Source organism: Lissotriton helveticus, chromosome 10 (genome assembly GCF_964261635.1).
Source record: "Lissotriton helveticus chromosome 10, aLisHel1.1, whole genome shotgun sequence".
Lineage (NCBI taxonomy): Eukaryota > Metazoa > Chordata > Amphibia > Caudata > Salamandridae > Lissotriton > Lissotriton helveticus.
The window spans coordinates 949279242-949423420 of NC_136071.1; positions in this window are offsets into that span (position 1 = coordinate 949279242).

Here is a 144179-nt window from a genome sequence, read left to right on the forward strand (position 1 = left end):
CTAATAAATTGATCCCATAGAGTGTTAAGTAACCGAAAAGTATATAAACCACACCCGTTGGATAATTAGTTTCGTTTTAGAGAATCAATACGAGCGAAGAAACTACGAGCAAGGTAATGATTAGGGGCTGCGAATGCATCTTCAGAATATCTTTCATTTCCTCACAGGGAACATATTGTTAATGTATATTTAAAAATACATAAAACATTATGTCCCCTCCAGAGCAGTTGCGTGAATTTCGACGGAGGGAGGAAAGAATATCGAACAGAGGTAAATTATGTAAATGGGTATATGTTTGATATTTTAAAAAAATAAAGCAAAAATATTTAAATGATTATAAAATGTACTATGTTTAAGTTGAAATGGAATATAATAACGAGTTGACGAAAGAACCATTACAAGAAATATAGGTAAATTAAGGAATTACTACATGCAAGGTAATGATTAGGAATGATGGTATCATCTTGAGATTATCTTTCATTTCCACAGAAGGATCATATTGTTAATGTATATTTTAATTTACATTCAACTTTATGATTCTTCAAGTGGAGTTGGATGACTTTCAACAGAGGATGCCAAAGAATAATAAATAATATTTTTTTTAGTATGCAAGTATTTCTTAATGATTGAAAAATGTACTATAAATACACTATCGACGCAAAAAGGAAATACTATGCAATAGAGGAAAATACTCTAGCTTCTACAGTGAAAACGGGATAAAAGTATTTATATTCATGAACAACAGGACGATTATCTTTGCAAGCACTTTTAAAAAAAAATATATATAATTGCGTCTTCATATGTTAATGTTAATGCTTTCAATTTTTAAAAATGATTGTAAAATGTTATGATGACATGAAATATAGATAAAAAAAGAAAGATGAAGTAGTGAGGGAGTGTTTGTCGTAGCACTTCTATTCTACTTTATCTGAAAGTAAAAAAAAGCCCTAACATTAAAATAATGATGATGGGGCAACACTTATATAATGTAAACTGAAGGAATGAGTGCTTATGATAAATTAAAAAAATGTGGTCCAACGCCTGATACCAATGTGATGAATATAAAAGACTCAATAAAAAATTTTTGAAAACTTGTGCATTTTTCTTTCAAGGATTCTTTGAAGAATTATACATTTAATGAAAGGACAAAGTACTTCATGCTAAAGGGGGCCGAGAAAAAAAGGGGATCCCAAAATGTGTTTTCCCCATGCAATTTATATATATTACCTACTGGCGATCGCCAGTAGGTAGTTATAGTTCGGACCTAGTTTCCATAGGAAATCCGCAACATTCTATTTGTAATAACTTTGGCGCCGGTCGATGAATCTTCGCGAAATTCTCCAAGAAGATGGCTTGCTCCGCTCCACTCCTTGGGGTGATTCGTGAAGTTGGGGACGAGAAAAAAGGGGGGTCTCAAAACGTGTTTTCCCCATGCAAATTTCCATAGGGACCTTTAAGACGGGCTACAGCACGAACTGCTGAATGGAATTACACCAAATTTGGCTGAGAGGTAGAGTTTGTTCGCAGATGTCGCTTTTGTTAAAGGGCTGGCTCCTGCAATGTCCCGGGGTGCACAGCCCCGGGACACTGCCATTTGCAATGTCAGGGTGGGAGCCTCGTGGCTCCCACCCTGTCATTGGAAACTGCTTTCCTATTAGGAAGAGAGAGCTTTTTCTCAGGGGGAGCAGCATGTTAGTTGTTCTTCCTGAGGAAAAACAATGCCGGCTCCCGAAGGACGCGGGGAGCCGGCTGGGACCGTGGGGGCATTGGGGCTCCCTCTACGGTCCCCAAAGTTTCATGTAAGTCCCAGGGGATGGGGTCTCTGGGGATAATAAAAATTAGTGATAGGGGCTATTTTTTTACGGTAAAATGGTACGCTCTTCAAAGGACCACCACTGCCACCCCGGGACACTGCAGGAACCGGCTCTAGGCGTGGCGGTCTCCAGGGCTCTCGAGGGCACCAGGCGGAGGGCTACGCAGTCCCCCTCACACAAAACAGAAATCTTTGGGGGTGGTTGTTTCCGGGGTTTGAGGGGCGTCATTGAGGCCACACACTTTTAAATTTGTAGCGGCGGGGGCCTTGGATGCGAAAGTGGTGCAAGGGGGTTGTAAATCTGGTATACTGTCTTGTAGAGGATCCAGGGTAAATATAATGGTTTTTGTACAGCCAGTACCTTTCAACCCTAACCCCAAACGGCTTTCTGCCTGTTACCATAGTAACAGTTCATGGAACATTTACGTGAGAACTGAGGTTAGAAGTTCACCCCACTATGTTGCTAATAGCGTTGTTCTTTCAAAGTTTTTGATTGGAACCGTTAGTTGTAGCTATAGACTCTGGTACAGATCTGGTACAGAGTTAGTCTCAGAATTATACTTCAAATTATAAATATCATTTCTATTGGGGATTGCTACCCCTCCCCAAAAAAAAGACGTATATATATTTTTAAGTAACTTTTATTAAAACAACAATAAATAACTGGAAACGTAACTTAAAGATAACAATACAATAAAGAACTAGAAACATAACTTTAATAAAACAATATAATAAACAAAAAGTGATGAGACTCCAATAGACGTATGGTAAGTAATCTGCAAAACAAAAAAGAAAATTAGTGTTTAAAATTAGATTGATGTGACTAAATAAGGTCAAGCATTACAAGTCAAGGTAACACTGGGATTTTACGTGTGCAGTGTGCCTGGTACATTTCACTTGTGTTATAAGCCCGCGTTGAAGCGTTGTCTGTATGGAAGTGCCTACTGCGTCAGATTTAAATTACAGATCAACAGGTCTTTAGAATGATTCAGAGATAAGACAGAATTAGGTGAGAGATCAAGTCATTATGCAGGACAATATTCTTTAGGGCTTATTTACAAGAGTCTTGCGCCACTTTTGTGTTACTTTTTTATGTTGAAAGTGATGCAAAAGTGGTACAAGGGGCTTCTAAATAGGGCTCTTTTATTTGTAATGCATTTACCTTGTGTAAACACTTTGGCCAGCAGAATTCACAACTTTAACTTAGCTTTGGATCTACACGTCAGAGTAGACAGCAACGTCCATAACTTTAAAAGAGGAAGAGAAATGATGTGAGAGAGAGAGTTTGTAAAAGTGTTGCCCCATATTGTTTATAATGTAAGAGGGCATCAGTTACTTTTAGATAAAGTAGAATAGAAGTGTTACAGAAAACACTCAGGCAACACAATATCTGAGGTCAAGAGAACAAGTAAAAAACAGTTAAATACAAGGGCATTCATATTTCATAGAAATGTATGCATTATTATTTTTCAAATTTGTATTCTGTAGAATTCATGAACGTTCTGTCATAGTGCTTAGAGGTTGCACACTGTTCCGCTAACAAATCACATACTCACTTAAGAATATATAGGATGGTAATCCTATAATATACAGTACTGGTCCAATATATTCTTTACGGAGAAGGTGAATAGGAACCGCAAACAAGAATAGAAATTAGAAAATAACATTCAGAAATGTAGGGTTTATCAAATATTTAAAGTAACGAAATATGCAAGATAGCTATATTTTTTATTGTGCAATTTCGTAAAATATGTTTCTTATAAAAATATATTTATAGATATATAATACAGATGGCGCTGAAAAATCTCCTATTCCTCTTCTGTAACAATAGGACAATCTATTACAATATAACGATTGATACCATTGTTGCAGTAAAAATAAAAGGAAAATAGAGTTATCTATTTATCAGAACATCCACAATGAAATACTTTCGAGCGGTAATTATTTAATGAACTTCTTTTCTCCGGGAGGTGAAAAAGTTTGATCTGCGTTTCGACGGGTCATAAACTCCTCTGAGATCATAACTGTGAGAATTATAATATATATATATATATATATTTTCACAGGGAAACATCCGAAACCACGATGTTCGAGCAACAACTCACCCGAACAACGAGGAAAGAACAACGAAGACTGCTCAACATCGACGGACGGAACAACGACGGCCGGAACCACGACTTGACGCCCACGTCACTTGTCAATGATGTCTTCCGCCTACCATCCCTTTACGCTCACTACGATTGGGCTTTGTTGGAGTAAAACGTCACTCATTTCTGCCCAATCAGAAACATTTGTCTAACGCAATAGGTTTAGAATTTTTTTTTTAAATTGGCATTGTTTAGAATGCACCCTAGTTGGCGTAATCGGTTTTACGAGCATAGAACATGGAATTCTAAGACATTAAAAGGTAGGTCATATCTTAAAATGAATGTAATTTTAAAAACATATAATTATTATTTGGAGTATTATTTAAAAAATGAGTTGATTAACATTAGTATTTGAATTAAGGTATAAATACTTTCACGTCAAGCAAAACGTTAATAAGGGAGATTTGGAGGAGGTGGGGGGTTTTCCCCTCACAAATAATGAATAAATAAAGGATTTTCGTTGTACAGAAAGTCGTACTAAAAAAAGTAGTTGTAATGAAAAGATCGATGTTTAAAATTTTGTGGTTTAGGAGGTCGTGGTTCAGGCAGTCGTGGTTCAAGCAGTAGTTATTAAGTCATACAACCATTTTCACAGCATATGATCACAAGGGGGGAACAGACTAAAAACCAAAAGCCGGTGACGTTGCTTATATATCTTTACTCTTTGTGCCGACATATCATGAACTCCACTGAGATCAGCATAACTGTTAATGTTATAATATACATATTAACAGTATATGATCTCTAGGGGAAAACACGGTAATAACTGGAAGTTGGTGACGTTGATTGTAAAGGTTTAGGGTTTGTGCTGGCGGGTCACCAACATCTCTCAAGCGAAGTACAGTGTCAACATTATAATATAGAAAGTCACAATATATAAGCTGAAAGGAGCCAGAAAAGGAGCAATGTTTGTTGTAATCTATCTGTTTCTGAAAACAAGCTGCTGATGTTACAGAGAAAAAGCAAAAAACATGCAATACATTTTTTCTCTAGATATAAATGTTTAAATATTGACAAATAGCCACAAATTATAACTAAGTACTATGCCTATGCCATATTGAAACAACGTACAACTCCGGAATATGTTTGTTGATGCAAAAGAAGAATCCGATGCTAGAAAAGGGAACCCGCATCACAGATTGGCCACTCAGAAATAGCTTGCGAAAACAAAACTAATTGCACAGTAGTGGGCCGATTAGGATGGTGGACGGACCCTGAGTAGGAGGGACCGTCCGCATGGGCAGCGGCGGTCCCTCCATGGCAATTAGGATGTTACCGCCACCCTGGCGGTCACATCCTGTATGTTTTACATTGCGGCGGGTGCTGCTTGAAGCAGCACCCGCCACAATGTAAAAAACGAAAGCTGTGCATTTGCATGCATGCGTGCATGCATTTGCATGCACAAAGCGGCAGGCACCGCGCGGTGCCTGCCGCTTCGGGCACGCAAAGGCAGGGGGGTACCATAGGTACCCCCCATGTGCACCCCCCACGCAACCTTCACCCAGGGGGCCCGCAACGGGCCCCCAAAGTGATTGTCCGTATGCTTTTCCACGGCGGAAAAGCAGCCGCGGAAAAGCATTACTTTCCCTACATCCTAATATGGCTGGCGGTGTCTGATAGACACCGCCAGCCATGTTAGTGCTTTTCCGCCGTGGTCGCCTTCCGACCGCGGCGGAAAAGCGGCGGACACATTGTGAGACCCACCAGCCATCCTGATTTGGCGGTGGGTCTTTCAGGCCTCCTCGGCGGATTTCTCGCATACTCCGGGCCGGCGGTGGCTTCCGCCGGCCCGGAGTATGCGGAAAATCCGCCATCATAATGACCCTAGGTGTGGTTTATATAGCTTTTGGTTCTTTAATAGTCTATGGAAGGAAGATTTGCTCCGCCTATGTAGATGTCACGTTTTACAGGTTACATGTGCTGAGTTTTTAACTGTTTTACTTTTGCATGTGTTGGGAAAAGTTACAAACTCTGAAGGTGTAAAGGTTTCGATTTTAATAGTAACACGTATAAGGTTATTATTATCTACATATGTTGGAGAGTTTAAAAACTGTTACTAGGTAAACTTTGTTTTTTGCATTTTCATGATTAAAAACATCTAAATAGAAGACATAAAAAAATAGCGTTTACAATAGAAGAAGAAAAAAAGGATTAATATTTGTTATTACTATGCTTCTTAATTTAAAATAATGCTAGCTTTTATTAATCGTAAAGCTACCCTCGGAAAGGTGTGCTGGCGCTTGGGGCGTTGGGAAGATTAATCAAGGTATTACTTACAGTGAGATAGTGGCAAGCTAAGATGTCATAGTGTATAAAATGGGACATGGCTTGAGAACAGATCTCTGCAACGCACCTGTATGGTATTGAATTGAAAGACATGCTTGGCCAGTAGAGACCAGGGATTTGAAAGAGACCAAATTGCTCAACATAAAATACATCACAGAGTGTGTTTTCAAATACTCTTTCATATATAGAAGGACAGGATGAGTTACTGTGAGTAGCTTTTCTACTCTATGTAAATATGTCCTTATTATACACAATACTTTGTGTTGAAGGGCGTTCTATAGCTGTTGCTGTGAGTATTTTCGACTTATATAAGCAATGACTAATTTCTAATTATGTTAAAAGGTGAGTACTGGATAGGTCTTTAAGGATTGATGTGTGTGAAAACACATGAAGTATTCAAAAACTAGTGTGATAATGGTACCTAAATACACACAGATTCACAGTGTTATTCTAGACAAGCAAAAGTATCCTTTGCACTTTACTAAAACACATTTACTAGTTTGGAAGGGGTAAGGTGAATAGACATATTCTAAAGTTTTTACTACTGCATTTTAGTATAAGAGCCTGAGTCATTTTCCATAGTCATAAGCGGTGACTGGTTTCGAATTTTACGAAAACTTAATTACAGGATATGTTTCTAAGCAATTATATTTATATAACCTTATGAGGTACTAAAACTCCACTTTTGGAATGTAATTAGACAATGGTATTTATATAATTTTTTTGGGAGCCAAAATAGTTGATAAACCTACTTTTGTATTATGTACTAAGAAAACTGTTAAAGTGAAGTGTTTATGTTTTTGTGCAAGGACCTAGAACATAACAGATTTGTTATGGATAAAGAGGAGAATATGACCGAAGACACATGAGCAACAGTTTACTTGAAGTACCTAATCTACCTATAACAGGCAGCAAGACTGAATTAGAGGACATCAGTACTGCAAATATCACCTGTAATTTTGAAAATGAAAGCAATGATGCTGATTTTTTGGAAGCACTGGATCTCGTAGAGTTACTGGAAGCTATAAACTCTGAAATGGCAAACCAGCAGTATGATCTCGAAGAAGTACCAGATGAACTCCTTTTGGAAGCTGGGTTAAAATATGAGATGTCTGAAGAATAATTTTATTGTTTAATGATAATAAAGCATTTAGCACTATGTACTTATCCATTCACTGTACTAAAACTCAAGCACTTATAGATTCACTCAGATACTCTCTTTACAGAATTCTATTGATTCAGTTAGCAGCCAGTACTTATGCAGCAAAGTAGGCCTTAGGACAAGAACTGTTTCAAAGCTGTATGCTGTATGCATACAGTCTTCTATCCACGTGCACACAAATTAGCATTTAAAAAACCTTAGAAATTCACTGAAAAAACCATAGGTTTCACACATGTTATAGTTAGCTGGACATTTCACTCATACAAAACCATTGAAATTCCCCCGTTATAGTTAGTTCAGCTAACTATAACTCGCGCGCCCGCAATCCCCTGCTGATGACGTCACATATTACATCTCTCATGACATGCTCAGTAACATCACTCATGACATCACTGATGACATCTCAAATGACATCAATGATGACATCATCCTTGTGAAAGGGTGGCAGACCTCCTCTCATCCTAATATAACCTTTGATACACACATTGAAAAATAGAATCTAAATTTTTCAAAACAATGGCTATACCAATACCAGTCAGAACAACCTATTCAGTAATTCCAAAATCTACGTACACATCCACTCATTCACCAATAGTTCTATATAGTCACTCATACATGTACTCACTCATCATATGTACTCAGACACCTATAGATCCTTTTACACACCTACACTCACACATAGAGTTACTCACACACATAACTACACATGAAAATACAGTATGAAACATCCATTTACTTCCATATACAGCAATACACACACCACTACACTTACTTCTACAGAAATGTACACATTCCTACTCTCTTAAACAATCACTTATAGAAACACATACTTATTTATATAGGAACTCTTCCAATCTCTCACTCTCATATATACTCACTTATATACATCAATAACTCACATATACTAGTTTGAAACATGTACTATTGAGACAGTATTTACTCACTAACACACCCATACGCATACTCATCCACCCATACAGTGCTGCACACATGCTGTCTTCAAAACACAAACAAGCAGTGAGTCAATCATTCATGCATCTATGTGCTAAGTAATATCCCCCACCGAACCATACAGACACTCATACTGATACTCAAAAAAACAACTAATAACCCATATACACACTCATGTAGCTACTCACCAACCCATGCAGTCACTTATACACAAAGTGAGACACTTATACAGATATTTAAATATGTAAACATTACTTGCATAAATACATGTATTCACTAAGATATACTTAATAAGTCAGTTATACAATCAATTTTCCTAAAAACCCATCCATTTAGACACTTATTTACCCATTTATTCTTCATCGACTTTTAGCTATACATATATAAAAAATATTTATTTTTCAGAAAGACACACATTCACTGGATGATGTCATCAGTGATGTCCTTTGAGATTTTATCAGTGATGTCGTGAGTGATGTCACTGAGCATGTCATGAGTGATGTAAAATGTGACGTCATCAGCAGTGGATTGCCGGCGCACAAGTTATAGTTAGCTGAACTAACTATAACGGGGGAATTTCAATTGTTTTGTATGAGTGAAATGTCCAGCTAACTATAACATGTGTGAAACCTATGGTTTTTTCAGTGAATTTCCAAGGTTTTTTAAATGCTAATTCCTAACTATACCGTGGCTGAAACCTATGGTTTTATATATATATAGAATCGCTCTATACGAGCATAGAGCATATATGTGGTATAGAAGCACTTGGTTTTTTTCCTAGGAAAAAGGCCTATTAATAGTTACCAGCATAACAAAGTACTGATTGAGCTTACATCATGGTGTCTCAATAACAATTTCTTTCTTTTTGGGAGTGACTTATATCTGCAGAAGCGTGGGGTGGCAATGGGGGCCTGTTTCTCTCCCAGCTACGCGTGCTTGCACGTGGGCTGGTGGGAGGAGCAGGTCCTCAGGCGGCAACACGCCCAAATCTTTTCTGATCATGTTTTGCTTTGGCTTCGTTATATTGATGACTTTTTTTGTTATGGCAGGGTGACAGGAACAACGCACAACGGTTCATTGACTCTATCAATGTTAACAATGTGAACCTCAAATTCACTAGTTCCATCAGTGATTGTGAGGCAGAATTTTTGGATGTTAAAATCCTTATCCGCAATGGCCAGCTCACCACTAAGCTTCATCGGAAAAGTACTGCGGGCAACAGCATTTTGCACGCTAGCAGTGCACATCCGCGCCATGTGGTAGACAATATTCCTCTAGGTGAACTCTTAAGAATCAAGAGAATTTGTAGTACAGACTCTGATTTGGAATCTTGCACTAATGAAGCCCTGACTAGATTTCGTGCTAGGGGTTATCGTGAATCAGTGCTTAAAACAGCAATGCTAAAAACCAAAACTAGATCTCGTGCTTCTTTGCTTGAGATTAATAGCAGTGCTGATACATCTTGCACTTCAGATGGAGATACGACGAACCCCAGGTTCCTCACGCCATACAGCAGACAGGCCAGGCAAATAAAATCCATTTTGTCTAACAGATGGCCTGTTCTTGCCACAGACCCTGTACTAAAACCTGAACTAGCGGAAGTCCCTATTGTCACCTTTAGGAAAGGTCCCTCACTCAGGTCTCACATCTGCCATGAATTTCCTGAACTTAGAAAAAAGCAGGAATGGATGAAAACAAGATCAGGTTTTATACGCTGCACCTCTTGCAGGGCTTGTAAATTTGGCAAAAGCACTAGGCAATACAGCACGCCGTTCAGTCCAGACCCAATCCAAATCAAGGGTCAATATAACTGTAAAACTGAATTTGCCATTTACGTTTTAACTTGCACATGTGCACTCAGGTATGTCGGCAGCACACGACTACCGGTACACGTTAGGATCCTCCAGCATCTGCGTGCCATCGTTAACAACGACCCAGCCTACCCTGTAGCTAGGCACTTCAAGGCAATACACAACAACAATCTGGAGTGCCTATCTTATTTTGTTATCTCTGCAATAGACAAACCCAGAAGAAGCGGAGATAGGGTCAAATTGCTGAGAAGAATGGAGTCTCACTTCATTCTTGAGCTAGACAGCAGATCTCCAAATGGCCTTAACAACACGGAGGACCTACATGTGTTTCTGTAAATCAAGCCTTGCTTTTTCCACTTCGTTCTGTATTACTTTGGGTGGTAGGGTTCTCTTGGTTGCCGCCCTCCCCCATCTGATAAATATTTTGTCTCCTTGTTGGGTTATTGCACGTATTATCTGTATATATTATTTTACGGTGGTTCATTACTTATGTATTAGTATTTAATTTTTTGGGTACACTCATTTGAGGACATAGACAACAGTTTTTTTCTGTAGTCCCTGATTAATATGTTTTTGCTACAGTTCGCATTTTGACAATAACATCCCCTTTATTATTATACCAATGAGCCCATGCCTCATAATTATGCTGCTACAGTCGTATGTTTACATATTACGCTGATTTGCACTTTGATGAATATAGATGCAACATTATACTGTTTACATTCAAACGTATTTTGCACTTAACCAACAGTATTACTGTGTTTTTTTTTTAAATGCATCGGTTATAAGAACAGCAATTAATTTTTAAATGATGCACTTTGCACTTTATTCTGCTATTTTGCACTATCAACTTTGAATGTTGGCGTGGGCTTTATGTGTGTATATATATTTGCTATATACAACCTTTTGGTATTTGCATTCTAAGCTGTTAAAAAAGTTCTTTTTACATTTTTAACTTTTTAATCATGGGTTTCCGTTTTTGTCAAATTTAAAATGTGGATTTAAACCAGTTAATGAATTTTTCGAACTGTTGCCATTTAAAATTGTTTGGAAAACAGACTAGGCTACTCATTATAAGTAGTTTGTCCTCGCTGTCTACTATCACGAGGTGTATGATGAAAAAAAGAGAGAAAAAAATGCACTTTTTTCACTGTTTGGCAGTTACTATTTAAAACGCAAGCATTTCCAACTCTGACTGTCTGTGAGCAAGGGAGGATGCCCGAAACGCGTCAGATTGCTTGGTTCAGCTTTTAAATAAAAATCTGTGCTTCATACTTACTGGATACGCGTAATTTCCTGGGTCGCTGTGGTCGGAGCCTGGGTGATTGCACTTGTTTGATATATATATATATATATATATATATATATTACCTACTGGCGGTCGCCAGTAGGTATATATAGTTAGGATTTTTTTCCTATGGGATTTTTGAAAATTCTATGTCAAATAACTTTGGCGTTTGTGGACGGAATTGGCTGAAATTTTCAGGAAAATGGCACATTTTGTTTCTGAGCAGCCCCTGAAAATTGGGTGGGGGTTCGTCCAGGGGGGGGTCGAGAAAAAAGGGGGGTCCCAAAACGTGTTTTTAACATTGAGTTTTCCATAGGGCGGTTGGCCTCACTTTTAGCCCGAACGGCTGAATGGATTTGCACGAAACTTGGCAAAATTGTAGGGACTGCCTGCCCGATGTGCCTTTTGTAGGTCTCAATATATGTGCTACAGTGGATTTTGAGAAATTAACGTTTAAAAAAAGATATATATCTGTAACAGCGGACCGGGCAGCGCTCCAGTACGCGTACTTTTCGCGCAACGGAGCTTTGTGAAGCGAAGCTGATTGGTTCTCCGGCGTCTGTAAACATTCCAAACAGTCTGTAGCGGCCGCCATCTTGTCTCTCGGTAGGATCGAGAGACAAGAGGAGGCCAAAGCGAAGGGGCAAATGACCATAAGGGGGCATAGTAGATCCTCGCTGACCCCCTAGGTTTGATGTGGAGGTTTTAAAAGGGCCCCGCGGGGCAAAAAAAAAAATAATAATAATAATCGAACGGCTGAATGGATTTGCACGAAACTTGGTAAAATATTAGGGACTGGTAGCCCGATGTGCCTTTGCTAGGTCTCAGTATATGTGCTCCAGTGGATTTTGAGAAATTAACGTTCAAAAAAAGATATATATCTGTAACAGCGCTCCGCTTCGCGTAACGGAGGTTTGCGAAGCTGATTGGTCATTCTGTCACTGGGCTATAGTTGGGCTACATCTGGCTGATATTTGGGCTACATTTGTTTTTTTTGTCTCTGGCGGCCATCTTTGGGCTACATTGGGCTACATTGGGCTTCATTGGGCTTCATTGGGCTACATTGGGCTACATTTGGGCTCCAACATATATATAGGCCAATGTAGCCCAATATATATTTTTCAAAGTTAATTTTCGTAAAAACCACTGGAGCATATATCTTGAGACATAGCAAAGGCACATCGGGCTACCAGTCCCTACAATTTTGCCAAGTTTCGTGGAAATCCATTCAGCCGTTCGAGCTAAAAGTGAGTCCAACCGCCCAATGGAAATGAAGGAAATGAATGGGTAATTTGTAATTAGCAAATAGCTCATCGCAAACTAGGAATGGTAAAGAATCGCTATTTATTCCTTAAAGTTCGCTATTTAGGAAATGCAAAAAACTTTGATGATACATATGGCGGTTCATCTCTAGCAAGATAAGAAGCATAGGGATAGATTTATGATGACTGGCGCATCACCAGGGATGTGTTAGTCATTCTGTGCCGCTGTTCCGTCACCTATGGTGTGCTGCATTTACAATGCGGCGCATCATGGGGCAGAAACAGCACAGATGCGTGATGTATCTGTGCCGTAAAGGTGGCGCATTGCTGGAGTTGTATCGCAAGTGTGATGAAGCTCCAGCAAGGGTCGGGGGTGCCCCTGTCGCAGGGTTTCTGTTCTCACACAGAACTGTGGACAGAGGATTGGAACCTCGGCGAATTAGGGTGCCCCAAAACTCACCTTAGTAATCAAAAACCCCTTAGCAAGCTAGGTACAGTGTCACATTGGATATAACAAACTCTCAATGTTTAGACAATCCAGAATATGAACTTATAGTACCTCAGGATACGTGGAACTCATGAACAGTCGGTCGTTATATATTTCTTAGAAACCAGAACATGGAGTTAAGAAGAACACATGTGTATTTGAAATGTTTATTTACTAATGCCGTCTTCTCAGGCGTAGTATCTTAGATAATACAAGTACACATATTATCAGTAGCAAAATTACCAGCATAGTTACTAGTACATAAAAAGCGAATGGTGACAGTATGTTAACATGCTGTAAATGAATAAGAGTTAGCAACACTTATAAGCAGCCACGGGCCGTGGAGGGAGTTACGGTGGGGCAGGGAGGCGGGGAGGGGGAGGGGCAGGGTGGAGAGGGATCCACCCTGCCCCTCCCCCTCCCCGCCCCCCTGCCCCACCGTAACTCCCTCCACGGCCCGCGGCTGCTTATATCTCACCCTCCCTAATACACATATTATATTATTTGCTAAGAAGGTCTGTTTGTGTTGGTTTAGGGCGTGCCCATACTTTAGTGTCTTAGATTTGAAGGAATCACATCAGCATACACCAGCTCTCTCTTCATGTGAACCGCATCAACTGTTGTGTATGTGTGTTCGGCAAAGCAATATAAAACCCGCCTCATGCCCAGAATTGGCAGAAGCTGCACTTATGTTATGAGTATGAAGTCGTGGAGATCAGACCTCATAACAATTCTGTATCGTGTTGTTCTTGAAACTTCAGCACTCGCTGTACAGATATAGTTTAACAAGCAAAGCAGATAGTAGAGCAATAACATATTATTCTCATGTAAACCACGATGAACTACTAGGTTGAAAGCTAAAGCAACAACTAAGTGTCGTGTGCAGAAGTTGCAAAAAAGGAAAAATGGCGTTTAAACCGGTAATGAGCCCATGCTAACTTAACACGGTGTAAAGATATCCAGGACCTAGATGACACCTCCCCATGATCCGGAAACGAACTGAATAAGATAATAGAAGTGCCATCTCATGAGAGCAGATTGCAACTTTATATGTGGACGGTCCGCAAGGTAAAACATTAAAAACTAGGAAAATTTAATGCTAAAGAAAAATAAAACAGCCAAGTACTTTATCGAGTCTTAAGCCAATAGGCAAGCTAAATATTAAAAACTTGACAAATAAGTCAATGAATTGTCAATGAAATGCTAGTACTCAGCATATCAAACATGAAAAAGGTCTATGACATAACTGTGTATGCAAAATAAGCTGCAACAGCCTCCAATAGGAAGTCACCGTCTTCATCCGAAAAGAGTTCAGCCATCCAATTTAAAAGCGGAAAAGAACATACGTGCTCTCCCAGCACCGGATCCTCTATCACCATCAGAGGACAGCTCGGTGGGTTTTCAAGAAAGCTCTGTTCCAAGAAAGACTGTGTTGCCGCCAGTAAATTCCAGGGACCAATTAGTCCATGCATCAATGCCACAGCCATAATCCTTTCGCCAGGACAAACCAACTCGTGAGTAATGATAGGAGTCATCAGCTGATTAAAGTCGACGTCAGGAGAAACCGGTCCGCAGAGACACAAATCAATGGCCCAATCGAAATCACAGGTCAGGCAGTGAAATACAGGCTGGACACAGGTGAAGTAGGAGAATCGAAAAGATAATCCATATGCCGTGCTTAATATCGCCAACGGCATTGTGCCATAATATTCTAGCATGCGATTGCGGAACAGTGTCAGCAGCTGCAGGGCGGGAGCTTGCACAGGAGGGACATCCATATTTAAAAATGTAAAAAAGCACAAGAGCGTCCGCTGGTAATGCAAGTAAAAATGGGAATCCACGAAGCACAGTGGAAAAAATAGAATGAAAGAAAGCAGGGATGACTCCAAAGATTTTCTCAAATGAAGTCACGAGACCACTGGTAACAACTTTAAAAAAGTGCGCCAGGGCCTTTGTGGAGGACGCGTTACAGAGATAGTCCGAACCATCTTGCTGAAATGGAAAGGCGAATCAGTATTGAAAAGGGTCTGCACCTCTGTACGGGTGTTCGCTATGTGAAGCACGAAAGTTTCACGGGCCGAACTCAAGGCCACCTCTCTCTGAGACAAAAGAGCTCTTATTCTTGCCATGCCGTTGAAATCTGCTCCCAAGGTTGGTATTTGTGGCCAGATTGAAAACTCCCTATGTTCATGTGTGGGAGGAAACAGAACATTTCTGCAGCAAATAACCCGTTCACTTACTGTTACGATAAAAGGAATACTTTTAATTAACTCAGAACAATCTTCATTATTGAGCATCAAATAACTACCATTTTCCAACAACTTGAACGTGGGGATGATAGCAGGAACTGGCGTGCCTTGCAACACGGAAGCCATATTTGGTCGGTGTTTGTTGCATGAACCGTGTAACTGTATGTGCCTACACATTAGTGAATGATCTGGCGTCTCAGTGCATTCCTCTCCATTCAGATAAACTTCTTGATCATCTTTGAAACATCTGTATGTGTATGGAAGCGACCAGACCTCATGAAGAAAAGCACTACCTAAAGGTTTATAACGACCTATTGGTATATATTTCATACAATTTGAAAACTTATATAAAGCAAAAGGCAGCGTTATTAAACCGTGGATAAGGCACGTTGCCAAAAAACCCGCAATCCTCTGCTGATGATGTCACTGAGCATGTCATGAATGATGTAATATGTGACATCATCAGCAGTGGATTACGGGTAATAGTATCTCTAGTTTACTCCCCTATAGCTGTCTTTCTTTTAACATAAGTGTCTGTTTCCTTCCCTTATACTTACTGTTCTTTTTTGTAAAAAAAATTTTTGGTTCACTTCCGGTTCGCGTACCGGCGAGCGAACTGGGAAGCGAACTACGAGAAATAGAGGTTGGCACAGTTCCAAATATTGTACCAATTTTTTAATAACGGGGAGGTAGTTCTGAAAAGAACTTTTTTTTTTATTGTTTTTGTTGTTTTATTTTTTTTTATTTTTCTGAACATTTTTTTACTTTTTTTGAATTTTTCTGAACAGTTTTATATTTTTTGGGGTTTTTCTTGGAGGGGGCAATGAAAACGATTCATTGTAAAGGGCTCAACAGGAGCAACAAAACAAAAAAAAAGTATTTATTATTTGGGGCGTTTTGTACAAACTTGCATATGATAGTCAATAGCTCTGTTGATCAGAGTGATGCTTCTTTCTCCGTAGCAAATGAATCCACTGCAATATACGCAGACTTGTTTTACTTCATGAAATCTCGTTTGTATATTTGGCACCATCTCCCTGCCCTCTGGTCCCGTTACTTCCGGTACAACAGATCTTCTGGCCATAATAGGGAGATTATCTAGGGCGTTACGAAACTGTGCAGCACTGTAGTTGTTAGGATGCCACCTAGTCATATGGCGATGCATTGTGTAGTTTCCGAAACTGTATTTTTTGTCGGTCCCTCTGGACAGTCTATCTTGACATATAAGGCAAGTTACGTATCTTGCATTTACTTTTTTCTGACCTTTGGGAATTTAAAAAAATTGCCAAATGAAGTTTTCTTTCCGGTGAGACGTCCTGGGCTCCTCAGGCAAAAAGTGCCTCTCTTCGTGCTCGTCGTCCTGTTCCTCTTCTTCCTCTTCTTGCTGAATTATAACTTGAGCAGGTGGTCCACTCTTCCTTGGATGTGGTGGAGGTGGTGGGGAAGCACCAGCTGAAGCTACTAAAGAAGCCATTGCTCACTGGTAACAAAGGGTCTTTCTCTCACAATGATGAAAGTCAGAGTGAGGAAAGAAGGAGGGATTTTCATCATTTGGGAAAAACAATAGTTCTCAACCAATGAAAAGTGTTCATTTTAGATTATATGACCTAGTCTTACATCATTAGGAAACCAAAAGTGAAATCAACCAATGAAAAGTGTTATTACCAAGTCACATGACCTGCTGTGTTTACGTTAAGCGCTTTGCAGGGCCTCCCGGTTTGCTTCCAGAAACCTGTGCTTTGCGACTCGGTAAGCGTACCAGTTCGCTAACGTAGCACGTCATATGACGTATCACGCGACAACGCGAAACGTCATGCGGACGGGAGGCGTCACGATGTTGTTTTCTAACACGGCAGTTGCGGTAAAGAAACGTTTACCGGCTCGCGGTCTATTTCGCGGCATCAAGGTCAGCTAACGGGAAGCTTCCCGATTCGCGAAGCGGGAACGAAGAAAAAAAATATTTAAAAAAAAAATTATTAATAAACATATAAAATATATTTTTGGATTTAAAGAAGAATACATTTTACAGCTACAGATATTAGCTGTTAAAAAACCAATGAAATTCACTGAAAAAACCATAGGTTATAGACCATATATAGTTAGGAATTAGCATTTACAAAACCTTGAAAATTCACTGAAAAAACCATAGGTTATAGACCATATATAGTTAGGAATTAGCATTTAGAAAACCTTATTTTACTCACACAAAACCATTGAAATTCCATATATAGTTAGTTGCACTAACTATATATCGCGCACCCGCAATCCACTGCTGATGATGTCACATATTACATCATTCATGACATGGTCAGTGACATCACTGATGACATCACTGATGACATCTCAAATGACATCACTGATGACATCACTGATGACATCTCAAATGACATCACTGATGACATCATGACACACCAATACCAGTTACTACATACGCACTCACTGATTCCTACGTCTACACACACATTCACTCATTCACCCATACAATCACTCATACATACAGTCACTCATTATTACAACACTATCATATGCACTCATACACCTATGCAGACAGTCACACACTGCCACTCATCCATGGAGTTACTCACACACCAAGTCAGTCCTGTAAAGAATCAATCACACTTCCATTTCTTCATCTATACAGTTAAACACAGAACACCATACTTCAGTGACATCACTGATGACATCACTAATGACATCTGAAATGACATCACTGATGACATCTCAAATGACATCACTGATGACATCATGACACACCAATACCAGTTACTACATACGCACTCACTGATTCGTACGTCTACACACACATTCACTCATTCACCCATACAATTACTCATACATACAGTCAGTTATTATTAGAACACTATCATATGCACTCATACACCTAGTCAGTCCTGTGAAGAATCAATCACACTTCGATTTCCTCATCTATAGTTAAACACAGAACACAGAACACCATACTTTTCACTTTTCACACGCAAACACAACCTCAGCATAATCTCCTACGCCGACGACACCCAGCTGATCCTCTCCCTGACCAACGACCCCGCCGCCGCCAGAGCCAACCTGCACGAAGGGATGAAAGAGGTAGCCGAGTGGATGACGACCAGCCGCCTGAAACTGAACTCGGACAAGACGGAGGTCCTCATCCTGGGCTCCTCACCCTCCGCCTGGGACGACTCCTGGTGGCCCCCCGCCCTGGGCACCGCACCCAAACCGACTGACCATGCACGAAACCTGGGCGTCATCCTGGACTCCTCCCTCTCCATGACCAGGCAAGTCAACAACGTCTCCTCGGCGTGCTTCAACATCCTACGCATGCTACGGAAGATCTTCTGGTGGATCCCCACCGAGACCAGGAAGACCGTCACCCAGGCCCTCGTCACCAGCCGACTGGACTACGGCAACGCCCTCTACGCCGGTACCACCGCCAAGCTCCAGAAGAGACTCCAACGGATCCAGAACGCCTCAGCCAGACTCATCCTCGACATCCCACGAACCAGTCACATCTCCGGACATCTGAAAGACCTTCACTGGCTCCCCGTCAACAAAAGAATCACCTTCCGCCTCCTCACCCACGCACACAAAGCCCTACACGACCAAGGCCCGAGCTACCTCAACAGCCGAGTCAACTTCTACGCTCCCAAACGCCACCTCCGATCAGCCAACCACGCCCTCGCCGCCGTCCCCCGCATCCGAAGAGCGACTACAGGAGGAAGGTCCTTCTCCTACCTGACCGCCAAGACCTGGAACTCCCTCCCGACCGACCTGCGCCTGACCCAAGACCACCTCTCCTTCAGGAAGAAGCTGAAGACCTGGCTGTTCGAGCAGTAGCGGCACCGCCCCCCCCCCCCAGCGCCTTGAGACCCTACGGGTATGTAGCGCGCTTTATAAGTGTCAATGATTGATTGATTGATATACTAACACATACTTACTCTCTTATACAATCACTGATACAAGTACACATTGATATGCACAGCGTCACACACCTCCCAGCCAGCCACACACACACTCAGTCTTCCATCCATCCAGTCATTCTTCAATATGTAAAACGTATTTAAACTTTACAAAAACACACAGACACTAGATGATGTCATCAGGGATGTCATCAGTGATGTCACTGACCATGTCATGAATGATGTAATATGTGACATCATCAGCAGTGGATTGCGGGTGCGCGATATATAGTTAGTGCAACTAACTATATATGGAATTTCAATGGTTTTGTGTGAGTAAAATAAGGTTTTCTAAATGCTAATTCCTAACTATATATGGTCTATAACCTATGGTTTTTTCAGTGAATTTTCAAGGTTTTGTAAATGCGAATTCCTAACTATATATGGTCTATAACCTATGGTTTTTTCAGTGAATATATATATATATTCACTGAAAAAACCATAGGTTATAGACCATATATAGTTAGGAATTAGCATTTAGAAAACCTTATTTTACTCACACAAAACCATTGAAATTCCATATATAGTTAGTTGCACTAACTATATATCGCGCACCCGCAATCCACTGCTGATGATGTCACATATTACATCATTCATGACATGGTCCGTGACATCACTGATGACATCACTGATGACATCTCAAATGACATCACTGATGACATCATCTAGTGTCTGTGTGTTTTTGTAAAGTTTAAATACGTTTTACATATTGAAGAATGACTGGATGTATGGAAGACTGAGTGTGTGTGTGGCTGGCTGGGAGGTGTGTGACTCTGAGCATATCAATGTGTACTTGTATCAGTGATTGTATAAGAGAGTAAGTATGTGTTAGTATATGTGTGAAAAGTATGGTGTTCTGTGTTTAACTATAGATGAGGAAATCGAAGTGTGATTGATTCTTCACAGGACTGACTAGGTGTATGAGTGCATATGATAGTGTTCTAATAATAAGTGACTGTATGTATGAGTAATTGTATGGGTGAATGAGTGAATGTGTGTGTAGACGTACGAATCAGTGAGTGTGTATGTAGTAACTGGTATTGGTGTGTCATGATGTCATCAGTGATGTCATTTGAGATGTCATCAGTGATGTCATTTCAGATGTCATTAGTGATGTCATCAGTGATGTCACTGAAGTATGGTGTTCTGTGTTTAACTGTATAGATGAAGAAATGGAAGTGTGATTGATTCTTTACAGGACTGGCTTGGTGTGTGAGCAACTCCATGGATGAGTGGCAGTGTGTGACTGTCTGCATAGGTGTATGAGTGCATATGATAGTATTGTAATATTAAGTTACTGTATGTATGAGTGATTGTATGGGTGAATGAGTGAATGTGTGTGTAGACGTAGGAATCAGTGAGTGCTTATGTAGTAACTGGTATTGGTGTGTCATGATGTCATCAGTGATGTCATTTGAGATGTCATCAGTGATGTCATCAGTGATGTCATTTGAGATGTCATCAGTGATGTCATCAGTGATGTCACTGACCATGTCATGAATGATGTAATATGTGACATCATCAGCAGTGGATTGCGGGTGCGCGATATATAGTTAGTGCAACTAACTATATATGGAATTTCAATGGTTTTGTGTGAGTAAAATAAGGTTTTCTAAATGCTAATTCCTAACTATATATGGTCTATAACCTATGGTTTTTTCAGTGAATTTTCAAGGTTTTGTAAATGCTAATTCCTAACTATATATTGTCTATAACCTATGGTTTTTTCTGTGAATTTCATTGGTTTTTTAACAGCTAATATCTGTAGCTGTAAAATGTATTCTTCTTTAAATCCAAAAATATATTTTATATGTTTATGAATAATTTTTTTTTTAAATATTTTTTTTTCTTCGTTCCCGCTTCGCGAATCGGGAAGCTTCCCGTTAGCTGACCTTGATGCCGCGAAATAGACCGCGAGCCGGTAAACGTTTCTTTACCGCAAGTGCCGCGTTAGAAAACAACATCGTGACGCCTCCCGTCCGCATGACGTTTCACGTTGTCGCGTGATACGTCATATGACGTACAACGTTAGCGAACTGGTACGCGAAGCGAGTCGCAAAGCGCAGGTTTCTGGAAGCAAACCGGGAGGCCCTGCAAAGCGCTTAACGTAAACACAGCAAGTCATGTGACTTGGTAATAACACTTTTCATTGGTTCATTTCACTTTTGGTTTCCTAATGATGTAAGACTAGGTCATATAATCTAAAATGAACACTTTTGATTGGTTGAGAACTCTTGTTTTTCCCAAATGATGAAAATCCCTCCTTCTTTCCTCACTCTGACTTTCATCATTGTGAGAGAAAGACCCTTTGTGATCACTGAGCAATGGCTTCTTTAGTAGCTTCAGCTGGTGCTTCCCCACCACCTCCACCACATCCAAGGAAGAGTGGACCACCTGCTCAAGTTATAATTCAACAAGGAGAGGAAGAAGAGGAACAGGAGGACGAGCACGAAGAGAGGCAGTTTTTGCCTGAGCAGCCCAGGACGTCTCACCGGAAAGAAAACTTCATTTGGCAATTTTTTAAAATTCCCAAAGGTCAGAAAAAAGTAAATGCAAGATACGTAACTTGCCTTATATGTCAAGATAGACTGTCCAGAGGGACCGACAAAAAATACAGTTTCGGAAACTACACAATGCATCGCCATATGACTAGGTGGCATCCTAACAACTACAGTGCTGCACAGTTTCGGAACGACCTAGATAATCTCCCTATTATGGCCAGAAGATCTGTTGTACCGGAAGTAACGGGACCAGAGGGCAGGGAGATGGTGCCAAATATACAAATGAGATTTGGTGATGTAAAACACATCTGCGTATTTTGCGATGGATTCATTTCCTACGGAGAAAAAAGCATCACTCTGATCAACAGAGCTATTGACTATCATATGCAAGTTTGTACGAAACGCCCAAAATAATAAATACTTCTTTTTTTTGTTTTGTTGCTCCTGTTGAGCCCTTTACAATGAATCGTTTTCATTGCCCCCTCCAAGAAAAACCCAAAAAAATATAAAACTGTTCAGAAAAATTCAAAAAAAGTAAAAAAAATGTTCTGAAAAAAAAAAAAAAAAGTTCTTTTCAGAACTACCTCCCCGTTATTAAAAAATTGGTACAATATTTGGAACTGTGCCAACCTCTATTTCTCTTAGTTCGCTTCCCAGTTCGCTCCCCGGTACGCGAACCGGAAGCGAACCAAAAACAGTAAGTATAAGGGAAGGAAACAGACACTTATGTTAAAAGAAAGACAGCTATAGGGGAGTAAACTAGAGATACTATTACCCGTAATCCACTGCTGATGATGTCACATATTACATCATTCATGACATGCTCAGTGACATCATCAGCAGAGGATTGCGGGTTTTTTGGCAACGTGCCTTATCCACGGTTTAATAACGCTGCCTTTTGCTTTATATAAGTTTTCAAATTGTATGAAATATATACCAATAGGTCGTTATGAACCTTTAGGTAGTGCTTTTCTTCATGAGGTCTGGTCGCTTCCATACACATACAGATGTTTCAAAGATGATCAAGAAGTTTATCTGAATGGAGAGGAATGCACTGAGACGCCAGATCATTCACTAATGTGTAGGCACATACAGTTACACGGTTCATGCAACAAACACCGACCAAATATGGCTTGCGTGTTGCAAGGCACGCCAGTTCCTGCTATCATCCCCACGTTCAAGTTGTTGGAAAATGGTAGTTATTTGATGCTCAATAATGAAGATTGTTCTGAGTTAATTAAAAGTATTCCTTTTATCGTAACAGTAAGTGAACGGGTTATTTGCTGCAGAAATGTTCTATTTCCTCCCACACATGAACATAGGGAGTTTTCAATCTGGCCACAAATACCAACGTTGGGACAGATTTCAACGGCATGGCAAGAATAAGAGCTCTTTTGTCTCAGAGAGAGGTGGCCTTGAGTTCGGCCCGTGAAACTTTCGTGCTTCACATAGCGAACACCCGTACAGAGGTGCACACACTTTTCAATTCAGATTTGCCTTTCAAATTCAGCAAGATGGTTCCGACTATCTTTAACGCATCCTCCGCAAAGTCCCTGGCGCACTTTTTTAAAGTTGTTACCAGTGGTCTCGTGACTTCATTTGAGAAAATCTTTGGACTCATCCCTGCTTCCTTTCATTCTATTTTCTCCACTCTGGTTCGTGGATTGGCATTTTTACTTGCATTACCAGCGGACGCTCTTGTGCTTTTTTACATTTTTAAATATGGATGTCCCTCCTATGCAACCTCCCACCCTGCAGCTGCTGACACTGTTCCGCAATCGCATGCTAGAATATTATGGCACAATGCCGTTGGCGATATTAAGCACGGCATATGGATTATCTTTTCGATTCTCCTACTTCACCTGTGTCCAGCCTGTATTTCACTGCCTGACCTGTGATTTCGATTGGGCCATTGATTTGTGTCTCTGCGGACCGGTTTCTCCTGACGTCGACTTTAATCAGCTGATGACTCCTATCATTACTCACAAGTTGGTTTGTCCTGGCGAAAGGATTATGGCTGTGGCATTGATGCATGGACTACTTGGTCCCTGGAATTTACTGGCGGCAGCACAGTCTTTCTTGGAACAGAGCTTTCTTGAAAACCCACCGAGCTGTCCTCTGATGGTGATAGAGGATCCGGTGCTGGGAGAGCACGTATGTTCTTTTCCGCTTTTAAATTGGATGGCTGAACTGTTTTCGGATGAAGATGGTGACGTCCTATTGGAGGCTGTTGCAGCTTATTTTGCATACACAGTTATGTCATAGACCTTTTTCATGTTTGATATGCTGAGTACTAGCATTTCATTGACAATTCATTGACTTATTTGTCAAGTTTTTATTATTTACCTTGCATATTGGCTTAAGACTCGATAAAGTACTTGGCTGTTTTATTTTTCTTTAGCATTAAATTTTCCTAGTTTTTAATGCTTTACCTTGCGGACCGTCCACATATAAACTTGCAATCTGCTCTCATGAGATGGCACTTCTATTATCTTATTCAGTTCGTTTCCGGATCATGGGGAGGTGTCATCTAGGTCCTGGATATCTTTACACCGTGTTAAGTTAGCATGGGCTCATTACCGGTTTAAACGCCATTTTTCCTTTTTTGCAACTTCTGCACACGACACTTAGTTGTTGCTTTAGCTTTCCACCTAGTAGTTCATCGTGGTTTACATGAGAATAATATGTTATTGCTCTACTATCTGCTTTGCTTGTTCAACTATATCTGTACAGCGAGTGCTAAAGTTTCAAGAACAACACGATACAGAATTGTTATGAGGTCTGATCTCCACGACTTCATACTCATAACATAAGTGCAACTTCTGCCAATTCTGGGCATGAGGCGGGTTTTATATTGCTTTGCCGAACACACATACACAACAGTTGATGCGGCTCACATGAAGAGAGAGCTGGTGTATGCTGATGTGATTCCTTCAAATCTAAGACACTAAAGTATGGGCACGCCCTAAACCAACACAAAGAGACCTTCTTAGCAAATAATATAATATGTGTATTAGGGAGGGTGAGATATAAGCAGCCGCGGGCCGTGGAGGGAGTTACGGTGAGGCAGGGAGGCGGGGAGGGGGAGAAGCAGGGTGGAGCCCTCTCTACCTTGCCCCTCCCCCTCCCCGCCTCCCTGCCCCACCGTAACTCCCTCCACGGCCCGCGGCTGCTTATAAGTGTTGCTAACTCTTATTCATTTACAGCATGTTAACATACTATCACCATTCGCTTTTTATGTACTAGTAACTATGCTGGTAATTTTGCTACTGATAATATGTGTACTTGTATTATCTAAGATACTACGCCTGTGAAGACGGCATTAGTAAATAAACATTTCAAATACACATGTGTTCTTCTTAACTCCATGTTCTGGTTTCTAAGAAATATATAACGACCGACTGTTCATGAGTTCCACGTATCCTGAGGTACTATAAGTTCATATTCTGGATTGTCTAAACATTGAGAGTTTGTTATATCCAATGTGACACTGTACCTAGCTTGCTAAGGAGTTTTTGATTACTAACGTGAGTTTTGGGACACCCTAATTCGCCGAGGTTCCAATCCTCTGTCCACAGTTCTGTGTGGGAACAGGGGCACCCCCGACCCTTGCTGGAGCTTCATCACACTTGCGATACAACTCCAGCAATGCGCCACCTTTACGGCACAGATACATCACGCATCTGTGCTGTTTTTGCCCCATGATGCGCCGCATTGTAAATGCAGCACACCATAGGTGACGGAACAGCGGCACAGAATGACTAACACATCCCTGGTGATGCGCCAGTCATCATAAATGTATCCCTATGCTTCTTATCTTGTTAGAGATGAACCGCCATATGTATCATCAAAGTTTTTTGCATTTCCTAAATAGCGAACTTTAAGGAATAAATAGCGATTTTTTACCATTCCTAGTTTGCGATGAGCTATTTGCTAATTACCAATTACCCATTCATTTCCTTCATTTCCATAGGGCGGTTGGACTCACTTTTAGCTCGAACGGCTGAATGGATTTCCACGAAACTTGGCAAAATTGTAGGGACTGGTAGCCCGATGTGCCTTTGCTATGTCTCAAGATATATGCTCCAGTGGTTTTTACGAAAATTAACTTTGAAAAATATATATTGGGCTACATTGGCCTATATATATGTTGGAGCCCAAATGTAGCCCAATGTAGCCCAATGTAGCCCAAAGATGGCCGCCAGACACACAAAAAAACAAATGTAGCCCAAATATCAGCCAGATGTAGCCCAACTATAGCCCAGTGACAGAATGACCAATCAGCTTCGCAAACCTCCGTTACGCGAAGCGGAGCGCTGTTACAGATATATATCTTTTTTTTAACGTTAATTTCTTAAAATCCACTGGAGCACATATATTGAGACCTAGCAAAGGCACATCGGGCTACCAGTCCCTAATATTTTGCCAAGTTTCGTGCAAATCCATTCAGCCGTTCGATTATTATTATTATTATTTTTTTTTGCCCCGCGGGGCCCTTTTAAAACCTCCACATCAAACCTAGGGGGTCAGCGAGGATCTACTATGCCCCCTTATAGTTATTTCCCCCTTTGTTTTGACCTCCTCTTGTCTCTCGATCCTACCGAGAGACAAGATGGCGGCCGCTACGGACTGTTTGGAATGTTGACAGACGCCGGAGAACCAATCAGCTTCGCTTCACAAAGCTCCGTTGCGCGAAAAGTACGCGTCCTGGGCCGCTGCCCAGTCCGCTGTTACAGATATATATCTTTTTTTAAACGTTAATTTCTCAAAATCCACTGGAGCACATATATTGAGACCTACAAAAGGCACATCGGGCTACCAGTCCCTACAATTTTGCCAAGTTTCGTGCAAATCCATTCAGCCGTTCGGGCTAAAAGTGAGGCCAACCGCCCTATGGAAATTAACATGGGAAAACCGCGTTTTGGGACCCCCCTTTTTTCTCGGCCCCCCCTTGACGAACCCCCCCAAAATTTTCAGGGGCTGCTCAGAAACAAAATGTGCCATTTTCCTGAAAATTTCAGCCAATTCCGTCCACAAACGCCAAAGTTATTAGACATAGAATTTTCAAAAATCCCATAGAGAAAAAATCCTAACTATATATACCTACTGGCGACCGCCAGTAGGTAATATATCTATATCAGTCCAATACCAGATTCCCAAACAGTGAAGTGGACCACATGGAAGCTTCTTTTAAGAAAACACGGGGTTTATTCACAACTTGCTCGTGACATAAAAACATGGTTGCAGCCTCAGTAAATGTTCATAGCCAAACGCGTTCCGGGATCACCATCTCCCTTCTTCGGTGGCGTTGAGTGAAAGCAAGCGATCTCGCTGTGTTTAAAGTGTTCGGTAAAACGCCTGCCCCTGGGCGGGGGCGTGGCCATAACTACGGCCTTTTGGGCGTTGTAGTCCATTCAATAATTCCCAAGTGGGTAAGCCAGTTCTATTGCCAGTAAGCACTGTTCATAACCTACTGGGTTGAGGGGGCCTCCAGCTCCTCTGGTACGCAGCTTTGTAGTTGCAAACTGTGTTTGTGTGAGCGCGCACTGGAATAGCGCTCACACAGCTTCCCTCCATACGCAGAGCACCGGGTGGAGCTGCAGGTCCGCAAATAATTGAGGGGGTCCTCTTCGCGACCGGGACGGCCGCTAACATCAGTCCAATACCAGATTCCCAAACAGTGAAGTGGACCACATGGAAGCTTCTTTAAGAAAACACGGGGTTTATTCACAACTTGCTTGTGACATAAAAACATGGTTGCAGCCTCAGTAAATGTTCATAGCCAAACGCGTTTCGGGATCACCATCTCCCTTCTTCGGTGGCGTTGAGTGAAAGCAAGCGATCTCGCTGTGTTTAAAGTGTTCGGTAAAACGCCTGCCCATGGGCGGGGGCGTGGCCATAACTACGGCCTTTTGGCCGTTGTAGTCCATTCAATAATTCCCAAGTGGGTAAGCGAGTTCTATTGCCAGTAAGCACTGTTCATACCCCAGTGGGTTGAGGGGGCCTCCAGCTGGAGGGCAAACGAAGGTTTATTTTCAAATGGTACAGCAACGTGACAGCAAAGTCCTTTCGTGAAACCTGACGCGTTTCAGCCGTCTAGCAGCCTTGTTCACAGGTGAGTTTAGGATTGTGGCGTAGTCCGCCTACTGGCACGCCTTTTGAAGACTCCAGAGTGCAAAGTAGTCTTCCTGTACTACAATCCCCATAATGGTTGCTGTCACGTTGCTGTACCATTTGAAAATAAACCTTTGTTTGCCCACCAGTCCAGTGAGCAGTGCATTTCTTTCTACAGCAAGGAGGAAATTGTGTTTGTGTTTTCAAGGGGTTCTCCGTCCCCTAGCACTGCCTGCCCTGTGGGATTGAGGCTCCTTCCGGAGAAAATGAAGTTGGTATTTCAGACGCTGTGTCTAAAAGGAGCCCACCCGCCTCCATGAAGCAAAATGAAAAATAAAGGTATGAGGATTTCAGGCTTTCAAATCAAAAGCGCCATGAGGCAAGGGAGTGAAACTGAGTTTGTCGGTTTCACCAAGGACAGACTGGCTCACGTGAGTTTTGAAAAGATTTACAGTTGTGTCAGTGTGGCAATATGTGAAATAATCATGCTCAGTAATCCCGTGTAAAGCTTCATTTAAACTGCAGTGTCCCTGAATATGAACTTAAAGGAAAACGAACTGCAATATGTTATGAAGCAAATTTGGAAAAGCGTTACTGTGCATTATGGGGATTGTAGTACGGGAAGACTACCTTGCACTCTGGAGTCTTCAAAAGGCGTGCCAGTAGGCGGACTATGCCACAATCCTAAACTCACCTGTGAACAAGGCTGCTAGAAAGCTGAAACGCGTCAGGTTTCACGAAAGGACTTTGCTGTCACGTTGCTGTACCATTTGAAAATAAACCTTCGTTTGCCCACCAGCCCAGTGAGCAGTGCATTTCTTTCTACAGCAAGGAGGAAATTGTGTTTGTGTTTTCAAGGGGTTCTCCGTCCCCTAGCACTGCCTGCCCTGTGGGATTGAGGCTCCTTCCGGAGAAAATGAAGTTGATATTACCTACTGGCGGTCGCCAGTAGGTATATATAGTTAGGATTTTTTCCCTATGGGATTTTTGAAAATTCTATGTCTAATAACTTTGGCGTTTGTGGACGGAATTGGCTGAAATTTTCTGGAAAATGGAACATTTTGTTTCTGAGCAGCCCCTGGAAATTAGGGGGGGGTTCGTCAAGGGGGGGCCGAGAAAAAAGGGGGTCCCAAAACGTGTTTTTAACATTGAGTTTTCCATAGGGCGGTTCGCCTCACTTTTAGCCCGAACGGCTGAATGGATTTCCACGAAACTTGGCAAAATTGTAGGGACTGGTAGCCCGATGTGCCTTTGCTAGGTCTCAATATATGTGCTTCAGTGGATTTTGAGAAATTAACGTTCAAAAAAAGATATATATCTGTAAGCGCGCTCCGGGCAGCGCTCCGGTTCGCGGACTTTGCGCGTAACGGAACTTCGCGTAGCGAAGCTGATTGGCTCTCCGGTGTCTGTCAACATTCTAAACAGTCCGGAGCGGCCGCCATCTTGTCTCTCGGTAGGATTGAGAGACAAGAGGAGGCCAAAACAAAGGGGGAAATGACCATAAGGGGGCATAGTAGATCCTCCCTGACCCCCTAGGTTTAATGTGGAGGCTTTAAAAGGGCCCCGCGGGGCAAAAAATAATAATTTTTTTGTTTGTTTTTTTGCGTGGGTAGCGCCCGGTTCGCGAACCGGGAAGCGTTCTGGGCAGCGTACTATAAGGAAAAAAGAATGATAGACTTTTCAAATACTGTATGTTAATTGATTGTTGGTTTTGTTGATTATTTTTTTATTTTTTTATTTTTTAAGCAATTATTTATTATTGTGATTGTGTTTCAAAATTTAATAACATTTCTAACATTTAACTAGTTTATGAATTACATATAAAAATGATTAAAGACTCAAACAATTTTTTAATATTACATACAATTTTATTTTTCGGATTGTTTTTCAAAATGTAATAGAACGTCTAGCATTTGACTGTCCGATATGTGTTCTTGTTGAGTGAACATAAGTTCCCACATTTGACCGTCATCATAATGAAGTAAATGATCCACAGATTCTACACATTGAACTAATTCATGGTCCCGTGATTCATCCATGAAATCTGAGTCATCATTGTCCTCAATATCTTTTTCTGTGTTGTTCTCCAGAACAATTTCGAAGGAAACATTCTGCTCACCTTCCATTTTATTGCTGTAATTTGCATAAAAAATAAATATATCAGTAGAGATAGGGCACTGTTGGGTTTAAGTTCACACAGGTACTTGTGAGTTTATAACAGAGAAGTAATCTATGGGCACTGTATGGTTTCAGGCGTGAAGTAGTACTATTAAAAAGTGCCTGTGAAGAAGCCTAAGTAAATTCATAATTATACCACAGAAACCTAAATCAATCCATAATTATAATAAAGAAGCCTTTCTCAATGTCTAACTCTTACAGAGGGATAGTATATAACTATCTGAAAATGTTTTCAAATTTATAAAATAATATCTCACCTTCTAAAAACAAGTTTAAGTTGTGAGTGAAAATGATCTTGCAATGTAGTTCAGGAAGTAGTAGTCAAAATGGCTGTGTTTCTCTCTCTTCCTTTATATATATTCAGGTACATAACCAATCAAATGTCAGGTAAAAAAAGTAGAAAATGAAAGTAATATTTTAATTGGTTGTCAATTCCAACACTTCAGATGTGTTTTGTGAAGTAATTTACCTCAGGGTATTTAGAGAGGTCTACAGGCTAAATGGTTAAATGGAATTTCAATCAAATTTGTGAAAATGGTAGGCATTGGTATGTAGTATGAGCTAATCTATATTTGGTGAAATTGTCTCCAGTCGCTTTTCTGTAAACTACTTTCCCACCTTTTTTGATGGTGCGCTTCCCAGGGAGCGACCCGGTACGCGAACTGGCGAGCGCCCCGGTTCGCGAACCTTAAGCGTTACGGGAGTCCACCATTTTGTGTTTCGGTCGAATTAAGATACAAGATGGAGGGAAAATAATGTTCAGAATGGGTAGAAGGGGGCACGGTAGACTTATCTTGACCCCCTAGGTTTTCTGAGGGTGGCTGAGGAGGCCCATATGTGCGAAAAAAAAACATTTTTTTAAAAATTTAGCGAGGTTAGCTCCCGGTTCGCGTACCGGGTAGCGCCCCAGGGAGCGTACTTTGTTGAAAATTAGTGAAAAATGTTAGAGTAAAATAATAATTGTGAGTGATCAGATGTAGGGTAGCTCTGAGAAGAGCTTTTGGGTTTATGGTACATTTAGGTACTTATAAGTAGGTACCAATGCACAGTCTTAAATTCAGAATGAAAATTCTGTTGCCCTCATCTGAGAAGTGAACTCCATCTCCTCTGTAGATATCTTGCATGTAGTAACGCAAGTTATTGTTGTACAGGGAGCCCATTCCATGGTCTCTCATGTAAGCTGAAACAGATTTGTTTACATGCTTCCTCGACTTCTCAATTTGTGGACAAAATTGGTTTGACCACCTCCATTTCTGTCTTTGGCATATATTTGAATATACCAAGGCAGTCTGAGGAAAAAGTGCCATCAATTGCTCAAAGGTGTCCTTTAAAAGCATTTCCAGACCTACCCCAGTCAAAGTGCCCAAATCATTACCTCCACAGTGCACAATTAACAGGTCAGGTTTTGGCAAATGCATAAAGGTTTTCACCAATGGTATCAATTGGTGACATTTTAATCCTCTGTGGCCAAACCACTTAATTTCCACATCTTGTAAATTGAGGTTAGGTAAATTCCTGTTCTCAGCATACCTCTGAGCCCAATAGATGTAACTATGTCCAACAATCCAGACAGAAAACATGGTGAGAGAAGGTTCTCCTGCAGTCAGATGAAGTGTGGCAATGAAATGGCAGTTGAAAAAATAAGAGTTTAAAATGAAAAAAACTGTGGAGTTTCTGTGTTAATGAAGCAGTAACAGTGATTGGTGGATTTTGATTGCTGAAAACAGAAAGTTAGGGTGCATGGATGAGTTGTTTGAAAGATGTATTTTGAGTGGTCAAGAAAAAATCATTAAATGAAAGAATGCACTGGATATGAGGTGCACTGAGAGTTCAGAGTTCAATTGCAACATTGTTGTGTGAACTTGCAAACACCAGAGGTCTTCCAAGAGGTGGTTGCCATGCAAAAAAGGAAGAAAGGGCAGAGGGGGGAAGGGTTTTCATTTGAAAAAAAGTGAGGGAAGAGTTTTGATTGGGTGACATGAGAGATATGTGTGAAGAATTACAGCATTTCTGTACTTTTGATAGCTGCAGACTCTGGAGTGCATACCTTTTGCTCTGCTGAAGACAAATTGGTGTGTTTCTGAGACTGTTTTGAAACTCAAAGTATTTGCTAAGGTGAGAAAAGATTTCTTTAATTTAGATAGAGAATAGTGTGCTTTAAGGAGAAAATTATGAAGAAAGTTGTGTTCTTCAAATGTTGCTTTGTCTCAAGTGTTTTACAAATAGATTTTGTTTCTTTGAGAAAATGTAATTGGAGAAAATGTGAAGTATTAGTACTGACAGGGTGTTATTGTGCATAGGAGCTGTGGAGTCTTTTCAAATTATGACTTGAAAATCGTTTTTGAGGAAAATGAATGGTTATAATATTTATGACAAGGACATAATGGTGTATGCTTCATTATAAGGCAATTGAGTGTCTCTGATGTTATTTTTCCCATTTTAATGTAAGACCTTTCTCTGTGGAGCAAATTGCTTGTAAATATGCTCCCACCTGTGCATGGCAAATTTAGATTTTGAATGTTTGTGTTACATAGCTATGTTAAAAGTGACCCAACCATGCTGGAAAGGCAATCAAAAAACGCTTTCATGTGTCTTAAGGACATTTTAAGTCATTTCCCTATGTGCAGTGTTTTCAAATTATGATTTGAAAATCGTTTTTGGGGAAAAGGAATGGTTTGTAAATTTATGACAAGGATATAATGGTGTATGCTTCTTTATAAGGCATTTCAGTGTCTCTGATGTCATTTTTCCCATATTACATTAAAAGACCTTTCCCCGTGGGGCACATTCCTTGTAAATATGCTCCCACCTGTGCATGGCAAATTTAGATTTTGAATGTTTGTGTTACATAGCTATGTTAAAAGTGACCCAACCATGCTGGAAAGGCAATCAAAAAACGCTTTCATGTGTCTTAAGGACATTTTAAGTCATTTCCCTATGTGCAGTGTTTTCAAATTATGATTTGAAAATCGTTTTTGGGGAAAAGGAATGGTTTGTAAATTTATGACAAGGATATAATGGTGTATGCTTCTTTATAAGGCATTTCAGTGTCTCTGATGTCATTTTTCCCATATTACATTAAAAGACCTTTCCCCGTGGGGCACATTCCTTGTAAATATGGTCCCACCTGTGCATGGTAAATTTAGATTTTGACTGTTTGAGTTACATAGCCATGTTAAAAGTGACCCAAAAACTTGCAAATGCTTTAAAAAAACACTTTCATGTGTCTTAAGGACATTTTAAGTCATTTCCCCCCGGGTGCAGTGTTTTCAAATTATGACTTGAAAATCGTTTTTGACGTAAAGGAATGTTGTTAAAATTTATGTGCGCCATATGCCCCCAAATTTCTTTTTCAGGGGTGCAGCAGGGTGTTATTGAGACACCCCTGCACCTTTGGAAAAATTCCTAATTTGCGATGAGCTAATTGCTAATCGCAAATTGCACCTTCATTCCTATGGGCCTCCTGGCCCATGGAAATGAATGGGTAATTTGCAATTAGCAATTTGCTCATCGCAAATTAGGAATGGTAAAGAATCGCTATTTATTCCTTAAAATTTGCTATTTTGGAAATGCAAAATAGTTTGATGATACATATGGCGGTTCATCTCTAACAAGATAAGAAGCTTAGGGATACATTTATGATGACTGGCGCAATGAAGTGGACATCACTTACTTCATTGGTAGGCCTTTACATGTATTATCTCCTCTGTATTCTTCATCAAGCGTAACTTTCATCTGCAATCCTGAGTAGGCCTCACCTTAAACAAACCTCTGGATAGGGCACACCTTATCGTCATCCTGAATTAATCATTTAAAATGCTAGGGACAGATTTATGATAGGTGTATGCCTCTTTTGCGCCACTGTGCGTCACTTTTGTGATGCAGCGGCGGTGCAAAAGATTTGCTATGAGGCGACAAAATTACAAATTGATGCATTTAGGCAGATGTGTCATGGTGTAAAAAACACCGTGCCACATGAAACCGATGCAGCAGTGATGCAAAAGATGCACCATGTTGCAAGACAGGCCTCACTTGGGGCAATATGTATGAAGCTAATTAGCATTCGCAAAGGCCGAAGTTCTGTGAATTTCGGCCTTTGCGAATGCTAATTAGACAAATGGTATGTATCAAACAAGTTTGATGCAAAATAAGGAATAGCAAAATTTGCTATTCTTTATTTTGCGATTGCACTGAAGGATTTGCAAATTTTGCGATTTCTTAAATGCAATGTATCAAACAAAAAATATGCAAAAAATGCCATTAAGGATTTGCAAATTACCACCAACTTCTAGTTGGTGGTAATTTGCGAATTCTTTTCAAAAAGCTTTTTTTCCAAAAAACAAAAGATGCCATATGACGCCCATACATGCCCTTAGGGCATGTATGTGCGCCATATGCCCCCAAATTTCTTTTTCAGGGGGTGCAGCAGGGTGTTCTTGAGACACCCATGCACCCTTGGAAAAATTCCTAATTTGCGATGAGCTAATTGCTAATCGCAAATTGCACCTTCATTCCTATGGGCCTCCTGGCCCATGGAAATGAATGAGTAATTTGCAATTAGCAATTTGCTCATTGCAAATTAGGAATGGTAAAGAATCGCTATTTATTCCTTAAAATTCGCTATTTAGGAAATGCAAAATAGTTTGATGATACATATGGCGGTTCATCTGTAACAAGATAAGAAGCTTAGGGATACATTTATGATGACTGGCGCAATAAAGTGGACATTACTTACTTCATTGGTAGGCCTTTACATGTATTATCTCCTCTGTATTCTTCATCAAGCGTAACTTTAATTTGCAATCCTGAGTAGGCCTCACCTTAAACAAACCTCTGGATAGGCCACACCTTATCGTCATCCTGAATTAATCATTTAAAATGCTAGGGACAGATTTATGATAGGTGTATGCCTCTTTTGCGCCACTTACAAAACACTGCCCACGGGGAAATGACTTAAAATGTCCTTAAGACACATGAAAGTGTTTTTTTAAAGCCTTTGCAACTTTTTTGGGTCACTTTTAACATGGCTATGTAACTCAAACAGTCAAAATCTAAATTTACCATGCACAGGTGGGAGCATATTTACAAGGAATGTGCTCCACGGGGAAAGGTCTTTTAATGTAATATGGGAAAAATGACATCAGAGACACTGAAATGCCTTATAAAGAAGCATACACCATTATATCCTTGTCATAAATTTACAAACCATTCCTTTTCCCTAAAAACGATTTTCAAATCATAATTTGAAAACACTGCACATGGGGAAATGACTTAAAATGTCCTTAATTCAAAATTTGCTATTCCTTATTTTGCGATTGCATTGAAGGATTTGCAAATTTTGCGATTCCTTAAATGCAATGTATCAAACAAAAAATATGCAAAAAATGCCATTAAGGATTTGCAAATTACCACCAACTTCTAGTTGGTGGTAATTTTCTAATTCTTTTCAAAAAGCTATTTTTCCAAAAAACAAAAGGTGCCATATGATGCCCATACATGCCCTTAGGGCATGTATGTGCGCCATATGCCCCCAAATTTCTTTTTGAGGGGTGCAGCAGGGTGTTCTTGAGACACCCCTGCACCCTTGGAAAAATTCCTAATTTGCGATGAGCTAATTGCTAATCGCTAATTGCACCTTCATTCCTATGAGCCTCCTGGCCCATGGAAATGAATGGGTAATTTGCAATTAGCAATTTGCTCATTGCAAATTAGGAATGGTAAAGAATTGCTATTTATTCCTTAAAATTCGCTATTTAGGAAATGCAAAATAGTTTGATGATACATATGGCGGTTCATCTGTAACAAGATAAGAAGCTTAGGGATACATTTATGATGACTGGCGCAATAAAGTGGACATTACTTACCTCATTGGTAGGCCTTTACATGTATTATCTCCTCTGTATTCTTCATCAAGCGTAACTTTAATTTGCAATCCTGAGTAGGCCTCACCTTAAACAAACCTCTGGATAGGCCACACCTTATCGTCATCCTGAATTAATCATTTAAAATGCTAGGGACAGATTTATGATAGGTGTATGCCTCTTTTGCGCCACTGTGCGTCACTTTTCTGATGCAGCGGCGGTGCAAAAGATTTGCTATGAGGCGACAAAATTACAAATTGATGCATTTAGGCAGATGTGTCATGGTGTAAAAAAAACGTGCCACATGAAACCGATGCAGCAGTGATGCAAAAGATGCACCATGTTGCAAGACAGGCCTCACTTGGGGCCATATGTATCAAGCTAATTAGCATTCGCAAAGGTCAAAATTCTGCGAATTTCGGCCTTTGCGAATGCTAATTAGACAAATGGTATGTATCAAACAAGTTTGATGCAAAATAAGGAATAGCAAAATTTGCTATTCCCTATTTTGCGATTGCACTGAAGGATTTGCAAATTTTGCGATTCCTTAAATGCAATGTATCAAACAAAAAATATGCAAAAAATGCCATTAAGGATTTGCAAACTACCACCAACTTCTAGTTGGTGGTAATTTGCTAATTCTTTTCAAAAAGCTATTTTTCCAAAAAACAAAAGGTGCCATATGACGCCCATACATGCCCTTAGGGCATGTATGTGCGCCATATGCCCCCAAATTTCTTTTTGAGGGGTGCAGCAGGGTGTTCTTGAGACACCCCTGCACCCTTGGAAAAATTCCTAATTTGCGATGAGCTAATTGCTAATCGCTAATTGCACCTTCATTCCTATGAGCCTCCTGGCCCATGGAAATGAATGGGTAATTTGCAATTAGCAATTTGCTCATCGCAAATTAGGAATGGTAAAGAATCGCTATTTATCCCTTAAAATTCGCTATTTAGGAAATGCAAAATAGTTTGATGATACATATGGCGGTTCATCTGTAACAAGATTAGAAGCTTAGGGATAGATTTATGATGACTGGCGCATCACCAGGGATGTGCCAGTCATCCTGCGCCGCTGTTCCGCCACCCATGGTGTGCTGCATTTACAATGCGGCGCAGCATGGGGCAAAAATGGCACAGATGCGTGACGCATCTGTGCCGTAAAGGTGGCGCATTGCTGGAGTTGTATCGCAAGTGCGATGCAGCTCCAGCAAGGCTCAGGGGTGCCCCATCTCCACAATGTTGCGTCAAGACCTATGCCTGCTTAAAGCAGGCGCAGGGTTTTGATGCAGCTTTTTCCTATCTGATTGTAAATGCGGCACACCATGGGTGGCAGAGCAGTGGTGCACGTTAACTGGTGCATGCCTGGGGATGTGCCATTTAACATAAATCTGCCCCTTTACATTTAAGTATGTGCAGGGGACACAGAGTCGGTGAGGTTTATCCAAGGTTAAGAAGAGATGAGTCCTGTTCACTGAAAAATTAGACATAGGCTTCACCTGCTCAGCATCGCTGGACATGGCTAAATAATAGCTGCAAAATGTTACTCTTGTTAAACAATTTTACTATTATAATCTCTGAGATTTGTCTCTTACTCTGCAACATCTCATTGTTGTTATCTTTCTTTAAAGATAAAGACAACATCAACATGAGCGACAATCAGCAATCAGTTGATTTTGACCTCATCATTGAACTCGTAATTGAAACATCAGTGGATGTTGATCCCTTGGATGATTTAAATCCTGAGGATGAAGAAGAACGTGATGAGGATGCAGATTTGTCCGAATTATATGACATAGGGTGGGAAGCTGACCTGCTTGAGCCTATGGAACTATAAACATTTTTTTTTTTAATTTATAATAAATAAAAAGTAAAAATGTAAACCGTTTAATTTAAAAATAAAGACACCTTCAAAAACAGGTTATGTGTAGTGTCTTCAATAAAATATTAAAATATGCTCATAAAATTAGATCAGATTCACATATAAAATAGCACAGGTAACATGAATATAAATTCCATTTCTTTTCTGCTATTTTTGTATTCTAAATTTGCCAAGCACTAAAAAATCTTCTATGTAAAAATGTCAAGTAGTGTTTTAAGTTTTTGATTACTGTTATTGATGTACTGTTGGGTAATAGTGGTTAATAACATTTTTTAATATATTTTACCACAGATTCAACTGCAGATCATTTCAACATTTCACCATGCCAACGAAAGAAAGACTGAGAAAGGCTGCAAAACGTCAAAGACAGCAGGTGAATGAAAAAAAGCAGCAGTCCTCTAACAAAAAGATTTGTAAAGTCACCAAGAAAGCACCGGGTAAGAGTACAAAAACATTCATAAGAAATATTTGTAGTAAAAAAAATATTACTACAGAAAATGTTTCAGTCCAGAAAAAGAGAAGCAATTCAAACGGAAAGGAAAGGCCAATCAAAAATGTTACTGCTAGAGCAAGAGATAACTCTGTGCATGATAGTAGAAGGAAACAACAGTTTAGGGACATTCGTAAACGAATGTTCTGCAACAGGATAATTGGCAATTTGTTAAAAAATATTGAGAAAGGTCAACAGAAAGTGCTTTTTTATAAGAGAAAAAAAAAGTTCAGAAAGTTATTGATCAGGCATTTGAAATTAAACGTAAGTTATTTATTTTGATAATCAATAGAATTAGGAAGCTAAACAAGGCAATTTATGATTTCAAAAGAAATAGTAGATGGAAGAGAATAGTTAATCGTAGTAATTTTTGTGAAGTTTTTTCTGGAGAATGGATGCATAGTTCAAGCTGTGAGGCATTTTTTAATGAGGAGAGTTATTTCCAGGATAATGATTTGGTGCATGCAGTTGACACCAGTGGTCGTGCTTATGAAGTGAAAGATGGTTGTCCAGTTGAAAAAGAAAAACTTGTGACAACAGAGGCAGAAGAGGTGTTAGATAATGAGGTTTTAGGAAGACGTGCTAAGGGTCCTGTGTACACCTGGAAGTGTAGTAGTATTTGCAGTGTGCGACAGGATTCCATCAATTTGCTTTGTGATTTTGTACGGTCATTTAATAAGAAAAGTTTGAAGCAGAAAATGAGGTTGTTGCAAGAATTAGATCCTTGCAGAGTGAGAGAAGTGACAGGTTTGCATGGTCATTCACTGGCTTGTCTTTCCAGGAGAGTATGCCAGAGTGTTTTTCATCATTTCAGGATGCTAGCAGTGCATCATAATAAAGTGAGGAAATTAGTTAGAATGTTGTATTATGCTAAGAGTCCAGCAATTATGCTTAAACAATTATGCGCTGCTCTTTTGCATGGTTCTGAAATAGATGTGAAGAATATATGTGAAGAAATTGAGTTTTGTTACTTTGGAAGTAAAGAGGAGAATGTTGAAATTGACCAAGAAGAAGCGGGTAATGTGGAAGATAGTGTACAGGTTTCCAGTACAGATAATTTCCAGAGGGAAATTGCGACGTTTCAGGTCAAATCAAGTGAGAGGCCAAATTTCCCTTGTGTGTGTTGTCGACGCACTTATTATAAGAATCAGACTAAGTTAGTGGATTTATATGCAAAAAGTGAAAGGGAAAATAATAGTGAATGGAAGGATTTCACAACATACTTAATGGTAGAAAATTGTTTTGATTTGGGATTGGATCAACGTGTGTGTACTTATTGTTGTTGCAAATTAAATCAAAACCAGATGCCTGCTAGAGCAGTTCATAATAATCTGGAATTGGTTGAGATTCCTTCTGAATTGAAGGATTTAAATACTTATGAATCTATTTTGATTCAAAGTATCCATCCCTTTCAGGCTATTGTAAGAATGGAGCCAAAGACAGGGAAATTGCCTCCATCAGATTTACAGAGAGGATTAAAGGGAAGAGTTGTTTATTTGCCTCTAGATTTAAAGAAAAACATTAACACAATTGGAGTAGAAAAAGTGGAAGAGGAACCTCTGGTTATCTTAGTTAATGGGGTTCCGACAAAGAATAAGAAAATATGGCAAGATTTAGTGGATGTTAGGAAAGTTAAAAAGGCAACATTGTATTTGAAAAAAAATAATAAATACTATAAGAATGTATATGTTGCAGAAGAGGAAGTAAGTGAGGAAGAGGATAGCGATTTGTGTGCTGGTCAAATTGAGAAAGTAGAACCCTCTACTAGTGAAGAAATATATGAACATTATAGTGTTCATCCTTTGCATTCCAAGGAAGTCATGGGGAATGCTATTGAGTTGTTTCAAATGAAACAAGCCAAAGGGAGTCCCATTAGTGTTTGGGAGGAAAGTTTGGAAGCTCGGTGTTTCCCACAGCTTTTTCCAACAGGTCAGGGAGGAAGATATGATGAGCGACCTCATCAAATTCCTGCTTCTGAATACCGGACTTTGCGATTGTATGCAGGAGATGCTAGGTTTCGACAATGCATTCCTTATTTGTTTCATCTCCTGTTTGAAAGCGATCTGTCTCGACTGTCATATGCAGTAAACCACATCTTGAAAAGTGGTATACACATGCAAAACATCTCGGCAAGTGACTTTATGGATAAAGTCAATGTCCAAGACAGTATTTTGGATTCTCACCTGATTAATCTCATGGCGTGTCAGCGTGGTACTAATGAGTACTGGTACCATCGTCATGGTGATTTAAAATGTATGCTGAGGAACTTAGGTACTCCCACATGGTTCCTCACTCTGAGCTGTGCCGAGTATGGCTGGGAAGACTTACTTGAATTTCTACGAGAGGCAAATGCTAACGTAGATAACATCGAATTCAAGACACCCGGAGAACTGTGCTCTTTGGATCCAGTCAATGTATGTAGGTACTTCAATCATAGATTTGAAGCTATGATGTCTTTCATCATGAATAAGAAGAATCCACCTCTTGGAGAGGTGTTGGATTTCTTCTGGAGAAAGGAGTACCAAGCAAGAGGTGCTCCTCATATACATATGTTGCTGTGGATCAAGGATGCACCTAAATTTGGAACGGATCCAGAAGACTCAGTGATGAGTTTTATACAACAGTATTCTACGTGTGCTGTTCCAAACGCAAAGGAGAAGAAAAGCCTAAGAGAAAAAGTTCTGCGTTTCCAAAGCCATCGATGTGGAAAGTACTGTCGTCGTAAATTCCGAAACAAGGACAAGTTCTACACCAAATGTCGTTTCGGCTTTCCACGACCGGTGATTTCTAAAGGAAGAGTAAACAGTTTGATGTCTTCGCTGCGACATAATGTGGTGAAGAAATCACCTAAAAACACATACAATTTGAAGAGGAACGAAGAGTCCAAGTACATCAACGACTACAACCCGGTGGTTTTGTCCATGTGGAATGCTAACATGGATATACAGTTTGTGGCTGATAACTGTATGGCTGTGGCTCGGTATGTGACGTCTTACATCACCAAAAAAGAGAAGACAGAATTGAAGGATATGTGGGAGGACATTTCCCATGAAAAGAGCCTCAGCAAGAAGTTGTACAGTTTCAGTCTGAAGATGTTGTCGCATCGAGAAATTGGAGCATACGAATGTTCTGACCGGTTGTCTTCAGCAAGTCTCTATGCCAAGTCCAGGAGTATCGTTTGGGCGAGTCTTGGTCTTGCTGCAACGCGTAATCGAGTTCTCAAACCTGTGCGGGAAATTGAGTATTTGGCGGAAAAGGAGCCAAACAGTACCGACATTTTGAAGACCAACATGTTGGATACATATTATCCAAATCGAAGCATTCACCTCGAGAATGTTTGTTTATATGAGGTTCTTCAAAATTACATATTCAAGAGGAACATCAAAGAAGATACTGAGAAAGGAGTGTATGCTGTAATAGGAAGTGAGGGATGTCTGGTCAAGCAAAGAAAATGCCACTTGGTAAACCATCGAAAATTGAGTGGCGAATCTCCTGAAAAAAGGAGTTTTTCTATTTAGCACTTTTGCAACTTTTCAAGCCTTGGCGTGCAGAAGAGGAACTGCTTGGAGATTTTCTCTGTTACGAAGACTCTTTCAATGCCTCCAAGGAGACCATAGAATGTCCTGCTTTTCCCAAATATGTAGAAATGTTGAATGCGGAAATTGAGCAGGAAGCAATGATTGCAGCCGAGATTGCCAGAGACAGTTCTCAGGACAGTCAGAGTTCTGCTTCATTGAGTCAGGATCCACTAGGAGGACCTGTTATCGAAAATGAAGCTGCCACTGCTATGAATGAAGTGGAAAGAGCCATGGCACATGCTCAGGAGGATGCGGTTAACTTAGAAGAGTTGGAAAGACAACTCAACGTTGAGCAGAGGAAAATATATGACGAAGTTACCATGCAAATTGATCATGGATTAAGTCATGACAAGAAAGAGTGCTCATGTACGTCGTTGAAGCCTGTCCGACTGTACGTGAGTGGAGAAGCGGGAACTGGAAAAAGTTTCCTTATTAAAGCAATTTCATGTTATTTGCAGGAAAGGACAGAGTCATCGCTGTCTTGTGTTGTCACCGCTCCAACTGGACTGGCAGCACATAACATTAAAGGGATTACTTTACATCGTTTACTGATGCTGCCAGTGGAGCATGACAACAAATTACAATATCACAAGCTATCTGGAGATGCTTGTTTTGAAGTTTCAAGAATCTTGAGGAAAATGAAACTTCTTATCATTGACGAAGTAAGCATGGTTTCCAATGTCATGCTTGCCTTTGTGCATTTGAGAATGCAAGAAGTTCTCAAAACAGAGTATGATGTGTTATTTGGTGGCAAACACATCATTGTTTTCGGAGATCTTCTGCAGCTGACACCAGTGAAAGGGCAACCTGTGTTCAAAATGCTCACGCATGAAGATACCAGGAAGTGCCTAGGCAGCATTGGCAACGTCAATATATGGTTAAACTTCAATTATGCTGAACTGCATGAAAATATGCGTCAGGCGAAGGATGAAGTTTACAAGACTATTCTACAAGATGTTAGAATTGGAAAAGTGACCGAGCATGGGAAAGAAGCTTTACATGCACGATTACTGTCAAATGTATATCCAGAACAAGATGTTGTGCCTGAGAATATTTTTCAGAAAATTACTGAGAAGAAATCTGGAATATGTTTGATGCCAACTCTTGCAGAATGTGCCAAATTCAACAACAAAATGTTGCATTTAGAAAAGCAAGAGATTGTGAAACTGGAAGCTATTGACAGAGTAGAGCATATGGGATCAACAATTATTTTGTCTGAGAATCTGAAAACAAAATTGGATTCATTAGAGAAGAGTATATCTAAAACTGCAGGTTTTGAAAAGACTCTGAATGTGTGCTTGAACTGCCGTATAATTTTAAGAAGGAATTTACATGTTGAAAGAGGTCTGGTAAATGGATCAATGGGTAATGTTGTTGATTTTGTAAAATACAGAACTAGAGATGGAATTGAATTTTTAAAAATTAAATTTGATGGCATTGAGGAAGTACAGCTAATTGGTCGTTGTTCTGGTAGATTTTTGCTTGTAAAAGACTTATATGTTCGCCGTAAGCAGTTTCCTGTTTGCTTGGCATATGCGGTGACAATCCATAAATCGCAAGGTTTAAGTGTAGACAGTGCATTGGTGAATATTGGCAGTTCTGTGTTCAAGGAGGGTATGGCATATGTGGCATTGTCACGAGTTAGAACTTTATCGGGATTGTACTTGATTGAGTGTGATGTCACAAGCATTTGTGCGGATCTAGATTGTGTTAAGGAATACAATAGGTTAAGAAGAGAGTATGCGCCACATTTGCCTCAATATCCTTTGTTTGAGAAACGTGTGGTAGGCCGGAAACGAAGAAATGTGACCAATACTGGGGAGGTTGTAGCAAAAAGACGAAAAGTCGATGAACCTGAAATTATAAGCAGAAAGAAAAAGGATTCTGTTGAAGATGTTGTTGGTTTTCAATTTGAAAACAGTTCTGGTGTCAACTGCTATGCTAATGTAGTGGTTAATGTTTTGTTTTCTCTAGAAAATGTAAAAGAAGAGATTGTGGTCAATTCTGATCAAAGATTTTGCAGTTTGTTAAATTCTGTCTTAGAAAAATGTAGCACTGATAGAACAAACATAGAAAGTGTGTCTGAAATTCGAAATCTGTTAGACAGATGTTCAGGCCAAACACAATTCTCTCAAAATATTCAGCAAGATTGTCAGGAGTTTTTAATGTATATGCTTGATGTATTGCATGCTGAAGGTGTAGATGTAGATCAGCTGTTTGGGCTTTCTTATCAATGGCAGCATGACTGCGAGAACTGTATGGTATCAAGTACTACTAGTGTAGACTCAGAAAGATTTATATATTTAACTTTGCCAGACAGTAAATCAGTCTCCTTTAATAAGCTAGTAAAAGCAGCTGATCACAACATGGAGTGTAGCCAATGTAAATCTGAAATGATGTCCACATTATTTATACGAACATATGGCCAGTATGTCATTTTAATGTTCCAACGATGTAGGCCTGATGGAACAAAATTGACAACTTTAATTAAAAATTTTGTGGCTTCGCAGTTGTCAATATCAGGAAGGACTTTTGTAACTGCAGCAATTATATATCATGACGGTCCTTCAATAACATCAGGACATTACACAGCTTATTTAAAGTCTAGAAATGGCTGGTCATTCTGCAATGATTCTGTTTTAATTTTCAAAAAAAAATTGCCGTATGACCTTAAAAACTCTTACCTGGTGTTTTTAAAACCAAAATTTTAGGGAAAGAATCTCGGGATGTGCTCTGAGGAATTTCAAGAAGTTCTAATGGCTCCTACACGATTTGGCCTTGAGGATAAGTGTATTTCAGAGACATAACTTCTAACCATAAGACTGGACGTCATGGAGAAATAAGTGCACTTTGAATGAGTTCAGAAAAACTATTTCTTTTTATAAGCTAATTGAAGCAGCCAATCAAAACATAGAGTAGAGGGAATGTAAGTCTGCAATGCTGTCTACTGTTTTACATTGCTTTGTGATTAAAAGTGATGTAGAGAATTAATTAATTGTAGTAGTCATAGAGGTAGTGTAAGTCTGCTTCATAGTAAGCAGTATCAGTGTCATAGGAAATGTAGAACATGACTGAGGAAGAAGGGGAAGATATTAGTAGTCCAGGATTGTGAAAATGATCTTCAACATTTTAATTCTGAAAGTTGCGGAAATGCCAAATGACGGGATTGGCTTACAAGAAATCCAAGAGTTATAAATGGCTCTGACAAGATTTGGCCTTGTGGAAACTTGTGGTAGAGAGCAAGAAGTCATTTATTGTATGTAACATGTTTTTCAAAACGATGGAGGTTTTCTTTCAGAAAGTGGCGGGCTGAAAGTAATAACAGCACAACAGAGTGTAAGCTGTTCATAGGACATCCTTTGACGTCATGGAAAGTAAGTTAACTTTAAGGAGTTCTGAATTCTCATTTGTTATGTTGTATGGGTTTTTTAAACACAATCATTTTGATTGTGTTTTTTTTTCCACGCTGTTATATGATGAATACCTTCAAGTCACTGTTTTTAGTGAAATTTGATACATTCTGAGAACAGCAAAAATAAACCATTTAACATGTATAATTAATTCTGTACTGTTTCCATTTATGATGTACATTTAGAACTGTGTAGGAGGCATGGAGAAGGAGAGGCTTCTGTAAGTGTCAAAGTTCTTGCATACAGTGCTCATATTCTACGTAGTCTTTCATATGATAGACTACATTTCCACAATGAGATACCTAAGCAAAGGAAACACAGGTCATATGATTGTGGAATGAGCAAAACAATTTGCATGTTTTTCAATTATATTACCTGTGTTTCCTAACATTACACACCACATTGTGTAGATGAGGTTTAGGCCTGTTCCTGGAGACAGAGGAGGTCTGACATTTGTTCAAGAGTGCAGTGGACATTACTCACTTCGTTGGTAGGCCTCCACATGTATTATGTCCTCTGTTTTCTTCAAACAACTCGAAATTTCATTTGGAACCCTGAGTAGGTCTCACCTCAAACAAACCTCTGGATAGGACACATCTTATTGGCATCCTGAAGCAATCATTTAAAATGTTAGTGTCTTGCGACACTTTTCTGAGACAACAGCAGTGCAAAAGATGCACCATGTTTTAAGATAGGCCTCACTTCATCTGCATCAAGATACTGTTAGTTTAAAATGTATATCTTTAGGACTGTGTAGGGGGCCTGGAGAAGCAGAAGCTTCTGTCAGTGTCAAAGTTGTTGAAAAACTGTTTGTCCTTCAATCTTTTCCCTTGTCTTTTGTAATTTTTAAATACATGTTTTAATATTTTTCAAATGTTTGTTCTCTCTTTCACAGATTGAAAGTATAAAAACAAAAAGTGAGTAATTTAACGACAATTATAAGGTAAATGTTTTGTATTCTTTTCGTTACATTTCTATCACATTCACCTACTATTAGTTCCACAGCTTCATTTCTTTAACCCTCAGTTTCCTGCCTTTGCTACTTTCCTCATTCCTTTCTCTTTTACCTACTTACTCAACTCCTTCCACTCTTTTTCTCAGTCCCTCTCTTCTCATAGTTCCTCACTCTTGTTCACTCACTCCGTCTCTATTACTCTTAGTGTCTTTGACTGATCACTTTTTCACTACTTGTTCATAATGCTTTCTCTGTGTAGTTGAAGCACACTAAGGGGCATATTATGAACACAGCCAATAAAATTATTGCTGTTTTTATTGGCAGAAAACTGGTGCAAAAGTGGTTTTAGCGGCAGTTTTCTGCCGCAAAAGCGACTTTGGTGACATATTTCTGCCGATAAAAGCTGCAAAACTTTTATTGCCTATGTTGATGATATGGCTCTATGTTATTTACATTTATTTGCTGTTTCAATTAATCTTTTTCTGTTATTTTTTGTTTTCTGTTTTCTATTTTTTCTCTCTGTTATTCCCCATGTTTTAATCTTATTTTGAACATTCACTCACATTCTCCAAGAAACTCTTCTTTGTTATTGTTCTACTCTCTTTTTTTTCTTTCACTTCCTTATCTATTTTGTTTTCCACAATTATAACCTCTCCCGTCTTTTCTTCGGTAAATAGATCTATTAAACAGTATCTCTGGTTTACTCCCTATAGCTGTCTTTCTTTTAACATCACTCTCTGTTTACTTTCCTTATACTTACTCTTCTTTTTTTTAAAAAAAAATGTTTTTGGTTCGCTCCCGGTTCGCGAACCGGGAAGCGAACTGGGAAGCGAACTAAAAGAAATAGAGCTTGCTAGAGTGCTAAACATTCTAGCAATTTTTTTTGAAAGGGGAGGTAGTTCTGAAAAGAACTTTTTTTTTAATGTTTTTGTTGTTTTATATTTATTTTTTTTAATTTTTTTTTTGTTGTTTTTTTTGTATTTTTTGAACAATTTTATATATTTTTTGGTTTTTTTGGGGGGGGGAAACAACAAAAAACAGGCATTGAAAAGGGCTCAACAGGAGCAAAAAAAAAATTACTGTGTGGGGCGGTTAGGGCAATTATGATTGTTATAAGCCAGGTTGATGGAATTAATACTCATGTTACCACATGATATCAATGCACCGCAGTGCAGACAAGTATATTTCATATGCCCAAAATTCTCCTGGATGTTTGGCACGGTTTCCCGTGCCTCTGCTGCTGTCAATGATATTAACGATGTTGACCTTGCCACAGGAGTTGCTGTTGGGTTTTGTTCCATGTCACGAATTTCCGCCCGGCTGTAATTGAGTGGATGCCTCCTGCTCATGTGCCGATGCATGGTATAGTTCCCATAGCTATACTTTTTATCAGTCCCTCTTGATAATTTGTCTTTGCAAATGAGGCAGGTGACATACCTCGCATTCACTTTCTTCTGCCCTGGAGGGATTGAAAAAACTGCCAAATGAAACTGGCTTTCCTATGGGAAACCCGGGGCACCTCTTCCAAGAACTGTGGTCCTTCTCTCTCCTCTTCCTCTATTTCTTCCTCTTCCTCCTCTGTGTTGGTGATGACCTGGGGAGGTGGTCCTCTCTTCCCATGAGGAGGTGGAGGTGGTGGTGGGGGTGCACCAGCTGAAGCAAGTACTGAAGCCATTGCTCTACTATGAATAAAGGTCTTCCTCTCACAATAATGAAAGTCAGAGTGAGGAAAGAAGGAGGGGTTTTCATCATTTGGGAAAAAAATTAGTTCTAAACCAATGAAAAGTGTTATTTTTAGGTCACCTGACCTAGCCTTACATGATTATGAAACCAAAAGTTAAATGAACCAATGAAAAGTTTTATTAACAAGTCACATGACCTCTCACGCTTATGTTACGCGCTGCGGAACGCGCCCCGGATCGCTTCCGGGTCGCTGCGCGCCTCGGTTCGCGCTCCGGAGCACTTCCGGGTGCGCTAACGCGGCGCGTCATAAGACGCATTACGCGGCAACGCGATACGTCGCGCTTTCGCGAAGCGCCGCGGATCGCTTCCGGGGAGCTGCGCTTCGCGTCTCAGTTCGCGTACCGGAGCACTTCCGGGTGCGCTAACGCGGCGAGTCATAAGACGCATTACGCGACAACGCGATACGTCGCGCTTCCGCGACGCGTCACGATGTTGACTTCTAACGCGGCAGTTGCGCACACGGAACGTTTACCGGTTCGCGGACCGGGTCGCGGCAACAAATTGAGCTAACGGAAAGCTTCCCAGTTCGCGAACCGGGAGCGAAACAAAAAAAATATTAAATTTTTTTTTATTAATAAACATATAAAATATATTTTTGGATTTAAAGAAGAATACATTTTACAGCTATAGATATTAGCTTTTAAAAAACCAATGAAATTCACTGAAAAAACCATAGGTTAAAGACCATATATAGTTAGGAATTAGCATTTAAAAAACCTTGAAAATTCACTGAAAAAACCATAGGTTATAGACCATATATAGTTAGGAATTAGCATTTAAAAAACCTTATTTTACCCACACAAAACCATTGAAATTCCATATATAGTTAGTTGTACTAACTATATATCGCGCACCCGCAATCCACTGCTGATCATGTCACATATTACATCATTCATGACATGGTCAGTGACATCACTGATGACATCACTGATGACATCTCAAATGACATCACTGATGACATCACTGATGACATCACTGATGACATCTCAAATGACATCACTGATGACATCACTGATGACATCTCATTTGACATTACTGATCACATCACTGATGACATCATTCATGTGATAATACAATGAACCTCTTCAGACTCTAATATAACCTTAGATACACTCAGTGTAAACATACACTCACAGACTGTCACTCATCCATGGAGTTACTCAGACACCTAGTCAGTCATGCAAAGAATCAATCACACCTCCATTTTCTCAACTATACAGTTATACACACCTTACTTATTCAAACATATACTAAAACATATTTACTCTCTTATACAATCCTGGATACAAGTTCACAATGATGCATACAGCCACTCACACATTCACTGGCTCCTATGCACAGTTATTTATATATGTCAACTCTCACATGTACTGTATTTTACATATGTACTTACTTTGACATGTAGCACTGAGATATCCATTCACTCACCAATACACTCATGCACACAGTCAACCGCCCATACAGCTGTTTCCACATGCACTTTTGAACCCATACATCTAGTGAATCAACTGCTCACACATCTATGCACAGAGTCATACACCTCCCAGCCACCCACACACACACTCAGTCTCCCATACAAATGCTTGGGCAACCAATCAATAACCCATATAGTTACTCATATAGCTACTGATCAACACATGCAGCAGTTTACAGAACAACAGACATAATGATGCACAAATTAAGACAGTTTAGTCACTAACCCATGCATTCAGTGAGACACATTTAATCACTCACTCATACAGTCAGTCACGCACCTACTAAATCCTTCATCCAGACACTTCTACATCTACTCATTCTTCAATATGTAAAACATATTTAAACTTTACAGAAACACACAGTCACTGGATGTTGTCATCAGTGATGTCATCAGTGATGTCATTTGAGATGTCATCAGTGATGTCATCAGTGATGTCATTTGAGATGTCATCAGTGATGTCATCAGTGATGTCACTGACCATGTCATGAATGATGTAATATGTGACATGATCAGCAGTGGATTGCGGGTGCGCGATATATAGTTAGTACAACTAACTATATATGAATTTCAATGGTTTTGTGTGGGTAAAATAAGGTTTTTTAAATGCTAATTCCTAACTATATAAGGTCTATAACCTATGGTTTTTTCAGTGAATATATATATATATATATACACATTACCTACTGGCGGTCGCCAGTAGGTATATATAGTTAGGATTTTTTCTCTATGGGATTTTTGAAAATTCTATGTCTAATAACTTTGGCGTTTGTGGACGGAATTGGCTGAAATTTTCAGGAAAATGGCACATTTTGTTTCTGAGTAGCCCTTGAAAATTTGGGGGGGGTTCGTCAAGGGGGGGCCGAGAAAAAAGGGGGGTCCCAAAACGTGTTTTTAACATTGAGTTTTCCATAGGGCGGTTGGCCTCACTTTTAGCCCGAACGGCTGAATGGATTTGCACGAAACTTGGCAAAATTGTAGGGACTGGTAGCCCGATGTGCCTTTGGTAGGTCTCAATATATGTGCTTCAGTGGATTTTGAGAAATTAACGTTCAAAAAAAGATATATATCTGTAACAGCGGACCGGGCAGCGCTCCGGTTCGCGGACTTTTCGCGGTACGGAGCTTTGTGAAGCGAAGCTGATTGGTTCTCCGGCGTCTGTGAACATTCCAAACAGTCCATAGCGGCCGCCATCTTGTCTCTCGGTAGGATCGAGAGACAAGAGGAGGCCAAAGCGAAGGGGCAAATGACCATAAGGGGGCATAGTAGATCCTCGCTGACCCCCTAGGTTTGATGTGGAGGTTTTAAAAGGGCCCCGCGGGGCAAAAAAAAAAAATAATAATAATAATCGAACGGCTGAATGGATTTGCACGAAACTTGCTAAAATATTAGGGACTGGTAGCCCGATGTGCCTTTGCTAGGTCTCAATATATGTGCTCCAGTGGATTTTGAGAAATTAACGTTCAAAAAAAGATATATATCTGTAACAGCGCTCCGCTTCGCGTAACGGAGGTTTGCGAAGCTGATTGGTTCTCCGGCGTCTGTAAACATTGCAAACAGTCCGTAGCGGCCGCCACCTTGTCTCTCGGTAGGATCGAGAGACAAGAGGAGGCCAAAGCGAAGGGGCAAATGACCATAAGGGGGCATAGTAGATCCTCCTTGACCTCTTAGGTTTGATGTGGAGGTTTTAAAAGGGCCCCGCGGGGCAAAAAAAAAATAATAATAATAATCGAACGGCTGAATGGATTTGCACGAAACTTGGCAAAATTGTAGGGACTTGTAGCTCGATGTGCCTTTGCTAGGTCTCAATATATGTGCTTCAGTGGATTTTGAGAAATTAACGTTCAAAAAGAAGATATATATCTGTAACAGCGCTCCGCTTCGCGGAGATAAAATTATATCTGTATTACCTAGCTGTTGCTAACACCAGTTAGCGACGGCTAGTAGGAGATAGCGACCATCTTGGGCCCCACTTTGCATGTGAGTGATATTTATCACTAATGACATGCAAAGTGGGCATGCCAAGATGTTAGCGACTGGAAACAGTCGCTAACATCGCTATCTCCTATTATCAACTTTTGGAAATATTCGCGATAAGCTCGAATATCTCCAAAAGCTAGCACCTGCCCTGAGCAGTTCTTAGCCATGTTATCCAATGGGAGGTGGATAACATGGCTAAGAGCATTAGCTCGGTAATGCATGAATATCGCTGAGTTTTCAGCGATATTAATGCATTGCGGTCGTTTTTTATCGTATTTGCGATAAACCTTGATAATAGCAAGGTTTATCTGCGATAATTTCTGACGATGCTTAGCGGTAAAAAAATCATTGCTAAGCATCGTTAGGGATAAATATCGCTTAACTTTGGTAATATGCCCCAACGTCTGTTAACGTTCGATTCGAAGGAAATCAGGAAGTGTTGAAAAACATTGTCTGCGCCATCTTGCCTTTTTTCAAATGCCACACTTTTGTCGTGCACGGCAGTCATTTTAGATGCCTTGACCAGACCCACTCTGTGCACGGTGTCGATCCTTAGCATGGCTCCCCACCCTCGCAAGCATCTCCCCCAGGCAGTGGTCACCCCCGCTCTCTGTCTTATGCATGGGTAATAAACCACCCCCCATCTGCGCTGCTGTTCCCTGATAATCACACCCTGTGCCCGCCCAACACCTCCCTTTCGCCCTATTCACTTCCGCACCCTCTGACACTCCTTTTCCTCTGTGTCCGATTGTCCAGGCCGGTCCTAGGGTATCAGCTAGCCCTGCAGATGTAGTTTATGGCCCCAGCTGTAAAGAATCACCCCTCTTCAAAGGAGTTATAGTAGATCAAGGCCCACACTCGATGAGATCCGTCACAGCAGACGCGTTCCTATTATCTCAAAACCATCCTGTATTGTGATTGGGGAGGGGACCGAGCCTGAAGCGGAAGATTCCAGGGATGACTCTTTGTACATCAAAGTTTTTACAATTATGTGTCACATTAAAAATATATAGCACTCCAACAAAGTAGTAAGATTATAAAACTTTAATAACTTATAAATATATACAAGAAAACAAAAACAGTAATAACATATAAAAATTTTTAGGGAAAAACAACGAAGTAGCGGTCGGCTGTGCGAATAGTCCCAACGCAGCACAACGTCCAGATTTCTGGCGTGGGGCGTCGCGGGGGGTGGGTCATCAGTAGCAAACTGTTGTGCGAATAGTTCCAAGGCAGCAGAATGATGGCACCAAGGTGATGTCCAGTAAGTTGCCGCACTGGTTTTGGTATCCTACAATGCTGCTCCGAATAACGGCGTGGGGCGCCCCGGGGGAGGCGGCGTGAACGGGCCTCTCCAGGTGGAGTCTCGTCTGTTGTAGTGGGGCGCCCCTTTACCGTTTCAGTTTCCATTCCGCCCGCTTTTGGTCCACTGTGTCAAAAGCCGCAATTCAGCTGAGTTGCGCCCACTCTTGCGGTGCAGCGATAGGCGGCTGTCACAGGACTCTCAAAATGGCGGCAGGCTGTTTCCTTTTTGGGCCTGGTCCACTGAAATGGCCCTGGGACACCTTGGAAATCGCACGCTTGTCTGCTAGGTCTTGGACCCCATTCTCGAAAGCGTCCCCTCCGCCTTGAGGATTCTACAAAAGTCTTGGGGGCCCCCGACTCCTGCAGGCTTCCGGTGGGGAGCGGCTGCCATGATTGCTCGCGGAATGACCACGACGGAGCCACGAGATGGTGTTGCTTTCATGCTGACGCCAGCTTCAGTCTGAAACATCCAGAAACAAGGTGGGGCTTTCAACGTTTGGGAAAAAAAAAAGTTTTCATCCAATGAAAAGTGTTGTTTTTAGGTCATATGATCAAGCCTTCCATCATTAGGAAACCAAAAGTAAAATGAACCAATGAAAAGTTTTATAAACAAGTCACATGACCTGTTATGCGGCATAGGGTATAAAATGCGGAGAAAATACGTTGGCATGTGAGGCGGCGTCAGTAGCGGACCGATGTGCGAATAGGCCGAAGGCAACACAACGCGCCAAGATCCGGATGGCACCGAGGTGGTGTCCAGCAAGTTGCAGCACTGGTGTGGCCATCCTACAATGCTGAAAGTCGGCGTGGGGCGCCCCGTTGGCCTGTGAGTTCGCGTCAGTAGCGGACCGATGTGCGAATAGGCCGAAGGCAGCACAACGCGCCAAGATACGGATGGCACCGAGGTGGTGTCTAGTAAGGTGCACTGGTGTGGCCATCCTACAATGTTGAAAGTCGGCGTGGGGCGCCCCGTTGGCCTGTGAGATGGCGTCAGTAGCGGACCGATGTGCGAATGGGGCCAAAGGCAGCGCAACAATATTTTCTGACTAGAAGACACCACAAGGCGCTGAGATGCCAAGATTCGGATGGCACCGAGGTGGTGTCTAGCAAGTTGTGGCACTGGTGTGGCCATCCTACAATGGTAAAAGTCGGCGTGGGGCGCCCTGTTGGCCTGTGAGATGGTGTCAGTAGCGGACTGATGTGCGAATGGGGCCAAAGGCAGCGCAACAATATTTTCTGTATGGAAGATACCACTAGGCGTTGAGATGCTAAGATCCGGATGGCACCGAGGTGATGTCTAGCAAGTTGCTGTACTGGTGTGGCCATCCTACAATGCTGAAACTCGGCGTGGGGCGCCCCGTTGGCCTGTGAGGTGGCGTCAGTAGCGGACCGATGTGTGAATAGGCCGGAACCAACACAAGGCGCCAAGATCCGGATGTCACCGTGGTGGTTTCATAGTTGAGAGGCACTTCATCTGCAGTGGGGCGCCGAGTTCCGGATGGCACCGAGGTGATGTCTAGCAAGTTGCTGTACTGGTGTGGTCATCCTACAATGCTGAAACTCGGCGTGGGGCGCCCCATTAGCCTGTGAGATGGCGTCAGTAGCGGACCGATGTGCGAATGGGGCCAAAGGCAGCGCAACAATATTTTTGGAATAGAAGACACCACAAGGCGCTGAGATTCGGTTAGCACCGAGGTGGTGTCTAGCAAGCTATGCAGCTGAGTTGCGTGCGCACTTGTGGCGAATAGGTCGAAGGCAGCACAACAATGTTTTCTGAATAGAAGACACCACAAGGCGCTGAGATTCGGTTACCACCGAGGTGATGTCTAGCAAGTTGCCGCACTGGTGTGGCCATCCTACAATACTGCTCCGAATAACGGCGTGGGGTGCCCGAAGGGGGGGGGGGGAGGCGGCGTGAACGGGCCTTCCTAGGTGGAGGCTCGTCTGCTGTAGTGGGGCGCCCCTTTACCGTTTCAGTTGCCATTCAGCTGAGTTTCGGCTGCTCTTGATGCTACAGCGACAGGCGGCTGCAACAGGACTCTCAAAATGGCGGCCTGTTCTTTGGATTTGGGCCTGGTCCACTAAAATGGCCCTGGGACACCTTAGAAGTCGGACGCTCGATTTTTTTTTCCTTTCCTGTACATGCAAAAAAAGGTAAATGCCCGGTACGTTACACGCTTCATCTGCCACGATGAACTCTCCAGAGGAACCGAAAAAAAATATAGTTATGGTAACTATACCATGCATCGTCATATGGAGAGGTGGCACCAATTAATTATAGTGCTGCATAAAAGAGAGATTTGGAGGAGAACCCCTGAACTGCTAGTACATTCATCAAAGAAGTGGCACTGACAGCATCAGAGGCAAGGGAAACGGTCCCAAATATTTAGAAGAACTTTGGAAAGATTAAAATGAAATGTTTAGATTGTGGCAAATTAATTTCATGTGGACAGATGAGTGTTACTCTAATAAATACAGCATATGAACATCATCATAGTCGATGGTTGGTAGAGACATTTTGACTATATCCTGGACCTGCCCGTCCTCGCCCAAAATGGCGCCGGAATAAATGGGACTCGTAACTCCTTGTTGTGTACTGGTTGCAGAACCTTGAAATCACGAGATACGTATGCAGTTTTGAAGCACATGGCGGGCGGGGATGAGAATTGATTGAATATTTCGACATCCCTATTGATATTAAGTTCTGATGTGTTATTGATTACTGTACTATTGAAAGTTCGAATTAACGTCACCCATGGTACTTGCCCGCAAATGTATATCTAGATAATTTTATTGTAACTGGCCCTGTCGTATTTTAATTATAAAATGTACGTCCACCGATTCCGTAACTGTTAGACACCTTAGTTCTTGCAACCTAATGGCCCGCCCGTTACGTTCCTCTACAGTGTAAATGTCTACTCATCATATACGATTACAGTTTGCTCCGTGGCCGGCCCACGTGGTTATAGGCTCGTATTTGTATAATGAAATTTTCACAATAAAGGTTTTTAAAAGAAAACATGGTAGTAGTATATACATTGGTAAAGTTTTTAATAATAGTCACTGTTTTAGAATCATTAAAAGGCAAGTGAAATAAAGCAGACCAATTACATGAAGGGTAAAAGGTATAATACGAAGGAACGCAGTAAAGATAAATGGTCAAGGGCTGTTGTGTTTTCTACTCCTGCAACATAAAGTGATCGATAAGAATCTCATATTCAGGCGTATCGGCGACTAAGACAGCAGGTCGACCCTCTTTTGCTCAACGGCTCCGTCATGGGACGAAGAAACGCTCTTTTTCTCGAAAAAAGAATATATTTTACTTGCAGGACAGTTGTAAATTTTCCGGGAAAGTACATTAGCCTGGAACATTATAACATATATTTAAGAAAAAATAATGTTCGGAAGTAATAAAAAGCGTAATTTTGTAGGTCATATGACCAAGCCTTTCATCATTAGAATAAGAAAAGTAAAATGAACCAATGAAACATGACTTGTTATGCTTACGTTACGCGCTGCGCGCCCCGGATGACTTCCGGATGCGCTAACGCGGCGCGTCATATGACGCATTACGCGACAACGCAGGTCCAGAATATAGTCAAAATGTCTCCACCAACCAGCGGTCGGAACACAACCCCTTTCAGCAGGCTAAATAGTTCTGTTAAATGACAACAGAAGGGACAGGCAACAAGAACCATCAGTCAAAGAGGGGAGGGCTAGTTCTTCTCTACCGGGTTACATTGGGGCGCTACCGGAACTGATCGAATTGGTAGTCTACAGTGTTTCTGGATGTTTCAGACTGAAGCTGGGTTTAGCATGAGAGCAGCACCATTTCGTAGCTCCGTCGTGGCCATTCCGCAACCAACCATGGCAGCTGCTCTTTATCGTTATTTTGGGCGGGGTGGGTGGCGGAGCCGAGCTGTTTTGCAGCCATCATTGTGTGGAGTTCAGTTCATCTCACTAGTTTTGTATTTGTCATGAGGGATTGTTCCTAATGTTTCTATTTTAGCGAGGTCAAAAAGAGATCCCATTAGTGGCCTACTGATTTTGCTCGATTCCTTTTCTTTTTTTTTTACACGATTTTTCGTTATCTGCAAAGACTAAACAGAGTATTGCGACTCTGTGTTTGTTTGTAAATAGAGAATGAACCAAAGAGAACCAATTCTAAAACAGTAAATACTTGGATAACAATCAATCAAATGGAGAGAGAAGCAGGCACGACGTATTACAACGGGGGTAAAGGCCTGCATTAACTACCTTTCACTATCTGCAAAGAGAGAGTACTCCTAATAGAAATGAGGGGGGGGGCACCATTCAAAGCAGATCAGTGTGCATAAACACGAAAATGTTTTCACTTACCACGTACTTGACATTCGACAGCTTATGATATTTGCTATTAAAAAACCATTGAAATTCACTGAAAAAACCATAGGTTATAGACCATATATAGTTAGGAATTAGCATTTACAAAACCTTGAAAATTCACTGAAAAAACCATAGGTTATAGACCATATATAGTTAGGAATTAGCATTTAAAAAACCTTATTTTACTCACACAAAACCATTGAAATTCCATATATAGTTAGTTGCACTAACTATATATCGCGCACCCGCAATCCACTGCTGATGATGTCACATATTACATCATTCATGACATGGTCAGTGACATCACTGATGACATCACTGATGACATCTCAAATGACATCACTGATGACATCATCCAGTGACTGTGTGTTTCTGTAAAGTTTAAATATGTTTTACATATTGAAGAATGAGTAGATGTATAAGTGTCTGGACGAAGGATTTAGTAGGTGCATGACTGAATGTATGAGTGAGTGATTAAATGTGTCTCACTGAGTGCATGGGTTAGTGACTAAACTGTCTTAATTTGTGCATCATTATGTCTGTTGTTCTGTAAACTGCTGCATGTGTTGATCAGTAGCTATATGATTAACTATATGGGTTATTCATTGATTGTCCAAGTATTTGTATGGGAGACTGAGTGTGTGTTTGGCTGGCTGGGAGGTGTCATGAGTGATTTAATATGTTAGGTCATAAACAGTGCTTTGCGGGGAGGTAAGTTATAGTTAACTCAAATAACTATAACTGATATAAATTCAGTGAAAAACGAAAGGTTACAGGGATGTTATTGTTAAGTTGTTATGTGCATCTAATTCTGTTGCTGCTATTACTACACATGACAAATTTGATCTGTAGTCTTCTGTAGATAACCAGTGAGAACTTTAATTTGGATGGTCTACTTTATCTTTAACTTTGTTGTAAATGTATTTTTGCTCATCGTTCAGTTGTTTAACTAAGGGACCAATTATGATCTTGTTAGGAAGACCTTCAAACGGGTTCCGGAATGAACAAATCCGATTCGAAGCCTCTGTTTACGACTGAATCATCCCCCAATCCGAACAGCCAAGTATGAAGCAAAGATCTTGTTTGCATCAACCAAATAGTTTTCGTACCCACTCCTGTCAGTCCAACTCGTTCACAGCTGAATCGTGCCGCACAATGGACCCGGCTTCTGAATGAGCGAGTACAATGCATGATTCGGACAGCCGTATCAATTCGGTCTCAGCGAGATGAAACAGCTTTGGGAATCGGATTTCGGGAGCCTGTAGCAGGCCCCCCTTCACCTGGGGCCCTCCGAATCGGTCCCATTTGGGTACCCATGGGTCCACTTTCCATGCATGCAGTGTGGTGGGCACCATTGGGTGCTCACCACAGGGTGAACAGTTTTACCCACCCACCCCTTTTTGCTATAGGAGTCTTTCTACACATTCGGTTTACAGGCTCCCATAGAGTTCAATGGAAATCCGAGTGAACCGAGTCAGTCACCATATGGGTGCTTCGGAAACAGTCGCTCAGACTCGCAAGAAGAACTCTCTGGATCAGAGTCGTATGGAGGGCTTTCCTAGAGAGATCGTAATCAGCCTCTAAGTGTTTGAAATCCAGATGCCTTTCATTCTCTACCTCATTCAGAGCTATATCTTCTTCATTTTGAATAATTGGTTCTCTAACAAAATCTTGACTCACTGGTGCAGAACTTGGCAGCTTTGCAAACTCTCCTTCGCTATCTCAGCAGCAATAGTTTTTTCCTGTTCGATCTTATCTTTCAACATTTGCAGGTAGGTTGGAAAGACTGAGCACTGAATGCTGTCTTTCACAGTGTTGTAAGAGTCTTCCTAACAGTCATAGTGTCCAAATAAATCTGAATAACCATGCTATGTCTTGAACAACTGCAAAAGTGCCAAGTAGAAATGCTCTCTTCTCTCTGGGGTTTGGCGACTATGTTTCAGTGGTTAATTACATTCCCTTTGTTGTGTCTCACCAAACAGCCATCACATTCAAGTACTGCATATCTTCCTTCTTCTATGTTTTTAGTTACATTACTACTATATCTATAGTGCTGAATTCCTTCATAGAGACACACAGTTTTCAGAATGTCTCTACTTTCAGGATCAAATTCGGCAAGGTCTTGTATTTTTGGGAAATACTTTGATACTCTATTTCGACCACTTGCATGGCTTACCAATACAATTCCTCTTGATGTGGAGAACAAACTGGCCGATCTCAAACTGTTTGAGTATTCATAGGATCCTATTTTTAAGCCTGGGCGGAGTTTGCAGAGTTCTGCTACGCGGAACTCTATGAAGTGCGTTGGATAAATGCTGTTCGCTGTGATTTTCAGTGCCAGGTGCTTGTTTGCACTGTGCAATCATTACGTTTGGCACCAAGCACAGCGCAAGTGGGCACTGATTCCTTTCTACTGATCGAGTAAATTTTTACTCAAGTAGCAGCTTTCCAAACTTGAGAAGACAGTTTCTCAACAAGAGTGGTTGAGAGCATACGCAACCACTCGCAATGAGAAATCTGATCGCCTGCATTGAGAAATCTTGCCGGGAAGTTGATTTTCCAGGCTCGCACTCACCAACTTGATGTTGCCGATCGTGAAAGTGAAAAAATTCTCACCTGGAGGTGGATTTTCCTCACTTGCGCTCATCAACTTGACGTTGAAATGAGAGCAAGGAAAAAAACCTGCTCCGTGGAGCAGAGTTATTCAGAACTCCACAAGCACCAAGTTATGCGGAGTGTGGAAATGTCCGCAAAGTCCGCGAGCGGAGCAGACTTCACCACCCAGACTTACCTATTTCTCAGTGGGAAAGCATTTTCAAACTGAAACTGTACAATTTCTTGGTAAGACTCTTTTCTGCAGAAATTTCCTCCTATATCTCCTTCATCGCTGTCTTTTCTGATTTTGTTATATATGAAGGCACGTAACAAATTGTGAATCCATATTTGCATTCCACATCTTCAGAATCACAGGGTTGTAACCATTGATACACTTGGAAGCGTATGTTCTTCTCGGGGTTGTACGTATTTATGGGTGATATCCGTCTCAGGGTATATCTGACTGCAGACAAGAAGCTGTTGACTCTTCCTGCTGAGATGATAGGTTGTGAAAATCCAAAATGAAATCTTGTGTAAACTTTTCCTTTGCATCTGTATTTTAAAGACAGTACTTCCACATCTATGAGTTTGAAACAGTAGAAATGTTGTCTCAAGCCCTTGTCAGCAAGTCTTTTGGGATGGAGCATGTCACATAAAAGACAAGACAGACTCATCAGTGTTCTTTCAAATTTCAAGGCATCTTTTACCCATACCAGCATATGAATATGTGAGCCACCTCTAGATTGGTATTCTTTGTACCTAAAGAAGTCAGTTATTGTGCCAAGAGGAGGATTAGTTTTGTTGCATATGAAAGCCATCATCGCCTGACCTGTGGTTAAAATATCTGCCAATGTTTGCAGGGTTCAATGAAAGTAGAGTTTTCCTGAAGTTTTCAGAGTGATATCTTTTATGTTTGAGTTTGCTTCTTCCGAGATTTGAAGCAGGTCAACCTTTCCATGCTCAGCACAACTGGTGTCTCAACATGCATTTCTGCGCACCATGATGAAGATATCAATATTCATTGGTACCATGTTGGAACACCATAAAATTCATCAATTTGTATTCCAGGTTTTCATCTTTCCCTTGAACTTTGCCAAATAATTCCCTTGCTGTGATATTTTGCTAATTCACTGCTCTCTTGAGAAGGTGGTTTACTGCATTAAATAGGTGTGACAAGTCACTCTCAAACAAAAGGTGAAGTATATACGGAATACACTGGTGAAATCTAGTATCCTCCGAGTATAGTCTATTTGATCTGTACTCAGCTGCTGGTATCTGTAGAGGCCAGTCATCATCCCTACCACCTACTCGTGTATGAAAGAGATGGAGAAAACTTTGAGCTTCTAAACGTTTCTCCACTTGCTTCTTTCATTTGTAAGAGATCAGTAGCATCACTATTAAGCTCTTTAGAATACATAGGGTAGATACTGTAGTGTTTATAAATCAGAATTGATACACCTTTTCCATCTGACCTCTTGATGGCATGTGTCACCCTCCTTATGTGGTATATCTTGAAGAGCATTTACATTTTTATACTAAATATTATTTTGCACCAGATATAATGTTGGCTTTATTTACATCCACTAACTCCAGCCATATTTTGTTTACTCTTGGTAGGGACAACATTGTTTAGCATAATATGTCCTTCTTGCAAATCTCTCTGCACGCCTACAGTTTCAATATTCAACCCGACATCTAATGGAAAGTACCCAACTCTACTTTTAACTCTGTTGCAGGCACTTCCCTGTCTTTGATTCCAACCAGACTATAGCTTAGAATGGATGTATAGACTGTATAAGTATTTTTTCACACACATTAAGATCTTGAAGTTCTTAGGGGATTGCAATTAATTCTAACTTGTTGTGGACTGCTCTAGATGGCATTCTATTATCAGCCAACTTATTATAACAGTGCTTACATATCATTTGTCATGTAGAACAATCAAAGCACTCCTTTACCATACATAAGCTACACATTCTTACCACTTACCTCTGTTCTCTTCATCAGTTTTTGAAGTTACAACTATATAACAAGTCTGACTTTTGTAGTGAGTGTATCGATAAAATCTACAAACACAGTTCAGTTTCTCTGAACAAATTGTGTTACATTTTCTAATCTCTTTTTGAAAGTTATCAACACTAATAAATGTGTCTTGTTCCATTACACCTGCAGATATCAAATCCTCATTTTCCCTACACTCTTTTTCAGGATCAAAGAAACTAAACTGAATATAATCATCCCTCTGCTGCCGTACCATTCAAAAGAGCTCTATTCATTTGTCCTAAACATGGGGCAGGCGTATGGCATAGTAAAGCCTCCTAACTAATGTTCGCATTTGTAAGTGGTGTACGGCTAACATTTGGAAATGATGAAAGCTTCTTTGGCACACTTTCATTGATCTCACAACTTGGGCGCCTATTAGGATGGCGGACGGACCTGCGTCCGTCTGCCACCCGCGAGGTGGAGGGACCGTCCGCAGGGGCAGCGGCGGTCCCTCCGGTGGAATTAGAATGTGACCATCACCCTGGCGGTCACATCCCGTATATGTAACATTGCGGCGGGTGCTGTTCTAAGCAGCACCCGCCGCAAGGTTAAATATGCATGCTGTGCATTTGCATGCACAAAGCGGCAGGCACCCGCGGTGCCTGCCGCATTGTGCATGCAAATGCAGGGGGGTACCATAGGTACCCCCATGTGCACCCCCCACCCCCAGACACCCAGGGTGCCCGCAAGGGACCCCCAGAAGCTATTGTCCACATGCTTTTCCACGGCGGTAAATCCGCCGCGGAAAAGCATGTTTACAAACCCATCGTAATTTGGCTGCCGCCACCAAATTGCGTCCAACACCCCGCGGATCAGCGGCGGACGGACCTGCCGTCCGCCGCTGAGCCCACCGCCATCATAATCCGGCGGTGGGTGTTTTGAAGGTCCGCAGTGGTGATTCCGCATCCTCCGGGCCAGCGCGGGCATCCCACAATCATAATCGACCCCTAAGTCCAGATTGTAGAACATTCTCCCCTGTGCTGCTAGTGGTGCAGTCTCAGTGCTCCTTGGTGGCTCTTCCAGTGATGATATTAACCCCCAGGGCCTGTGTCCCTGAAATGCAGGTACTTACCTGTAACTGGTGCCTTTTCAATATGCCCCTGCCTGCATAGGTTAATAAGGTACTCAGTGACCTCTGCACCCAGTCGCCCCTGTGCAGCTGGTGGTGCAGCACCTACCTTGATCCGACCCTTGTCCATTGTTGAACAAAACCCCTGGAGGCTGAACTTCAAAACTGCTTACTTGCCTGTAAGTTGGTCACCTGTATTTTCCCCATAGGATTGCATTGGTCTCTCACTGTATTGTACTTAGTGCTATCCCGCATACAAAGTATCTCTGTCTGTATTGAAAAATCTTTCATGCACATGTAAAGTATACTTTTAATGTTATACAAACCAATTATCAGTAATTTGAAAGTATTGCATAAAGGTCTATTTACCTGTTACTGCGTTTAAATTCATTAGAAGAAATAAAAGTGTCTGACGTAATATTTTTCTACAAACACTGGCCTGGAGTCAGTCTTTGAATGTGTGTTCCTACCATGTATGATCATGTTCTCCAAATGCATTCACAGTACCCTCTGATGAGCCGAACCGCTCAGCCCAGAGACCACTACATTGAGAGTAAGGTATTATCTGCTTTAACTTCTGCCATACCTTTAGGGACTTACTGGACACTGTGGAAACTAAACCTCTTTTTGGTATACTGTATACAGTGCCAGCTTCCTACAATGGGTGACTAGGATGTATCACTACTCTGACTGAATGTCGGAGTCAAACTGAAGCAGTGGCATGAGATGTTTATGTAAGTGTAGCAGTATATGACTCTGTTTAAGTAACTCTATGGCTCTCTAAATGTGTATGTAAGTGGCTGAACGAAACCTCAGTTCCTGTGTTAGGGATTAGAGAGGTAGATGTGTCTGCAACTGCCTTTCATACTGCTGCATACATAAGCAGTTTCTGAGTATGTGAGTGAATGTTTAAGTCCATCTCTGGCTCGGTAAATAGGTGAGAGAGAGGCTCTGTACTTTGGAAACTTGAATGTCAGCTACAATATGGGCAGTATAGTCTATATAGTGCTTCACATAGGTAGGTAGGTAGGTAGGTAAGTATACTTGTAAAGTGCACTGTTACTCCATCACGGAGTGTCCTGGCGCTGTATACCGCTGGGGAACCCATCCTGGCTTTCCCTGTGAGATGGTGCCTCCTGGGCACCTCCAAGGTGAAACCAGGCATCCCGGCGTTGATGGGGCCGTTGGGGAGATTAAGCAAGCTATTGCCCAGAGTTGAAGAGTGGGGCCCATGGTTAGCGTAGGCACCTCAGCGAGAATTATCGAGTCCGCAGACATTGACCCAAGCAGTCTGCAAGTGCAAGAGTAACTTACTAAAGCTCAAAAGGACATTGCTCATACTTTTAAGCACAAAGCACTGTGCTTAATGGCATACCTACAGCATATTTCAGAGGTCAGTATCAAATATTAAATATTGGTTTAATACTTGACAAATGACCTTTATTGGCCAAGTCACATGTGCAGTGACAGTGCACAGATAGGATCTACACTAGTAGGCTGTTTAAAGACATATTTGTATGGATACATAGCGAGGTGGTATCACTACTTGTCTACATATGTGTGTGAGTGTACGAGTCCACATATAGCAGTGCCATGAGATGCTTAAATAAACCTGCTGGTATGTGACTGTTTGTTTTAGTACATCTATGGCGCTCTGAATGTATATGTAAAAGGGAGAGCAAGTATCTCAGTACCTATGTTAGGGAATAGAGGGGTAGGTACATGTGTGTGTAACTGCCTTTGATAGTACTGAATACATAAGACGTTTCTGAGAATGCGACTGTTAGAACGTGCCCTTTTTGTCATGGTCACTATCCATGTTTTGCTACAGATGCTATCTTTATACACATGTAAGTGCATTGGGACCTGCAAACCAGGCGCCGGGGCCAGTGCTTTTTCCCTTGCACTGTATCTGTGGAATTGGTACACCCAATTGGCAAGCACTTATCTCTCCTTCCCTAGTCACTAATAGATTTTACCAGTGGTAACTAGTGCAAGGGTGATAAGAGAGGTCACCAGGGCTGCAGCAATATATTATGCCACCATGTGTGACCCGAGGAAAAGCGTGTCTGCAGGTCTGACATTGCAACCCTGCACAAGCAGCCTGTGTGCTTGAGAGTGACTATACACACATCCTGTGCTGCAGAGCCACATTAATGCCTTAATATAAGTAAGTCACTTTCAAAGTTGTCCTTCAAAGCCCAGCAGGTAGTCTGCATTATATTAAAGGTGTGGATATCTATGTACCTATATAAATCCCTACAGAAGCCCTTTAAAGTGAGGTTTATTGTAAGTGACCGGTGTTCCATTGATTAACAAGGGCTGTCTACCTAGAGATAACCAGCTCCATTATGGAGTGACCAAATTGTGTTGTGCTTGGTATCCATCACCATGATTTTTCCCCCTCACACGACTTTCATGTTGCGGAAGAGCTGGCATGCACAGTGTTGCCACCCTGTGTGGTTACCCCAATATGATACAAAGCTCCAGCAGTGCCTTGCCTGTCTTCCTGAGATGTTTGCCACCATGACAGGAGTCTGCCCTCCTGGTGGGATGTGCTAGAATTTCCCCAGGACAGAGACAATAGCCTGGGCAGAAAGGAGGTTGTACCTCCACCCTCCAGGGATGGCTAGCAGTTACAGTCATCAAGGCGGTGAGCCTCAAAGACTTCCACCACCCTTGATATGTAATTACCTTGTCCCCCACTCGTCCCCCACTGGGCATCGCCCCCACGGAAAGGCATCTGTTTCTGCCCATTGTAATATGGCTGGCTGTGTCTGATAGACACCGCCACCATATTAAACCTTTTCCACCCTGGCCGCAAGGCGACCGGGGCGGAAAAGCGGCGGACGGTGTTTCCATCCACTGCGGTCCCCCCGCCATAGTAATATGGCAGGGGGTAAATGGGTGGCGGGTGGGTATGGATGTCTGGCGGATCGCCACTGCCCCCATGGCGGTGGCGATCCACCAGACATCCTAATGGGCCCCTATGTGTCAAACTTGACGTCTCGTTGTCCCACAGTCTGCTTATACTTAACCCTGGGTGTAGTTCATGTAGTAGCGCTACGGGTAGCTACGCAAAGTGCACTTCGCACTACGTAAGCTACGCGAACTGCGTAGTGCACTGTGCAAAATGCTGTTCGCACTGTTTGCACAGTGCCGGATGCTGGTCTGCACTGTGCAATCAGTGCAAACTGCATCTTGCACAGTACAAGCGGTAATTTTCTGCCGCTCTAGTAGATTTCTACTCGAGCGGCAGCTTTCTCAACGTGGACTGGTAGTTTCTCATCGCCAGCGGTCGCGAGTATACGCGACCACTTGCAATGAGAAACATGACCTCCCCACATTGAGAATCTCGCAGGGAGGTTTATTTTCCACGCTCGCAATCGGCAACTTGATGTTGCTGATAGCGAACGAGAAAAAAGTCTTGTCGGGATATCATTTGGCTCGCTCGCGGTCGCCAACTTGACGTTGAGGACCGTGAGCAAGCAAATAATGACCGCTGCACTATGCTACACATGTTTGCACTGTGCTACTTGCAATTCGCGTGGTGCAAAGTAGCGCAAACTTTGCAAACTACGCAAGCGTAGCGTAGTACTTCACCCAGGGTTATACTCAAAATCTACACCCACCCCGCATCCATACACATGAGGCCAAGAATTGAACAACTAATTACATCATTAACAACATTAAAACTTGCCTATCCAGAAGACAACATCATTTTGTCAGGCGACTTCAACATGAATATACAACATGTCAGGAAGAAGGGAACAACAGAGGCCACACCAGCCCCTAATCAATAGGACACACTCTGTAAGAGTAGTGCAGCCTGCCTGAGTAGTTTTCAGAAGAACAAGTACTAAAAATCATAACAAATGTAAAACCTGAGGGACCTCCAGGTCTCGATGGACTATCAAATGCCCTGTATTGGCATGACCCCTCATTTTGGTCTTGTCTCCTGACCCCTCTTTTTACCAAAGCCATAGCCTGCAGTCTGATTCTTGAGTCGTGGACAGGAAGTATCCTTAATCCAATCCACAAGTCAGGTTCACACGGGGAGCCTTCCAACTATAGGTTGATTAGAATAACTGATGTGGAGGTGAAAATATACTCATTTAATCTCTTGGTTGATTTAGAGGCTTGGGGTAGCCGAACAAACCTAATACCCTATACGCAAACCGGATTTCGGGCAGGAATGGTCACCCTCACTAAAATCTCTACGGTTACTCTCCTAGCCAACCAAGCCTTTGCAAAATCTAGGCCTTTGTATGCTTGCTTTATCGACCTCAAAGCGGCCTTCAATAAAGTTGCAAGATCTCATTTATGGGCAAAAATGCAAGACTGGGGGGTCCCGTCCAGACTCCATAAGGCCATCATCAATCTCTATTCACACACGTGGGTCCAAATCAAGAAAGGAGATGAGTCCAGCTTAACCGGCAAGATTCCAACATTCAATGGGCTAAAACAGGGTTGCGTTTTAGCGCCCTGTCTATTTAACATTTACACCTTCGATCTTGATAAGCGGCTTCGCTTAATCCAAGCCGACTACCATAAATTGGACAAATACCAACACTGTGTCTCCAATATGCGGACAATATCGCCTTGCTAGCACAAACTCCCGTAGGCCTGTAGAAACGTGTTACGGAATTGGGAGCCTACACTACCCTGAACCAACTTACGATTAACCCATAAAAGAACAAAAGTTATGTGTTTCTCCAAACACAATAAAACATCGAAAAGGCATACTTTTTTCTTTCTTTTCTTTCAGCTAGATTGCAAGCTTAATTTCAAGTTACATTTGGTCCAAGAACGCATGTAAGTCAAACAACTGTTATATGCTTTCAAAATCCTAAGAAAAAAACTAATAGGCTGCTAAAAGTGATTGCCGCAAAATTCCTATGGCTTGGAAATTCTGAACATTAAAGATGCCACAGTCTTAAATACAACACAATCCACATTTTTTGAGAGATTGTTTGCAATACCGCTACATACCTCACAGGCACAAATCCACCTAGAATATGGATTAAAAATCAGATCATGGCCAGAAAAGGTGTTTTATTAATGTATTACTGGAGGATGAGGGAAGCAGAAGACAACACCCTAGCCCACCATTGCTGAGTCGAGTTTGAAAATCAAGTAAGACTAGTGAACTCAACCAAGCCAGTCCTGAAGGAATCCTTGTCGGCACTACAGATACAGGAGCCTTGGTTCACCCCTGCAACTTACTCCAGATTCAAAAGCGTGGTGAATAACTTTATCAAGCGAATCTCTTTACAAATAGACAAAACAACATTTGCAAACAAAATCATGCCTGGGCTGTGATACAGGCCGCCTACCAGAGGTTGAAGCCGCAACAGTATCTGACTGAACATTTCTCTCACCAGAAAAGGTATTATCTGACATTTTTATGAATGGGATCATTCCCCTCAAAGGATCCTACCCCAAAATGGAAACTTACATGGCCATCCAAGGAATGCCGCATCTGCGGTCAAGGGGAGGAGTCACTATTACACCTACTCTGTACTTGCCCTTTTTTATTGGAAACTCGAAAAAACATCCTTCGGGAGGAACAAATAAGAACACGTAGAGCAGCAGTCAGCAGGTATCTTGGAGAGTTGTCGATTCCCCTGTCATGTAGAGCCATAAAACTTTGGAAAATCACGGCAAAAGGACTGGAAAAAAGCAACTCTAGCCAAGCAGCCAACTAATAACCTGTTGACATGTATTCTTTGAATGTACTGTTATATTTGTCATTATTTTACTTTAATTAATTGCCACGACCTTAAGACCTTTTTACATTTTTAAAATGTACACTTAAAGTATTGTGTTTCATGATGGTTCTCCATCCTTTTATGATTTTTAACAAATCAAATAAAAGTATATTTGACATGACTTGACTTCTTAAGTCTCCGAGTGAGTCTGTGAGTCAGTGCATGAATCTCTGAGTGTGTCTGTGAGTGGGTGTGAGAGTGCCTGCATGGGTGCATAAATCTTTGATTGGGTCTTTGAGTGGGTGCATGAGTCTTTCAGTGGGTCTGTGAGTGGATGCATGTGTGTCAGAGTGGGTCTGTCACTGGGTTTGTGAGTATCTGACTGGGTCTCTTACTGGGTGCAAGAGTGTCTGAGTAGGCCTGTGATTGACTGTGTGAGTCTGTGAGTGGGACTGTGAGTAGGTAAGTGAGTGTCGTAGTGGGTCTGCCATTGGGTGCATTAGTCTCTGAGTGGGTCTGTGTGTGGGTCGCAAAGAGAAAATCGGCCCATTTGTGACCGCAAAAAAGGGTGGTGGTATTTATAAATACTATTTTGTGAATCAGTGACTCACAGACAAGTGTTTGTGAGTTGCTATTAGGTAGGGGTCTGGCAAGGGTCTCCTTTCCTAAAAGCAATACAGAATGGTATGTAATATTGTTTTGTGACCAATTTTGCGGTTGCAAATACACATAGTTTTCCATCTACTTTAAGTAGGTGGTAAGCCCAGTGAATGAATGCAAACTTATTTTTTAAGAGCAGACCACTGCCTACTCTTAAAAAATGAAACAGAAATGTTTCATTTTTCTTTTTTAAATGTATCCCAATTACCTTAAGGAAAACAGGTAGCATTTTAAAAAACTGCTTTATTGTAAAAGTAGTAACAGGCATGGTGCTCTTCTGCGAGTGCTGGACATTCCAAATGGGTTGCAATTTGTGACCTGCCTCATGCATATTGATGAGGCAGGTTATTTGCAACCCCATTAATTTTCACCCAAAGTATCTGAGACACTATTGTACATGCCATTTTCCAAATCGCAAATCACGCATTACAAAATGTTGCTCTAAGTCTCTGAAAGGGTCTGTGAGTAGATGCATAAGTCTCTGAGTGGGTCTTTGAGTGTGTCTGTGAGTGATGCATGAGTGTCTGAGTGGGTCTGTCACTGGGTGTGTGAGTGTCTGGGTCTCTGACAGGGTGCAAGAGTCCTGGGTCTGTGAGTGGCTGCATGAGTATCTGAGTGGGTTTGTGAGTTGGTGCATCCGTCTCTAAGTGGGTATGTAAGTGGCTGTATGAATACCTCAATGGGTCTTCGAGTGGCAGCATGAGTATCTGAGTGGGTTTGTGAGTTGGTGCATCCGTCTCTAAGTGGGTATGTAAGTGGCTGTATGAATACCTCAATGGGTCTTCGAGTGGCAGCATGAGTATCTGAGTGGGTTTGTCAGTGGGTGTCTGAGTGAGTCTGTGAGAGTGTGCCTGAATCTCTCATGTGTCTGTGAGTGGGTGCATGAGTGTCTGATTGGGTCTGTGAGTGAGTATGTGAGTGTCTGAGTAGGTCGGTGAGTGAGTGCATCAATCTGCGAATGGGTCTGTCAGTGGTTGCATGAGTCACTGAATAGGTCTATGAGTGGGTGCATAAGTGCCTAAGTGGATTTGTGAGGGGACACATCAGTGCCTGAGTGGGTCTGTGAATGGGTGCATCAGTTTCTGAGTGGGTCTATGGCTTGGTGTGTATATGCCTTAGTAGGTCTGTCAATGGGTGCAGGAGTCTCTGAGTGGGTCTGCGAGTGGGTGCATAAGTCTCCGAGTAGGTCTGTGAGTAGGTACAAAAGTCTGTGAGTGGGTCTATGAGTATATGTGTGAGTCCCTGAATAGGTCTGTCACTGAGTAGGTAAGTGTCTCGTTCTCTGAGTGGGTGCAAGACTGTCTGAGTGAGTCTGTGAGTGGGTGCTTGTATTGTGGAAAAGTAAGTTTTGTCATGTTCTGTGTCCCTACGTGTCATCCATCATATGTTATGTGTGCATGATTAAATATGCATATGTACTCCCCATGTCCGATTAATGACGCAATTATAGTTGTGTCCACCTCTGGTATGTCATTTCCCAGTCCCCGTGAATACTACGAATATCAGGCTTATGTAAAGTAATGTTGCCACGTTTCTCAGTGTGCATGTTATTTCATTATAAAGTCCCCGTTTCCAGGCCTCAACAGGGCCCGGACATCAGATTTAGCTCCTGTCTCCTGAGCCTCGCTGAGGAGCGATCCAGCCCCCACCTGTATCCTCGACCTTTCACTTACTTCCTGCCTCGCAGTGCCCGGTGCAGCTTGGCTCTGCCTCTGAGTCTGCCAAGACTATGTTGTGATTCCAGCTATCAGTTTAGTCCTCCTTCTCTGCATTCCTAAGCTACTGAACTGCATCAATAGTTTCCGTCATTGTCTAGCCTATGCGGCTCCATGTTAAGAGAAATACTGTATTTAATGGTCATTTAATATTCTTCATCACGCACTACATGTAGAATAAATGCATGCTCTAGTCTTAGAGTCAGTTAGCTTTTCCCCTCATGACTTCTAGTTTATATCAACATGTTCCCTAAACATCAGATACTAGATAGGGTTTAGGTACATGTCGCTCCGACCCTCCAGACTTCAGTCTCTGCTCCTAGCACAGAGTTCATAGCCCCCAGCTTCTCCTCGTAACACGTCATTACCAGTTTGCGCGCACCACCAGGTTAGAGGTCCCGGCTCCTTAGGTAGCCTCCTCCATGGTTCCCCCCCATTCATGACATATTCTGTTACGTTTGCATCACATGTCTGAGTTACACCTTCGTTATCCCTTATCTTTCGCGACTGCTACGCGTCACACCTTCTGCTCCACCCACTGCTACGCCTACTGCAATGTAATGCTATGTGTTTGCGCTATGTATATATGCTCATGTATTGTTATTAAAAGTTAGCGCGCTCATCCCAGATCCAGCCCCAGCAGCTGCTGGGCCCTGTCATCCTATTCCTATGCAGGTTGTCCTGTTCCTGTCCTTATGCTGTATTAAACCTGCAAAACTCCTACTGCCTCGAATTTTGACTCTTATTTATTGAGCTATCTGTTATTCATTCATTCATTCAAAAATAGATCCGGTATTATTTATTTATATACCACATAATGGCGCCCGAACAGGGACTTGCCCTTTCCCCACGCGTCGGTGAAGCCACGCCGACCCCCTGACCCTCTGCAGTCGTGACGGAACTCTTCTGCGCAGTAGCAGATATTTCTGCTCAAGTATCCCTCAGGCCCACGGAGGAGACGGAGGAGGCGGTCCAGCATCCAGACGAGACGGTGGAGGAACGCGGCGAGTCCCGACCAGAGCCCAAGCCAAGAGTCCAAGGTCCGAGGTATCCGGAGGTCCACCCGTAACTGAAGTCCGAAGTCCGAAGTTCGTCGTCATCGTCGTAGCAGTCCAGTCCAGTCCGAGGCCTTCCGTTCTTGCTGCCCGGTGAGTACCGTTACTGGGGTGGTATCTAGACAGGGTCAATTTAATTGACTCTGGTCTGTGGGTTGGTGGTACACAGTCCCACAAACGAAGTGTCCACTTCGGTGGATGCGGGTCCTGACGTGTCTCTTTAAGAGACCGGTAAGTTTCGTACTGTTTCAGCAGTGCATCTAGTTTCTGTTCTAGTCAGTTTCTGTTCTCGAGAAAATTCATGTGTTCTGTTCTCAGTATTTCCAGGTAGTATTCTGTTCGAACTGTTATTTTAAATGTTTTTCATGTATTCTAATGCCGTGGTATGAATGGGAAATAAGTATCGTGTTTATTGTGTATTGTATTGTGTCTAGATTACAGTTCAGTCATGCCCATATTTTCCAAGTTACGTCAGTTAAAGACTAGAAAGGGTCTGCTGGAAGCAGCAGTTCCCGTCCCGCCCAGGGACAGTCCAGGTCACTTTATGTATCAGAAACATGGCATAAGCGCCATATTGTATCTAGATTTATGGGTAGAATATACCAAACAGTTAGAAGAAAAGTATAGATGGCCCGTATCGGGTACATGGGATGCCGAGTGCATCATGCGAGTAGAAGAAGCATTATGGAAAAAGAAAGCCAGACAATCACAGAAAGATGCCATCGAGTTATGGCGCAAAGAAGCTCATAAGAGAACCGAAAAAGAAATCAGAAAATCAGAATTAAGTAGAGAATCCCAAGAACGAGCCCAAGAAAGAGAATTGATCGAGATAGGTGAACAAGTCAAAACTGAACAGAGAGACAGACAGAGGCATGCCCTTACTAAGGGTATGTATCCTCTTCTTGCCGAAGGCTTGCCAAAAGCGACCCCGGAGGCATCCAGTAATTTCCCGCCACCATTAGTTCCGACCAAACTACGTCACAAACCGACCGCAGCTGATATTTTCATCTCGTCCTATTTGGACGACACAGTCCCCGAATATGCAAATCCTGTTCGCGCTTCGCCAGTCCCTGTAAATCAGGTAATTCCTGCTCCTCCAGACACCGGGGTGCCCTTAACAGCCCCCCCGGGTCAGCCCGCCATACAAGTCCAGCCCACGTTACAATTACCCACCCTGCCAGGACGGAAAGCATCAGTTGATGATTCTAGTTTAGGGGCCGCAGGAGGAGGTCTTCCTCAAACTCCGCCGCCATACAAGCGTTTATCAGCACTCGAATTACATGCTCAAGCATCACAGCGTACTCCTAAAAGTAATAAGTCTGTTGCAGAGATCAGGCAAACCCTTGGCGAATGTGTCTATGACCCAGTTCCAGGCGAATTTAATATGGTTTTATATTCCGTACGCGTAAGGAGAGTGACCGAGTATCTAGTCACCCTGCCGAATATGAAAGAAGATCTAGACAGGATATATCGTTTCATCCGTACAGGGGATGACCCACAAAGTATTAGTGATGCCATGTCTCAAAGGAAAGCCGAGATTCAGCGCATGATATTAAAGTTCTTAATTAATTGTCTAATAAGGGAACAGGATTACCCGTCTAAAGACCCGGAAGAAATGAAAACTCTAACAAAGTGGAGTGATAATATAGCCGAAGGAAAGCACAATACCATTGGTGCCATGGAAAGTATGTACAAGAAAATTCGTAGAGAGATAATAAAGATACACGAACAGCGTAAAGCAGCACAAGTAAGCGAGAAAGAAAGTATCTCTGATCCTGAAGAGGAAGACGATGAGAATACTGCCAGAATAGCGTATGTAGGAAAACCTAGATTTCCAGATCGCCATTTACGTCTAGAACACAAGCCAACTTTCCATCATTCAGCACCAGAACAAGGTTCCCTAGAACAAGTATTTCAAGCTACCGATCACATTCTGAAATCACGAATCGGTTATAGTGAGTTAAGTACCATGCATGAACAAGAAATAGTTCGGTCAGCAGTCCGATGGATTACTGATCCTACCACTTTTCCGGACGAAATAGTGGCACAAATGTTTCTGAAAATGCCCCCAGCCGAGCAACGACTGGTGGGTATGTATATGATTCAGCACCTCATTACTCTGTATGAGGGTCAACATTCTGATCCAGGCCCGTTACATGATATCCTGAACGAGTTACTCCAGTATAGATGGAGAGGTCTAGGTACCGATTTAATTAGTGTCATTTTAGAACAACGTCATAAATATAGAACATTCTTGAACCCGCATTTTGTTCATGTCTCACCCCCAGAAAGTAAATCATTCCACATAGACAGACAGAATCCGTTACGAGAAGTCCACCCAGTCAGAGGAGCGGGTGGCGAAATGCAGCGAGTGTTTGTATACACTCCGATCACAAAGATGGAACTCCTCGAAATGAAGAAATTAATTCCCTGTCATGACAAAGATCCAGCAGGGTTCCATAGAGAATTAAAAGACATGCTCCGTATGGGAGAATACACTTACCCAGATATCATTAAAATGTTAAAGGTTCTGCTACCCGCCGGGGTGTATGAAAAGCTCAAGGAAAAAGAATGGGAGGAGGGAGAGAAAAAGATAGATTGGGCAGTCCTAGAAGCTGAAGATAAGATACGAGTACCAGGTACTGGTCTAGGAGAGAAATGTAAAGAATTACCAGAATTATTGATTCAAGTTTTACCCAGATTATTGACAACGAAAAAGGAAGACTGGGATGCAATCTCAGCCTGTAAACAGAAACAAGATGAAGATATTAGTGATTTTTATTCTAGGTTTGAAAAATGTTTCAGTATCAACAGTGGCCTCAAGACAAGTAGTGAGTCATACCCTCACCTTTTTGTTACTAAATTAGTTGAGAATTCAAGCCCACAAGTTAAAAACCGAGTTTTGAAAGTCGAAAGCACCTGGCAAGCTAATACTCCGTCCCAGATGCTCCAGATGCTCCAGTATCACCAGAATAGAATCAGAGAAGAGCAAGAACACGAGAGAAAACGTATGAAAGACACGAAAATGAAAGTGCTAGTTGCACAATCTGTTCCTCACGACAGTCAGAAGAGGGGTCCGAATCAAGCCAGTCATCCTGCAGCACCCGTTAAAGGGAACTGCAATTATTGTAAACAGCCAGGTCATTTTATAAATGAGTGTGCAGTTCTGAAACATAACATAGCTACTGGTAAGACTAAAGAAAGACCACGTCCGCCTAGACAAGAACAAGTTTCACAGACTCCTCCGTCACAGAATGCACCACAGACAGTTACAGCACCGCAGCCTATTGCTGCAACCCAGCATGTTACATCGCAGATGTACCAGTATGCACAGTCTGAGTATCCAGAGTACCAGCCATATTCATGAAACAGCCTAGAGAGGGAGGTAGGCTTGCCTCTCATCGAGATACCTGTAGATCAAGAAGGTCCCTATGTTCACAGTCAAGTATTAGGGAAAGACAGAAAGTTTTTGATTGATACAGGGGCAAGTAGGACCACAATTAGTCATGCCGAAGTTCCAGGGGCTCCGCTCTCAGGCTCAAGAAATGTTTCCCTTGGATTTTCAGGAAAGCCTATCGTTAATGAGATTTCAAAGCCAGTCACTCTAGAAGTAGGTCCATTGTCCCGCACTACTGATCTGTTACTTACTAAATCATGTCCAGAAAATCTATTAGGCATTAAAACACTGAAAGAGTTAGGTGCAGTTATATGCTGTTCCCCGGAGGGAATACGTCTGTTCCTACGTGACTTTAAGGGTCACTATGTATTACGAGATTTTGATCCCAGACTGTCTAATGTCCCGCAGCATTTATGGGCGCAAGGTCCAACTGATGTAGGTTACATGCAAATCACACCCCATCGTGTGACCCTGAAACCAGGTGTAGTGTTACCACGAATCAGGCAGTATAGATTGCCACCTGAGGCTGTAGCAGCCTTATCCAAAATTATAGACGAGCTCATGGCTCAAGGAGTAGTTGTAGAAACTGACTCCAATGTATGCAATTCTCCGATCATTCCAGTCATGAAACGTACTGATCCAAATGCACCCCCAGTATATCGATTAGTGATTGATTTACGAGAGCTTAACAAATGTATTATTCCGCAGTACCCAGTTGTCCCAGATATCTCTTCCCTATTGACAGCTATTGATTCCGAAGCCACGTTCTTCACTGTCATAGACCTCAAGAATGCATTTTTTAGTGTTCCCATTCATCCAGACAGCCAGTTTCTTTTCGGATTCTGTTTAAATGGAAGGAGCTATATGTTCACACGCGCTCCTCAAGGTTTCACAGAAAGTCCTAGTATTTACAGTCAAGCACTCAAGAGACAACTAGACAACATTCACATGCCAACTGACACTGCCCTGCTCCAGTATGTCGATGATCTACTGATCACAGCCCGTTCTGAACGTGACTGCGAGCGAGCGTCACTGACGGTTCTGTATTTCCTAGCCGAGATGGGGCACAAGGTGTCCCCTTCGAAGCTTCAATTCTGTGTCCAGCAAGTGGTCTACTTAGGACACTTACTGTCCAAGAGGGGTAGGCAGTTGACACCAGACCGTATCCAGTTAATAGCGAGTCTTCCCCAGCCCAGAACCCAGAAGGAGGTACGTGCCTTTATTGGCCTTACTTCTTATTGCAGACAATGGATTCCTCAGTATGCATTTCTAGCCAAGCCACTGATACAGTTAACGACACAGGAGGCAGCCGTATCGACTGTTCTCCCTTGGACATCTGAACATACACTTAGTTTCAACGAGTTAAAGAAAGCTTTATGCCAAGCTCCAGTTCTAGCCACACCGAACTACAGTAAGCCTTTTACACTTTTCGTCACAGAACGTGAAGGTACAGCATTATCTGTTCTCACACAAGACCAAGCAGGACAATACAAGCCTTGTGCTTATTTTTCTAGCACACTAGATCCAGTCGCCCAGGCTCTGCCTGCGTGCCTCAAGTCAGTTGCAGCCACAGCACTAGCTATCAGACAAAGTGATTCCATAGTTCTAGGACACTCCTTGACAGTACAAGTCCCACACTCCGTGGAAGTTCTTTTAAACCGAACACAAACACAGCACTTGACAATTGCACGTTTAACAGGTTATGAATTGACACTGTTTCAGCCACACATAGAAATTAGACGCTGCAACATCCTGAATCCTGCTACACTGTTACCATCAGTTAATTCAAATCCAGCCACACATGATTGCGTGGAAGTAGTTAACATTACGACAAAGCCAAGACAAGATCTGACAGATATTCCGTTACCAGACCCTGACCTGACACTTTATGTGGATGGTTCATGTATGAGGACTAGTACAGGAGAACTAGTAGCCGCGTATGCAGTGACTACTGACACCGAAGTTATTGAGACACACCGTATTGATACCCTGTCCGCTCAAGCAGCAGAGCTAGTTGCTCTGACACAAGCCTGTATACACGCCAAGAACCTGAAAGTTAATGTTTACACAGATTCACGTTACGCATTTGGAGTTGTACACGACTTTGGAGTGCTCTGGCAGGAGAGAGGTTTCATGACTTCTCATGGAACCAAGATTCAGCATGGTCTCCTTATTCAAGCTCTGTTAGATGCCATACACTTACCGACATCTATCGCTATCAAGAAATGCAAAGCACATACGAAAGTTACTGACATTATTTCTCAAGGTAATGATCTAGCAGATCGCACAGCCAAGCTTACAGCACAGACTCCAGACATTCCAGTTAACATGACACACACTCCAGATCCGACTACATGTATGACCGTTAAGGACCCTACTCAAGATGTCATAGATATCCAATTACATGCTACTCCCGATGAAATCAAGAAATGGTCTGAACAAGGAGGGGTCCAGACAGATCAAGGATGGTTAACAAAGGGTAGGACCGCATGGTTTCTCCCCGACTCTATGGTTCAAGTCATCATTAATACCGCACATAGTCCAGCACATTTAGGAGAAAAAGCAATGTTAGACAGTATCCAGAACATTTGGTTCAACAAGCATTTACGAGCTGCAGCCAAGCAGAAAGTCCGTGCCTGTATGATATGCTGTCAGTTTAATCCAGGTAAAAGTGTCCCGGTGGAACAAGGGGGATTCCAGCCTCCTGACCACCCTTTTGAGGTCCTCCAGATGGATTATATTCAGATGGAGCGATGTCGAGGTTTCAAGTATGTCCTTGTAGTTGTATGCGCTTTGTCCAGATGGACAGAAGCATATCCAGTCCCAGATTACACAGCCGCGACCACTGCCAAGCAGTTGGTTCGTGAGTTTTTCCCTCGATATGGACTCCCTAGAGTCGTATATTCTGATAACGGTCAGCCATTCTCATCTGAACTCATGAAGCACGTTTCCCTGTTGTTGGGGTACCAGTGGAAGTTTCATTGTGTACGCCATCCTGAAGCAGCCGGTCTAGTCGAGAGACATAATCAGACTCTGAAAATCCGAATTGCCAAAATATGTAAAGATAAGGGTGTGAACTGGCTAGTAGCTCTGCCAGTCGCTTTGTTTTATATGCGCATGGTCGCACATTCCAGATCAGGTCTGTCCCCGTATGAGGTCGTATTCGGCCGCCCCCCTAACATGTGGGGTACTCCTAGACCCCGAAGTATTACTGATGTTTCATGTAATATGCTGACAGATTACCTAGCTTCCTTGATGTCTGCCCTCAACTCATGTCGTTCACAGGTTGCCGCCACATTTCCAGACAATACCGAGGTGGCACCGCATGAAATCGTTCCAGGTTCGATGGTGCTCGTACGTAACTTCGACAGATCAAGTCCGCTGGAGCCACGTTGGAAGGAGCCCCGTCAGGTCCTCCTCACCACCCGTACAGCTGTGAAATTGGAAGGACGCCGCGGCTGGGTGCACCTTTCGCACGTCAAGAAATTCTACGGATTGAAACCGGTCTCCAAGAACATTTCCCGGGATATCAAGACTTGTCAAAACATTGTTCCTAAGGACTGTCCCGCAAATGACATTGCTACAACCCCTCCCCTGTTAGAGAAAACTCCGCAACAGGAGTATAAACAGAAATTAAGGTCTAGTAAAATAAGTCAGCCAGTTTGATTGTCTAAGTCCTCCCCTAGGTGAAACGGTTAGACTGTTTCTGACATGTATAAAATAGACCCCCATAGTGAGAGAGTTAGTCAAAACTCAATCCGATGTATCGTTTTTCTAAGTTTCATATTATTCATCAGCATAATGATTTCCTGCACTAGTTACGCATTTTTCCTGTGTTTTCCAGTTCCTCATGTAAATAAGCATGCTAATGTTACAGCAGAGCACACGTTTAGTGATCTGCCCCCTCATGAACTGTCCTACCGCCTCGCTATGCGCAATAACTCATTTATCCGCATGTTACATTATTCACACCAGACCAGCAATGCCACTAATTGTTGGGTGTGTGGTCGACTCCCCCCTTTCCAGACCCCGAAGGGAGTTCTGCCACTTTTTCCTTATCCATTTTCACATAATGGTTCGTGTGGAGCATGGTCCACGTTAACGTCATCCTCAACAGATATGTCTTTTCTTAACAGTACATGTTTCCCAGACAAGCAAGGTCTCCCCCACAGAACAGGTTTAGATCTAGAAAATGAAGTGTACAATTTAGGTAATTATTCGTCGAATTTTATGGTCCTGAATGTTCAGTCTGATACTACTCCAGACTCACCTGCTATTTCAGTATTACCAGTCAAAGGCGAATTATGTGTCCGAAATAATGGTTCTGTACACGTAGGACATAGTGATTGTATTACTATTATCAAGTATAGTGACAGTGGGAAATCTATTTTTAAAGCTTCACGTCATTCTTATTTTGTTTGTGGTCAAACTGCATATGCTCGTCTGCCCCTCGATTGGGAGGGAACCTGTTACATTGCCTTCCTACTGCCACCTGTTTTCCTAGCCCCACCTGACTACCATAGGAATTCCTACCTAGTACATACTAGACACAAGAGAAACCTCCCGATTGTCGATTATACTGAAACTGCTGCAGAGCAATTCATTGATATCGATAAAGGTGTGTTCCCTTATTTAGGTACAGTTGTAAACAGTAAGCTAATCCGTAGGTTAACAAGAACCCTTGAAGCAGTAGTAGATGAGACTGCCTCCGCTCTAGGTAACTTAACCGAAGAGCAATCCTTTATGAGAATTGTCGTGCTCCAGAATCGTCTCGTCCTTGACGTCATACTGGCCGATAGGGGCGGGGCCTGTAGAGTCATCGGATCCAGTTGCTGCATTTTCATTCCAAATAACGCGCCGTCTGTTTATTCAGCTATAACCAGACTTCATAAAATTGCCCATCTGTTACACCAAGATCCAGGCACCTGGACATGGTCCGGTTGGTTCTGGAATATAATTTCCGCATGGGGATGGAAAGTCCTGTCCTTTCTAGGTATCGCAGTAGCGATCATATTCAGCTGCTGCCTCTGTATACAATGTGGCCCTGCGATTTGCGGCATGTGTGCTACCTCTTGTATTCCTAGTCCCAAGCCCCGTTCTAAATCTCGTTCCAAGACAATTCGAGATGAACAAATGGTACTGTATGAAATGATAGATGGTATCATGAATATTGATGTTTCCTGATGGAAACGTAGTGACAAGGTGGGAATGTGGAAAAGTAAATTTTGTCATGTTCTGTGTCCCTACGTGTCATCCATCATATGTTATGTGTGCATGATTAAATATGCATATGTACTCCCCATGTCCGATTAATGACGCAATTATAGTTGTGTCCACCTCTGGTATGTCATTTCCCAGTCCCCGTGAATACTACGAATATCAGGCTTATGTAAAGTAATGTTGCCACGTTTCTCAGTGTGCACGTTATTTCATTATAAAGTCCCCGTTTCCAGGCCTCAACAGGGCCCGGACATCAGATTTAGCTCCTGTCTCCTGAGCCTCGCTGAGGAGCGATCCAGCCCCCACCTGTATCCTCGACCTTTCACTTACTTCCTGCCTCGCAGTGCCCGGTGCAGCTTGGCTCTGCCTCTGAGTCTGCCAAGACTATGTTGTGATTCCAGCTATCAGTTTAGTCCTCCTTCTCTGCATTCCTAAGCTACTGAACTGCATCAATAGTTTCCGTCATTGTCTAGCCTATGCGGCTCCATGTTAAGAGAAATACTGTATTTAATGGTCATTTAATATTCTTCATCACGCACTACATGTAGAATAAATGCATGCTCTAGTCTTAGAGTCAGTTAGCTTTTCCCCTCATGACTTCTAGTTTATATCAACATGTTCCCTAAACATCAGATACTAGATAGGGTTTAGGTACATGTCGCTCCGACCCTCCAGACTTCAGTCTCTGCTCCTAGCACAGAGTTCATAGCCCCCAGCTTCTCCTCGTAACACGTCATTACCAGTTTGCGCGCACCACCAGGTTAGAGGTCCCGGCTCCTTAGGTAGCCTCCTCCATGGTTCCCGCCCATTCATGACATATTCTGTTACGTTTGCATCACATGTCTGAGTTACACCTTCGTTATCCCTTATCTTTCGCGACTGCTACGCGTCACACCTTCTGCTCCACCCACTGCTACGCCTACTGCAATGTAATGCTATGTGTTTGCGCTATGTATATATGCTCATGTATTGTTATTAAAAGTTAGCGCGCTCATCCCAGATCCAGCCCCAGCAGCTGCTGGGCCCTGTCATCCTATTCCTATGCAGGTTGTCCTGTTCCTGTCCTTATGCTGTATTAAACCTGCAAAACTCCTACTACCTCGAATTTTGACTCTTATTTATTGAGCTATCTGTTATTCATTCATTCATTCAAAAATAGATCCGGTATTATTTATTTATATACCACAGTATGTCTGAGTTGGTCTGGAGTGGCTATGTAGTATCTGAGTGTGTCTGTCAATGGCTGTGTGAGTCTCTGGGTGGGTGTGTGAGTGAGTGCATAGGTGTCTGAGCGGGTGTATCAGTGGGTGTCTGAGTGAGTCTGTGAGTGTGTGCCTGAATCTCCCACTGTGTCTGTGAGTGGGTGCATGAGTGTCTGAGTGGGTCTGTGAGTGAGTGTCTGAGTGGGTCAGAGAGTGAGTGCATGAATCTGCAAATGGGTTTGTCAGTGGTTGCATGAGTCACTGAGTTGGTCTATGAGTGGGTGCATGAGTGCCTAAGTAGATTTGCGAGTGGGCACATCTGTGCCTAAGAGGGTCTGTGAGTGGGTGCATCACTGTTTGAGTGGGTCTGTGGCTGGGTGTGTGTGTCCTTTAGTAGGTCAGTCAATCAGTGCAGGAGTCTCTGAGTGGGTCTGTGAATAGGTGCATATGTCTCTGAGTAGGTATGTGAGTTGGTCTGTGAGTGTATGCGTGAGTATCTGAGTAGATATGTCACTGGGTGTGTAAATGTCTAGTTCTCTGTGTGGGTGCAAGAGTGTCTGAGTGGCCCTGTGAGTGGGTACATGTGTATCTGAGTTGGTCTGTGAGTGGCCATGTGGTATCTGAGTGGGTCTGTCAATGGCTGTGTGAGTCTCTTGGTGGGTTTGTGAGTGAGTACATAGGTTCCTGAATGAGTCTGTGAGTAGGTTTGTGAGGCTCTGAATAGGTCTGTGAGTGGGTGCATGTGTATCTGAATGAGTCTGTGAGTGGATGAATGAGTGTCTGAGTGGGTCTGTGAGAGGGTGCATAAGTGTCTGCTGTGTGTATCTTTGTGTGGGTGAGTGGGTGTCTCAGTGATTCTGTGAATGGGTGGGTGTGTGAGTGTCTAAGTGAGACTGAGGGTGGGTGTCTGAATATATATAGTATTTTCAGTGATACTCGCAAAGTCATTGTGACTTATATCCACAAATTAGCTGTGATGTTAAACGGCGACTGCACTGGCTGTCGCAGTTAATTTGTGAATATTGTGTCTGAAAAAACCTGTTTCTCAACATGTTAAACACATCAAAGGTCATTCAAACACCCCTATATTCCAGCCATGAAGTCAGGTTACATCCAACCTGATCCCATATGCCACTGCCTGTCATTTCGTTTGAGCCCCAGGGACGGTTCAACTATCTGTTCAGATTGCGGCCAGCCAATCATGCATTCCAGTTGGCACGGACACTTGATATTAATCACAAAATCATCAATATTTAGCCGTGATCAAAGATATACAAATTTGAATATCCCTAAATTTTCCAACAACTACCAAATAACCTTAAGCGTGATCTGTGAACCAAAGGCTACCTTTCTGTCAAATTCAGTGTAATTCCGTCCATCGGTTCAGGCTGTAGTCGTGTTCAAATCTTCTATGGGAATTAGCAGTGGTTTTTTTACCGCCCTTTTTCTCGGCCTCTCCTTAAAGGATCACCCCACATCTGCCCTTGTATAACAAGACTCACCGTGTCACTATTTGGGACCATTTCTTAAAGATTCATCAAACACCACCAAAGATATAGGGAAGTCAAAAATGCTTCTTTAATGAAGATATGGTCCTAAATATAACAATATAGCTTTATGTGTGTGAGATCCTTTTCATACCTGGGTCCAACTCTTTGGAACACAATGCCCATTCATTTACGCAAAGAAGAAAATTACAGAAGTTTCAGGAAAAGCGTAAAAACTTGGCTGTTCGACAAATAATTGACTTCTGACTTGTTCTCTCTCTAGCTGTGTCCTGTGTTTTGCTAATTCTGCGCCGGGAAACCCTTTGTGGGTAGCTGTGCGCCTTATAAATGCTATAAAATAATAATAATAAATAATATGTGTGTCTGCTGGGGTAGGTCACTGATGGGAATATACACCACTATTAATTTAGTTTGTCACTGTACATGATATCTACTGTAGTCCTGGGTTGGCTGTGATGCACTTCAATGTTTGCTCATTCCAACATGAACTTCAATAGATTTGGAGCTGCTATCAAAGTGACTGATGCTAAGCTAAACCTAAATGGCTAACTCCAGAAAGGTGTAGGCTGAGGAGAGCTGGGCAATTTGGTACAATCAAGACTTGTGGCCAGTAAGACTTATGAAGTGTCAGATCCAATATACATTCAGCAGTGGACATTGAAATAAAATCTTCTTCCTGTGACCGATGTGGTAGTGTTAGATTTGAAATGTTATTTACGTAAGACACAGAATCAAAATTCTCCCTTTGCTATGCTCACACTCTATTCTGTGTTAAGTTAATATTCATGGCACCATCTTTATTGGCGCCATCTTGTCCTGTAACTAAGTTCAAGCTTTTGTCTCATGTTGTTTGCCTCAGCAGAAAGCTGCTGGATGCATTTGCATCTCCAAGGTTAGGCCTCACTGAAGCATGAGAAAGTTGCTTGTTAACGCATACCTTTCCCTGTAATAGACAGTACTCCCACTATTCCAGCTGCATGCACAGGCTGTATGACCTCGCCAGAGAGATAGTTTGTGTCTAGTCTCAGACTCTTAGCTCCCTTTGTTCAGTGTTCGCCCAAGCTGTATTTTTCTATCAGAGGCAGGACTACCAAAAATGGACACCAATAATATTCTCGCACTCTGCGTTGGGTGAGCGTAGCGCCCAAATGTCCTTCATGAGCATCAGACAAGAGTGTATCCCTGAGGCCATGGGAGGGTATATCCTTCTCTTGTCTGATGACTAGGTCATACTCTACAGACAATTTGTTACATATTTTTACAAAAGGTTGGATGTCCACATTCACATTTTCTCCCTGGGCCACCCTTCTGCAATGTAATTCTTGACACATTTGAGAGTTTTGTCATTTTGCAAAGCCAATCTCCAAGCACTTTCATTTAATGTACAAATGTGTTGCAATTCTATGGCAGCAACTAAACAATCTAATAGTTCGTCATCACTATTTGGTTTCTCAACACAATCTGTAGAGTCACCTGGAACAGGCAAGCATTAAAGAGCATCTGCTCGTACATTTTTCCCCCCAGGTATGTGTACGACATTTAATTTTTTATTGGAGGAGCTTTGAAGATAGACTTTCTATGCATGGTGTGCTGTTACGGAAATTTGTGGTGCCCAGAATAGAAACTCGTGGTTTGTGATCAGTTTGTATGGTTAATTTCCTACCCCAAAGATAGCATTTGATTTTTTCAATTGCCCACCAACATGCCAGTAACTCTTTCTTGATGACAGAGTAGTGCCTTTCCGTGTCCCTAAGTACCCTGCATGCAAATCCTATGATGTGTTCTAGATTGCCACTGGACTGCGTTAAAACTGCCCCTAGATCATAGCAACTGGCGTCGACAGTTAATGTGCAGGGTACTGCTGGATCATAAGGTTTCAATGCTTTGACTTGACTAAGTTGTGTTTTTAACCATTCAAAGGCACCTTTACACTCCTCATTCCATGCAAAGACTGTCTCTTTTTAGCAGATTGGAGAAGGGTCGTACTCTTGTGGGATGAAACATGAGTAGAATTCGCTCAAACCTAGGAATGATTTGACCCCCGTTTTGTCAGTGGGAGGAAGTGCTTCCAAAATGGCTTGTACTAACCCTGGTCTTGATATGATTCCTGCACTTGAGATAGTGTGGCCGAGATATTCCACCGAATCCTTTGAGAACCCACATTATGCTTGCTTGAGCACAACGCCGCGTTGTTGAATGATTGTCAAAACCTTATGTAATGTAATGTAACGCATACTTTTATAGCGCATACTGTCACCCAGAGGGTATCCTGGCGCTTTAACTCTACTACCCTCACACAAAGCACCAATTACGCTGCCCTAGGGAAGAGATAAGACTTCAGCCCTTTTTTGAAGGAAGAAAGTTCCCTCAAGCTCCTCAAAGAGAGTGGCAAAGAGTTCCAGAGCTTGGCAGCAGTGAAACCAAAGGAGCAGCCGCCCATCTGAGACCTTTGGATTCTAGGAACTACCACCAGGTGTGCTGAGGAGGACCGTAAAGGTCTGGCTGCTGAGTACCATGAAAAGAGTTCTTGCAACAAGACAGGCCCCTGTCCGTGAAGAGCCCTGAAGCCTATACAAGAAGCCTTAAAACAGATGCGTTGATGGACAGGCACAGGAAGGTCCTTGAGCGCCAAAGAGGAAGAAGCTGAGCACATCCGAGAAAGGGCCAGCTTGGCTGCCATATTCTGTATACGCTGCAGTTTGCTGATCAGGGTACTAGGGGCGCCCAGAAGCAGAGCGTTACAATAATCAAGTCTGCTAAGTATGGGGGGGCGTGGCCAGCAGCATGCGAGACTAGACGTGTCTCCCGGGAGCTCCCGGCCGACGTCTAAAGATCCGACATACTTTCCACCTACACGAGCGGAAAATCGCCTAAATACGGTGGGGGATCACCTGGAGAGGGATAAGAGGTCCGCTCCACACAAACGGAGCCGCTGGAGTGAGCAGCTCCGAGTTATATGCGGCGTTCATGTGAGAGGGGAGGACGCCGAACAAGATGGCGGCGCGGTGAATAATCGAGGAGGAATAACACTGCCTGACTGGGCGATTGCACCCGCGGTGCGGAGAACGGCAGGTGAATCCGGAAGGGGCCGAGGTAGCACCGGGAGTGGCCGGCCGTCCCGACGGTGTGAGATCCGTCGTGAGCCAGAGGTGCACCGGCGGGGACATCTGCCCCACGGACGTGGGGTACACGGTGCCCAGAACCGGAAGGACCCGTAAGCAGGCGCCCAGAAGAGGGAGTGAGCAGGACACCGGACCGCTGACTGGGGCGCCCGGGGCGGAAGATAACGCCGGGGCGCGAGGCGCCCTTTCTCAAGATGGCGGGCGCCGCAACATGCTGACGAGCGGAGGACAGCCCGGAGGCGCTAGCGGCAAAACTACCTGTTTTCCTGTCCGTCGCCGGTGAGGAAGCGGCTCAGAAGAGGTACCTGGGGGCGGCCGGTGCCAGAGATGCGCAGGGGCTGAGACAGCGGAGGCGCCCGTACTTTACCAAGATGGCGGCCACTGTTCCGGCGAGCTCCGGGGCATGAGGAGGGCGGCCAACTAGGGGACCGGCGAGGCGGAGGGAGCAAGGCCGCGCAGTGTGGTGTACGTGGTAGCCAAAATCCATGCAGACTTACGATCGTTCCTATGGTTAGGCAAACAGCCACGCATTGCACTCCAAATGCTCCAACGGCACCAATACAATGGTGGGATCTCATTGCCGAACCTGGAGGCATATTACTGGGCGGAACACTTGACCCCCATAAATGACTGGTTACATACACCGGCGGACCACCCGACGTATGCATTAGAAAGACATACCTTGTCTGCACACAATATTCTTCACTACTTGTATGGAGGGAAGCCAGGGAGGAAGCTCCTGCCCGCTACCATGATCACAATTCGAGCATGGATAAGGGCCACAAGGGCCACGGGATGGGAGGAGAAACCTACACGCCAGACACCGCTGTGGCACGGCAACTGGTTTACGGAACTTCAAAAACTGGAGGGCTTCCATAGGTGGGACGATATAGGGATATCTACCATCGGGGACGTGATCAGGCAGGGTGAGTTGAAGACTTTTGCGATGCTCCGGGAGGAGTTTGGATTACATCTCACACAACAATACAAACACTTGCAGCTAGTCCATGCTTGGCAAGCACAGAAGATAGTACTACAAGACATACAGGAGTATTCACCCCTAGAAGGGAGACTCTTTCAGGAACAAATACTACACCAGGCAGTCTCCCTCACATATAAAACACTCACAAATAACATGTTGGGAAGTTTGGCGACACTCAGGGGCAAGTGGGAGGCGGAAGTGGGGCAATTGGAAGATTTAGACTGGGAGCTGATCCTGATGCACCCCCGGGAAGTGGCCATTAAGTCACGGCTGAGGCTGATTCAATTGAATGTGCTGCACAGGACGTACTTTGATAGGAGGCGTCTCCTTAGGATGGGAAAAATAACAGACGACACTTGTCTTCGCTGCAGGGCCGAACAGGGGGACTTCTACCACACAATCTGGTCCTGTGCGGAGATTCAACAGTATTGGTCTCACATCTTCACGGAACTGGGGGAGGTTCTGGGTGTAGAGCTGACACTGGACCCGAAGCTGGCACTACTGGGATTGGTGACCGAAGTAGACTTGCCGCGCCCGCATATCATTTTCTTGGTGCTGGCATTAGTAGTGGCGAAAAGGGACATTGCCAAATACTGGGGGGCAGCGGAAAGGCCAGAAGTAGAGGAATGGAGGAGTGGGCTAGACCTCTATATGGCTGCAGAACGAGTGACGTACAGAGCGAGAGGTTGTCCCAGAAAATTCCGAAAGGTATGGGGTAAATGGCGACAATACCATGGCCTAGAAGCCGGGCGCTTGGGAGGTCCCTCATAGGCGTATGGTGTGCTGAGGCGGGAATGGGAGACCACCTGATAAAGATATGTAATTGGTGGCACTCTGATGTGCTGAGAAATTTAGGGTCACAACGCATGTAAGGTTATGTACAGTATCATGGGTTTGGAGTCGAGCATCAGCAGAGTGGGCACGAAGGGCATTGATGGACTAGTGCCACTTAGTTGGCCGAGTATGTGACCGAACTGTAACCGCATTGAGATGGTAACCAACCAGTTTGTAGATAGGGGAGGGTGGGAGGGGGGGGGAGTTGGGGGGGGGAAATAACCCAAAAAGCAGGTTCGGGGAGTTACTTAAAGAGCTCGCACGTCAGAGAATAACTGCAAGTTAATCAACGAAAACAAAAGTCGCCGCCCGGCCTCCGGGCTGTGGGCATGAAGGCTGTGGAGATAGAACCATGATGTTAGTTTTCTCATGCTAAATCTGAGCTTGCTGTGACCATATTCTTTTCCACCTGCACAAAAAAAAAAAAAAAAAAAAAAAAGTCTGCTAAGTATGATGCTGCGCACTACTTCAGGTCTGGCCGATGCAGGTAACATAGGAAGGATCTTGCGCAGTGTTCGAAGCAGCATCATACATGTAGCAGTTGACTTATTTACAAAGGTATCCAGCTGTAGATTTGGGCCAAGCATGACGCCCAGGTTGCGAGCAGCATCCGCTGCTGCGACCGTGCCCGAGGTAGAAGCAGGCCAGAAATCCACAGGCAGAGGGCGAGGGGTTCTATCCAATGAGCAGTGCAGCACCTCAGTTTTAAATCCATTAAACTGGAGAGAGTTGTGGCGCAGCCAGTCCGCAGTGGATGTCATGCAGCGATGGAAAGACTCCTTAGAGACAGCGTCTCTACCTTCAAAGGAGAATATAAGCTGCGTATCGTCGGCATAGTTGATTACAGAAATGCCAAAAGACTTGATCAGCCTGATCAGAGGACACAGGTACAGATTAAATAAAATGGGGCTGATTGACGATCCCTGAGGCACACCTTGCCCCACCTCTCTGATGCCAGATCTAAACGGCGGCAAAGCCACCACCTGATGCCTGTTATGAAGATAGGAAACTAGCCAGTCCCGGGCCAAACCGGCTACCCCAATCTCTTCCAATCTGGTAATTAGAGTGGCGTGGTTGACCGTATCGAACGCGGCAGACATGTCAAGCAGCACTAAATAAGCTGCCCGGCAATGTCGACCCGCGAACTAAGGTCATCCAGGACAACCACCAGCGCGGATTCCATGCCATGAGCTGGCCGGAAGCCGAACTGAGCCACATCCAAGCAGACATTAGTCTCCAAAAAGCTGGACAGAGATTTAGTGACAGATTTCTCCAAGATCTTAATAGGGAAGGGGAGCAGCGAGATTGGCCTGTAATTCGCAGGGCAGGTGGGGTCCAGAGTGGGCTTCTTCAATAAAGGGGAGACCATCGCTAGTTTCCAACTCTCAGGAACCGTGGCAGTGCTAAGAGACTGGCAGCAGATGGAATAGAGAGGGGGAAAGAGTTCCTCATGGAACAGCTTCCAGAACTTATGAGGCAACGGATCCAGCGGAGAGCCCGAAGACACCAAAATGCAGAAGTCCTCATAAGAAGGGTGGGTGAAACTAGCCAGCAACGGGTGCACAGTGGCTTCCCTGGAATCACCAGAAGTGGACAGGGAAACTAAATCTGAGAAGGACTGGGAACTGGGAGTGCAGGGAACAGAGAGACCACTCAGAATGGTGGTAATCTTGTCCTCAAAGGCGGACGCCAAGGAGTCGCACAAAGTCTGGGAGACCGGGATGCTGTTGGTGGCGCAGGTAGGATTAGAGAGATTATTAACAATTTTAAACAATGTCTGTGATTTATTAGCTGGCTGGGCCAGCATGTCCTCAAGATACTTGGCTTTGGCACACTTAATCTGTGCTTTATAGCCCAGGAGTGACTGTTTGTAGAGAACTCTGTCTGGCTCTAAGTAATGCTTCCTCCAAGTTCTTTCAGCCTGTCTGCAGCGCAGTTTCAGCTGGAGGAGGTCGTTAGAATACCAGGGGGTGGTATGCTTAGGCCTATCCTTCGCTTTCCGCAGGGGAGCTATTTTATCCGAGAGTTTATGATCTGTTGACAAAGGCTCGAGTAGCTAGCCTCCACTCCTCCCTCCAAGGTGAAGCCACCGGGTAATAAAGTTGGTAATGTAGAGCCTTTCAAGAGTCTAGACCACTGCCTGCTAAGTTTGGTATTACCGGACCTGTTATCTCTAAGATATTTAGCTGGGAGATGTAGAGAAAAATGGATGAGGGCATGGTCGGTCCAGCATTGAGTGATGATATCCCTGATCTTAACCTGAGTGTCTTTTGCAAAGACCTGATTCAGGATATGACCCTTCATGTGGGTTTGGGAGAGCACCAGCTGCTGAAGGTGGATATTACTACAGGCCTGGCATAAATCTCTGTAGGCTGTGTCTGAAGGCCCATTTAGCCAGAGATTGAAGTCTCCCAAGACTATAAGCCTGGCATGTGTATTGGAGAGGTCGTAAATAAGATCTACCAGATCATGTGAAGCTGTCAAGGCTGTCAGGGCACTGCCAGGTGGTCTATAGCACAGCAGACCAGAGTACAGAACTCCCCTATGACCTTTTAAAGAGAAACCCATCAGTTCGAAACCTTGGACGTCTTTAACCTCAAGCTGTGACATGGCAAGAGTTTCCCTGAAGATGAACCCCACACCTCTTCCTCTGCCACCCACTCGAGGGTGATGCCTGATCTTATAGCCCGGAGGGCAGGCCAGTCCGAGCTCTACCCCACTATCAGCTCTTGTCCAGGTCTCCGTAAGAAATAACACATCCAGATCCTGAGATTCTATTAAAAGTGCAATTTCCGCATGATGTTTACATAAGGACCGGACATTGAGCAGGCCGCAGGATAATACCCTAGAAGCACTGGTGGTTGCTACAGCCTGGTTGCCTGCGCTGAAGCGCTGGCCTACCTGAATGAGCTCTTCCCTGGAGTAGACTAGTCGAGTAGAGGCAGAAGAGGCAGTGTGGCTGGCGCTGGTTGCGACCTGTGCGCGAACGGGCGCAAATGGGATTTTATGAGGACATCGTCTCGGAAAATTGCTACTTTTTTTGTCCTTTGAGTAAGTGTACCATTAGATGCTGGAAGTCTGATGCAGCTGACGCAAGTCTGAATGGCATGGGGCAAAACTGGAATATACCAGATAGGGAATTGAATTCAGTGAAATGTCTAATTCCACTTGGTTGTATGCTGACGCTAGATCATGTTTTGTGCAGAACTTGGCTCCTGCGACCATGGCTAACATTTTGGTGATGTTGTGTAGCGGGTGAGATCCAACCCATATCTCTTTATTCATACTACACAAGTCTATGCAAAGTGACGTAAGGTCAGTTTGTATTCTCAGTTCATACAGATCCCACAGACAGCGAGACTTGTGTTAAGCAAAACGCCAACAAATTGTATCCAACCTTGAAATCCCAACCATCACATAGCCTCTCAAGGATGGTGGCCTGCTGGGGTCAGCAGAGCACGATGTCTGTGACTGCTTTTTAAATAAAGCAGTTTTTTAAAAATGCAGTACATTTTCCTCAAAGAAAAACTGGATGCATTCAAAAAAGGAAAATTAAACATTTCGGTTTCATTTTTTAAGGGTTTGCTCCTAAAAAATATGTCTCTATCTATTCACAAAGGTGAAGGGGTCCCGTGGGGACGGCTTCCCATTCGCGAGTGGCTTACCTCCCACCTGAAGAAGGTGATAAACTGCCAGTGTTTTGTGACCGCATTGGCGGTTGCAAAACAATTGTACATAGAAGTGAGACTCGCTATTAGGAAGGGACTCCCTTTCCTAATAGTGAGTCGCAAACCCTATTTTGCGAGTCGGTGTAGGTTACCGACTAGCAAAATAGGTTTGGCACATGTGGGAGTCCAATTTTTCGGTCGCAATGGGCCGATTTCCCATTTGCAACTGCAAGATATGTTGGTACATCTGGCCCAAAATGGTTAAGTCTATGTATTTGGCATGTTCAACATTGGGGAAATTTTACAATGAAGGAAACATAAAAAAGGGAAAGTACTACATGACATTTTTGAGAGTAGAGAACAATTGCTCCCACATAAGAGAAGGTTTGAGACTTGCACTTGACAAGATGCAATATTTTTGCGTTCTAACGTATTGAAAGCCAATTGTTAACAGGCTGCATGAAAATGATGACACAGACTACAGACAAATTTGGCAATTCAAAAGATCTCTGAAAAACGTAATTTTATTATTTTATAACCATCTCTGATAATTATTTAAACTATTTCATTCATGATGATCATATTTCAGCAGCATGATAGGCTTTATATCAAATAATATAATGAACTAAAAGACAGCGGTTTTTCTTGTAAATTTTTATAGAAATTGCATGAATCAGGTGTATTTTTAGTACAGTTTTTGGCACACAGAACATGTGGATGTGACCGAATGGTTTTAGTTAGCCTTCAATAAATGTTTTTAAATTTGAATTTGAATTGAATGAATGAATGAATGAATGCATGAATTTGGCATTTGTATTGCGCAACTTAGCCCAGAGGCGTCAAGGCGCATCAGATTGAAAACGGCTGAAATAGGGGTGAAAGCAGATGACGATTTACAGGTAGGCTTCTGTGAAGAGCCAAGTTTTTAAACCTTTGCGGAAGAGAGCGAGGGATGACTGGCCCTTAAGTTCAACTAGAAGCATGATCCAGAGTTTCGGGGCAAGGGAGAAAAAGGCCTTCCCTCCCCACCTGGCCTTGGCAATTCGGGGAACAGTCAGAAGGCTTTTGTTGGCAGAGCGCAAAGCCCTGCCCGGGGTGTAAAAGGACACAAGAGACCTAGGGCCAGATGTAGGTAATTTTATTTTACCACTTCTTAAATACCGATTCATACCGAATCGGTATTTAAGAAGTGGTAAAATAGAGGGGGGAGATGTAGGTATTTCAGATTCGGTAAATACCGAATCGTTAAGATTCGGTATTTACCGATTCTGTAAATACCGATTCGGTATTGCCCATTGATTCCTATGGGCCCTGAAGCCCATAGGCATCAATGAGCAATACCGAATCTGTAATTACAGATTCGGTAAATACCGATTTTAGCAAGGGTGCAGGGGGTGTCACTTTGACACCCTCTAGCACCCCAAAAATAGGCATGTGCGCCATGTGGCACACAGACATGCCCTAAGGGCATGTCTGTGTGTCACATGGCACAGGTGTGCATGCACACATGTGCATGCACACCTGGATTCGGTATTTTACCACCCAATTGGATTGGGTGGTAAAATACCGATTCTTAAAGCCCTGTGGCACTCTGACATGTGCCAGCTACATCTGCATTTACAGAATCGGTATTTTACCGAGTCTGTATTTACCGATTCGGTAATTTTACCGAATCGGTAAATACAGAATCGGTAAAATACCGATTCTGTACATGCATGCCCTACATCTCAAAATCCAATTACCGGTCGGTAACGGCCGAATTCGGCCGTTACCGACCGGTAATTGGCCACCTACATCTGGCCCTTAATGTCTTCTGCACCAGATCCGTGAAGGGCACGGTAGGTAAGAACTAATACCTTGATATTTATCCTGGCCTGCACAGGAAGCCAGTGGAGGTTTTTTCTGATCAAGGAGCCTGATGAATGCCTGGGAACATCGGCAACAAACCTTGCTGCTGCGTTCTGGACAACTTGTAGGCGATGGACCAGCCTTTTGCAGATACCTAAATAGAGTGCATTACAATAGTCCAAACGAGAGGAGATTAAAGCCACCGAGACTTGTTTCCGAGCTTCCGGGGAGAGATAGTGTGTGAGTTTTCTCAGGATCCTTAGGGCACCACAACAGGTTGAGACAGTCCTATTGACTTGCTTGTCAAAGGAAAGTGTGGTGTCAAGGATAACACCCAGATTACGGGCGGCAAGGGAAGGCTTGGGACATATTCCAAGGGCAGGCGGCCACCAGTCGCCGACCAGACCTCTTGTTTACCTCCAAAGATGAGCACCTCTGTCTTTTCCCCATTTAATTTGAGGAAATTGAGGGCATCCAGCCTGCCACTGCTTCCATGCAATTCCTGAAATTTAAAGCCGTGTTCTCCACAGATTGAGAAAGGGAAACCATGATCTGGGTGTCGTCAGCGTATGACAGTACTTCCAATCCAAAATACCTTACTAGCCTGGCATGTGGGGCCACATATATGTTGAAAAGTGTAGGGCTCAAAGATGAGCCCTGTGGGACCCCACACTGCACGGGCTTGGCGGGAGAGAGGAAGTCGCCCATATTCACCCTTTGCTCACGCTGATTGAGAAAAGATGTCAGGAGGCTCAGAGCCGGCCCATCTACTCCCATCTCACTAAGACGGGTGGTCAGAATGGTGGGAGATAGGGTGTCAAATGCGGCTGTAAGGTCGAGCAGGATCAGAAGGGTGGTCAGACCACTCTCGACGTTAGCGCGGATGTTGTTGACCTCCACTGTAAGGGCTGACTCTGTGCTATGCGCCTTCCTAAAGCCGTGCTGAGAGGAGTCTAATAGGCTAGATTTATCCAGGTAGGCGCTTAGATGGTGATTAAGGTGGGCCTCGAGCATCTTAGCGGGAGCAGGGAGTAGCAATATAGGACTTAAGTTTTTTTAAATCCCATAGTCCATGGTGGCCTTTTTCAAAAGGGGCTTAACAATGGCCATCTTCCACGGCGGGGGGAAAACACCATTGATGATTGCCAGGTTCATTACTTCCAAAAGAGGGGGAAGTAAGACCTCTCTGCAGTTCTTCAAGATTTTTAAAGGGCAGGGGTCCAGGGGGGATCCCGATTTAAGTCTGTCGAGGAGCTCATTAAGGACTTCACGGGTGAGAAAAGGAAAATTGGACAGAATTCCGCGAGGCACCATGGTCGAATCCTGCCTGGAGTAGAGCAGGAGATGGGGAAGACTCCTGGTTTAGGTTGAGGGCTGCCAAGGCGTTGTAGATGTCCACAATTTTGGTATAGAAAAACGTGGAGATCTGATCGATAGTTCCTGAGATGCAACAATGGTATCGGGGAGTTGAACAAGAGATAAGGAGTCTATAATTTTAAATAATTCGCTAGGGGAACTAAGGGAGGTTGTCAATTTAGTAAAGTATGACTGTTTTTCTGCTTGAACTGCGGCCTTGTATCCTTTAAGTAGGTATTTGTGTTTAATCTTCTCATTGGGGTCAGAATGGGCTCTCCAGAATCTTTCTTGCCTCCTGCACTCCCGCCTAAGCAGAATTGAAAAACCATTTAGAGTTAACAGCGTATCTGTCATAATATCCTAACAAAATGGGTCAGTAGAGAAAGCATTACAATCAAAGTAAGTAAGCTATCTGGCTCCATTAAGTCATCCACTGAAACTCCAGAAATTTCAACCCATGTAAAAGGCAAATTTTACTTGATATGAAAGGCATTAGTTGTTTCAAAAACAAACTTCTTATAAAGATTAGTAGTGACCATCCTAATATTCTCGCATGTGGGCATTGTTGTGAGTTGGAATATTTTGGACCACATATAAAAAGGTTTTTAGGGGTATATTCACAAGAACGTGTGATAACTATTGCAAGAGTAGCGTAACGCAACTTTCAACATTGCAGCCTATTACGGGAAAATAATCCTGTGTCAACGTGCAATTCACAATGCAGTGGTAGCATGCAATAGACACCAGATAACGCGTCAAATGTCTGCATGAAAATAAATGCCACACCTCAAAATTGTGATATGTGAATGCTAAAAAACATGTGATGAGGCCAACCGCAGTACAAAAAGTAGGCCTGCAAATCCCATGTGTCTGGCGCGACAATGCACAACAAAAACCACAGAAAAAACACACCAGAAACAAGCCAAAGCACATAGCAACATGGATGCACCCTGACCCAGTGCAGAGGCCAACTCAAACTCCACAACCCCCACAGACTACCAGCAAGCAACAATGGGGTCGGGGAAGGACAAGGAGAAGAGGGAGAGGAAGACGGGGTGCAGACCGCAGAAAAACAATACCAGCGTCACGGAGGTGACAGAACACTACCAGCAACTGAGCCACTAGCAGACCACCTGGAATGCAGTCGGAGTACCGAGGAGGCCAATCAAGGAGGCCAATAGGCGCCAGCATGACCAGGTACAGGTACAAACCCGCTGCCAACAGGAGGTGGCAGTCCAGTGCCACAGGAGGAGCTGGAGGAGACCCAGGCCACAGGCATCAGTGTGGAGACAGTACAAGGAGTAGGGAGTATGGACACAGCTCAAGAGGACCTGACACAACATCAACCGGGACTGGGGGGACGGGAGGAGATGGGCACAATGGCACACATGCACAATGAGCTATAGCACACTGCACACACACAATCACCCAGGATCATGTCCCAGATCCCCTTGGCACACTGCAGCACACACACACATAGCAAGAACAGCACACCCACATTGTCGACAACCTGGTACAATGCGCATAGACGATACTGCAGAACAGAGGACATAACTGTCTCCTACATGCACAGAAACATGCCTACTACATCTGACAGAGCCGGAAACTGTGAAATGGAACTGAACGCGTACAACCTCAGTCATTAAGTCGAAATGTACACTGTCCGGCAGAAGAATCCAGCATCCCCCAAACAGTCACAATGTACATTGCCATACAGTCTGCATGCAAACCAGCACATGCGCCAACATACATATCAACACAAAGTCAACATGCATTTCCACTTCACATCGCAGAAGGGCACACAACACCTTTAGCAGAGCACAGAATACAACACATCTGTGATGCCGCGGATGACCACCACACCGTCAATATCGACGCCCTACAACAGCCCTTGGATATCCCACACAACCCCCCACCAGGACCCGGCCAGCCAAGCTACTCAGAGGAGAACACTCAGCCTGCAACAGGCCATACAGCAGGAAGCACCTGCAAGCACAGCTGGCCCACGACACTTCACCCACCCACAGCTGGCAACCCAATGCTATGTGTCAGCAAGCAAAAAGGAGGTGGCTCAACAGGTGTTGGTGGGGCCGAACCCATGGAATGCAAACTAGGACACATATGTAGGTGTCTATCACCCTTCAGGGCCCACCTGTCGAGTGGGACTCAGTATGTGCCAAGATTCCAGAGGAGCGAAGATGAGAATACCCCGAAATTTCAGAAAACAGCTCCCTGAATGCACTGTGAAACACACTCACAGAAGGCTGTTCTCTAAAAGTATGGGGGAATATTCCAAGGAGTGTCCACCACTCTCCCCATACATTGGTGGTCTTGCTCTAGATAATGGTCTGGCAGTATAACAGGTACTGTAAACAAGATAATACATATAAGAAATAAGAATGCTTAAGTACATGAAACCCTGTTACACATTGACGTATACTCAGCTCTTGTGTTCCACTTACCCCAAGGTAGTTCTTAAAGGACCTTGAAATGAAGTTCCAAATAGAACGAATCACCAGTGGACGAAGTCTTTGGTATTGAAAATTTTGAACAAGGGGGGCAAGACTTTGAAGGGTACACTCATACTGCACTCATACCATCATGACATAAGTAAAGGAGTACGTGTAGGGAAAGGTACAATTCCAAGAAAATAATGGGGCTAAAACAATCCCACACAAGAAAGACGAGTGGGGAACTGTGTTTGGCTCAGAGGGCAGATGGAGCAGCAAGCAAAAATAACAAACAACCCTCTAAACAGAAGGGAAGGGTGCAGAGAAGTTCCGGCCGGCTCTCAAGTAAAGAACTATGGAAGCGGAGCAGATACAAACTCTGGAAGAGTGCCGTCCGGCTCCAATAAGCAGAATTGAAGCAGAACAGCAACACACTCAAACACGGGAAGGCCGAGGGTCCAGCAGATCCAAGGTAATATGGGAACGAAATTCAGCAACTTGCTCAGGAGAGGGAAGGAGGAGTGTTGTCCGGCCCCGGGGGATTGCAAAAGGCGAAACAACCACGCGCTCGAAGACAGGAAAGAGGAGTGCCGTCCGGCTCCGGGGGATTGCAAGGAGCAGAACAGCAACTCACTCACGGTCAGGGACAAACAATTCTTCCTCGCGGAAGACGCCAGAAACGCCGGAAGCAAATAGGGGTGTGGTCACTTCAGGATTCAGTTAGCCAAGCAGTGGCTTACATTGGAAACGTCCCTATATGCTCTCTAGGGACCGTCTCCAAATTACTCACTGCAAGGAAGGGACACAGAGCTGAATACACGGCAAGGTTCTCCTTGCCCTAAGGCTATCCCTAACACCACCCCACTAAGGAGACCCACACTGCCATGGAGACACATGCAGATGCACATTCACAGTACAGAACCATGCCTAGGGGCACTCAAATAGCAGTCACACACCCATGTAGGCTCTGCGTACGATGGCCCTGGCAACTCTCCTTATGAATTGAGTGGGTGACGTCAAAGTTACATGTCCAAGTTCCAACCTGCTGCTTGCGTTGACATGTCGACATCTGATGTACACAGCACAATGTAATGTTGTAGGGCCCAGGGTCCTCATGCATACAACAAGACCACAGGGACACATGCATACATCACGTTGAACTGGCTAGGGGCACATGCACCCGGCCCCTTTATTAGCAGGGCCACATGTACAGTGATGGCTGTGCTGGATGTGTGAGGGGTGAGTGTAAGTCATTCTGCATGGAATGTCTGGTGCTGGCAACCGCTTGAACATTGGATACCAGTGCAATGGAAACAGAAAACACATGCATAACAGAGTCAACTGCTAAGCAACATGGAGTGAGCTGGAGAAAGTCTAGAGGACAGCCAACATGCAAACAGAAGTGTCCGTGAGTTGCAGTGCACTGGGGTTGGGACACTAGAGATGAGTGCGTTCATTTGAAGAAAAAGTTTCGGATTGTGTCCCTTCGATATATTCCTGATGCAGATGCAGTGGGGTGTGTTAGACCTGCATCATCTTCCCCATCAACGTCTCAGGGCCCACACTGTTTGAGGTGACATAGCTGTGCAACCGCTCCACAGCACAGAACACAATCAGCAATGGACAATGGCATGCTGTGAAATGAGTCACTGGCACCGGGAGTGCTGAGCAGGGTATCAGGTCGATGATGGCATCCACAACAGGTCTGAGCAACTCCATAAGTCTGTTAGGACCACCGTTTCAATTCTAGCAGATGGTTGTTGGAGGTGGTCCTTGCGGGGGTGGCATGTGCCTCCTGCGGTGATGCGACGTTCGGGATTGCCTGGATTCCCATTGGTGTGTGAGCCGTAGTGGGACGCAGTTGGGCCCCGAGGCTTCGTACAACGCAATCCCACAGAGAAATGGCATTGATGATCTCAAGGGCAACACTTCAGGGGCCATCCAATATCTCAGAGGAAGGGTGCCCCGCCCTGACCAGCACAGCGTTAGTGGCCCCGGATGCACTGCGGCCGGCACAGGCTCCCAGCCACGGGACGGTGACTTGCGGTGCAGTCAGATGAGCCATGCGAACTGAGCATGCCCTCATCAATGTCTGACGTGTATGTTGCTGAGGGTTGCTGGGGACAGTGGTAGGTGTCCTCCAGAGCACGATGCGGAAGGCTTGATTTTATCCGGAAGCAGCAAATTGTGTGGTGGAAAGCACAAGCCTCGTTTTGACCACAAATTCGGTATCAGCTACATGAGGATAAAAACATGCCTCTAGTCCATTGACTCACACACCACCAACGTACGACCAGTGAGTGTCCATGAATGTCGGGAAACAGACTTAGTGGCACCGGGCTGTGAGGGAGTGCAGTCTGGGATAATGCCAGTACACTATGAACTCCGCCATTGCAAAATCAGGACTCTGTGACCTATTGGAAAGCAAGTGTAGGCCGGAGGCAGCGGTCAGCAGTGGCCCACAGCCACATGTCATTGGCTCGCGATGCATATAGTTAGTGACACCAGGGCAGTTGTCGGCAGTGTACCATCACCTCCGTAACGATGATCTTTTTTTCGCTAAGATGCAACACGTCATCCTCTCACACCTCTCCTTGCGTGCAACGATATGTAATCTGCCTTTGCATACTCGATGTTCAGTTCCAAATCTGTTACCTACTCGAGCCCAGCCTAGGCTGACAGCAGAGTAGGCCGGAGGCAGAGGTCAGCACGGGCCATTCACCGAGTGCCTGCGTCGTTCAGTTTCAGTGGCACCACGTGTTCGGTCATCTCTGTGACTGTGACCCGGCTTTTGTCTGTACTGAGCAGCATCTTCCTCTTACTCGTCTCCGTGCAACCACTGGTGTGGATTCTGCCATTCATGATTTGCTAATAGGTGCTGGATTTGAGACTTACTGGTCTGCAGGGTAGCCTTGGTCCCTCATCCACGGGTCGCCGGCTGGCGTTGAACAGGGTTTGTGGCACCACATGTCGCCGGCTAGCGTTGAACAGGGTTTGTGGCACCACATGTCGCCGGCTGGTGTTGAACAGGGTTTGTGGCACCACATGTCGCTGGCTGGCGTTGAACAGGGTTTGTGGCGCCATGTGTCACCGGCTGGCATTGAAAAGGGTTAGTAGCACCACGTGTCGCAAGATGCCCATATGGAACCATGCCTCACTGATGGGGGTGTCTGGTGCTGTGGCCGCTGGCCCAGATTTGGGGTCACTGCCATTCAGGACCCAGGACACAGTTTCACATATGAGACCTACTGGGCCTCAGAGGACGTTGGTAGAGTATGTTAATGAGGAAGGAGTAATGTGAGCCAGCGTCGTGGGGCCAGCATTGGCCTGAGATGCTGGCAGGGTCATGGGCCTTGGTCTTGCAGCTTACATAGGCATGTGGTGGGCTCTCCTTGATACACGCCTTTGTCGGCAGGTGATCAGTGTGGCCTGGCTGCGCAGGAGCAGACCTAATGGGTTTGTGGTTCAGCGGGCCGGAGTACGGCAGGCGCACAGGATCGCAGGCAACTCCGCTCACGAGGACAGCGTCAGCCTCGTGGAAGGTTGGGAGGTGCCACCCTGGCAGAGACATTGGGCTTTCCGGAAGAAGACCAAGCCGAGGGCTGTGTGCAGTTTATTTACACCCCTACCCTGGCCTGGCGTACACAGGGCCATCCCACTCTGCTCACACTTACTGGGGGACGTAACAGGAAACATTTCCATGAGGACCCCCACTGGCAGAGGTGACATGGTTGCATTCACTGTCCACTACACTCCATACACCAGATGTGTATGTCGCTGTGGATATGGGTGTGTTCTGCATACTGCGGTCTGTCCAGCAAATTGCTGCTACTCTTGGCATTCTGTACTTTCCCAATCATGGTTCTACTGCATCCTTCACACATGCCCGGTTGCCACCTCTCCCCACATTTGGCTATCATGTGGCTGAGGTACCATGCCATTGATGGCTCATGTTCACGGATTGCCCAGGTTACTATTGTAAGTTGTTCTGTTGTGTCTGGTGGGTGGCTATGTTGTTGTGCATGTTGGTTGTGATTTTGTGACGTGCGCATTGCCAGAGTTGTGGATTGCATGGTTGTGGAGTTGAGGTGAGTGGGGTGTTAATTTGGAACTTGCCAAGGGACAGTGCATTTCCCGTGGTGCCATCCTGGGAACACTGGTTGCTGATGAACTGTTGGTGGATGAAGGAATTATGCACACTGGCTGTGTATTTAGAGGGGACATTGGTGAAGGTTCAACAGTTTTCTGATGTTGCCTGCACATTTATGTGTGAAGTGTGCTTCCTGTAGCGGTGATTGTGTGTTGTGTCACCAAGGGGCACACATGTGCCCAACACGTGCGTGCATCCGGCTATGGCGTATGGTCCTTGCTTGGTCTCCAGCAGTTCCTGCACATTGTGTTGGATGTACAGGGACTGGGGTGCCAGAGTGATGGTGATGTCCGGCCAGGTGTGGGGGACTTGGATGTGGCTGGCTGTGAGACTCCTCCGACTCTGGCGGTTGTTGGTTGGGGTGTGCCAGGGATCAACAGGTGCAGCACAGCCAGAAGGTTGGTGTGTGGTGGGATGTTGGTTGTCCGCTGTGTTGGTGCCATAGGCCTGTTAGGTGATGATGGTCAGGATGCGTAGGATGGTTGTCCCTTTCAGCCTGTAGTGGACAGTGACATTGTCAGAAGTTGGGTCTGTGAAGCAGGTGCGTTACCTGGGGGGGTGCGCTGTCTTTCTCTGCGCTGCCTCAGTGGTGGGCCGGGGGGGTATTCCGGGTGGGGGTTGGGGTCCTAGGGTGGTGGCGGTGCATGTTGTGGCCCTCTTAGGTGTCCGGTCTGCATGATGAGTGACTCCATGGCATCTGTTGAACTTCCGATGACACCCTGGGCTGGGCTCCCTTTTGTGGTACAGGCTGCTATCTGACTTTACACAAGGTCAGAGCAGATGTTAATTTCCTGCTGCTAACGCGCCTTATCGCGTGTTTTGTGTTCTTATTTACGATCTGGCTGGTCGTTGAGAATTTTGGGGTGTCGTGTTGTCGGGACTTTTTGCACAGGAAATCCTACTCTGCCTCTCATTAGCGAAGGTAGTGGGGGTCCTCTGTGGCGTTATTTTTTGCGGCTGCTATCGCGGGTTAACTGGTGGTGGGAGCTGTTAATACCAGCATGTGAATAGGGAGGTAAATTTATCACAACTTTAGCTGCGATAAAGTGCCGTTACTTCGGCGATAGCTCCTTGTAAATATGCCCCTTAGTGTTTACAAACCCTCTGATTCAGTAAATCCGAGAGTCTGAGAAAGCTTAACCCATTTCTTAAATGTACTAATCACATTTAACTAGGAAAAGGTTTTCTGAGTTGTTAAATAGGTTTAGGAGACAATTTGGAATTGCTATTTTGAAGGAAGCGTGTTACTGATGTCCCTTCCAAATACTAATTCTTTATGAAATGTATTATTTTTTGCCAACCATAATCCAGTATCAAAACAACAATATTTTACCACCAACTCATAGGAAGTGGTAACTAACCCGGGGTGCTTCGCTCCGTCCACGGAGTGCATGTAGTGTTGCAAACATCGCGATTCGCAAAGTAGGCGTAGTAGGCAACACTACGCACACCTCGTGGACGGAGAGAAGTTGCCTGTCACCCGCCTCCCTCCCGCCCTCTTCTGCATGCCTAATTTTGTTTAAAATAGTGTAAGAGTAAAGTAAAATCACTTACCTGATATGCGGCGTCCCGGGGCTCCCTCTTCTGTTTCGCGCCGACTTCTTCCAGCCAAATGCGCATGCGCGGGTGATGGAACAAGGATTCGCACGTAAAGCGCCTTGCTTGTAGTCATGAACCTCGAATAACTTTAATTTATTAATCAATCTGTCTGTCTTATTAAATTACCCCTTATTCTGACATTTGGGGTGTCCCAGTGAAGCTTGCCTATGTGTTTTCTATTCGTAATACGCTTGCTACTCAAGATGGCTGCTGCTACGCGGGAATTTCTTCTGCGCATGCGTCGGTCATACCCATGTGACATGACGTACTCGCAGTTCTGGTGGGAATCTCTTTGCACTTGCACATTAGAACTAAGATGGCTGTTTTGTGTTCTCACATGCCTGAAGCTTGCATTGCTGCTTTAGCTAAACTGTTCGTTTTGCATTAATCATTAAGGCTATAGTTATTATGAAATAATGGGAGTAATGTAGGGATTCCTGGTATACAGTGCATTCATTTTTTCTGTGTTCTAAAACTGTTTCTTTTCTATTTCATGGTACATTTCGAAATCTGGCCTGTTTCCCTTTGCTGCGCTCCATCTTGCGTGAAACTGAGTCTGCGCGAGATCCGCGAGCCTCTCCAGTAGATGACCTTTGAATTGAAGCCAGATGGCAGCCCAAGCCAAGATGTGCTTGCGAAGAAGCCTTTTACCTAGTCGAAGAAGACTGAACTGTTCTAAAATAATTACAATGTATAAATTAATAAATTCACCATTGTTATGTATAAGGCATATGTCATGTGAACCTGAAGTTCGAGGGGCGGTCTTGGATAATGCAAATTATGAGCTTGAGAAAGTCAAAACATAGGTGGTGTGATGACCTGTCCTTTCTTTTGCCCAATTGAAATTGGGGATCCTTACACTTGCAACATTTGGGGGGTGGTACACTGACCCGAAGACAGTATAACTAGCCTAGGTTTAGCTAGAGAATTTGTCCGACTTGTCCGAATAGCTGACCATTCACTGACCCAACGCACTCAATAGCTGATCGAGAAACAGAGGTGCTGCGGAGCACTCTGTCAGATAGACTCACAGACCCAATCGGGGTTTTAAGAACATTAAGTGCTGGCGAAGCCCTTTGCTGGGGAATTCGATAACCCAATCGGGGGTCTGACTGATGGCTGCAGGGAGGTGGTAGCGCAGGCGTTGCAACTGAACTGCGGGTGCTGGTCTCAACCTTGGTGGTCCGGGTCTGATCCAAATCTGGGTTTTCTGTCCTGGTTTCCATACTGCACCTGCTGGCCTACAGGCAATCGCTTTCCTTGGGGATTCTTCTGTCCTTAACTGACCCGTGGCCAGGGTTGGTCTCCACACCGTTCTAGGTAAATATAAGTCGGTGAGGGAAACACACTTGCGTCCTCTCTCCCTTACCCTTTACTGAAACCTTGCTAAAAGTTATAAATCACATATGTTTCTCTCGTTGTCCCTTCCCTTGTGATAAAATACTGAAGTCGTGAAAGTGCCTTTATTAGCATGTTCCATTTTTCCCCTACCTTATAGGTTGGATACTAAAGTACAGTCTCTGAATAAATAGATGTTTCTTTTCTTTACCTTCCCTTTATTGTACTAAAGTGATCATTCTGAATTATTAGCGTGTTCCAATTCCTTACCCACCTTATAGTTACATGGTGAACTCAGTTTTCGTTATTATGGTGTCATGTCCCCTTTTCTTACCCATCCCGTAGGGAACAATAAACTGTGACATTCTAGCATGCTCCTTATTTTCCCGTCCTTTAGAAACACCTTTCTAAATAAAGATTCTGTGAGTTCATTATAGTATGTTCCCTGTTCTTACCTTCCCTTTAGACTTCTAAATGGTTGGCTTTATATTCTTATTACATGGTTATACAATTTTCATGATTCTGGGTATCGATAGTTTACTTGCTGTAAATCTTTTGCTTTCATCATTCGAAGAAGATTAAATAAAGGTTTTAAAAACTTCTCGAGTCTGTGGTTATTATCTGAGTGCAAATGTTATAAATATTATGGTATGGTTGACTGCTTTTCTTGCAGCTAGCTCCCTGATCCTTAGTGGTCATAGGTACCGGTGACAAGGATCGGTAAGTCTAAATGTATCGGTAATAGGTAGGAAATTGGATTACTGGTAGTAGAGTGTAGGTTACCCGATTGTATTTAGTATGGTGATTGAAATTTATGGGCCCAAGTGTGCATATGGTAAAAATTACTAGTCGGGTGACCTATGCGCGCTCTATCAGTAATTTTCTGGTAGCAGAGCTATGGTTAGGGACTAGTTAAGATAGGTAGATAGGTAAACTGCTGCTAAACCGTGAAAAATCAAAACTTGCTGTTAAATAAAGAATTGATCGATCAAATGAAAAAGTTTTTAAAAATTGTTTTGAAATGTAATGAAATGTTTTAAAATTTTCTCTGATAAGCTGCTATATTGATTTATGTACTAATAAACTTGTTAGTGATTGTTACATGTTTGTCTGGAATCCCCGGGGGCAGAATAGCGAGTGGTAGAATAGAAGCCACGTTGCAGTGAGGTCAGTGGCTCGAGGAAAAGTTAGTGCAGGTTAGGCAGAACTGGAAGCACTAATTAGGGTTTTCTGTATAAATGTATGAATAAATGATAGCAAAGAGTTCGCTGGCAAAACTTCTATTGTAATATCACCTAGTAAGGGTCACACAGGAGGAGTAGCAGGTTCGTCTGAGCTTGATTGATAGCAAAGGGGTTCACTGGTGAAACTTTTGGCTTAGTATATATCCCAGAAGTGGATGAGTCGAAGGAGTAGCAAGTTCTCTAATGCTTGTGTGAAGGATAGGCAGAAGGGTTCGATCCGCAGTATATGAAAAGTAAACAGAAGGGATTTACTTGCAGTGAAACAAATCTTTTCTTTCTAGACACCCGAGTACAGTGGCGAATGTGTTTGCGTTGGAAATTAAACAGAGCACTTGCACTTTAAAGGGTAGAAATCGAAGATTTCCTTACCTTGTGAAGGAGGGAGTCAGTTGCGGAGCTGCGCTGACATCACTCAGTGCTGCGCTGGTATTGGTCGAGACAGCGGGCGTGTAGCTGAGACAGCATTGTAAAGGAGGGGTGAGCACAGGAGCATGGGAACTCGTCTCATGACGAAAAACCGCGCACCCATTGGTTGAAATTGTTTGGAATCGTGCATTTGGTTGGTTGCAGAAAAATAAAAGACGCATTTGTATTGGAAGTGATTTTGTAACCAGAGTAAATTGTGAAAAAGTATATGTGGTATCCATCTCATCAGAGACTCGACCTGACCCAAGATATTAAGGTTTTGTGAGGGATCAGTGGAGAACAGGTAGATCAAACATTATGTACGGAAGCAAGAGAAAAATGACTCTTGTAGACAGAGTAAAGAATTATTTCAAGAAAGACAAGCCCATAAAAACTAGAGAAGGAGTAATTATTCCACCACCTAATACTCCCGCATAATTTATGTTGTTTGACAGAGGCAACCATGCTTGTGTATGGTTAGAAAATTGGGTGAAATATACTAAAGACGACGGAATTTTAGCATTTCCTTTAGAAGGTACATTTAATGGCAGAATTCTGTTCAATCTGAGGACCCGAATGAATGATTTACATCCCAGAGCTAGACTAACGCAATATGAGGCATTAGAAGAATGGGAAATAGAGGCTTCTGAGCGTGACAGACCCAGAATTGACAAAGGGTTAGCAACATTTTATCCGAAAGTACAAAGAGAGACCCGAGAGAAAAGAATGAAAGAATGGAGACAGAACATGGTAGAAGGACTGTACCCTGTAATAACAGTAGAAGAGCCCATGGGAGGGAAAGGGACAGAGAAAACAAAGCATTTAATGACCAGTGGTGATTCAGACGATCATTATCTAGAGGGTTTGTTAATGAAGAATCCACCACCTTATAATGAGGAACCCAGATCCCTAAGTACGAGAAATCCAATCCTGAAACCTAATTATGGTGAGGGACCGAGTATGACAAATCCTAGTGCCCCGAATTATAACCCTCCTTTGATTCCGCAGATAGTGCATGAAACCCCATTGAAGAGGTACTGCAGGATAGAGAATGAGAAGCTTTAGTTAAACAGAGAACTGAATTGATCCAGAAAATCTCCCAATTAAATACCAGTCTTGAAGCTCTAACAATTCCGGTAACTATCGGCCCAGTTGTTCCTTTGTACGGGGATAAGCAAAGTAGTCCGAAAACTCCAATTATAACCTCATCTGTAGTACAGCCAAGAAAAGAGCCCTTAATAGTAGAAGATCAGGCAAGTGAATGTGAATCTGTGATTTCCTTGATGGATTTACCGATAAGGAAACCAGAAGGAAGTTCACAAAGAAAGAACACTCCTTTTAGTTGGACCCGAGAATTAGAGAAACCAAATACTCAGCCAGAACCATTAGAGATATACAAACGGAGAATAGAATTGGAGAAACTGATGGCTGGGAATGTGGGTTTGGACAGACCAAACACCCTTAGTGAAGAAGAGTTGTTATTCATTGGTAAAAGTCTTACTCGCAATACCAGAGTGTACCATGAAAAACTAATGGATACTGCAGCTAGCATGGGAATAGACATTAGCCGATCTAAAGTGTTGCAAAAACCCTACAGAGCAGAATTCTCAGACAAAGATTTAGAGAACATGAATGAGTCAGGAAAAAAAGGTACAGATCAGAGAATTGCCAAACCTGTTACAAATATGGGGAGATTTAGAAAAATGGAAAGCCCGGTGGGCCAAGAAAAAGGAAGATAGTAGATCAAAGCAAATGACATCTGAATATGTTTTAAAAGAAACAGAAAAGGTGGAAAAATGATATCCTATGCGAGAAGTGCCAGGTGGAGGATATGTACATGTTCCATGGTCCCGACAGGATATTGTGTCCTTTTCAAATGACTTCCCAAAATTTACGAGAAAAACCTGTAGAATGGTACAGACAGGTCGAGAGATTTGTGAAAGTTCAAAAATGTCTTCTGAAAGAACTAGACGGTTTCTTTGACATTGTAGTCCCTGTAGATTTATGGACAGAATGTAAAATTGCTGTTGATTGGCCTAGTGAAGAGTTCCCTAGAGACCCAAAGACAGGGGCTCCTTCAGGAGATGTGATGAGGAAGTACAACCAGGTAATGTTGTATCTGAAAGGAAAGGTGCCTGCAAAAGAAACTGATTGCACCTGAATAGACAGAACTACTCAGAATAGAGATGAAACTGTGCACTCTTATTACTAACGACTGTTACCGGTGTTCAAGACATACAGTGGTCTGGATAATATTGAGATGGAGGACATGACCCATTTCATTTATCGATTTGTGTTAGGGTTAAGGCCTGTGGTTTCACAGTGGATCAAAGACAATAATATTTGCTGGCAGGCTAAACCGATTGATGAATTTCTGAAGTATGCTAAATATTGCGAAGATGAGCTGGAAGATAAACGGAAAGAGTTAAAGGAAAAGGTTATGTGGGCACAGGTAAAATTAGCAGAGCACCATGAACAGCATCTAAATAAAATGACTAATATTCAGAGTCAGGGCCCTGGGGGTGGGGGTGGGGGAAAACAGAGAGTAAAAATGAGCAGAGAGGAGGCACGAAAGAAATTTCCCTGCCACGGGTGCGGAAAGATAGGACACTGGAGAGACGAGTGTAAGGCTGTGCAGAATGGTAATGTGGAAATTAATGATTTAAATCCACAGGCGCACAATGAAACACCACGGAAGACCCAGCAGCAGGTAAAACAGAATCAGTTGCCTCGCCACCTAGGCCAAATTATAGGAGCTAAGCACAACAGAGTGAAGACACCGAAGTTTGGGTATGAAGGGAGGATAGAAATGCAGCAACTTCACAATTTTTCTTAAATGACACATTCCTCTGTGACGACACTTACTGACGGTGCCTGAGGGGGGAGGATGAGGAGTGCGTCCTTGCCGGTGGACCAGTCAGAGCCATACATTGAAGGAAAAGGTTGAAGGAAATGACGTCACCTTTCTGTTGGACACTGGTGCTACCCGTTCTTCTGTGAGAACAGCAGACGTTCCAAACCTACCCCTCTCGGGGAAAGCGATCAAAGTAGTGGGCGTTTCTAATCAGCTAATTAGTACCCTAGTCACAGAACCTATGGAGATTAAAATTGGGAATTTTAAAGAAATGCATAGATTTGTTGTTTGTGATTCCAGTCCTGTGAACCTACTAGGACGAGATTTGTTGTGCAAGATGAACTGCACTATCTTTTGCACTCCAAATGGCGTCGAAATTCAGACCCCAGATGAAGATGGAATTCACAAATTAATGTGAGCAAGACCCGACTCAGAAATTAAAAGACTGACAATACAAGATTTACCTGAAGAACTCCAACAGACAGTGAAACCGGAAGTATGGGATTTTACGGGAAAGGATATGGGATTAATAGCAAGTGTTGGCGCAATTAAAATAGCAATAAAAGAAGATGCAGTCTACCCAAATACTAAACAGTATAAAATTAGTGCAGAAGTCAAAGCAGGAGTTGCTATCGAAATCAAACGATTGCTAGAAGCAGGCATTGTGCAAGAGGTATTGAGCAGTCCTTGTAATTGGCATAAAAAAAACAAGTGGAAAGTACAGGGTCGTACAGGACCTGCACAAGGTTAATGACATTGTCTTTTCTTGCTCTCCTGTCGTGCCAAACCCTGCAGTGATTCTATACCAAATACCATGGAATGCTGGATGGTTTACCGTCATTGACCTATGTCATGCATTCTTTTCAATTCCATTACATCCAGACAGCAAATTTCTTTTCTCATTTGAATTCGACAGTCATGTATTTGTCTGGAATCGTGTTCCTCAGGGGTACACGGAGAGTCCTTTGATTTTTAATTAGATTTTGAAAAAATGTCTTGAATCTCTGATATTTCCGGGAAAATCAGTTCTGTACAATATATATAGACGACCTCTTGGTGGCGTCTAAGAGTCGAAAAGACAGTGTTACTGACACAATTGCCTTGCTGAACCATTCAGGTGAAGGAGGACATAAAGTATCACCAGACAAATTGCAGTTTTCCACCTCATCTGTGAAATATCTGGGGCACCAGATAGAGAGAGGTGTCGGGAAAGTTACAACAGAAAGGATTAGAATAATTCGGAACATGGAATTGCCCAACACCCAGAAAGAAATCAGAATGTTTCTCGGAGTTGTAGGATACTGTAGACAGTGGATTGTGGGATTTGCAGTTCTAGCAAGACCATTGATAAAAATGACAAAGAAAGGAGCAAAGGATCCAGTAGAATGGGATGACGAAAGCATGACTGCTTTTGTAAAATTGCGAGAGTGTCTGTGTACTGCTCCTGCATTAGGAATGCCTGATTATTCAAAGGAGTTTGCATTGTTTTGTGACACACGAGACAATTGTGCACTTTCAGTCCTGACCCAAATTCATGGTTTAACCAGACGTCCAGTGGCATATTTTTCTTCCACATTGGACCCAGTAGCAGCTCGATTACCTGGATGTCTGAAAGCTGTAGCTGCAACATGCACGAGTCTTGAACAGAGTGAGTGTATTGTTATGGGACATCCAGTAACTGTGTATGTTCCACATTCCGTTGTGAGGAAAAGGAAGATTGGAGGATATTTGGTTGCCAGAAAAGGGATGAAGATGGTGTTATTGTTTACCTTGATGGTATGCCTGTGTTGCCAGACTGTCTGCTTGCTCCTATGGCTAGGTTGATACATGGAGACACCCATATAGGAAGAGATGCCATGAGTCGCATCTTCAGACAGACATGGTTCAATTCGAAATTCAGAAACATAGCAGAGGCACTCTGCCAAAGGTGTTTGGTTTGTCAACAATTTAACCCAGGAAAGAAAACCGTAGTTTTGCCGGGGAAGATTGGGAAGGCAGAGGGCCCTTTCATACGGTTACAACTTGACTTGATTCAGTTACCCCCCTGTCGAGGAATGAAGTACATTCTTGTCATTGTCTGTCTATTTTCCAAATGGGTTGAAGCTTACCCTGCACGTAGAAATGATAGCATCACGGTAGCCAAGCTATTACTTAGGGAACTCATACCAAGGTACAGTTTTCCAGTCACAATTGAATCAGACAGAGGAGGACATTTCCAAAGTGAAATAATAAAACAGATCTGTGAAGCATTCAAAATCACGCAAAAACTGCACTGTGCGTATCGCCCAGAGGCTTCTGGAGTGGTAGAACAACTAAATGGCACAATTAAAGCAAGATTGGGAAAAATGTGTGAATACACTCAATTGGAATGGCCTGATGCTTTGCCACTTGTGTTGATGGGACTCAGAAGTATTCCAGACCGGAACACGGGCTTGAGTCCCCATGAGATACTGATGGGAAGAGCAATTCGGCAAGCATGGGTACCAGGATACAAACTGATAAGCATATCTGATGATTTAGTACTAGAATACTGCAAAGAACTGGCTGACCAAGTGCGTTCTATCTCTCACCAGGTAGGGGAAGACGCTGTCGCCAGACCAACGACTCCAGCACATGACCTGAATCCAGGTGACTGGATCGTAATAAAGAAACATACTCGGAAAAATTGTCTTGCACCAAGGTGGGGAAAGCCACAACAAGTAATTCTGGCTACCACCACAGCTGTGAAGTGTGCAGGAGTACCTCGCTGGATCCATGCCAGCCATACGAAGAAAGTGACTTAACCTGAAGAAACTGAGGCAGAAGGTTGTGCAGCTGAGGGGTCCCAATATATCGGTCCTGAAGTAGCTGAAGAAGAACAACCGAGCTCCAGTAAAGATGATTGGGTCCCAATAATCGACCTGACCATAGATCACATACGAGCTAGAAGGCAAATCTATTTAGATAGACAGTGGGATAGTGAGGACGAGACAGGTAAAGAGGTAGATACTCAGATCATTGAAATCCAAGTCAAATCTGATTCTGAGGAGGACCAGATAGGGTGAGAACAGGTAATTGATACTCCACCAAGAACTCCTGAGCCAGAGGAGGGACAGATAGAAATTAGGGGGGAAGTTCAAGCGGAAGAAAATCAAAAGTTCGAAGTGCTTGAACAGGATCAGATAGGACTAGACAATTATGTTCAGGAAGAAGAAATCGAAACAAACCAAAGCCAAAATCAGCATACACCTGAACAAGGCCTGTTTAGTGACCCGGCAGAAGAAACTGATGAAAGACCTGGACCTAGTCAGTTAGGGAAAAATACAGAAGACGATCTTGAAGCAGATGCGCCACAACTGAACAAAAATAAAAGAGCGTTTGAAGAAAGTCAAAACACAGTGCCAGTTAAAAGACTCAGAAAAGGAGACTTAGCACCTAGATTTGTCAAAAGACTGAGACTGCCACTAAAGACAATTAATGAAGAACCTGAGCAAGTAAATGAAGTCTCAAGTCAAGCTGGTCCGTCTGAGATACAAGCTAGGAGACAAAGTGCCCGAATAAAAAGACTGAATAACAAATATCAGAGTCCTGAATGGACATACTTTGTGTTGGAAGACTTTGAAAATTTGGACCTAAGTGACGGAAGTGATGAAGAATTGATTGCTGACCAGACCAGTGAAGAAGCGAATCCCACTTGAAAAAGTTGCCCAGAGTAAGCAAGCTGTGCAGAGTTACAAAGAGGGGTTGAAGCTTCTTTTGAGTCAAAATGTCTGATTCCTCTGTGAATGGGAGACCGAGACGAGGTTGTGTAAAAACATGCTGCCAAGTATGTTTATGTAGTGTAGCAATAGTACTGATACTTTGGATAGGACTAACAATAGCTATTCCTTCTATGATGAGTAAAGACCCGAACCTGTACCCGAATAATCACCTACCAGAAGACACTGTAGAATCACACACTAGAAATACACCGCAAAGAGTAGATGCACCAGAGAAGACACTTAGCCTTAAGCAAACAAAGTTAGATTTAGAAGCACCAGATGAGGAAGAATTACATTATAACAAAATCAAGAACAAAACCCATTTAAATGTATTTGCAAACATGTTAGTACATTATGTAGAAGCTATGGAAATAGATGATTGCTATGTCTGCATGAAGTTGCCCACTTCAGTAGCTGAGGGTGTGACTTACCACCACTTGCCCTTAACCTATGGGATTTCTTGTAGTATACCAACTAGTTTATTCTATAGAAGAGGACCTTTACATTATTACTACTCAAACTTTGATGTGATATTTTCTGAACTTCCTGTACGAAGAAACCTGAACCCTGTACATACAACTAGAGATTATAGCAAAATACATGAGTGATTATTTTCTAACTGTAGGTAAAATAAATATAGATGACGCACACAAAGATAACTTGACCTGTTCATTTCACGAAAAAGAGAAAATGTTTCTAAACATTGTAGAGAAAAGAAGAGAACGTTTTGAAAAGAAAGCAAAGGACAAAAATCTGAAAACCCCTAAATGGGCTGAGAGCATAGGGAGCACCTCAAATGGTGGGGCTAATGCTGCTATGTTGCTGGATTTCGAAAAGAAAGGGAAACGTTGTCTTCAAAGAGAAAGAACGAGTTATTATAATAATATATTCATTGGTTCCAGTGAATGCGAACATAATTACAAGGTAATTGGGGGTTGGGGTTTCAAAGATGGGTCTGAGCCTGTGTTTCCTGGAATTTATTATATATGTGGGAACAAGGATTATTTCAAATTGCCCGACCATTGGTAAGGAAGCTGTTACTTTGGTATTGTCTTCCCAAAGATATACCATGTGGGGAAAATCACTGGAAGCACTGAAAAGACTAATGGATTAGTCGCACTAAAAGAGAAAGTGTTGGTGAAATAGTAGGTGATATTTTTAGTGCATTGATACCTACAGTGGGAGTGGCTCTGAATACACACAGAATTTGCAAATTGTCAACAGTAGTAGATCGGTTATCAACTGACACTGCTGGAGGCTTCCTGATGGTAAATACCGAATTGGTTGCGGTCAGATCAATGGTTTTACAAAACAGACTTGCTCTTGATACATTATTAGCAAAAGAGGGCGGAGTCTGCAGAATGTTGAAAGCGCAACATTGTTGCACTTACATACCTGAAAAAAGTGTGGAAATTAAAGGGTATGTGAGAAATATTACTAATTTGGAAAAAGAGCTTAAACCACTTGAGATTGACAGTGCCTGGAAGAGACTTACTGATGGTCTCTCCACTGTAGGTAATTGGTTTTCTAACCTAGGTAAAAGTCTTGTGAGCAAAATACTGATGCCAATAGCAGGAATAGGTTTAGTAGTGTTTATAATAATAAGTTGCTGCAAATGTCGAAAACACAAAAAGAAATATACTGTGAATAAGCGAGGAGTGAAAAGAAATGTTGTTGAGCTTGAATTAGAAGAATTAAATAATCAAATTTATAAAAGGGTGAAAAATTCTCATCCTAATAAAGATACTGAGAAAAAGCTAAACAGAGTGTTTGAAGAGATTGAACTGGGTAAAATGTGAAAAGTTGGCATCTGGTTCCATTAATTTGTGATGATATGAAATATCATCAAAGAGGGGATTGATGGAGCAAGGATTCGCACGTAAAGCGCCTTGCTTGTAGTCATGTACCTCGAATAACTTTAATTTATTAATCAATCTGTCTGTCTTATTAATTTACCCCTTATTCTGACATTTGGGGTGTCCCAGTGAAGCTTGCCTATGTGTTTTCTAATCGTAATACGCTTGCTACTCAAGATGGCTGCTGCTACGCGGGAATTTCTTCTCCACATGCATCGGTCATACCCATGTGACGTGATGTACTCGCAGTTCTGGTGGGAATCTCTTTGCATTTGCACATTAGAACTAAGATGGCTGCTTTGTGTTCTCACATGCCTGAAGCTTGCATTGCTGCTTTAGCTATACTGTTCGTTCTGCTTTAATCATTAAGGCTATAGTTATTATGAAATAATGGGAGTAATGTAGGGATTCCTGGTATACAGTGTATTCATTTTTTCTGTGTTCTTAAACTGTTTCTTTTCTATTTCATGGTAGATTACGAAATCTGGCCTGTTTCCCTCTGCCGCGCTCCATCTTGCGTGAAACTGAGTCTGCGCGAGATCTGCAAGCCTCTCCAGTAGATGACCTTTGAATTGAAGCCAGATGGCAGCCCAAGCCAAGATGCGCCTGGGAAGAAGCCTTTTACCTAGTCGAAGAAGACTGAACTGTTCTAAAATAATTACAATGTATAAATTAATAAATTCACCATTGTTATGTATAAGGCATATGTCATGTGAACCTGAAGTTCGAGGGGCGGTCTTGGAAAATGCTAATTATGAGCTTGAGAAAGTCAAATCCTAGGTGGTGTGATGACCTGTCTTTTCTTTTGCCCAATTGAAATTGGGGATCCTTACACTTGCAACATTTGGGGGGTGGTACACTGACCCGAAGACAGTATTATTAGCCTACGTTTAGCTAGAGAATTTGTCCGACTTGTCCGAATAGCAGACCTGTCACTGAACCAACGCACTCAATAGCTGATCGAGAAACAGAGGTGCTGCGGAGCACTCTGTCAGATAGACTAACAGACCCAATCGGGGTTTTGAAAACCTTAAGTGCTGGCGAAGCACTTTGCTGGGCAATTCAATAACCCAATCGGGGTTCTGACTGATAGCTGCAGGGAGGTGGTAGCGCAGGCGTTTCAACTGAACTGCGGGTGCTGGTCTCAACCTTGGTGGTCCAGTTCTGATCCAAATCTGGGTTTCCTGTCCTGGTTTCCATACTGCACCTGCTGGCCTACTGGAAATCGCTTTCCTTGTGGTTTCTTCTGTCCTTAACTGACCCGTGGCCAGGGTTGGTCTCCACACCGTTCTAGGTAAATATAAGTCTGTGAGGGAAACACACTTGCGTCCTCTCTCCCTTACCCTTTACTGAAACCTTGCTAAAAGTTATAAATCACATATGTTTCTCTCTTTGTCCCTTCCCTTGTGATAAAATACTGAAGTCGTGAAAGTGCCTTTATTAGCATGTTCCATTTTTCCCCTACCTTATAGGTTGGATACTAAAGAACAGTCTCAGAATAAATAGATTTTCCTTTTCTTTACCTTCCCTTTATTGTACTAAAGTGATCATTCTGAATTATTAGCGTGTTCCAATTCCTTATCCACCTTATAGTTACATGGTGAACTCAGTTTTCGTTATTATGGTTTCATGTTCCCTTTTCTTACCCATCCCGTATGGAACAATAAACTGCGACATTCTAGCATGCTCCTTATTTTCCCGTCCTTTAGAAACATCTTTCTAAATAAAGATTCTGTGAGTTCATTATAGTATGTTCCCTGTTCTTACTTTCCCCTTAGACTTCTAAATGGTTGGCTTTATATTCTTATTACATGGTCATACAATTTTCATGATTCTGGTTATCGATAGTTTACTTGCTGTAAATCTTTTACTTTCATCAATCGAAGAAGATTAGATAAAGGTTTTCAAAACTTCTCGAGTCTTTGGTTGTTATCTGAGTGCAAATGTTATAAATATTATGGTATGGTTGACTGCTTATCTTGCAGCTAGCTCCCTGATCCTTAGTGGTCATAGGTACCGGTGACAAGGAGTGGTAAGTCTAAAGGTATCGGTAATAGGTAGGAAATTGGATTACTGGTAGTAGAGTGTAGATTACCCGATTGTATTTAGTATGGTGATTGAAATTTATGGGCCCAAGTGTGCATATGGTAAAAATTACTAGTCGGGTGACCTGCGCGCTCTATCACGGGCGCCCGCGCATGCGCATTTGGTTGGATGAAGTCGGCGTGAAACAGAAGAGGGAGCCCTGGTACGCCGCATATCAGGTAAGTGATTTTAATGTACTCTTACACTATTTTAAATCAAAATTATGCATGTAGAAGAGGGCGGGAGGGAGGCGGGTGGGAGGCGGGGGATGCGTAGTGGGGCTACGCGAAGTGTGTGGGTGGGCGTAGCTTCCTGCCCACTTCACGAAGCTTCGCGTAGCCCCACTACGCACACTACGCTCACCCTTAGTGGTAACCCATTCACAAATGGGAAAGGGTCCCTTCCTGTTTGTTAATGTTTGCAAAATCTTTTTTAGGAGTAGGCAGTGGCCCATGAGTTAACTACTTACTAATAACAAATGCATTTAATACATAGGACAACAGGCTGCAATTAGAAAAAAAAGGATGCTTTATTGAAAAGCAATTACAGACATGGCAGTCTGCCTACCACAGCAGGGCACCATCCCTTTGATTGCAGAAAATCATAGTAGGTCGAAATTTGAGACCTGCCGCATGCATTTTAAGGAGGCAGGTAGAATTGCAACTTATTTCGAGTCTTTATTCTGTTAGCCAACTTATTATATACATAGGTCTGTTCACAAAATACAAATGCATTCGGTAAAATTTGGTGCGCTAATTTCGATCGCTTTTACCAAATGCATGTTTTGTACATGAGGCTTGGTGTTCTTAAATAGAGTATCCTAAGAAATCGCTACTTAGGACACTGAACTTATAGTACATAACTTATTATGATTTCTAAAGAGTGAATCAGTATTATTCCCTATTTAGGTATCAACAATTTATTTTGTGTACATGAGGCAAGGGCCCCATTAGGATGTCGGGCGGATTGCCTCCGCCAGGGTGGCGGTGGCCACCGCCACCCTGGCGGAGGCAATCCGCCCGACAAGCACTCTCGTTTTCCCCTCCGCCAGATTAGGATGGCGGAGGGGACAGCGGCGGACGGAAAGACCGTCCGCCGCTTTACCGCCGCGGTCGCATAGATTAATATGGTGGTGGTGTCCGATGGACACTGCCAGCCATATTACAATGGCAAAAAGTAGAGGCCTTTCCGCGGCGGCAATGCCGCCACGGAAAGGCAGGCGGAGATTGCTGCGGGGGCCCTCTGCAGGGTCCCCAGGTTGCCGCCACTGTCGGGGGGCACATGGGGGGTACCTATGGTACCCCCCCACATTTGCATATGCAAAGCGGCAGGCACCGCGCGGTGCCTGCCGCTGCAGGCACCGCGCGGTGCCTGCCGCTTTGCATATGCAAATGCAAAAAAGCATTTTTAACATTGTGGCGGGCGGTGCAGAGTGCACCGCCCGCCACAATGCTAAAACTACAGGATGTGCCCGCCACTGTGGCGGGCACATCCTAATTCCCCCCACGGGACCCCCGCCCTTATGGCGGGCGGTCCCGTTCTGCGATAGGGTGGCGGGCGGACAATGTCCGCCCGTCATCCTAATGGAGCCCTTAGTTTTTAAGACGTCAACCTTTTGATTGAATATTACTTCTTTACTTACTACTTTTGCTTACTTATCTCTCACTTTCACCCATTCTATTCAGCTCTCTCGTACTCTTTGCCACTTTGCCTTGCTGTTACTCTCTACTGAACCCTTTCTACCTCCTAAACGAGGGCGGGAAAATAAAGGTACAGCATTGATGAGCTGATTCCAGAATCACACTCTCTCAGTTCACTCTCCAAATGAATGTCCCGCAAATCAGTCTGATCTGACCGAGAAATTTCAAACAAAGTAGGGTAGAAAAAAATAATGGACTCGTTGATGCCCTCCCTCCTGTGGCCTGCAAATGAACATGCATTTTTAGAAAGTTCACAGACAGCATTTAATTAAAACACAAATGTGCACACATTTTTATAGCTAATACTTGGCAAGAGTTAGCATTATCTTAGAATTTAAAAAACAATCGACCTATTTTAGTCTAATCTTTCATAAGGAGTGCCCATTATTTAGCATATTTATAAAATAACGATTCAACATTATTCTATTTAAAGAATGATACTACAATGTCCTTTTAAAATAAGCTTTGTAAACGTGTAAGCTGAAAAAAGGTCGCCATAGCCTCAACAACATAAATGTTTCAGCGGATTTGTATGCTAGAATTTTGGAAAGGGGCGACCACTCGGTCCCCCCGAACGTATGGATGGGTGCCCCGAACCTCCCGGGAAACCATTTTGGGTGGGGTGGGCGTAGCCCGGCTGGTATGCCCGAAGCGGCGTAGCCGGGGCGCGCCTTCCCCCGCCCAAGAGGGGTTGTCCTAGACACCTCAACGGAAGACGACCACGCCCCGTAGGCGTACCGGGGACGGGTACACGCCCTCCCGCAGAAGAATAAAGGAGCGGGAATCCAGAGGAGCGTCCTCTTGTTCCTCGGATCGGAAGGCTGCACCACTCGTTGCCCGTGAGCCCTCGACGGAACAAGCAGCAATTTTGAACTTGTTAATCTTGTTTTTCTCTTTCAGTTTCGAAGGCTCACAGATTTCAGGACCTCGTGGATCGACCAAGGGCGGAAGACTCGAAACCATGCCTAACAAGAAAGCAGGAAAGGGTTCCGAGACGGAGAGGGTGTTACGCCTGTTGTCGAACCGGATGGCTTGTATGGACCGAAAGCTCGGACAAGTCCAATCGCTCGGGAGAGGTCTAGCGGAGGTGAAGAAGCAATTGGCCGCATTGAACGACCCAGGTCAGCCGAAAAAGGTAATAGGCCAGGCCTTGCCGGGAGTCGTCCCCGGGTTAAGAGGGAAGCGGGTCAAAGAAAGGGCGGTCTCGGGGGGGGTCCCGGTCCCAGAGGTACCCTCCATCGTCCACCTCGTACCGGCTGGTAACCCGGTTCAGGAACCAGATTTAGGCCAGCCTATCCCGGTGGTGATCACCTCGACCGAGGATGATGAAATGCCCCCAGAATTGGCCGCACAGTTGACGGCATGGCTCAAAACAAAAGTCGGGGGCACAGTGACCCTGGGAGATCCGTCCGAGGAAGCCAGAGTATTAATAAAGCAGTTGCGGCAATCGAGAGATGTCGCAAAGGCGAGTGTTCCTCTTGTTCCCCCACAGGTGGCACCTGGAGTACCAGCAGATGGTCAGGAAAAGACGGCGGCAGGAACGGCCGATCCGGGTAAGCTCGCATTGCCGATGGTGGGGGAGGGCTCAATACCCTCAAGGCAGGAAAAGGTTGCACAGCACATTCCCATGGCCACGAAAGAGTTAATATGGGGAGACAAGTATGTCAACATGTTTTCATTGTTAACTGACCATCGCGAGATGGAGTATGCTAAAACACAGAAAGATTTGTGGCACCCGAGTGTCTGGCGCGCCAAGATGGCCGAGTTCAGGGTGGACGAGACAGTGACGAACTGGGTTAAGGCCTTCTCTATATTTACCGCAGTGATGGGGGAACGTAAACCCGAGGTTATGACTGATTTGATTTGCTATCAGAATCGCATTATGGATTTCTATTCAATGTATGAGGGGGAAGAATGGAAAGGCTATGACATGAAATTCCGTAAAGCAAAATAATTTGATGCTTCTTTGTCTTGGGATTGTTTGGACTCGGTGTCATGGCACAAGCAGCTCCTGCCAGGGGCGACAGGTACGTCCTCGCCAGGCGGGAGCGGGTCCGGAGTGGTCCGCCAAAAGCCCGGGGTGCCCCTTCGAGCAGGCACAGGGGGGGGCTACCAGCCCAGAGTTGGCGGGAATGGCGGAAAAGGGGGGGTCTGTTGGGGCTTCAATAGAGGCAACTGTAACAGACCACAGGGGACATGCAAGTTTAAGCATGTGTGTGCCGGCTGTGGGAATTCCTCACACCCGGAAAGTGCATGTAGATCAAAAATTGGCGGGACGGGGGGTAAAGGCGGGTCTAAACAGGAGTGAGGTAGAGTTTTGTGACCGATTGCCTACACCCGTTGATCTCATGGTTATGATTCCTTGGTTAAACAAATACCCTGATCATGTATCCGCTGGGGTGTTGAGGAAGGGATTCTTACATGGCTTCCACATCCCGGCGGGGGATTTTCGGGGGAACTCCTTTTGTAGAAACCAGTTATCGGTACAGCACAACCCAGGCGTGGCAGAAAAGAAAATAGCAAAAGAAGTCAGTTTAGGGCGAGTGGCTGGGCCCTTTCGTTGCCCGCCGGTGGCTGAGTTCATCTGTTCCCCGTTGGGGGTTGTCCCGAAGAAGGACCCAGGGGAGTTTAGACTCATACATAATCTTTCTGCTCCTAAGGGTTCCTCGGTGAATGATGCCATTGACCCAGACGTTTGTGCAGTACGATATGCATCGTTCGACGATGCCTTGGCCATGTTGAACCACCTAGGCCCTGGGGCGCTGATGGCGAAATGTGATATCGAATCTGCGTTCCGGTTGCTTCCGGTGCACCCGCAGGATCAGCGCCTGCTAGGTTTTGCATTTATGGGGAGTTATTACATGGATAAATGCATGCCCATGGGTTGCTCCATTTCTTGTGCGTATTTTGAAATGTTTAGCTGTTTTTTAGAATGGGCATTCACCGAGGCTACAGGGCATAGACATGTTATGCATTATCTGGATGACTTCCTGTTTTTGGGGGCAGCCGGTGATACGAACTGCGCGCAGGCGCTGTAGGATTTCTGCATCCTCATGAGTGAATTTGGAGTCCCATTGGCACCAGGTAAGACGGTTGGACCATCTACTTCACTGGAGTTTCTGGGAATTGAACTTGATTCTGTGGAGGGGTGTTTCCGATTGCCAATGGACAAAGTGGTCAAGTTTCGGGCTTCCCTGATGCAATGCCTGAGTGGGGAGAAAGTGACCCTGCACCAGTTACAACAAACAGTGGGTCAGCCTAATTTTGCATTGAGGGTGATGCCTATGGCCCGCCCCTTTTCGCGCTCTATCGCGCAAGCTATGGTAGGTCTCAAAGAGGGTCACCACCGTACGAGACTGTCAGGGGAGGTTCGCCAGGATATGCGTATTTGGATGGCATTTCTGGCGGACTTCAACGGTCGAGTCGTGTGGAACTCCCCGCCGGAATCTTCAGATGAACTAGGTCTATGGACCGACTCAGCAGGGAGCGTGGGTTTTGGCGCCATCTTAGGTAATCGATGGTCGGCACATAAATGGCCAACATGGTGGCACTCCAACGGCCTCACAAGTAACATTGGTTTCCTGGAGTTATTCCCCATCTGGGTTGCTCTGATGACATGGTCTGACGACTTCAGGGACCGCTCAGTGGTGTTTTGGTCTGATAATATGACTGTTGTCGAGTGCATTAACCAACAGGCAGCACGCTGCAAATTGATCTTGAGATTGTTGAAAGAAATTGTGCTGCTTTGCATGAGATTGAATGTACAGTTCAGGGCGAAACATGTGCCAGGTGTACTGAATCATGCGGCTGATGCACTCTCTCGTTCACATATGCAGGCATTCAGGGGTTATCTACCCACAGCGGACCTAGAGGCAGCACCATCCCCGAAACAATATGGCTAATCGGTGCCCCGGATTACAAGACCTCGTGGCAGCGAGTTTAGCCCCCAGGACAAGGAAAGCATACGAAGGAGCGTTTCGTTCCTATTGCACATATTTGGGTCCCACAGAGAGTCAGAAATGGGGTCAGGAGGAATCCTTCCTGGGGTACTTGGTAGCGCTGCACAGAGAGGGCCGATCAGCGGCAACGGCCAGTAGGCATAGGGCGGCCATTTCATTCATGGCCCAGGTACACGGCATAAAAGACCCTACAGGTTCCTTTTTGGTGAAAAAAGCCCTTCGCGGCTGGCAGCGCCTTGAGGGTTGCAAGCAAGATACGAGGCACCCGATTGGCTTAGACAGACTGTCTCTGCTTTTAGCAAAGCTGGATGAGACGTGTTCCTCCCATTTTGAAGCAGTTCTGTTCCGGGCAGCGTTCACATTGGCATTCCATGGGGCTATGAGGGTGAGCGAACTTGTCGCAAGGAACAAGAGAGATATGGAGGGAGGCTTGTGCAGGGATCCCATCCAAATAAGGGGTGATTCGATGGTGATCGTGATAGCCAGGTCCAAGACTGACCAGTGGGCTATGGGAAACAGTGTGGTCATACAGCGCAAGCGTGGGTCCCCCATCTGCCCGTTGAAGTGTGTGGAAGACTATTTGGCGCTAAGGGCGGCCGCATGGGGGGGGGCTTGCTCCGACACAAGGATGGCACTCCACTGACGAGAATTCAGTTTCAGAGGGTGCTAGCACTGTCAATCGCTGACGCGGGCATGGACCCGTGCGATTTTGGGACCCACTCCTTTAGGATAGGGGCTGCTACTGAGGCTACAGCCAGGGGTCTGAGTGCTGAGGAAGTGAAACAATTGGGCCGTTGGTCCTCGAATTGCTTCAAGAGGTATGTGCGATTGCACATGTTGTGAGTGATCAATTGACATGCACTCACGTTTTCTGTCTTTGTTTACTTTACAGTTTCGCGAGCCTGCCACGCGGGGCGGAATTTGAGGTCGACCCAGCACCAGGAGACCAGCGGTCAGAGGCCACCGACTGGAGAGAGGATGGTATGGGTGGTGGGCCACTCATACGTGAGGCGCGCCGGCGACGTATTCAAGGAAGGTGACGCGATTCACGCACCTGGGGAATACGGGTTCAGAGTGTCCTTCCATGGGAAGGGTGGGCTCGTTTTTGACCACTTTGAATCATTTTTCGAGGGGCTTCTAGGGCGGTATAGGTCACCGCCGTCTGTAGTCATAGTACACCTGGGAGGCAACGACTTGGTGACACTGGGTAGACGAGTGTTACTTGAACGAATTTTGTCAGCGGTTAGCTGGTTGGCTAAAAGAGTCCCGGGGTGTACGATTGCCTGGTCCCACATGATTCCTAGGAAGATGTGGCAGGGGGGCCTTTCGGTGTCAGCACTGAACCATTCAGTTAAACGGGTCAATAATAAAATAGGTAGATTGTTCCGTTCTGCGCAGTTGCATAACATTCCTCATGGGTGTATTCGGGGTGATCAAATGTATCTGAACGATGGGGTTCACCTGTCCAGGGAGGGGAATGACTTACTCATAGGAGACTTCGTAGCATGGCTAAGGGGTTTGAGGAAGCATGACCTTTAGGAGGATTTGGGGGGACCGGATAGTCGGTCAACTATCCGGTCTGTGGCGGTAAGGTCATGATCGGTGAGCAGTAATTTCAAGGTCCCTAGAGTGGGGCGCCACCCACAATGGATGGGAGCGCCCGGGGGAAGACGGCCATTGGCCCCTTCCACGGGGAGGCAGCACCCACTAAGGATGGGGCGCCTAGGGGGAGATGGCCATGGGCCCCTCCCAGGGGGGAGGCGGTTAAATGCCCCTCCTACTTTCCCGGGGCCGGATATCCGCGACGGCGGATAGAGAGTGTGGGGATGGGGGGAGAGTCCACGCTGTCCTTCCTACAGAGACCTCATACGGGAACTCGGACGACCCTTAAGATGGCGTCGAGTAGAAAGGGGGCCCCCACCACGACAAGGGAAGTTACAGTTGGCAATGAGGGTACAGTCCTCTGCGCATGCGCCGCTCACACCGTGAGGGCGGGAGTCTGGTAGTAGGGATCTGACACCGGTTAAGACCTTGCCGTTGGCCCTTAATGCTAGGATGTACAATTTGAGTTAGAGTGTATGCATTTTCAGGATGTTAGCCAAAAGTACAAGACTGCATCGAAATCTAATAAATGACAAATTGTACATTATGCATAATGATGAAACTTTTATTTAATGTTTTAAATTTTGTTTCATATTTTAATAAATACGGCCGGGAGGTTGACTCCCTCCCGCCTTCCAAAAGTTCAACTATTGTCCGACTTCCCATTCTTGGGGAAACGTGTTGGGAGGGGGTGGCGGGCATCCCGGCCATATGGAAAGGGGCGACCACTCGGTCCCCCCGAACGTATGGATGGGTGCCCCGAACCTCCCGGGAAACCATTTTGGGCGGGGTGGGCGTAGCCCGGCTGGTATGCCCGAAGCGGCGTAGCCGGGGCGCGCCTTCCCCCGCCCAAGAGGGGTTGTCCTAGACACCTCAACGGAAGACGACCACGCCCCGTAGGCGTACCGGGGACGGGTACACGCCCTCCCGCAGAAGAATAAAGGAGCAGGAATCCAGAGGAGCGTCCTCTTGTTCCTCGGATCGGAAGGCTGCACCACTCGTTGCCCGTGAGCCCTCGACGGAACAAGCAGCAATTTTGACCCACCCACCAGCCCCTTATGGCAAATGTTTGGAGAAATAAAGTCTTGCAGAGAGATGGAAGTATAGGCCTTTTTTCCTTGGTAGAAAGAATGAAGGAATGTTGAGAATAAAGATTGACCTTTTGCAGAGATGTCTTCTTGCAGGAAAGAGCAATTGATGGCACAGTTGGATGATGTCGAGTTTTTCTTTCCTTAGTAGGTAAACAACTGTCGTATTTATTTGTCGGGCGGTAAGGTCATGATCGGTGAGCAGTAATTTCAAGGTCCCTAGAGTGGGGCGCCACCCACAATGGATGGGAGCGCCCGGGGGAAGACGGCCATTGGCCCCTTCCACGGGGAGGCGGCACCCACTAAGGATGGGGCGCCTAGGGGGAGATGGCCATGGGCCCCTCCCAGGGGGGGAGGCAGTTAAATGCCCCTCCTACTAATTTCCCGGGGCCGGATATCCGCGACGGCGGATAGAGAGTGTGGGGATGGGGGGGGAGAGTCCACGCTGTCCTTCCTACAGAGACCTCATACGGGAACTCGGACGACCCTTAAGATGGCGTCGAGTAGAAAGGGGGCCCCCACCACGACAAGGGAAGTTACAGTTGGCAATGAGGGTACAGTCCTCTGCGCATGCGCCACTCACACCGTGAGGGCGGGAGTCTGGTAGTAGGGATCTGACACCGGTTAAGACCTTGCCGTTGGCCCTTAATGCTAGGATGTACAATTTGAGTTAGAGTGTATGCATTTTCAGGATGTTAGCCAAAAGTACATGACTGCATCGAAATGTAATAAATGACAAATTGTACATTATGCATAATGATGAAACTTTTATTTAATGTTTTAAATTTTGTTTCATATTTTAATAAATACGGCCGGGAGGGTGACTCCCTCCCGCCTTCCAAAAGTTCAACTATTGTCCGACTTCCCATTCTTGGGGAAACGTGTTGGGAGGGGGTGGCGGGCATCCCGGCCATATCCCGTTGCGTCCTTCTAGATGCAGCTGTTCAGTCTCTTAGCTGCCCACAAATATAAAGAACTTAATGGAAAGTGAAGGAGAAAAACACAAAGAAAGGGGAGAGGAGTCGAGGCATAACGTCTTGAAGATTGTCCATTTTACAGCAAATGTGGAGCCTTCAACCATACCTTAGAACAAAAGGAGCTCTTGCGTCTGCTTCTGAAAGTGAAGCCCTGAATGCAATCCATGGATGTTAGCGTCATTTTACGAATGTCTTAATGGATAACAGAAAAAAATCCTCACTAATCAAAATAGGAGATCGGCAATTTGTGTTTTGCTGAGCTGTGCAAGAGTGGGAAGGCAAGACGCACATGCACTCGAAACAGTATTCAGCAAAACGTCCAGAGGCCGCCTGCGGCACACAGTGCTTCGCATTCATACCCTTTTAGCTTTGTTTTCACTAATGTGAGTATAAAATAAGTATCACTGGTCAGACCGCAAATTGAATGTCCATTGACAAACCAGTCCCTTTGCCATTTGTATATCCTTTGTTAGCGAATAGGAATAATACATCGGACACCAGGCTGATATTGAAATGTGCATATTTTCATATAAGTGCTCATATCACTGAAACCTGGCAGACATTCAAGCATGACTGCATATTTATTGGTTAAATGAATGTGGAAATATACCAGTTTCAGCTTTATTTTTTTCACAAAAACCCATAATAAATATGGATAAATACAGATAAAGTTGACAAAATTTAAATATAGATGAATACAGACGGAAATGCCCAAAAAATAAATACCATAAAACCGGGATCCCAAATTTTAATACTAGCATGTAATGAAAGAAAGGACTTAGGGCCAACTGTACATACTGCCAGGCTGAAATAGTGAGTTTAAACTTCATGCCAATTTGTTGCGACCTGTCTGTCATTTTGTGATATGATCCGTGTAGTAATAGCTTTTATCAGAAAATGTCATCCTGGCAGGGTCAGACATTTACTGCTTAATTAATATTATGATTTGCTAACAACACCGTATGGTGGCATACAACAGAATCCGTCCCTGTATGCACATTCTCTTTTTTTGTTTTGTTTAAATAAATGTTTTTATTCATGGTTTTACATTTATTCCCCCCCCAATCCCCCGTATGACGGACAGGTAAGCATACGCACATTACCGTCATGAGCATTACATTGTTTTTTCCTTTTTGTTCAACCCATCATTGCATAAACCAAACTTAAAAGCAAAGTCCTATATACATTACAGCCTTGTAGGTACATTAGATAATGTTTGTGAATCCCGCCATTGTGTATGCACATTCTCAAACAAGGACCAAAAAAAAAACCTCAGACCCTTTCCCTTTCAAACTGGGCCATCAACACTTCCCTGGACTCCCTCCTGAACGAGAGACTTCTTGCAACTTGTTCTTAGAGGGAGGAGAATGTTATTGTTCTGAATCTCTAACAAGAAACGCTGACAAATTACTTAACTACTTGTGAACGCAGCCTCCTAAAGCAAAGCAGCTCACTTAAATCTATTGGGACCTCTTTCCTAAATGATAATGATGATAAACTAGTTCTTAATTAAGCTTTGACTCATTAGATGCATGGATATGTAAATAAAATCGCATGGAAGCCCCAAGAAATCAACTCTACCATTATTGTAAATCCTCTTAAACAGTCTAAAAATATTCAGCAGTTTGATTTGCCAGAGGTGCTCCCCTCATTCAGCACAGCTGAACCACTTATATATCCACTACTGGCTGTTTCCATGACTAAAACCTATTTTTTACAAATAAAGCATGTTTGTACTGATTCTGAAAAATTATGACGCAAATAAGAGATAGGATGATTGGGTCTATTAAGCTGTTGCTCTTGTACCAAGAGTTCTCCATTATCTCTCTCAGAAGCACCTACTTCCATAATAAACTTTATTGAAGGCTCATGATAACATACAAAGGAAGCATGAGTAAATATCCATTTCAGTTTATAAAATAACATTCATGAGCTTGATTATCCTAGCAAAATCCTTTCTTCATGTTTTCCTTTCTAACACACAGTGATATCACTAGTTCGTTCTGCAAAGTCAGAGGCGAGGGCAAATAAAAAAATAAGCTTTTTTTCGGATCTATAGGAATGCCAAAAGCATTGAATCAAACTGCAAGATATTCAACTTCCTATTTCTTAATCCCACACTTTTCAGGTTTGCATTGGAAATGACAACGTCTTTACAGTAGGAAGTTCACATGTTCTTGATAACAGCAGAACATATTCCAAATAGAGCAATACATGCTCATTAAAAACTCCAGAAAATATTTACTACATAAATCGTTGAAAAGGGCAGGAGCATTGCAAAACCCATATAACATTATACAATATTCAAAATGTCCAAGTGGGGTTTGAGAGGCTGTTTTCCACTCCTTGCCTATCTTTATTCATTAGAAATGAAATGGGAAGCTTGGTAAAAACTTGCAGTCCGTGAACTGCTTTCAAAATATCCTTTACAAGAGGTACAGATTTAAAACGATACAGTCACTACAAGTTTAGAGTTCATGACTCTTCTAAAGCACAAAAAACGAAGCTGCCCAAGTAGGTGATGAGGGTGGCACGATAACCCGTTTTGCAATTTCTCCTGCAAATAAGACTTTAGTATCTCCATTTTCTTTTTCTATTAAGGAGTACATGTATCTAGAAGGTAAATGGAGGAAGGAATACCTATTTATCTTTAGTACTCCCAGGTAACCCAACATAAGGAAGGCGACACACTCATGTCTAGTGTTAATTCTCACGACTTCTTGCTATGTTCACCTGAGGCTGTTTAGTAAAATTCTGAATGCTCAGCATCACCAAAATATAGACACAAACCATCCTTTCACTAGTGTTCCTGTTGATATTGATATAAAAGTCCCTGCACTGCCCCAACATGTATTAGCTCTTCTTTAGGCAAGTCGATAAAAATCTTTTGGACGGTACATTCATTCTTCCTATTTTCCTTTTGTCTCTCTTATAATTTATGCTCAGTTAGCAGTGCTAAATCAATACATTCAGACATGAAAGTAGAATGATTCAAAGTAACTTGTCCCTAATTTCGTCTGTCGAGCTGTGTTGAAAAAGAGTCATCTGAGTTGTTTCGACCATGTTAGTTTCAACTGACAATTGATAATAACAATTCATATAAGTGAAGTTACTTCGAGTGAAGTGAAGTGAAGTCAGGATGTTCAAACATCTTCTTAAATTCTAATCGAAAACTGTAATATGTTGACAGACAAGCTTCTGAATGTATTGCTAAATGAGTGGGTCAGCCAATTCAATAACAGTAAGGTAGCCAATTGGTAGCCAATTCAGTAATCCACTTTTGCACAATTTTCCATCAATATATCAGAAAAATGTCAGAATGCATTGTGAGAGATTGGAACAAATATTTTAACTCCAACTGATCCCTGGAAAAGCAATGAGCACTTAAAGGAACTAGTGCGATACCTGTAGATCACTATATCAAGGTTTGCTCAAATGCTGAATTCTTTTACCTGAATTTGTTGCAGCTTCTGAACTTATGTGTTTGTAGGATCCCTAGTATAGGCAAACGTATGGAGCTATTGATGTTTCAATTAGTCACGGACCAGATGCTGAGATGTAATGTCGATCCTGAAATGACTTTCAACTTCAAGCACAGATGAATTCAAGCTATTTTCCATTTTATTCGGACATCTGATTCTTCAGGTATCTTCTATATTCAAATTCAAATTTTAATTGATCTAGTATTTTATTATATTTTATTATATCTTTGGCCTTGTCCCATTGTTCCCTTAAAACTATCATTCGTGGGTTCCAAGGTTCAATTGAAATCCACAGCTAAATTTAGTTTATCATATTAAAAGTAATCAAATTCAATTCACAGTATTTTAACTCTTACATTTTGTTGTGTTAGGTTGAATACGCATTTACTCTCCACAGACACTGACAGTGTGCTTAAAAGAGAAGTATACAGTACTCCTTCACTTCCGTGGCTCTTTTTTGGACTCTGTAAGAATATTTTACCTGGTAAGGGCTGAGCGTTAATTTTCAGTGTTGCAACATGTATTTAGCGAATATTTTCAATGGGGGTTGTGAAAAAAATATCGCTAATAGCAAATTGATCATCAGATGTACCATATTTCATGAAATAGCATGTCTAATGACACCAAATTGATCATCAGATGTACCATATTTCATGAAATAACATGTCTAATGACACCATTTTGCTATGGGATATCATCTGTGTTGTGTAGGTGACTTCAGTCATTCTGATATGCCATGATATCAGTAATCCGGAGCTGTCAATATGCCCTTGTCCCTACACTGATGCCTATCCACATGTATTCATGTGTGTAGAAACATGTATGCAGCAGTGGTAGTCATTATGGTTGGCATAAGATGCATTTGTGACCACATATGTGACTGTCACATTATACATTGCTGTGATGTCTGCACCTGTTTGATGTGCTTGCAACACACATGGACATGAACATCAGGCATTCACTACTTGAAGATCAGATTTGTGATGCAGCAAACAATGCAAAGGCGTGACCACATATTCACATTTGAGTATTTGTTCTGCTGTAATTGCAGATGTGCACATTTTCAACAGGTTGTGCAAAATCACTCATGGGCATGATTCAAGGAGGTTAGGGACGCAGAATGGAGCAGCCATATATGAATAAAAATATGAACAGGTTAATAAGCCACACAAAGTCACGATAAAACATGTTGAAGACTTAGAGTCCAGGTGTACAGGACATTGTTAACTGGAAACAGCAATGCAGCACTTTAAAATGCACACTCTTTGCAACAGCATGTCCTCCAATGCCGGTAAGCACAGACATTCCGCATTGACTTGAAACAACACTGTGTTTTTGTAGGAGACCTGTAGTGGTAGACAGAGGTACTGCAGAGTTACTGCAAAATGATGTTGAAGGCTGGGCCTGCATCATGCATAAGCCTGTTGGCCCTGGCTGTTGACATTGATGTGTCAGCAATGACCCGTTGCTGTTGGCAAAGTCTGGCATGTCCGATGTAGACACAATGCCGACAGGAGAAGCCCTCGTGTTGCACCTTGTAGGGGTGAACAATCAAGGTGCTCCTAATCAGGTACAAAGCGTAGTCTGCATTGCATGGAACACATCAACACTAATCTGGGGTTACAGGGAAGACATGCTATTTTGTGCAGCACCTCTCAACATCATCATTCATGAGGATTTTGTGCTGCGCCAGTTAGCTTAGGAGACTGAGGACCCTGACCTGGACAAATCTTGTGTGGCAGGGGACATGTGACCGTGGAATTTAGATGGGCCATTTGCATCTCCAGCACCAGTGGGTTCCCCTGCATACTCAGAGTACCCTGCTGTACTCAGGCTTGTGTAATCCAGGCTGACAGAGGATTCAGCTGGATGAGTCACTGATTAGGAAAATGCAGTGTGTTTTGAGGCCTGGTGTCGATGTACAGATTGTGAGATGATTGTTTATTTAGCGGATTAGACTTAGGAATGTTATCTTCCAACAGCCATGGGCACACTGCTTGACCAACCCAGACTTATGTGGGTATTTCTCACATGTAATTTGCTTGCCAAAGTTGGCATCCAGGAGGCAACCGAGTGGGGCTGCTTTTCCTCAACACATGTTATGGATCTTTGGGGTGTACTGTGGATTTCCCTTGGTTCTATCTGGAAAAAGATCTCTGTCTAGCATGCACCTGTCTGGAGTTGAGGGGCTGGTTGGCCAAACTGGACTGCAACACAAGCCATACATGGTGGCTGGTCATCTTGCGCAATAATGTTTTGACAGAGTATGTTGTACATTCCTTGACAGTTACAACATGTCACATTAACAAATATTTTTAGATTCATGTTTGTATATGTGTTCAACTGTGCCTGCAGATGTGTTGGTTTTGTGATTGATGTAGTTGTGATAAATTACACACATCATGCAATTGACATAAGTAAACTTGTAGTGTCCATCCATTGATAGGTGGTGCAACATCATGGTGCTACTATTTCTTTTCATATCTGTCTCACCTAATACAATGCCCATTCATGATTTAATTGCTTGTATGTTACTTGCATGTTTTGGCTGTACTTATTGATTTCCCTGTTGTCTTTCACTCATGTGTATGTCTCTTCTCTGTCTTGGGGGTGTCAAGACAGAGTAAGTGTTAATTTATAAGTGTGTTGCCCATTCTCTACCTTCATTGCCATGCCACACTCATGTTGTTGTGCATGTTACTTCAACACATTCTTGTCTTTGCATTGCTAGGTCCATAAGCCTACATACACATTGTTGATGATTACTGATGCCTTGCCAGTTGTACCATGGCTGACCTTTGTGTAATTGTTTGTGCTTATGGAACTATAGCATTGTTAGATCTGTGCAGTGTTAATGGATGATTCATGCGCAGTGTTAGTGATGCAAGATGTGCTTATCTGTCATTCCAATGACACATGTGTCAGTTTGGGAGATAGTGTCACTTGCTAATGTTCAATGAATGGGTATGCTTGGTGTTCCGAGCATTCCCTGTGCTGTACTGATACATCAGTTATTCTAGCTGTACTGTCCTCTGGATCTTCACCCTCCACAACTGCAAGTGGATCCAGACCACAATAGTCATGTATCTTTGTGACTATTGTCAGTTGCCTTTTTCCTGTGGCACAGAATACGCAGATATGTTGTATTTCTAACTTTCTGATGGTTTAGAGTTATGTGACCCCAGCTACAGTGATGCATCAGACACACATCATATCTTGTACTGTGCTCTTAAGTGAAAAAAGACCCGATTGAGCTCTTTTGAAGACACAACACACAGTGTTTGATTCTCACAAAAAAAATAACACACACATTAATAAGTTCAGCTGCTCAATACATTGTCCCATTTCTACTCTTTCTTTAATTGGTGTCATATCCCCGGCTAGGTGAGTGATCTGTGTGACACTGCAGTTTTGTTAACGTTACTTTCCATGATTGATCACCTTCCAAAGTCACAAACCAAACATAAAAGACATTGTTGTATTGACATGTATTTATTTTAAAACAAACAAGGTGTAAACTTTAATAGAAAGAAATGTTTGTGACAAGGCATTTGTTTTAATGAATTATGAAAAAAGTTGTGCATGATGACATACCTTCTTGATGTTCCAGCTGCAGAAGCTGTGGTGTGCCTTGCACCAGTTTCTCCATCCTGCCCATCCTCCGGATTGTCCTGCTCCTCCTGATCTTCTGGCAGTGGTGTGTTGGTCCGTACACAGATGTTGTGCTAAATTCAACATGCCAGTATGATTTTGCAGACCAGGTCATGCATGAATAGGAGTTTTTCCCCAGAAAGGTCAAGGCTGCAAAACTTTGATTTCAGGACTCCGAAAGTCTGTTCCACGGTGGGCCTTGTGCATACAAGTGCACCATTGTAGTCTCTCTGGGCCTGTGTGTGGGTCACTTTGATGGGGGCCATCAGCCATGGTAACAGTGCATATCCTTGATCCGCTGAAACAGAAACTGGAGAGAAGTGGTTATTATTTTTCAGGCTTTATGTGTTTGCAGAGTGTTTTTTTAAATTGTGTGTCCATTGTGCAGCTTTGTACTTTCTACTTCAAAGTGTTGTGGTACATACAATTGACCTGCATCACTGACATTGAATTGCCTGTACTTTACAGCCTACACATCCCCATGATGTCATTGTCCAGGCCCTGTGTATTACCTCCATGTTGTAACTGTCAGGATGTCTGGGTACCTCAAAACACCTTTGAGGTTTTTTCCAGGCCCATTGCGCCCCCGCCACATAACTTATGCACATATTGTAAATGAGGCACCTGTGGCACATGGGACTTGTGAAGCAGCCCCCATGACATTTGACACCCTACTATGTATGTGCATCAGCATCATTTTAAGTAATTGTTCTGAGGGTCGCTGGCACGGGAAGTACGTGGATGTTAAATGTTGTACTCATTGTTGGTTATTTACATCCCCCTTACACCCCAGGTGGGAATCACTGACATATTATCTAAAATGAAAAAATCGACATTCACAAATATCGAGTCCTAAATATCGATAACAAAAAAATCGACGTTCTATACTTATTTATAAAACTACAAAAATATTGATAACACAATATCGCAATGCAAGGATATGGACTACACAAAAATCGCAAACACAAATATCGTAATCCAAAATATCGAAGATTAAAAATAAACATAGTACATATCAAAAATATTGATAACAAAAATATAGACATTAATATTATCGACAATAACAAAATATTGACAACTTAAAAATAAATGGAAACTAGTATTTTACACACTATAATTGGAATAATTGCTTATACACTGATTAAAATATGAAACAAACCTACCTATCACAATATATACAACATAAAAAAAATAAAAGCTACTAGAGAAACGAAAACATACATGTTACAATATACAACATCTACAATCCTTAAAATAAATAAAATACCTTTTTTAAAACAATATACCTTCAAATGTTCTTCATCAAAGAATAAAAAATACAAATTCTCGACGTTGCCAATTTACATTCAACTAAAATAATTAACAAACTAAAAAAATTAAAACGAACCAATAGAAACACAAATAAGTAAATCTGACCGATTACATACAACTAATTAAATACTCACTATATAAAGAACTAAACTGAAAACTATTACACCTTCAATGAAATAATCAGGAAGGAGAAACTCTGCCAGATTTTCTACACCCTCAAAGACTCTTCTAAAATAAAGCCAACTAGAAATAACAAAAATTAAGTAACTAAACTTTTTTAAATAAACTGTCAATTTAAATGTAACCTACATTTTAATTACTTACTAAAAAAACTCAATTAAATGTTTTATCTCTTTATATTTCCACAACAGATCTAACTATAAAAAAAAGAACATTTTCAACTTGCAAAAACAGCTAACTGCAAAAGTAAGTGTACTTTGCATTTTTTTAGTATAACTAAAACAGAACAAAACACCTAAAATGTCTAACCATCATACCAACTCCAATAAGACTTTTAAATCTTGTAAATAACGTTTATAAAATATATCTAAAACATAGAGAATGTAAACTTAGTCCTAAATAAAATCCACCACCACATATAAATAAAAAACATAGCATTATATATACTTTACTTTTTTTCCACAGACCACTTAAAAACAGAATAGCTGCAACAAATTAAGAAAACATCTACATTCAACTCTAACTAAATATCAGTTGGTATATTTATATATATATATATATATATATATATATATATATATATATATATATATATATATATATATATATATATATATATATATATATATATATATATGTATATATATATATATATATGTATATATATATGTATATATATATATATTACCTACTGGCGGTCGCCAGTAGGTATATATAGTTAGGATTTTTTCTCTATGGGTTTTTTGAAAATTCTATGTCTAATAACTTTGGCGTTTGTGGACGGAATTGGCTGAAATTTTCAGGAAAATGGCACATTTTGTTTCTGAGCAGCCCTTGAAAATTTGGGGGGGGTTCGTCAAGGGGGGGCCGAGAAAAAAGGGGGGTCCCAAAACGTGTTTTTAACATTGAGTTTTCCATAGGGCGGTTGGCCTCACTTTTAGCCCGAACGGCTGAATGGATTTGCACGAAACTTGGCAAAATTGTAGGGACTGGTAGCCCGATGTGCCTTTTGTAGGTCTCAATATATGTGCTCCAGTGGATTTTGAGAAATTAACGTTTAAAAAAAGATATATATCTGTAACAGCGGACCGGGCAGCGTCCTAGGACGCGTACTTTTCGCGCAACGGAGCTTTGTGAAGCGAAGCTGATTGGTTCTCCGGCGTCTGTCAACATTCCAAACAGTCCGTAGCGGCCGCCATCTTGTCTCTCGGTAGGATCGAGAGACAAGAGGAGGCCAAAGCGAAGGGGCAAATGACCATAAGGGGGAATAGTAGATCCTCGCTGACCCCCTAGGTTTGATGTGGAGGTTTTAAAAGGGCCCCGCGGGGCAAAAAAAAATAATAATAATAATAATCGAACACCTGAATGGATTTGCACGAAACTTGGCAAAATATTAGGGACTGGTAGCCCGATGTGCCTTTGCTAGGTCTCAATATATGTGCTCCAGTGGATTTTGAGAAATTAACGTTCAAAAAAAGATATATATCTGTAACAGCGCTCCGCTTCGCGTACTTTTCGCGTTACGGAGCTTTGCGAAGCTGATTGGTTCTCCGGCGTCTGTCAACATTCCAAACAGTCCGTAGCGGCCGCCATCTTGTCTCTCGGTAGGATTGAGAGACAAGAGGAGGCCAAAGCGAAGGGGGAAATGACCATAAGGGGGCATAGTAGATCCTTCCTGACCTCTTAGGTTTGATGTACCATTTTGCCAAGTTTGGTGTAATTCCGTTCAGCCATTCAGGCTGTAGACGTATGTAAATGTCCTATGGAAAATTGCATGGGGAAAACACATTTGAAAGTGTTGAAATTTAGAACCAATTAAAATGTTACTTTGGTTTTGTATTTGTGTGTGATGAAAGTTAATTGGTTATGTATATATGTCAAATGAGAGGAAACCACAGCCATTTTGTGATACTACTGTCTGAGGTACATTTGTGAGGAATTTTTGGTGGTGAATTTCTGGTGTTTGATTTACACAGTACTAACACTTCTGCTACTTTTAAAAAGGTGAGTTGTTAATTTGTAAGGGGAACTATGTTGTACACTTGAAGATAATTTGAAAAATGTTTTCTGTTATTTATTTGCAGTCCTTCTGTTATACTAAATACTTGATGAAGTTAGTTTTATATTATGTATTACTAAAAACGATAAATGAAAGTGATTATTTTTTTCTGCAATTTACAGCAAGCAATTTCAAAATAAAATGGCTCACAATGAAGAGACCGTGGCAATTTCTTTTGAATTGTCCACTACATTGATTGAAATTGAGAGCACCAATAATGAAATATTGTCACAAGGAGGACATGACTTGTATGATTCCATTAGATTGATTGAAATGGACAGCACCAAGAATGAAATATTGTCACAAGGAGATGACTTGAATGATTCCACTACATTGATTGAAATTGAGAGCACCAATAATGAAATATTGTCACAAGGAGGAGATGGCTTGTATGATTCCATTAGATTGATTGAAATGGACAGGACCAATAATGAAATATTGTCACAAGGAGGAGATGACTTGAATGATTCCACTACATTGATTGAAATTGAGAGCACCAATAATGAAATATTGTCACGAGGAGATGACTTGAATGATTCCACTACATTGATTGAAATGGACAGCACCAATAATGAAATATTGTCAGAAGGAGGAGATGACTTGAATGATTTTTTTGATCAATCTCTTGATGGCGAATTTATCGAGTGTTTGGAGACCATAGAGTTACAAGAATCATCATTGCAGACTTTTAATGAGGAGATTCCAGATGAGATGATTGAAGAGGAAATTACTGATGAGGACATGTTACTAGTTGTTTCAAATTTAGAAAATTTTGAAGAATAAATTTATATTTAGAAATCAAAAATTGTTTGAGACATTATTTATTTTTATTTTTAATTTATGAGGTTGTAGCGAAGTGATTGTAGTATAAAATGAGACTTATAGTATAGAGTGCAACATTTTTATGTTACATGGTAAGTTTACTCATATTTACTTCCCTTCTGCCACTATATTATCTCCAATGTGTATTTGACATGTCTTCTTCATCTCCGGCCTCCTTTCTCTCACTGTGTGTCTCCGATGCATCTTATCGCTGGTATTTTGTGTAATTACAGAAGAGAGTAAAATAAAATAGTTCGGAACGTGAAAAGGGGGCAAAGTAGAGTACTCCTCACCCCCTAGGCCTTTTTAGGCGGTCCCAAAAGGATCAGTTTCTGCTTTCCTGAGAGATTATGGTATGAGTTCCATATACCACAATAACTTGCATTACAACATGCAAGATATCTATCTCCTATTACCAACTTTTGGAGATATTCGCGCTAAGCGCGAATATCTCCAAAAAGTAACACCTGCCCTGAGCAGTTCTTAGCCATGTTATCCAATGGGAGGTGGATAACATGGCTAAGAGTATTAGCTCGGTAATGCATGAATATCGCTGAGTTTTTAGCGATATTCATGCATTGCGGCCGTTTATTATCGCATTTGCGATAAACCTTGATAATAGTAAGGTTTATCTTCGATAATTTCTGACGATGCTTAGTGGTAAAAAATTGGTTGGTAAGCATCGTTAGCGATAAATATCGCTTAACTTTGGTAATATGCCCCAACGTCTGTTAACGTTCGATTCGAAGGAAATGAGGAAGTGTTGAAAAACATTGTCTGCGCCATCTTGCCTTTTTTGAAATGCCACACTTTTGTCGTGCACGGCAGCCATTTTAGATGTCTTGACCAGACCCACTCTCTGCACGCTGTCGATTCGTAGCATGGCTCCTCACCCTCGCAAGCATCTTCCCCAGGCACTGGTCACCCCCGCTCTCTGTCTTATGCATGGGCAATAAACCTCCCCCCATCTGCGCTGCTCTTCCCTGAGAATCACACTGTGCCCGCCCGACACCTCCCTTTCGCCCTATTCACTACCGCACCCTGTGACACTCCTCTTCCTCTGTGTCCGATTGTCCAGGCTATCAGCTAGCCCTGCAGATGTAGTTTATGGCCCCAGCTGTAAAGAATCACCCCTCTTCAAAGGAGTTATAGTAGATCAAGGCCCACACCCGATGAGATCCGTCACACCACACGTGTTCCTACTATCTGAAAACTATCCTGTATTGTGATTGGGGAGGGGACCGAGCCTGAAGCGGAAGATTCCAGGAATGACTCTTTGTACATCAAAGTTTTTACAATTATGTGTCACATAAAAAATATATAGCACTCCAACAAAGTAGTAGGAATATAAAACTTTAATAACATATAAATATATACAACAAAACAAAAACAGTAAAAACATTTAAACAACGAAGAGACCGTGGCAATTTATTTTGAATTATCCAATAGATTTATTGAAATTGACAGCACCAATAATGAAATATTCTTGTCAGTAGCGGTCTGTTGTGCGAATAGTTCCAAGGCAGCAGAACGCGCTGAAATCTGGATGTCACGAAGGTGATGTCTAGCAAGTTGCCGCCCAGCAAATAACGGCGTGGGGCGCCGCGGGGGTGAGTGAGTCCAGTAGGCACCACAGCTATTCTTACCGGCATTGCAGAATTACTGCTGGGGACAATGCCTGTGCTGGAGCAGGGTCACAGCAGAAACAAAAAGGATTCTGTTGAAGATGTTGTTGGTTTTCAATTTGAAAACAGTTCTGGTGTCAACTGCTATGCTAATGTAGTGGTTAATGTTTTGTTTTCTCTAGAAAATGTAAAAGAGGGGGAGGCAGTCCAAAGTTCCGTTAAAAGGGCAAAGGAAAGGATCGGTGGTTTGAACTATCAGTCAAAAAGGGGAGGGGGTGCAACAATTTTTCCTACCGGGTCACACTGTGCTTTCACCGGAAGTGAGGTCTGCAGGATTCTAGTAATTCAAAGTGAGGCTGGCGCCGACGTCCCGCGGATACAGTTTCGTCACTCCACGGGTGATCATGGCAGTCATTCCCCATCGGGGGTGGGAGACTCCCGCGGCTCCTCTAGAATCTTCAAGGTCGTGGAGGACTACGGTGGTGGAGTCAACCAGTGACCGGGCCATTTCTTTATGCTGGGCCCGCTCTTGCCAGGTCGACCGCCATTTTGAGAGTTCGGTAGCTACTGGCGATCGCGGGGTCAAATGAACGGACGGGCTCCACCCTGCCGGGCGAGACGTTGCAGCATGGCCACAGTGGAAGAACTCTTTTCCGGGCGCCTGGACCGCTGAGGGTGCAGCTGGGAAGCCTACACTGGGGAGGCGGGAGAGGCCTGTTCGCACCGTCTCTCCCTCCCAGTGCACCCCACGGCGTCTCGCTTGAGATTTGTTATGGCCGGACCAGGCGATGAGGACGAGGGGGGGGTCGGAGGCATGTGCAAGACATCCCCCCCCAGTGTTGTCGCAGCCATTATAAAAGAAAGAAGTGTCCCGTCCGTCTTCGGGCCGGGCTTCCGGTGGATGTCGGCCGGACGCCCCTGGCTCTGGCCCCATGAACGGGTTTCTTGGTTTATCGGCTGCAGCCGGATTCCGTCGGCCTCGGCCCCCCGACCGTTGGTGGCCGGACCGGAAGAGCATGTGGCGGGACTACCTGCAACTCTCAAGGGCCACCGCGGCCGGACTGGGAGAGAGAGGGGAGGGTCGAGGAGACATTCCCCCCCCCCTGCAACTGTTCAGCGTTGTAAAGGCAATCCCCTGGCCGGGTCCCGTTGGTCTCGGCCTCTCCTCCGGCTACACCCTACGTTAGGATCTCCTGGCCGAGGCGTGGCAGCAGGACCTGCCTTATATGGGCTGCTCCCGGCTGGGCGTAGCCGGAACCCTGCCCCACCTTGGAAGTTTCCAGAGTGGGGGCGGATGTTCTACTGACTTGCATTTTCCCTAGTCTATCGATTTTTTTGGCGTGGCAGGCGGTGGGACAGCGAGGGGTGATTTGGTTTCTCTTACTGTTTTTCTGGTCTCTCACCACTGGCATATTTTAACGTTTTCTTGTTTCTAGGACATTAATAGGTTTTATCATTACGTTATGTTATCGTTTCTTTGTTCGTTGTTTAATAAAAGTTCATGTTCATCAGTGGCCTACTGATTTTCGTTTTCCTATTCTTTTCTTTCCAGGTTGTTTCATGCTAAAGTTTCTGTTAACAGGATACAGTGATCACTTCGTTATTATTGCATATGTCCTTTTCACTAGGGGTGCTCTCTGGTCGGGCCAGATGACGTATGTCTAGTAAATGGTCCGGGTGAAACAGGTGCATCAATCAGTGGGGATAGGCATGATAGATTACAACGGGGGAGAAAGGTCCGCATTACGTACCCTTTCACTACTTGCAAAGATTTTCCTACGTTTATTTGCAAACAGGGAATACCTCCAAAAAGAACTAATTCCCAAACAGTCAATGTTCGGACAATCAATCAATCAATGAGGAATGAAATAGGTACGACGTGTTAAAGGCTTGCGTTACCTACCCTTCACTATCTGCAAAGGGAGAGAGAATATTCCTATTCTTCCTCGTTTGCAGGTAGAGAAGATCCTTAAGAGAATTAACATCGAACAATTCAATGCTCGATTGAAACAATCAACAAGGGGTACTGTGAACACAAATGAACGCCGCTTATGTACATACGCATTGCTATTTTCAACAGGTTGTTCCTAATGTTTCTATTTTAGCGAGGTCAAAAAGAGATCCCATTAGTGGCCTACTGATTTTGCTCGATTCCTTTTGTTTTTTTACACGATTTTTCGCTATCTGCAAAGACTAAACAGAGTATTGCGACTCTGTGCTTGTTTGTAAATAGAGAATGAACCAAAGAGAACAATCAATCAAATGGAGAGAGAAGCAGGCACGACGGATTACAAAGGGGGAAAGGGCTGCGTTAACTACCCTTCACTATCTGCAAAGAGAGAGTACTCCTAATAGAAATGAGGGGTGGGGGGCAGCAATCAAAGCAGATCAGTGTGCATAAACACGAAAAAAAAAATTCTTACCACGTACTTGACATTCGACAGCTTATGATATTTGCTATTAAAAAACCATTGAAATTCACTGAAAAAACCATAGGTTATAGACCATATATAGTTAGGAATTAGCATTTACAAAACCTTGAAAATTCACTGAAAAAACCATAGGTTATAGACCATATATAGTTAGGAATTAGCATTTAAAAAACCTTATTTTACTCACACAAAACCATTGAAATTCCATATATAGTTAGTTGCACTAACTATATATTGCGCACCCGCAATCCACTGCTGATGATGTCACATATTACATCATTCATGACATGGTCAGTGACATCACTGATGACATCACTGATGACATCTCAAATGACATCACTGATGACATCACTGATGATATCTCATTTGACATCAATGGTCACATCAATGATGATATCATTAATGTGACAATACAATGCATCTCCTCACACTTTAATATAACCTCTATTACACCGAGTGTTAAATACAGAATATAATTTTTGAAACCATTGACACACCAATACTAGTTACTACATACGCACTCACTGATTCTTACGTCTACACACACATTCACTCATTCACCCATACAATCATTCATACATACAATCACTCATCTTTACAACACTATCATATGCACTCATACACCTATACAGACACTCACACTCTGCCACTCATCCATGGAGTTACTCACACACCTAGTCAGTCCTGTAAAGAATCAATCACACTTCCATTTTCTAATCTATACAGTTAAACATAGAGCACCTTACATTTTCAAACATATACTAACACATACTTACTCTCTTATACAATCATTGATACAAGTACACATTGATCTGCACAGAGTCACACACCTCCCAGCCAGCCACACACACACTCAGTGTCCCATACAAATACTTGGACAATCAATCAATAACCCATATAGTTACTCATATAGCTACTGATCAACACATGCAGCAGTTTACAGAACAACAGACATAATAATGCACAAATTAAGACAGTTTAGTCACTAACCCATGCACTCAGTGAGACACATTTAATCCCTCACTCATACAGTCAGTCATGCACCTACTAAATCCTTCGTCCAGACACTTATACATCCACTCATTCTTTAATATGTAAGACATATTTAAACTTTACAGAAACATAAAATCACTGGATGTTGTTATCAGTGATGTCATCAGTGATGTCATTTGAGATGTCATCAGTGATGTCATCAGTGATGTCACTGACCATGTCATGAATGATGTAATATGTGACATCATCAGCAGTGGATTGCGGGTGCGCAATATATAGTTAGTGCAACTAACTATATATGGAATTTCAATGGTTTTGTGTGAGTAAAATAAGGTTTTTTAAATGCTAATTCCTAACTATATATGGTCTATAACCTATGGTTTTTTCAGTGAATTTTCAAGGTTTTGTAAATGCTAATTCCTAACTATATATGGTCTATAACCTATGGTTTTTTCAGTGAATATATATATATATATATATATATATATATATATAATAAATGTACATTTACTATTATTCATACATACTGTATGATATTGTTTAAGATAAACTTTTTTACATCACTTTCCAACGTTTTTATAACTTTGAGAAAATGTTTATAAAATAAAAGTAAAACATTAATAATAAAATACTGTGTCCTACAAAATGCCAACACCACATATAAATTTGAAACATAGACTAAAATATACTTAACTTTATTTTCACAGACCACTAAAAAACAGTACAGCATTCACTAAACAAGGACAAATCTACATTCAAAGTCAACTAAATTATTGTTGGGAAGTATTTACTAAAACTGCATATATTATTACTCATACCTAAGATCTAAAATAGATTTTCATATGATTTTATAAACATTTTTTCTAGATTTTAGAACTCCACATTGACTGAAGATGCCGAATTCATTACATCTCAGAAAGGGAAATTTTTGTTGTGCTATATGGGGTATGTTTATACCCAGGAAAAACAAACAGGGCTTAAAGTACACTGGCAATGTTCTACGTATTACTCAAACAAATGTTATGGGCGTGCAACAACCAGGGAAACAAGTGTAATACATACAAGTGAGCACAATCATCCACCAAATATCTCAGAAATAGAGGTTAGATCTACTCTAGAAAACATTAAAGAATTAAGTAGCATCTCAGAACTACCAACAACTGTAATACTTAAAGAACTAATACCTAAAGTACCTAGAGAAGCAAGAGAGCAATTACCAACAATATCTTCTATTGAAAGAACTATAGCTAGAAAACAAAAATCTACAGGACCAACAATACCTACACCTAAAACTTTTCAAGAGGTTATAATTTCCTCTGAACTTACCATAACTCAAAATGATGAACCT